The sequence below is a fragment of the Capra hircus genome, chromosome 7 (assembly GCF_001704415.2).
Source record: "Capra hircus breed San Clemente chromosome 7, ASM170441v1, whole genome shotgun sequence".
In the NCBI taxonomy this organism is placed as follows: Eukaryota; Metazoa; Chordata; class Mammalia; order Artiodactyla; family Bovidae; genus Capra; species Capra hircus.
This window is the reverse complement of record NC_030814.1, coordinates 54,269,456-54,413,634: the sequence shown is the minus strand read 5'-3', so window position 1 is coordinate 54,413,634 and position 144,179 is coordinate 54,269,456. Positions and strand designations below refer to the sequence as shown.

At 38.9% G+C, this 144,179-nt stretch overlaps 1 pseudogene; it reads right to left on the bottom strand.

The window, feature by feature from the left end:
* Positions 64,743 to 128,227, bottom strand: LOC102169867 (annotated as a pseudogene).

The window sequence follows — 144,179 nt, the reverse complement described above, 5'->3', positions numbered from 1 at the left end:
TATTAAAAAGAAGAGACATCACTTTGCCAAAAAAGATCATCTAGTTAAGGCTGTGGTTTTTCTAGTAGTCATGTATGGATGTGAGAGTTGGCGTATAAAGAAAGCTGAGTGCTGAAGAATTGATGCTTTTTAACTGTGGTGTTGAAGACTCTTGAGAGTCCCTTGGACTGCACGGATATCCAACCAGTCCATTTTAAAGGAAATCAGTCCTAAATATTCATTGGAAGGACTGATGTTGAAGCTGAAACTCCAGTACTTTGGCCACCTGATGTGAAGAGCTGACTCATTGGAAAAGACCCTGATTTTGGGAAAGATTGAAGGCAGAAGGAAAAGGGGATGACAGAGGATGAGGTGGTTGGATGGCATCATCGACTCAATGGACATGAGTCTGAGTAAATTCTGGGAGTTGTTGATGGGCAGGGAGGCCTGGCGTGCTGCCATCCATTGGGTCGCAAAGAGTTTGACATGACTGAGCGACTGAACTGGACTGGAGTGTTTAATATCTTTAGAAAAGAATTTTCTTTTTTTACTTTCTTTGACCTGGGAACCCCTTAAATAAAGAACAATTTCTCTTCATTCAATATTCAGAATTTCTGGTGCAAAAAGGAGAATATGGAGTAAATGCACATGGAAGGGTATTTATTCCCATTTGTTTTTTTTCTGATGAAGTAAAGAGAAGGTAAGTGAATGTAATTAGCAAGTGCCATCATTCATTCTGCTATACACCTAGCAATCTGTATCCAACAAATCCTGGTATAGCAAAAGTTCTAGTTTAGGTCATCCTGGGAATAGCTGAGTAGAGATAAACACCTGACCTGATAGAACTTATGGCACAGAAGGAATGTGGAAAGTCATGTGGGGTGCTGAGGAAGAGGTAGGTAGAATAAACCAGTAGGAACTAAAAAGACATGTTTAAAAGTTCTCATTACAAGAAAAAATAATTTTGTAACTATGTACGATAACAGTGTTAACTAGACTTACTGTGGTGTTCATTTTGTAATATATATAAATATCTAATCATTAGTTTTACACTTGAAACTAATATATGTCAATTACAACAAAATAAAAACAAATAATCAAAGGGGCTGATGGCTACAGAGAACAGATTGGTAGTTGCCAAAGGTGGGGTGGGGGGTAGTGGTGGGTGTTGAAAAAATGAGTTAAGGATGTTGAAAAGTACGAACTACCATATATAGAACAAGTAAAGTACAACATGGCAACTAAGGTTAATAATACTGTGTTGTATAATTGAAAGTTGCTAAAAGAGTAGATTTTAAAATTTTCATCACAAGAAAATTTGTTCACATACAGTGATGGGTGTTAACTAGACTTATTGTAGTGATCATTTTGGAGTACATACAAATGTCAAATCATTATTTTGTAAATCTTAAACTAAATGTTGTATGTCAACTATATCTTTTTTTTTAAAGCAAGGAAAAAAGTACATGTTTGGGAGTCAAACACAGCATTTTACTTGTCTAGACTCTGCCTATGTAACTTTAAACCAAAGCCTCTAAGCAGCATTTTCTTCTCTGCAGAATGGATTTAATAATGTAATTAAATTGTAGGGTTGTGAGGATCTGATAAGATCATGAATATCAAGCTATTTCTATGGCACCATGCGTGTAGTAAGTGCCAGTGTTACCTGTTGTTATCTGTTCTTGTTCAGTCTCTAAATCACGTCCAGCTCTTTTGCAACCCCATGGACTGTAGCCCATCATGCCCCTCTGTCCATCAGATTTCCCAGGCAAGAATACTGGAGTGGGTTGCCATTTCCTTCTCCAGGGGATCTTCCTGACTTGGGGATTGAACCTTCATCTTTGGCATTGACAGGTAGATTCTTTACAACTGAGCTACCAGGGAAGCCCTCTGTTGTTATTACTTCTGAATTATACTTCTATCAGACATTTTCTACAAACAGCCTTATATTACCAATTAACTACTATTTTAATTCACACTAAAATATTCTTAGTTGTTTCAACAAAAATAAAAATTTTGATCTTATACAAATGGCAAATAAGAGCTATATTGAGGGGAAATGCTGGGCAATTATCCAGAGTATTGCACTGCCTGAGTCATTCAGTTTTTTACACCAGCTCAAAGTGACTATGATTTAAATTCATACCACTACAATATGACACATTATACAAATTATGGTCTCCTCAGGGTCGCATAGGAAGATCTGAAACTGGAACTGGTAATTCATAAGGTTGCCAAGGATCTGCTGGTATATAAATAGGTATCACTCTAGAAAATAAGTGATAAATGTCAGTCAAGGGGACTGGTCAGGTGCTTTAGGAAGTTACAGGGGAAAGAGTTCATTTTAAGAAGCTATTCAAGGCTGTAACAAGACTGCCCTTCTCACAGAACACATATTTGTTTGTTGTTTGATACCCAAACTCAGTTATAAGTGGAATTGGTTTGAATCCTCAGAATTGTATGAAAAGGAACCTGGGTGTGTGAGGGGTGGTTATCTTTTTCCAAAATGAATAGTAAATAGTCATCGTGGATTGCTGGCAAAACAATAATGGTTGAAAGTCACCATGTTCTGAATACTTTTGATTACAGAGTAAGATAACCCCAGACTTTTGGATTATACAAACCAGTGCAACTGAAGATATATAAATGAATGATTCTCTCACAAAGAGCATTACCAACATTGTTAAAAATCTATCACATAAATATATCATTTTAGAGCTATAGATAGTATAATTATAATAATTATATTTATAGTATATAACATTATAATTACTATTACTGTTATTTTAAAAAAGAATATGTTGAAACCAAAACAGTCAGGAAGAACATGATCCATGTAAATAAAATTAAGTTGTTCCTATGTGTGTGCATGTGTGCATGCTACATCGCTTCAGTTGTGTCTGATTCTTTGAAACCCTATGGACTGCAGCGTGCCAGGCTCTTCTGTCCATGGGATTCTCCAAGCAAGAATACTGGAGTGGGTTTTCATGCCCTCCTCCACGGGATCTTCCTGAACCAGGGATGAACCCACATCTCTTAAGTCTCCTTGCATTGCACACAGGTTCTTTCCCACTAGTAACACCTCGGAAGCCCCAAGTTGTTTATATATCTTTTAATGCATTTCAGATGTTAGCATATGGAGTTTCAGAATATTAAGAGTGTATGCCTAGGGCAATCTGATTTGAGGTATGGGCTTAGTGTCATATGCAAAATTCATGTTGGAAACCTTCGGTGGACCCCCAGAGCAATAGACATCCTTCCTCAAGACCAGCTGAAAGAGACTGCAAGAGACAGCCTCTTGATGGTTGACCAGGAAACACAGGCAATGCAACTTAGATTGTCACATGCCTTGTGAAAGACAGGAAACAGCATTCATTTCAAACTTGAGCCCCAGGTTGAAACCATAAGGGCAGATATTCTAAATTAAAGATTAATTAAAGATTTGGATTACAATCTTGCTTCCTCTCAGGATATGTAACTTGTGTAAGCTGAGTCGTGGTGTCATTTTATTTATTTAGTGGTTTTTAATGATTTTCTTTAGCAGTGTAAGGGAGAATGGCTACTCAGAATAAAGGAGAGTCTTTATTAAAGATTATGAAAAATTTGGATTATAAAAATCCTGATACTTTGACTTTACTTTTTTCATTGTGTTAAGGATCCATGAAGCACTACTGAGGCACTCTGCACTGGTCTTTGAAGGAAAGTAGGTAACAAATGAGGTTTTCTAAACTGCAGATGCCTGTAACCCAGTCCTCACACGGTCTGACTGAGCAGTTTTGAAAGATGTCTGTGCTTCAGGATTTTTAATATGCTCTGCTAATGAATGTATAATGCAGCCAGGGTCAATAGCTAGCAAGGCATTTTTCCATTCTCTTTCACTGTTTTCCTCCAAAAACTGTTCAGGGCTCTGAGCAATATCTTATATTGGTGCACATGAATGCTTCCTTTCACAAGGAGTTTGGGTACGTAATACCAGATATCTCAGGCAGGAAGAATGTACTACAGAATAAATTCAAGGAAGTCTCTTTCCTGTTTGCTTGGCTGTTAACTGAGGCAAAAGAGAGTCCCATACAGGGCAAGGAGGGATATCCTACCAACCCTGCAGCTGAAGATATTTCAGTGTTACCTAAGGAGTTAAAACATGTCCCAAACAACCAATGGTCATCCTCCCTTTGAAGTTGACAGCTGGAAAAGATTTAAAAAGCAGCCAAGGCAGAATGTTTGCAGTAATTTAAAGCTCCCCATTGCAAACTAGTACAGCCACTATGGAGAACAGTGTGGAGATTCCTTAAAAAATTGCAAATAGAACTACCTTATGACCCAGCAATCCCACTGCTGGGCATACACACCGAGGAAACCAGAATTGAAAGAGACACATGTACCCCAATGTTCATCGCAGCACTGTTTATAATAGCCAGGACCTGGAAACAACCTAGATGTCCATCAGCAGATGAATGGGTAAGAAAGCTGTGGTACATATACACAATGGAGTATTACTCAGCCATTAAAAAGAATTCATTTGAATCAGTCCTGATGAGATGGATGAAACTGGAGCCGATTATACAGAGTGAAGTAAGCCAGAAAGAAAAACACCAATACAGTATACTAACACATATATATGGAATTTAGAAAGATGGCAATGATGACCCTGTATGCAAGACAGGAAAAAAGACACAGCTGTGTATAACGGACTTTTGGACTCAGAGGGAGAGGGAGAGGGTGGGATGATTTGGGAGAATGGCATTCTATCATGTATACTATCATGTAAGAATTGAATCGCCAGTCTATGTCTGACGCAGGATACAGCATGCTTGGGGCTGGTGCATGGGGATGACCCACAGAGATGTTATGGGGAGGGAGGTGGGAGGGGGGTTCATGTTTGGGAACGCATGTAAGAATTAAAGATTTTAAAATTAAAAAAAAAAAAGAAAGAAAGAAACAGAATGGCTGGCTCAATTTTGCAAGCATTTCCAGTTAGTTTCCTCATGAAATGATCAGTCTACTTTTTATTCAGATAAATTCAGTCTGTAATACAAATAAGTGAATATAAATGTTTATTATTGTGAACTTATAGATTTGTAATTATTATCTATCCTGGAAAATCACATATAATGCTTTTAAATGAAAACATGTAATATATGTATCTATTCTAAGCCTTTTACTTTGTTTTGTGAACATTTATAGTATGCAGAATAAAAGATGTGAGTAAAAAAAAAAATAAATAAAGCTCCCCATTGGAAAAAAACAAACAAAAAAAACATCTCAGTGGCAATGGTGCGAATTTGCTGAAAAAGTAACAACAACAAAAAATTAACATCTGGCCTGTTTTTCCGAAGCCATAAAATAGAAACATCATTACCAGAAAATATGATGGAGCTTGGCAGGTAAAGAGGGTGTAAAAAAAACCCCAAACCTGAAATGGAGAAAATAGAATAGAATCAGGGAAATGTAAATTGGTGATAGTAGTGATAGTGGTGGTAGTGATGACATTAAGATAGCAATAAAGCCACCATTTATTGAGTTCCTACAATGTACCATGTATTCATTTTTATTTATTCAAGAAATATTTATAACTAATTTATGTGAGGCAGTGTTTCTGGATATAGGAATGTAGCAAGAAGTAAAGATAAGCAACATACTCAACTTCATGAAGCTTATATTCCAGTGGGGGGAATTTCTAATTATATCCAATCCTCATGACAGAGCTGCAAAGCAGGAATTAGTTACCCCAAATTTATAGGAACTTAAGAATCAAGAAAGTTAATTAACAACTCTAATTCATGAATGGATCTTCCCAGATGACACTCATGGTAAAGAATCCAGCTGCCAATGCAGGAGACACAAGAAACTCAGTTTGATCCCTGGATCAGGAAGAACCACCTGGAGAAGGAAATGGCAACCTATTCTAATATTCTTGCCTGGAAAATTCCATGGGCAGAGGAGCCTAGTGGGCTACAGTCCCTGGGGCTGCAAAGAGTTGGACATGACTGAGCGACTGAGCACAATTCATGAATATCTGTCAGCTTAGTGAATCAGAACATGTCAGAGGAGTTATTATTTATAACTTTAGCCAAATATTATGTCTCTTTATTGAAAATATGAAAGAGAGACAGGTTAGATGCCTCTTCATAGTTAAGAGACCATTTGTTTGGGAACCAAAAGACCTGTGTTCTCATTTTCTCTTGGCTGTTAATCCATGTTGTGAACTTGGTTGAGTCCTTTACTTCTCTGAGTTTTGGTTCTACAGCTCTAAAGTAAAGCAGTGGAACTAGATGAGGATTTCTCAAAACGTGGAACTCAGACAAGCTTAGCACCACCTGGGAACTTGTTTGAAATTATCACAACATACCCCACATTACTGAATCAGAAACTCAGGTGGGGCCCAGAAATTTCTGTTTGTTTGTTTGTTTCCTTTTTTATTGGATGATAATTGCTTTACAATATTGTATTGGTCTCTGCCATAAATCATCATGAGTAATTTGTGTTTTCACAGGCCCTTTAAATGTTTCTGGTATGCACTAAACTTTGAGAACACTGGACTGAATGATTGAATGTAATAATTAAGAATTTAAGAATTGGAGGCTGTCCAAGATGGCAGTGTAGGAAGACCCTGAACTAACCAACTCCAATGGACATGCCAAATCTACTGCTTCATATAGAAACTGTTACCTCTCAAAAATAACTGATAGCTAGCTGAGCAACAGTTCCACAACAGAAGATTAAATGCCCATGCCAAGATGGGGAGGAGGGAAAGAGATGCAGTCTCATCAAAACCCCACCCCTAGCATGACAGCCCATGATGGAGATCTCACAGGTCTTCAGGTACTCACTGAGTAGTAATGGAGGGGAGCCCCACATTGTGCACCCCAAACCTTGTGACCAGCACTGGAGAGACTGGGCCCCCAAAATGCCTGGCTTTGGAAACCAATGACGCTTATATCTAGGGGACCCAGAGAGCTTTGTGGCATCTGAGATATTTCTTTTAAGGGGTTTATAGGTTATCTCACTCATCCTGAGATTTAGCACAAAGGCAGCAATTAGGGAAGTGCCTGGACTATACATGAAGGACATTCATCTGATAGTCTTAAAGCATTTGCCAGAGGGGCAGGGACGAGTTCTTCCAGAACTGAGGTGCTGGTGAACACCTTTCTTACATTCTCCCTTTACCTTGGAAATGCTGGTGGGTGCATGTGAACACAGCCTCACTAAAGCCTTGCTCTAAAGCCGCCACTAGTGATCTCATACATCACTCAAGCCACACATGCACCCTGCCCCCGTGCTCTTAATGGCTTTCTTAAAGCCACGGGTGTGTCTGGCCCCCAGTGCTTGTCCTCCACACTAAAGTGGTGGGCATGCCCTGCCCCCGCCACTCTTTCCCAACCTTGCTAATGCCGCAGACATGTTCCACTGCCGCTGTTCCCTACCTGCATTTCAGATCTATGGGCATGCTCCTTACCCTCAGCACTGTCTTGAAGCATCACTAATGCTAGCAGGTAGGTGCAGTCCACACAAGGGACAACCCTGATCACCTGGCCCTAGTCAGGAGCATGCATTCCTAGGCCCCACAGGACTGTACAATTGGAGTGACAGTCCTGGGCCTGCTGGCACACCCAGGATACTGCACAGACAGCAGACTGAAACACACCCTGAGTCTGCCTGTAAAAAGGGCCCACTTACTTGTCCTGGAGCTTCAGCCTGAGGGACAGGCTGCAGGATTGCAGCATTTCTAGAGGTTACAGAGGCGCTCTCATAGAATACAGGTAGAGAGATGCCATCCTCACAGAATCCCTTGGCCTTCTAGCAGTTCTCTGATACCTTCTACACAGGACCTTATACACCCAACTGAACAGCAGTTGAAACCTAGGGAATACTTCCAGGTCTCCTGGTCTAGTAGTCAGCAGAGTTTACAGCTGTAGTCACCAGGACCGTATGTGTCTACATCTTTTAAAAGCTGCTGCCTGAGAAGCAGGCTTCTATTCACCCTGACAATAGATGCTGACTGAGACCCCTTCCACTGTAGCATTGAAAGAGCTTGGCACACCGTTAACAACAGGGACCTAGGAAGGACAAATGAGGCTACTTTACAATGACAGAGGTTGGAGAGATGATGAAGAGCTAGGGCAAGGTGGAGCCATGAAGTTTACCCCCTACACAAGGTTATTCCTGAAAGAGTAGGAAAGCTAGCTATCCCACCTATTGTATAAAAACAAACACAGAGAGGTGAGCAAAATGAAGAAAGAGAGGGATATGTTCCACACAAAAGAACAAGACAAATACCTCAGGAAAAGAGCTTAAGGAAACAGATATAAGTAATATCTGTTTTAATATTAAAGATAAAGAGTTCAAAGTCATGGTCATAAAAATGCTCAGTGAACTCAGGAGAAGAATGAATGAATACAGTGAGAACTTCAACAAACAGAGAAAATAAAAGAAAATATCAAATCACAACTGAAGAATATAATAATTGAACTGAAAAATACTCTAGACGGGGTTCAACAGCAGACTAGATGAAGCTGAAGAATGGATCAGCAGCATGCAGCACATGGCAGTGGACCTTCCCCAAACAGTAGCAAAGAGAAAAAATGAATTTAAAAAGTGAAGAGAGCAAGAGAACTGATAAGCAAACTCAGCAAAGTTGCAGGATACAAAACCAATGTACAGAAATCTGTTGTGTTTCTATACACTATAATGAATTATTTAAAAAATTAAGAAAACCCCATTTGCAGATTGCATTTGAAAGGAAAAAAATACCTAAGTATAAACCTAATCGATGAGGGGAAAGAACTGTATTTTGAAAATGATAGGACACTGATGGAAGAAACTGAAGAAGATGCAGATAAATGGAAAGATATTATGCTCATGGGTTAAAAGAATTAATATTGTTAAAATAAATATACTACCCAAAGAAATCTACAGATTCAAGAGAATCCATAATTCCAGTGCCATTTTTCAGAATAATTAAAAATAATTCTAAAACTGGTATACAACCACAACGACTATGAGTAGCCAATATAGTCTTAAGAAAGAAGAACAAAATTAAATGTTTTCCATGCCCTAATTACAAACTGTACTGCAAAGCTACAGTAATCAAAACAGTATGTTGTTGGCATAAAAATAGACAAATGAATGGAACAGCATAGAGCACCCAGAAATAAACCTGAATGTATATAGTCAGTTAACATTCAAGAAAGGAGCTGAGAATACCTAACAGTGAAAGAAGAATATCTTCAATAAGTGGTATTGAAAAAACCAGACAGCCACATGGGAAGAATGAAACTTGACCCTGTCTTGTGTATCACCATACACAAAAAGTAACTCAAAGTGAAAATGAATGAATGAATAAATAAATATCAAAATGGATTAAATACGTGAACATAAGACCTGATTCCAAAGAAGTCCTAGAATAGAACATAAGCTGTAACATCTTTGACATTGGTTTTGGCTTTGAATTTGGGGATCTGACTTCAAAAGCAAAGGCAAGAAAAGCAAAAATAAATAAGTGGAAGTACTTCAAACTAAAAGCTGCTCTCCAGCAAAGGAAACCTTCAAAAAAAAAAAAAAAGCAACCTGCTTTATATGAGAAAATATGTGCAAATCATATATCCCATAAGCAGTTAATATTCAAAATATGTAAGGAACTCAATAGCAAAAATGCAAACAATCTAAACAAAAATGGTCAGAGAATCTGAACATTTTCCCAAAGAAGACATGGCCAACAGACATGCAAAGGTGCTCAGCATCACCAATCATCAGTGGAATGCAAATCAAACCACAGTGGGTTATCACCTCACATAACTATTAGAATAGCTATTATCAAAAGGCACAAATAAATACTGGAGAAGATGTGAAGAAAAGAGAACCATCATACCCTATTAGTGGGTTTACAAATTGATGCAGCAACTATGGAAACTGTATGGAGGTTTCTCAAAAAATTAAATATAGAACTACCATATGACCCAACTTTTCCATTTGTAAGTATATATCTGAGGGAAATGAAATTACAATCTTGAGATGATACCTGCATCCCATGTTTATTATAGCCTTATTTACAATAGACAAACTATGGAAGCAACCGAAGTATCCACTGAAAGATGAATGGAAAAGAGGATATGGTACCATACTATGGGCTACTGCTGCTGCTGCTGCTGCTAAGTCACTTCAGTCGTGTCCGACTCTCTGCAACCCCATAGACAGCAGCCCACCAGGCTCCCCCATCCCTGGGATTCTCCAGGCAAGAATACTGGAGTGGGTTGCCATTTCCTTCTCCAATGGATGGAAGTGAAAACAGAAAGTGAAGTCACTCAACTGTGTCTGACCCTTAGCAATCCCATGGACTGCAGCCCACCAGGCTATTCCATCTATGGGATTCTCCAGGCAAGAGTACTGGAGTGGGGTGCCATTCCCTTCTCCACTACTCAGTCATAAAAGAACAAGGAAGCCTTCCATTGCAACAATGTGGATGGACTTCGAGGGTATTATACTACATGAAATAATACAGAGATGGACAACTATTGCTTGATTTCACTTATACATGGAATGCAAAACACAAAACAGATGAACAAACAAAACAAAATAAAACATTTTGATAGAGAAAACAGACTGGTGGTTACCAAGGAGAAGGGTACAAGGGGGTAGGTAAAGTGAATTAAGGAGTTCAATTGTATGGCGTAGATGGTAACTAAACTCTTACCAGATGGTTACTAGACTGTGTGGTGATGGATGGTAACTAGATGGTGATCACTTTCAGGTCAGTTCAGTTGCTCAGTATGTCTGACTCTGCGACTCCATGGACTGCAGCATGCCAGGCTTCCCTGTCCATCATCAGCTCCCAGAGCTTGCACAAATTCATGTCCATCGAGTCAGTGATGCCATCCAACCATCTCATCCTCTGTCATCCCCTTCTCCTCCGGCCTTCAATCTTTCCCAGCACCAAGGTCTTTTCCAGTGAGTCAGTCCATTGCATCAGGTGGCCAAAGTATTGGAGTTTCAGCTTCAGCATCAGTCCTTCCAATGAATTTCAGGATTGATCTCCTTTAGGATGGACTGGTTGGATCTCCTTGCAGTCCAAGGTACTCTCAAGAGTCTTCTCCAACACCACAGTTCAAAAGCATCAGTTCTTCCATTCTCACCTTTCTTTTTGGTCCAGCTCTCACATCCATATGTGACTACTGGAAACACCACAGCTCTAATTAAATGGACCTTTGTTGGCAGAGTAATGTCTCTGCTTTTTAACATGCTGTATAGGTTTGTCATAGCTTTTCTTCCAAGGAGCAAGCATCTTCTAATTTATGGCTGCATTCACCATCTACATTGATTCTGGTACCCAAGATAATAAAGTCTGACACTTTATTACTTGCATTTTTCCCCATCTATTTGCCATGAAGTTGATGGGACCAGATGCCATGATCTTCGTTCTTTTGAATGTTAAGTTTTAAGCCAGTTTTTTCACTCTCCTCTTTCACTTTCATCAGAGGCTCTTTAGTTCCTCTTCACTTTCTGCCATAAGGCAGATGTCTTCTCTGAATCTGAGATCATTGATATTTCTCCCAGCAATCTTGATTCTAGCTTGTGCTTCCTCCAGCCTGGCCTTTCACATGGTGTACTCTGCATAAAGTTAAATAAACAGGGTGACAATATACAACTTTGATATATTCCTTTCCCGATTTGAAACCAGTCTGTTTTTCCATGTCCAGTTCTAACTGTTGCTTCTTGACCAGCCTACTTATTTCTCAGGAGGCAGGCCAGGGAATCTAGTATTCCCATCTCTTTAAGAATTTTCCAGTTTGTTGTGATCCACAAAGTCAAAGACTTTAACATAGTCAGTGAAGCAGAAGTTGTTCTGTTTTTTTTTTTTTTTTTCCCTGGTATTTTCTTGCTTTTTCTATGATTCAGTGGATGTTGGCAATTTGATCTGTGGTTCCTCTGCCTTTTCTAAACCCAGCTTGAACATCTGGAAGTTCTCAGTTCATGTACTGTTGAAGCCTAGCTTGGAGAATTCTCAGCATTACTTTGCTAGCGTGTGAGATGAGTACAGTTGTGCAGTACTTTGAGCATTCTTTGGCAGTGCCTTTCTTTGGGATTGGAATGAAAACTGACCTTTTCCGGTCCTGTGGCCACTGCTGAGTTTTCCGAATTTGCTGGCACATCGAGTCCAGCACTTTCACAGCCTTCCTAAGGCCATTTGAAGTCACACTCCAGGATGTCTGGCTCTAGGTGAGCCATCAAACCGTCATGGTTATCTGAGTCATTGAGTTCTTCTGTGTTCTTGCCACTTCTTCTTAATATCTTCTACTTCTGTTAAGTCCATACAGTTTCTTCCTTTATTGTGCCAAACTTTGCATGAAATATTCTCTTGGTATATCTAGTTTTCTTGAGATATCTAGTCTTTTCCATTCTATTATTGTCCTCTGTTTCTTTGCATTGATCACTTTGGAAGGCTATCTTATCTCTCCTTGATATTCTTTGGCACTCTGCATTCAGATGGATATATCCTTATTTTTCTTCTTTTCTCTTAGCTTCTCTTCCTTTCTCAGCTATTTGTAAGGCCTTCTCAGACAACCATTTTGATTTTTTGCATTTCTTTTTCTTGGGGATGATTTTGATCACAGCCTCCTGTACAGTGCCCCAAACCTCCATCCATAGTTCTTCAGGCACTCTGTCCATCAGATCTAATCCCTTGAATCTATTTGTCACTTCCACTGTATAATCATAAGGGATTTGATTTAGGTCATACCTGAATGCTGTAGTGGTTTTCCCTATTTTCTTCAATTTAAGTCTAAATTTTGCAATTTGGTGTTCATGATCTGAGCCACAGTCAGCTCTCAGTCTTTTCTTTTTTTTTTTTTTTTCTGTGCTAACTGTATAGAGCTTCTCCATCTTTGGCTGCAAAGAATACAATCATTCTGATTCAGTATTGACCATCTGGTGATATCCATGTGCAGAGTTGTGTCTACAAGTATCATATTATTGCATTGTATACATGAAACTTTTATAATGTTATATATAAACGTTACCTCAATAAATAATTAAATAAAATGATGCAGGCTACTTTGGGAGAAAAAATTTTGAGTCAGACATGTATTTGATCCAAGCTCCACAACTCACTAGGTCTATGAGTACTGGAAAACCACTATATCACTCGGAGCCTCTATTCCCTGAACCACCAAAGGGGAGCAGTAATAGTATCTTCCCTGTTGGTCTGTTACAAATGAGATAACATACTGAAAACACACAAATCCATGCTTGGGATTTAAGTATTTATCATCATCCTCATTTTCATAATGTAAAACATTTGAACACTCATCCTAAAGTTCTGTCACATTTGAAGATGACATTAAGAATGCTGATTAGTCCAAAACAATGCTGAGGTGATTAAAAAAGAAAAAAAAAAAAAGAGTACCCTTTTTATCAACCTAAACAGATTCTACACTAGCAGAATGTAGCAGGAAATGGTATTACTGCAAGAAGTAGGAAGCATTATCACAAACAGATGTTACATTTTGTATCCAGAGAATCAGTGAGCCATGTACTTCTGTACCAAATCAGGCTGCCCTAATCATGAGATCGGCTGTCTTTCACATTTTCTGTCTAGCTGAATGGAGTTTTGATGTGAATCTAAACCTGTATTGATATTAGGTTGGTGATAACAAATGAATTGAACAGAATAAGGCAGAGCATCAATCCAGTCAGCAAACAGAAGCTGAAGGGATGATGCCATCTGAAATCTGTGGTTGAGGCACCTCCTGTCCCCCCACTACCATTCTCGCATTCCCTTCACTCTTCAGGCAACAAGATCCAAAAGGAAACTAGGTTTCTCAGAAAACATGTTAAACCACTAGAAAACAGCAAGAAATGGATACAAATGACCTGCCAATCACAAGTAATTGAAAGGTGGGTTTAATACAGTGTAAAGGAGTAGAGTTGAACTTTAATTCCAGAAAAGTGAATTCCTCAAGGCATTTTATTTTCTGAGCAAGTCTAATTACAGTAGCTGAGTACAAACAAATATTTTAGAGATGATATACTGCAGCGGTTATGATTTCAGTCCTCAGAGTCGGGTAGCCAGGGCTTGAATCTCAACTCTGCCAGTGAGAAGCCAATCTTGGACACATTTCTTAATATTTCTAAGCCACATTTTTCTATGCAAAATCAGGGTAATATAGTATCTACCATGGAAGGTGGGTCTGAGGATTAAATGGTATAGTGCTTTGCATAAGGTAGGTCTAACACAGTAAGTGTTCAGGGAGTTAGAATCATTTTTTTTTTTTTTAATAATCTGAATTACTATAAGCAATTTGTAAGTACTAGAAAAGCATTTTTACGGCAATTTTAGGAAGTCCTCTCTTTAAAATCTGCCACCTGGTGAATTCTCTCTGTCCTGTCCAAAACTTTGGATGAAAATCATCTGTGTTTCTATGAGTTGCAAGTAAAGCTGTCTCAAATCAAAAATATGAAATTTACTAGCTCACAAGGTGGAGAAGTCCTGTGGTGATTGTAGCTTCAGAACTCAAAAGATATCTTCAGGATCTGAATCCTGCCGGTTTAGGTTTAAGCTCAGTTTCTAAAAAGCGACAAAATATCAGTAGTACTTTAATACTCTCACTGCAGCAGAGGACAGACCATTTTTTCTCCTTTCGTTGGTTGTCCTGTGAATTTCTCTGATTCGACCTGCTCTGAACAGCTTGAACCAGTCATGGGAAACGGCAGTACTCTGGTGTGCTAATTGGTTTGTACTTAGATCACATGATCACTCTGGCGGTGGGGTTGGGAGAGTGCTGTCCAGAACCATGGACCTGGAGTGAGGGAGTCATGGATTGTCACTAGAAAAATGTGTGTTGTTGTTGTGGAGGCAAACAGTAGGTAGACCCTCCACCCCTTTCTTTCTGTTTACTTTTTCCTTATAGTACTTTTGTTGTGAGTGCATCTGCATGCCCTGACCTCAAGGGATTGCTGAATGTCAGATCAGATTTTCATAAAATATGTCTGAAAAGTGTTAGTTGTTCAGTCTTGTAGGATCCTTGTGACCCCATGGAATGTAGCACACCAGGCTCCTCTGTCCATAGAACTTTCCAGGCCAGAATACTGGAGTGGGGCAGCCATTCCCTTCCTCAGGGGATCTTCCTGACCCAGAGATCCAACTCCATCTCTCCTGCATTGCAGGCACATTTTTTACCATTTGAGCCACCAGGGAAGCCTTCAAAATGTGTCTAGTGCACAACTTGTATCAGAATTTCCAGTAGTATCTGTTAAAGTGGAATTGGATTTCTCTCCAGCACAGAATACCTGGGGATTAGGCCCTGGGGTCTGTAGATTTAGCAAGTTCCTCAGGTGATTCTTATAAATATGTACTAAAATTTGAGAACTACTGAAAAAGGTAATGATTAAATAAAGGTAATTTCTCCTATAATAAACCATTGATTTGGTATAATGCATTTCACTGTCACTTGCTTATAACTATACATGAAATAAAAATAATAATGTATGATCTCAGGGGAGAAGGAAATTACAACCCACTCCAGTGTTCTTGCCTGGAGAATTCCATGGACAGAGGAGCCTAGAGGGCTGCTGTCTGTGGGGTTGCAGAGAGTCAGACATGACTGAAGCAACTCAGCATGCATGCATGCATATGATCTCAGCTACTTCAAAGAGCTCTCGGAGGATCAGTGGTTTCATCTTAGCATTAAATCTTTCCTGGTTACTTAGGTATAATGGTAAAATGAGTAAATTTATTAATTTGGCAAGCTAATTACAAAGAAAGGCAATGCCAAAGAATGCTCAAACTACTGCACAATTGCACTCATCTCACACGCTAGTAAAGTAATGCTCAAAATTCTCCAAGCCAGGCTTCAGCAATATGTAAACCATGAACTTCCAGATGTTCAGTCTGGTTTCAGAAAAGGTAGAAGAACCAGAGATCAAATAGCCAACATCCACTGGATCATCTAAAAAGCAAGAGATTTCCAGAAAAACATCTATTTCTGCTTTATTGACTATGCCAAAGCCTTTGATGGTGTGGATTACAATAAACTGTGGAAAATTCTGAAAAAGATGGGAATACCAGACCACCTGATCTGCCTCTTGAGAAACCTATATGCAGGTCAGGAAGCAACAGTTAGAATTGGACATGGAACAACAGACTGGTTCCAAATAGGAAAAGGAGTATGTCGAGTCTGTATATTGTCACCCTGCTTATTTAACTTCTATGCAGAGTACATCGTGAGAAACGCTGGGCTGGAAGAAACACGAGCTCAAATCAAGATTGCCGGGAGAAATCTCAATAACCTCAGATACGCAGATGACACCACCCTTATGGCAGAAAGTGAAGAGGAGCTAAAAAGCCTCTTGATGAAAGTGAAAGAGGAAAGTGAAAAAGTTGGCTTAAAGCTCAACATTCAGAAAATGAAGATCATGGCATCCAGTCCCATCACTTCATGGCAAATAGATGGAGAAACAGTGGCTGACTTTATTTTGGGGGGCTCCCAAATCACTGCAGATGGTGATTGCAGCCATGAAATTAAAAGATGCTTACTCTTTGGAAGGAAAGTTATGACCAATCGGGACAGCATATTAAAAAGCAGAGGCAATATTTTGTCAACAAAGGTCCATCTAGTCAAGGATATGGTTTTTCCAGTGGTCACGTATGGATGTGAGAGTTGAACTATAAAGAAAGCTGAGCACCCAAGAATTGATGCTTTTGAACTGTGGTGTTGGAGAAGACTCTTGAGAGTCCCTTCGACTGCAAGGAGATCCAACCAGTCCATTCTAAAGGAGATCAGTCCTAGGTGTTCACTGGAAGGACTGATGTTGAAGCTGAAATTCCAATACTTTGGCCACCTGATGCGAGGAGCTGACTTATTTGAAAAAACCCTAATGCTGGGAAAGATTGAGGGCAGGAGGAGAAGGGGATGACAGAGGATAAAATAGTTGGATGGCATCACTGATTCAATGAACATGGGTTTGGGTGGACTCCCAGAATTGATGATGGAGAGGGAGGCCTGGCGTGCTGCAGTTCATGGGGTTGCAAAGAGTCGGACATGACTGAGCGACTGTACTGAATGGTAAGAGAATAATGTGGGAGATTTTTCATGATAATATTGATTGTGTGCTAAGTTGCTGCAGTTGTGTCCAACACTTTGAGACCCTGTGGACCATAGCCCCCCAGGCTCCTCTGTCCAGGGGATTCTCCAAGCAAGAATACTGGAGTGGGTTACCATTTCCTCCTCCAGGGGATCTTCCCGACTCAGGGATTAAACCCACATCCTCTCTTTGACAGAGCTTACTTATCTGCACAGAGGAAATAATTTTTAGGTTCTAATGAGTATTAATTTTTATATCATCCTTAGATTTTGGCCCACAGAAATTTTTCTAGTGGTAGTTACTGATAGCTACCCCTGCTAGGCACTTATATATATGTGTGTGTGTGTGTGTGTGTGTGTGTGTGTGTTGTCACTTCAGTTGTGTCTGACTCTTTGAGACCCTGTGGACGGTATCCCACCAGGCTCCTCTGTCCTTGGGGATTCTCCAGGCCAGAATACTGGAGTGGGTTGCCATACCCTCCTCTAGGAGATCTTCTCTACCCAGGGATTGAACCTGTCTCTTTTATGTCTCTTGCATTGGCAGGCATGTTCTTTACCAGTGGCAGCACCTGGGAAGCCCCATATAATACATATATATATATACAGTATTTCTCACTTAATTCTTATAAGCACTAGTAGGCATTTATTATTGCATCTATTTTGCAAATCAGAAAACCATGTATCAGAAAGATTAATTTACCTACCTAAGGCCACAGAACTAATATGATAGTTGTGTCAAAATATAACTGAAATCCACAGGTATTCAGTGGGTGACTTTTACATACTGATAATTCATGATTTTTGCATGATTGATAGCTTTTGTAATATAACTAAGTGACTGGCCAGTTAATAGTGCACTCCAGTTAGAATGATGACCATAAGTGTTTATCCCATCTGAGCATGTCATGCTGTTCCTTTTTTCCTACTCTCCATCCTACCAGATTAAGAAAACAGTAAGTGAAACTTCTGATTTATAATTTTGACAGGGTATAACTAAGAATTATTTTATTAAGAATTTAGCTTTCTGAGTTAGGGAGTGAAAGTTACCTAAATTACTTCTGAGGACTAATTTACACAACAGGAGGGTTAAGCTCAATATGTTATTCATTTTTTGCAAGGGAGTTTGTTTATTCTCAGTTTCATTGTTTGTCAAGACTTAATTTATAGACTATTTCCATTTTTCATCAGACCAAAATTGCGAGCATGGATGTATTGTAAAATCCAAGAAGTTTTAGTACTTAATAAACTTTAGGTAACATCTACTGTTTTTTTTGGGGGGGGGGCATGTAATTGCTTTACAATGTTGTGTTCATTTTTGCTGTATAGTGAAGTGAATCAGCTATATATGTACATAAATCCCCTCCCTCTTGAAGCCCCTTCCCACCCACCGTCATCCCCACTCTTCTAGGTCATCCCAGAGCACCAAGCCGAGCTCCCTGTCCTATACAGCAGGTCCTCACTAGCTGTTTTTCACATGGTAGTGTGAACATGTTCCTATTATCTCAGCTCCTCCCGCTGTCTCCTTCCCTGCATCCGCCCGTGCTCATGTCCGTACGTCCGTCTTTGCTGTCTGTCCTTGCCCTGCAGTATGTTCATCTGCACCATTTTTGCATTCTGCTGCATGTTTTGACCTGTGTTCTAAAATATTCTTTGATTCCATCTCACTGTAAGTCCTCTCATCTCTGTCCAGGCCAGTCTCCTCACAGTCAGTCCTCTATACAAGTTCACTTCAAGGATAGACTTGCTCCTTCTGCTTCTCTTCCCTGGAATGTTAGTTCTCCTCCACACACATGCTACCCCATTTCTCATGCTAAACTTAAGTCTGTCCTCCCATAGGGTACTTTATTCAACTGTTCCACCCTAAAGGGATGTCTCCTCTCTCTTAACCTCCACTTTCGATTTTATGACTTAATGGTTCTCCTGAGCAGTTCCTTGGAATTCCACTGTGAATTGGATAAACAAGCCTTTTCCTTTGCATTACATGTAAGCTAATAGCAAATTTCTGGGCTACCCAGACCAAGGGTAAAGACTTCACAGTAAACATTTTTGTCTGAGGTTCGTTTATTTTTGTTGCTATATAAACTTTTCTTTTTTATTGGAGTATAGTTGATTTACCGGAGAAGGCAATGGCACCCCACTCCAATACTCTTGCCTGGCAAATCCCATGGACGGAGGAGCCTGGTGGGCTGCCGTCCATGGGGTCACAAAGAGTCGGACACGACTGAGTGACTTCACTTTCACCTTTCACTTTTATGCATTGGAGAAGGAAATGGCAACCCACTCCCGTGTTCTTGCCTGGAGAATCCCAGGCGCGGCAGAGCCTGGTGGGCTGCCGTCTATGGAGTTGCACAGAGTCGGACACGACTGAAGTGACTTAGCAGCAGTTGATTTACAGTATTGTATTAGTTTCTGAGCTTCATTTCTGTCTCTGTTTTATATCCAAAAATTTCTTTTTGTACTCATATACATCTTTTCTTTATCATACTGTTCTAATATAGCTTTCACTTTTGTATTCTGTGCATTTTAGTAGACCACATATTAAGGAATACGCAAGTTGAAACACAAACAAACGGATACTAAATATAACTGTCAGAAATCTTCATTTTGCAAGTGACAAAATATAACTGATCTTAAACTGGCTTAACAAACAAAGAAACTATGTTGAGTTGTGTAGGGAAAAAAAGCCAGAAGTCTTGGAAGAAGCTTGAGTCAGAAGTTCAAATTATACCACCCAAAGCTTGACTTCACAAGTGACTCTAGTGTTCTGCAGGGTTAGCTTTATCCTCAGACCCCACAAAAGTGGGCCCTGGACTTTCCAACCTCTTTCCTCATGATGGAGCAAGGGAACCATGCATTTAAAGCACCCACACCACTGAATTCACAGAAGGAAGATTTCTTATTCTTGTTTCTGTAAGATAGACAAGATCATTTTCTCTCCAGAAATATGTCTCTTATCTGATTTTTTCTAAAAGGATCATATGTCTTTTTTAAATTTAATATATATAATTATTTATTTTTAATTTTTAACTTTTTTATTTTTTATTGAAGTATAGCTGATTAACAATGTTGTGGTAGCTTCATATTGACCACAAAGTGACTCATCATTACATACATATGTATCCACTCTCCCCCCAATTCCCATCCCATCCAAGTTGCCACATAATATTGAGGAAAGTTCCCAGTGATATTCAGTAGCTCCTTGTTGGTTATCCATTTTTAAATATAGCAATATGTACATGTTGATCCCAAACTCCCTGTTCCCATCCCGTGATAACTATAAGTTCTTTCTCTAAGCCTGTGAGTCTGTTTACATTTTGTAAATGAGTTCATTTGTATCATTTCATTTTAGATTCTGCATATAAGGGATATCATATGGTATTTCTCTTTCTTACTTTGACTTACTTCACTTAGTATGAAAATCTCTAGGTTCGCTCGTGTTGCTGCGCATGGCATGATTTCATTCTTCTTTATGGCTGTGTAAAATTCCTTTGTGTATACGCACCACACCTTTATCCAGTCCTCTGTGGGTGGGCATTTACATTGCTTCCATGTCTTGGCTATCATAAATGGTGCTGCAGTGAACAATGGAGTGCATGTATACTTCCGTGCCATGTTTTTCTCTGAATATATACTCAGGAGTGAGATTACAAAGTCATATAATAGGGTCATAGGTCTTCCTTTAAAGGCAAATTATTTAGCTGCAAGAGTTTTACCATAAAATCTGGTTTAATATGGAGGATGGGTGATTTTACAAAAGAACTTTACTTAATTTTACCAAATTGGAGTTTGAAGTGTAGTGACTCAAAACTTAATCATCCCCTATTTGAGGAGTTTTGTACATAATTGCTTTAAATCATTTCTAGGTGTTAGCAATTTCCCTGCAAGGAGATGTCAGTCTCTGCCACTGAAAAAAATCAGTATTGGGCTTTCTTTGTAGGTTTTGCATTAGCCAGCTATACTAGGCTTCCGACTGGTTCCCCTCCTCCCTGCCTGTAGCTGCTGTTGTAATTGATGTGGTAGCTCACTTGTACAACTGGACTTTATGCTGTCCCTCATCACCATAAAAGGAGAACCAGAGAATTGCTCTCAGGGATTAATATGTGCAGTGGGAGAACAGGTTTGATAGAAGGTTGACTCCTCAAGGAACATCTGGGTACTTGCGGATGAGATCAGATAATTCGCAGCAGGAGATTGGGGCTGGAAGATAAATGGTACCTTCCTTGTACTTTGTCAAGGATGTACTAGGAATATTTTCTAAGTCCATATATACCTGCTGCTGCTGCTGCTAAGTCGCTTCAGTCGTGTCCAACTCTGTGCGACCCCATAGACAGCAGCTTACCAGGCTCTGCTGCCCCTGGGATTCTCCAGGAAAGAACACTGGAGTGGGTTGCCATTTCCTTCTGCAATGCATGAAAGTGAAAAGTGAAAGTGAAGTCGCTCAGTCGTGTCCCACTTCACTACCCCATGGACGGCAGCCCACCAGGCTCCTCCGTCCATGGGATTTTCCAGGCAAGAGTACTGGAGTGGGGTGCCATTGCCTTCTCCGCCATATATACCTGCTGCTGCTGTTAAGTCTCTTCAGTCGTGTCTGACTCTGTGCGACCCCATAGATGGCAGCCCACCAGGCTCCCCCATCCCTGGGATTCTTCAGGCAAGAACACTGGAGTGGGTTTCCATTTCCTTCTCCAATGCATGAAAGTGAAAAGTGAAAGTGAGGTCGCTCAGTCGTGTCCCGCTTCGCGACCCCATGGACTGCAGCCTACCAGGCTCCTCCATCCATGGAATTTTCCAGGCAGGAGTACTGGAGTGGGTTGCCATTGCCTTCTCCTAGGACCTTGAAATCAGGAATGGAATATAGAGCAACTGGGTTAAGAACTGCATTAGGGTTTCTTCATGCTGTACTAGTAGAGATAGCCTAAGTAGTGTGAGTAACAGATAATATTGCCAGATTTAGCAAATACAAATATAGCTCCTTCTGTTGAATTTGAATTTCAGATGAAAAACATTTTTTATATAAGTACGGTGTATGCAATATTTATAGTAGTGATACTGGTATTATTATAGCAAGCAGTTTAGTCAAGGCTGTCATTGAGTTTTCATAAATCTATCTTGTGCTCTGCTTAACAACTTCCATAATGTTTCCATCTTCATGGGAATCTAAGGTGAAATGGAATCTTGTTTCCATTGCTTATTAGTTATGCTGCCTTATGTAATTCTCTAAATTCATTGAGGTGTAGCTTTATTTTCTACAAAATAGAGGAAATAATAGCTCCTTCCTCACATGAGATTGTGAGAATTAAGTCCTATACAGTGTATAAAGGTTTAATTTAGAACCTGGCATACAGTACCCTCTCAATAAATAATCGGTGTAAAGTTTGAAGAAAAGTATTTGCAGCAATTCACAGAAGCCTTTTAAATTTTGTGTAATAATTCACTTCCCTTTCTCAATGCAAGGTGGGAACCAAAAAAAAAAAAAAAATCAAAATTTAATGAGGAAACCTTTAACTATTACTGAGTTATTCACTCCTGAATATTTACTTAGGTGGCGCTAGTGGTAAAGAACCCACCTGCCAGTGCAGGAGAAGTAAAAGACATAGGGTTGATCCCTGGGTTGGGAAAATCCCCTGGAGGAGGGCATGGCAACCCACTCCAATATTCTAGAGAATTCCATGGACAGAGGGGCCTGACAAGCTGCAGTCCATAGGGTCACACAGAGTTGGACCCGACTGAAGCAACTTGGCACGCATGAGCACACGCGAAGCATGATGGATGCTGATGACGGGGTTAAAAGCGTGTACCCTCGCTCTGGTTCCCATGGAATACAGAACAGTGAAGGGAATCTGTGAGGAAACAGCTGGGGCCTGTGGAATTTAAAGGGTTCAGTCACAGGCTAAGTTCATTTAAACCTTCATAAACAGTCTCTCTCCAAATAAGACGAAAACTTCTCAGGGAGCATTTTAACTTTAATGCCTTTCACAGTGCAAGGAATGTTGTTGTTGCTTAGTTGCTAAGTCGTGTCCAACTCTTTTGAGAGTGACGAAAGGGGTACACAATAGATGTTTGCTAAAGGAGAGGGAATATTAGATAAGAATTGTTTTCTATCCCTAACTGGAGAGAATTTTGTAGCTTCCAAAGAAGGTGGAGATCTGTAAAACTGGGATTTATCTTCTGTCAATAGGGTGACCATATTTAATATTTTTTCTGCCAACTGGAGCACTTTTAGAAGAGTGAAAGAGAGTGCTAATAGCAATCGGGCACAACGGACATATACAGGATCTTTAACAGGCAGGCAGGGCATCTCTGTACCCTGGCTGCAGACTTCACCTGGAAACCAGGGGCTGAAAAGTATGAAGCACTCTAGGTATAAATATGTATTCTCACCTTAACCATGTATTGGGTTGGCCAAAAAGTTTGTTCTGATTTTTCTATAGCATCTCATGGGAAAAACCCTAATGAACTTTTTGGTCAAGACACATAATTCAATTTAAGCAGAGAATGAAGGATTACAGGTATAATTTTTACCATGATCTGAGCTGTGTCTACCACACCTGAAATTAGCATTTGTTTTAATTTTTCTGATAGTCATTTAATCATCCTCAGATAATACACTGGGACTGTACCATATAATCTTAGAATATCAATTCCAGAAACAGCTTAGAGGTCATATGGTCTTGTTTCTTACTTGTTCCCGATGAAGCAGTAGTCCAGAGGGAGGCAGCTGAGAAAGAGTGAAAAGAATGCTGGACTTCACCATGAGACTGCTTTCACTATTTGTCCATTACACTTCAATAAAGCTAAAAACAAACAAGAAAGACTGCATTCAAATCCTCAATCTCTAATCTGAATGTCAAACTATGGCCCAAGAGACAAACCCAGTCCAACACATGTTTCGCAACTAAAACCTCATTGGAATATGCCAATTCATTTACCTATTTTGTGTGACTGCTTTCCAGCTCCAATGGCAGAATTGAGTACTTGAGACAGAATATATATCCTGTAAGACCTAAAATACGGTCTAAACCTTTACAGTAAAAATTTATAAACCCCTGCCTTAATCTAGTTATAGAGGCCATCTTTCCCACTTCTTTTCTTTTGATTCCACCTCCCCCTCCTAGCTACTGGTCGTTGAATACTGCACCCCAAATAGTAAGCTAAGTGCCCCATGTGCTTGGTTTTGCTAAATTATCACAAAACCCTGAAAAGGGATAAGTAATATGTGTGGTAGTTAGAATACAGACTCTGGAAGCTGACTGTGTGTTTTATATTCTGATTTCATTAGCAGCCAGCTCCAAGAACCTTATCTAGTTATTTGAACTTCCACACCCATAAGAAGCAGGCCCTTTAATTAGTCCACACTTCATGCAAATTCACTTCAGTCGTATCTGACTCCTGCGACCCCGCAGACTGTAGCCCACCAGGCTCCTCTGTCCATGGGATTCTCTAGACAAGAATACTGGAGTGGGTTGCCATTCCCTTCTCCAGAGGATCTTCCCAACCCAGGGACTGAACCCACATTTCTTATGCCTCTTGCATTGGCAAGTGGATTCTTTACCACTAGCACCACCTGGGAAGCTGATAAAATTGAGGTTTTCAAAGATTATATTTCGGAGTCGACATTGGAACTCAAAGGATTCTGCCTCCAGAGCATATGTTCTTAAACAGTATTATACTGTCGATATGAAGGCAAAATGATACACTAGATATTAAATGCTGCCTGGAAAAAATATCAAACACTCTGCCAATATGAGGAGCCCACTGTAGTCATTCCTAGGTAATTATTTTTTTCTCCTCTATTCAGTCAAGGCAATCCCACATTTTGGCCAAATTAACTTGTAATCTTAGGTTATTGTTCACTGTTGCTCAGTATTAAGTGTTGATGACAATAATGATCACTAGAGTAACTTGCCTTCAGATTCTATTCTTGTCGCCTTAATTTGGTGATAGAATTTTCAAGTTGGTTTGCCATCTGTATCTCTTTTCCTTTGCTGTGAGCCATTTTCTTGCCTGACTTGGATTTATTTCACTGAGTATAAAAAATAATCTGATTTACATTGCTTTAAATTGCATCGTTACCCAAGCCTGCGCCCAGCATTTGGATAACACTAATTGGAATGATTATTTATAATACGGATGAATGTGGGGAGGCCACCAAATGTGTTTACCTGTTGATAGAATAATTATGCCATTCATATTTCTTTAGACCACAGTCTGTGAATAATATGTGTCAGGGTTTTAATGATATCCTCTTTTTACTAAATAAAATCATTGTATTGGGGGCAGTGAATTGTAGTTTACACTGGTAGAACTAAATCATTTGACACTTTGATCAATCGCTTTCCCCCTGGGTGACTAAGAGTAGCTTTCTTTAATTGCAATATGCTTGCACACCTGAGGTGGAAGCTACATATTGCTTGCCTTCTGCTAGCTATCATCACTAAGATTAAAAATGGAAAGGGAGCATGCAAGGCCTAATCACTTCCTCTATCCCCTGGCTAAAACAACATGTTTCTGGAGGCCAATCTTCTGTTTCTTCCAGAACAAAAGAAACCTCCAATTCAGTGGAAAGAACAAACTTGCTGAACATAGGAAAATAGTCAATGAATTGAAATTATTTCATATTTGTCAACTCATCGTTTTGGGTCAAGGAGTTATAACTCAAGGTTGAATCACCAGTATGCCAAACACGTAAATAAAGGAATGCAGAGTGTATCCGTAAAATAGTTTTTCTGCTGGACTTTACACTTACATGTCTTAGTATTCAGAGAAAGACACAAGGGTATTCATTCCTATGCAGATTTATGCAGTTCTTTCTTTGTATAGTTACCTCCTCCTCCTCGGAGCCTCAGCCTTTCTGAAATTTTACCTCTTTGTCCTTAATTTAGCAAGGTGTCCCTGCTGTATCTTTGCTTAGGATTCTTCTCCCAATAAAGGTCAGAGAAGTACTTCCTAGCAGAAACCTGACTGCTCAAATGTCCCTTATGTGTTTGCCTTCTTTTGGGGAATTTCTGATACACAGTTTTTTAGAACAGTTATTTTATATATGTTGTCCAGTTTTCTAATTTACGATGGGAGGATAAAAGTCTTAAGATCAATGTTATTCGTAAACGTAGGTGCAGAATTGCTTTAAAAATACTAGCAAGTCAAGTAAACAATACATGCAAAGGATATTACACCACAACCAAGACACATCATGCCCCAAATGCAAGGTTGGCTTAACATACAAATATCAATCAGTGTGATTGACTATATTAGGAAAATGGAGAAAAAACTTTAAAGAAAATTTAATACCATTATATTGTTTAAAAAACTCAGATCATTAGGTATAGAAAGAACTTCAACAATTTTAAAAGCACAATGCAAAAAGACAGTCTTTAATATTATGCTCAATAATGAAAACCAGCAAGGTGCCAGTAGTCATTATTTCTATCTGTGCTTTATTGCATGCTCCACAAAACAGTAGGGCAAGGGGAAATTTTTATAAATATATATGAGAGTGAGGGAAGGAAAAAGGGAGGGAAGGGGGAAGGAGAGAGAGAAAATAAATATATAGTTACAGAGAGATGGTGTTGGTCTTGGCTGAGTGTAGAGGTAGTGATGTAGAATTGACTGAGGCAGTTGTTGTTGCTCAGTCGTGTCTGACTCTTCGTGACCCCATGGACTGCAGCAGACAAGGCTTCCCTGTCCTTCACCATCTCCTGGAGCTTGCTTAAACTCATGTCCGCTGAGTCAGTGATGACATCCAACCATCTCGTCCTCTGCGTCCCCTTCTCCTCCTGCCTTCTGTTAGTGATGTTAAAGGAGATAATGTACAGAGAAACAAATGATAACCAAGGAGAAGACTTTGAAGAATTCCTTATAGTTGCACAATATTCCAAAATTAGAAAACTAGGAGTAATGCTTGTCTCTTCGTCTTGTTTCAGTTCTATAATTATAAGAGTGATATCCTGACAACAGAAATTTAAATCTCCCTAGTTGGAATTCCCCTCTTATTTTGCCCTGAACATTGTAACCACAGCCTTCAGTATTATATCATCTCCTGGTTCATTAGGGGAATGAATCCTTATCCATTGTCTATTATCTATAATTCATCCTAAGTACTGTCTCTAAAAAGCAAATATAATCATGCTGTTCTATTTTTAAAACAGTTAATAGTTTCCACTTCCCTTTAATAGGGACCAAGCACCACACATTATCTTTAGAGCTCTTCAGAACTTGGTCTCATCCTCACAAACCTTTTGCCAGTTTTCTGTATGCCCCTCACTCTGGCTTCTTAAATTCCTTGACAGTATCAGGCACTTTAAAGAATAGCCTGTAGGCTCCTCTGTCCATGGAATTCTCCAGGCAAGAATACTGGACTGGGTAGCCATTCCCTTTTCCAGAGGATCTTTCCAATCCAGGCACAGAACCAGGTCTCCATCTGAGCCACCAGGGAAACCCTCTGAAGACCACTCTCCCTCAAATCCCACAGTTCAGTTTACTTTCCTAATTTATCCATATAATTGAGCATCAGCTTAATGTCACTCCCTCTGGGACACCCTCAAGTATGGGGCAGGCTTTTCTACTGTGTCTGCTCTCATAACACTGTATACTCTTCTCTGAAGGTACTTTTCATACCACAGTTGATTGTTTCATTGCTGTTTTCTCCACTTATTTCCTGTGAGGACAGGTATTGTCCTTTTTTCTGAGTGCTATGGCACCCCACTCCAGTACTCTTGCCTGGAAAATCCCGTGGGCGGAGGAGCCTGGTAGGCTGCAGTCCATGGGGTCGTGAAGAGTCGGACATGACTGAGCGACTTCACTTTCACTTTTCACTTTCATGCATTGGAGAAGGAAATGGCAACCCACTCCAGTGTTCTTGCCTGGAGAATCCCAGGGACGGGGGAGCCTGGTGGGCTGCCGTCTATGGGGTTGCACAGAGTCAGACACGATTGAAGCGACTTAGCAGCAGCAGCAGCATACTTGGCAGAGTGAATACTAATTATATAAATGTTATCTATTTTATACATAGTATCAATAGTGTATATATGTCAATACTAATCTCCCAATTCCTCCCATTGCCCCACCTTTCACCCTTGATGTCTGTATATTTATTCTCTATACCATATATTTGTGTCTCTATTTCTGCTTTGTCAATAAGATCATCTATTTTCTAGATTTTTCCAGATTTCCACATATGTGGGTTAATATACAATATTTTTTTCTCTTTCTGACTTTCTTCACTCTATATGGCAGTCTCTGTGCCCATCCACATGTGTACAAATGACCCAATTTCATTCCTTTTGTGGCTAATATTTCATTGCATATGTGTACCACATTTTTTTAAACAAGTAGAGAATTTTATTTAAAAATATCTGATACAGTTAGGCATTAAATTACAGAGGAAAGTCATTTATTTATTAACTGAATACAAATGCAGGCTATGTTCAGGGAATTAAAGCTACCACAATGAACATACCAGACAAGGCCCCGTTCTCTGAATAATATGGAAATATGCATATGCCAACTATATTCTGGTCACACTTCTGCTGCTGCTGCTGCTGCTGCTGCTAAGTCGCTTCTGCTGCTACTACTAAGTCACTTCAGTCATGTCTGACTCTGTGCGACCCCATAGATGGCAGCCCACCAGGCTCCCCTGTCCCTGGGATTCTCCAGGCAAGAACACTGGAGTGGGGTGCCATTGCCTTCTCTGGGCACTCTTCTAGGCACTAGAAATAAAACAAAGGATAAAACAAAATAACCTCTTTCTAGTCTAGTCAAGGCTATGGTTTTTCCAGTGGTCATGTATGGATGTGAGAGCTAGACTGTGAAGAAAGCTGAGTGCCAAAGAATTGATGCTTTTGAACTGTGGTGCTGGAGAAGACTCTTGAGAGCCCCTTGAACTGCAAGGAGATCCAACGAGTCCATTCTGAAGGAGTTCAGCCCTGGAAGTTCATTGGAAGGACTGTTGCTAAAGCTGAAACTCCAATACTTTGGCCACCTCATGCGAAGAGTTGACTCATTGGAAAAGATTCTGATGCTGGGGGGGTGGGGATTGGGGGCAGGAGGAGAAGGGGACGACAGAGGATGAGATGGCTGGATGGCATCACCGACTCGACGGACATGATTTTGACTTAACTCCGGGAGTTGGTGATAGACAGGGAGGCCTGGCGTGCTGCGATTTCATGGGGTTGCAAAGAATTGGACACAACTGAGCGACCAAACTGAACTGAACTGAGTATACAAGAAAATGAATAATCAAGAAGATATCAAGCCCTGGTAAGCACACAGAAAAAAAATAAAATGGGTGCTGTGCAAGAGAGTACCTCTAGGGGCGGTGACCACAGGAAATTTTTCTGAGAAAGGGACATGTACACTGCTGCCAAAAAGATCAGGAGAGCCCTGACCTCAGTATCTTGAATAAGTGTCTTTAAGACAAAGGCCTTATTGTGGGAACAGGCAATGGATGTTCAATGAGATGAAGGAATTGACAGTTAATAAGCAGCTATCTACCAGTCCGCATGCTAAGTTATTAACCTATGCCCTAAGTTATAGCATATTCTTCATTTGAATAGAATACCTGAATTCCCAGTAAAACTGTTAACCTGTAAGATATGGAGTAATAATTAGTCCTTATAAGGAAGAATGTTTGTGTATCTAAGTATCAAATCTATCATGTCATGGTGATATGATAGATAGCTTAGCTCTCCTCAGCTAGACACATTAAGGCTGAATGAGGAAGCAGAAGTGAGCTCTCTACATGGCTGTCTGCACATACAGTGGATATAATTTAATAGTGATGCCTCAGTGCCTTTCAAAATGGCATCTCACTTACTCTAAAAAAATGAAATAGATAGCAAGCTGTCGTAGGCAGTACGTCAAGATACTTTATAGAGCCAAAGAAAGGCATAAAACAAAGCAAACCACTATCAAAAATTCACTGACATATAAAAGAAATAGTCTGCTTTGGGCTGCATTTTCTCTGGTTCTCTGATTCAGTGTTCTTCTTTCTCAACTGTATGTTCTTCTTGAGATGTTAAAACCCTGTGAAGAGGTGATGGCATTTTCATCTCTGCACCGTTTATTCCAGCCTTCACGATCTTTTGTTATGTCTAATTTTTACTTTATATAGATGCAGCAATTGGGAGTTTAACTTTGCAATAGTAGGTTAGAAAACTCCAGGTAGGATGAGAACTTGATTTTGAATCAATCACATTAGCTAAGTACTTGAACGTGTAGGTGACTACAGTTAAAAATACTGATCTAAACATTGCCGTATGTTTCCTGCCATCCTAAATGTAATAAGATCAGAATACAAATTCTGCTTGATACATAATGATACTTCAGAGTTGGAACCAACCTAAAAACAGAATGATCAAATAAATATGGGGTTGAATTTAGACCAAGGGATGTTTTCAAATATACAGGTGTTCGTAGGATTCAAAAACTGGCAAACGTTGTTGATGAGGAGGTTTATTGAAAGTGAGAGATGGGGTTTTAGACTATTGACAGGGATATAATAGCATGCTTAACATGATCGCTTATTAAACATGTAGATAGATGATGTAGAAATGGATGAAAAGACCTCTTGTCTAATGAAGTAGATTGAATGAATATGGTTATGCTTGTTGTTTCTCAAAAAATATCAGCGGAAAAAAATGACAGTGAAAAAAACAGAGATAAGTCTATAAAGAAGAATGAAAGAGGAAGACCCCAGATGAGAGACAGCATAGCAAACAAAGGAGTGAAACAGCTGGAAGAATGGTAATAGGGTAGCAAAGCAAATGAAGCTGAAATTTCTGCCTAAAGCCAGTTAGCAACTAGCTAGCTGCCGTCTTTGGGGTCGCACAGAGTCGGACACGACTGAAGCGACTTAGCAGCAGCAGCAGCAGAGTTAGCTCTGGAACCTCAGAAACGTTCAGGATTTGGAAATGTTGTGTAGTTCTACAGGAAATGGAGAGAAATAAGGCTGAATTGAGAGGATTATTTGGAAAACCTCTCACATGTTGTCTCACTCCCTGCAACCCACGTTGGAGCTCCCCTACCACCCACCACTACTGTCACCCCTCTCCTCTCTCCTCTCTCTACTATTTGCTCACTCTCAGATGCTAACGGTTTCACTGGATAGGGAAATTGAACTATAGAAACTCTAGGCTTGTACAAGACTACACGATTATACCTTTCTATTACATTTAGCACTTGTACTTACTTATTTGTTTTCATGACTTTTGATCATAATGCTAAATAGATGACCCTTACATTGGTTTTTTCATTGTATGGTTACGAAATGGACATGGGTTTGGGTGGACTCCAGGAGTTGGTGATGGACAGGGAGGCCTGGCATGTTGTGGTTCATGGGGTCACAAAGAGATGGACATGACTGAGCGACTGAACTAAGCTGAACTGATGGTTATGAATACAAATATTCTCAGGTTTGAAATATTAGCTTATACTTTAATATTAGAGGCAGATTTAGTTTTACCTAAAGTGACTGTTAGAGATCTTGTCCCTTTTTTTCAGCTTTCCCCAGTGTAAGCATTTACTTCCTGAAGTTGTCAGGAGTATTAAATGAGGAAGTATGAACAAGTTAGGTAAAGTACACAGTAGATGCTATGTAACTACTTGTCTGCATTCTTCTTTTTTTCAAATCTTCTTTCTTTCTCATAATTAACATTTTTATGCATTAAATATCCATTCCTTCATTTTTATTGTGTTAGAGCCTTAATTTTCCTTTGGCTAGCTCGCTCCTTAATTGCTAAGCTACCTGTGGCCAACATGAATGGGGAGCTTGCCTGAAAGTGAAGTCAACAGAAAGGATAGCAACGCTGCAATGCAACTTGACTGAGTTCAGACTATGCCATGGAGCATCTTGACTCAGCTGTGTCTGACCTTTTCAGTTACATTAGCCAATAAATCTCCCCCATTTTCACCCCCAAGTTGTAGTGAAGTGAATTTGCTATCTCCAAACATGACTGTATGACACAATCACATTCATGTATCCATTTCATTCGTTCAGGATGTGCTTCTCTGTTAAACCTTTTTACTCTTTATTTTTTTATGCATTTTTCACTATTATCCCCACTATTTTTTACTGAATTATATGTTGTTTTCACAAGTTATTCATTATTTAAAATATTTATTTCTTAGAAACACACATTGTTTAATGCAACCAATAAAGATAAGAAAAATTACTCATTCTTTGACAAATCCTAGTGTATGATTGGGGGGAAATTCATAGTCACTCTTAAATCCACTCTAATTAAATTTTTGCTTTGATCAATATAATGAAAATTCTCTTGTCAAGGTCACTGATGTCAAGCACATTGATATATTTGATTCCCAGTCCTCATCTACTTGATTTACCTGCACGATTTGATAAATGTGATGACCTCCATCTCATTGAAAGGCTTTTTTTTTTTTTTTTCACTTGACATCTAGGACTCCACAGTTACCTGATTTTCTTCCTGCCTCACTGGCTGTTCCATCTCAATTTCTTTCATGGTAACTCCTCATCTTTTGGCGTTTTCCTACCTTTTCTACCTTCCTTTCCTAGTTTGGTGGTCTTTGGCTGAAAGTGTCTCCATAAAAACCTGGTGACCCTCAAATTTATTTTCTTCTCTAAACTGCTAGGCTTGGTTACCTGTCTGTTTGATATCTCCCCTTGAAAATCTAGCAAGTTTCTCAAACTCAGCCTATTCAAAACTGAACCCCTGATTTGTCCTACCAAACTGTATCACTCAAATCTTCCCCATGTCAGATAATAGCAGCTCTTCCAGTTAGCAGGCACAGATACTTAAAGTCATCCCATACCCCATTGTCTCTCACAGAAGCACACTCTTGCCTCAGGGCCCTTGTACTTGCTGTCTTGTCTGCCTGGAATGCCATATCCTAAGATATCTGCATGCCTCACTTTTTTACATTAAAGTTTTTGTTTAAAAACCAGCTTATCAATGTGGTCTCCCCTGACCGTATTTAAAATGTGTGTCTCTAGAGATGGACAGCCCAGATTTAAATGATGGCTCTGCCTTCCTTTGCCAACTCTCACCAATAAGTTATTCAGCATATCTTTTATCCATTTCTTTGACATAAAGCTAGGAATTCTACTTATCTATAAAATTTATGAGTTCACATGTGTATAGTGTTGGAATCTGACCATTATTATTGTTGTTCTTGTGCACTTAAAGTTAACAGGAAAACGTAATTAGAAAAGGATGCACAGTTTCTAGCAACATACATACCACAGGGTCTAAAGAGAAGGATATATATTTTTTTAAAAGCAAAAATTTTTCACAAACCATGAGCCCACCACACTAATTGTATCTGTTCACAGGTAAATTTTTGATCCATAGGGTACCTATTCTATTTTTCTAATTCAGTGAGTTAGGAGTGCTCCATTAGCAAATGGATGAAATCAAAATTGTCTTATGATGTGATATGCAACAAAAGTGACAACAGGGTCCTTTTCATCTTCCTGAAATAGATGCTGTAATTAAGAAAACTTCTGACATAAAAGTGAGCTACTCAAGAGGTTCAGGTTATTTATTTACAGTGTAATTTTCTATCTGTCCCGCAAGGCAACAAACTATGTTGCTTCTCACCTACATAGAAGCTGTATTTTTAAAACTCCAAAACATTTGTAAAACGAACAAAATCACTGAATTTTATTTCAGATCCAAGCAATAGCTTAGACAGTTTCTCTTCACAAAATTGATTAAATGAACTAGGTTATATTTTCTTTTATTTTCACTTGTGATGTTATATAGACAAAAGATGAAGGAAGGGGAAAAATGTCAAAATAACTCTTAATTTCTATTTTATTCATTAAAAATAATTTAAACTGTTAATACACCAGTTTGGATAACCATGTGAGAAGTTCATCATGGATATAAACTTAACTGTGAAAACTGTTTTATTATTTATTGACTACATGGAAAAAAGTTAGGGGCAATATTTATGAAAAAGGGGACTTCACACCAGAGCAGAAGCCAATATTGTGATGTGAGTGTTGAACATAAGGGGAGATCAGAGCCCTGGGGCAAGAGCAGGGACTAATCCCAGTCACCATCCTAGATCATATACACTGTCCATCTATTTGACACAGTTTTATCTATTTTATATAGGATATGCGTATGGTATCATGCTGAGGAGAAATTAGTGGTTTCCCTAGGTTCTTTCTAAACCAGGAAGCCCATGTCCTGCTACTAATTGACCTGTTTACCCAGGGCCTAATCTGGGGGACAACAGAATGCTCATATACATAATGGCTTTAATTTATTATTTAAAATAGAGATGAAAAATATCCTACATAAGAAAATAGCTCTTCCTAAAAGCTTGTTTATACATGAGGCCTTATTTTAGCCTTCTTTGTCTCTTAGCATTTATTTCAATTTTGGGAACTGTGAAGGTCTTGCCATCAACATCAAGAGATGAAGCAGCAGAAGCAGAAGTGATCCAATTGCAATTTTGTCTTAAAATAAACCTATGAAGTATATACTGCTGTGTCTCAATTTTGTCCTTGTGAAAATTTTAATTTAAAAATTCTCTCTGAGAGTTTGAACTGCTTTATACAGTTCCGAAGAGAAGTCCGCTCACCTATTTGGCCTTGATTAGTGCTTTTGGATGTAATGAGTTTTGATGCCTAGCTTTCATTCCTTCAGCTGTTTGATAAATACTGTTTAAATACCAACTTTGTGCAAGACATTGCTCGACAGAGAGAGGGAAGCTGGGACTGCGTTATAAGCAATAGCATGTAAGCCCACATTAGCTATTCTGCTTTTGATGATATTACAATGTATGTGTGTGCTCATGTGTTTGTGCATATATATGTGTTCAAATAGGAAGACCCTATTTGACTCAGGTTAGATTTAAATCCCTTATAATTGAAAGCTGTGCTCATGGGTTTTATAACCCTAGAAGGCAAGTTGCATGCCATGAATTCATTCATGTAACACGTATTTAACTGAGTATATCCCATGTACCAGAATTCTAGACCCAGATTGCAGCAGTAAAGAAACAAATAAAATATCTAGGTTTTTGAATTGCACATAACAATTCATGTTAGCTTCTACTCCAAACAAATTTAACCAGTGATGTCAACTTAGAGTTTGCACATGTAAGATCCAGTGATAAACATTCACAAAGTAAGAAGCTGAGGAAAGCCCAGCCAGTTATTTTTTTCCGGGTCACTCATTTGTTCCTCTGTTTAATATATTATTTTAACATATTTTATGCCTGAGTATTATGCTAAGAACTGAGCAAAAATTAGATGCATAAAACACAGCCCTTTCCCTTAAGATGTTTAAAATAAAGTTTGGGAAATAGATGCTCAAATCAGTCCATTATATAAATAATGCAAGTTTTTTAAACATAAAAAATTTCAACTCCATATGCAATGAGGTAAAATTGAAACTTAAAATTGCAGTAAGATATCTTTTTTATTTATCATATTTTATATTTTCATTAATTTATTTATATTAATTGGAGGTAATACTTTACAATATTGTGGTAGTTTTTGCCATACATTGATGTGAATCAGCCATGGGTGTACATGTGTCCACCATCCAAAACCCCCTCCCAACTCCCTCCTCATCCCATCCCTCTGGGTTGTCCCAGTGTCCCGGCTTTGAGTGCCATGTTTCATGCATCCAGTATGGACTGGTGATCTATTTCACATGGTAATATATATGTTTCAATGCTGTTCTCTCAAATCGTCCCACCCTCACCTTCTCCACAGGGTCCAAAAGTCTGTTCTTTATCTCTGTGTCTCTTTTGCTGTCTCACATATAAGCTCATCGTTACCATCTTTCTAAATGCCATATATATGTGTTAATATACTGTATTGGTGTTTTTCTTTCTGACTTACTTACTCTGCATAATAGGCTCCAGTTTCTTCCACCTCATTAGAACTGACTCATATGTGTTCTTTTTAAGAGCTGAGTAATACTCCATTGTGTATATGTTCCACAGCTTTCTTATCCATTCATCTGCCCATGGATATCTAGGTTACTTCCATGTCCTAACTATTGTAAACAGTGCTGCAATGAACATTGGGGTACACATGTCTCTTTCAGTTCTGGTTTCCTTGGTGTGTATGCCCAACAGTAGGATTGCCAGGTAGAATGTCAGTTCTATTTCCAGTTTTTTAAGGAATCTCCACTGTTCTCCATAGTGGCTGTATTAGTTTGCATTCCCACCAACAGTGTAAGAGGGTTCCCTTTTCTCCACACCCTCTCCAGCATTTAGTGTTTGTAGACTTTTTGATAGCAGCCATCCTGACTGGCTTGAGATGGTACCTCACTGTAGTTTTGACTTGCATTTCTCTAATAATGAGTGATATTGAGCATCTTTTCATGTGTTTGTTAGCCATCTGTATGTCTTCTTTAGAGAAATGTCTGTTTAGTTCTTTGGCCCATATTTTGATTGGGTCATTTATTTTTCTGGTATTGAGCTGCATGAACTGCCTGTATATTTTTGAGATTAATTCTTTAAAAAAAATTTTTTTTTGAAGCATAATTGCTTTACAGAATTTTGTTGTTTTTTTTCTGTCAAACCGTAACCTGAATCAGCCATAGGTATGCATATGTCCTTTTCCTTTTGAACTTCCCTCCCACTTCCCTCCCCATCCCACCCTTCTAGGTTGATACAGAGCCCCTGTTTGTTTCCTGAGCCATACAGCAAATTCCCATTGGCCATCTATTTTGCATATGGTAATATAAGTTTCCATGTTTCTCGGTCCATGCATCTCACCCTCTTCTTGCCTCTCCCATGTCCACAAGTCTATTCTCTATGTCTATTTCTCCACTGCTGCCCTGTAAGTAAATTCTTCAGGACCATTTTTCTAGATTCCCTATATATGTGTTGCTGCTGCTAAGTTGCTTCAGTCGTGTCCAACTCTGTGTGACCCCATAGATGGCAGTCCACCAGGCTCCCCATCCCTGGGATTCTCTAGGCAAGAATACTGGAGTGGGTTACCATTTCCTTCTCCAATATATGTGTTAGAATATGATATCTATCTTTCTCTTTCTGACTTACTTCACTCTGTATAATAGGCTCTAGGTTGATCTACCTCATTAGAACTGACTCAAAGGTATTCCTTTTTATGGCTGAGTAATATTCCTTTGTGTATATATACTACTGCTGCTGCTAAGTCATTTCAGTTGTGTCCAGCTGTGTGTGACCCAGTGGATGGCAGCCCACCAGGCTCCCCCATCCCTGGGATTCTCCAGGCGAGAACATTGGTGTGGGTTGCCATTTCCTTCTCCAGTGCATGAAAGTGAAAAGTGAAAGTGAAGTCGTTCAGTCATGTCTGACTCTTAGCGACCCCATGGACTGCAGGCCACCAGGCTCCTCCATCCGTGGGATTTTCCAGGCAAGAGTACTGGAGTGGGTTGCCATTGCCTTCTCCACTATATATACTCCAACTTCTTTATCTGTTTTTCTCTTAATGGACATCTAGGTTATTCCATGTTCTAGCTATTGTAAATAGTGCTTCAATGAACAATGGCGTACATGTGTCTTTTTCAATATTGGTTTCTTCAGGGTATATATTTAGCAGTGGGATTGCTGGGTCATCAGTTCAGTTCAGTTTCTCAGTCGTGTCCAACTCTTTGCGACCCCATGAATCACAGCATGGCAGGCCTCCCTGTCCCTTACCAACTCCTGAAATTCACCCAAACTCATGTCCATTGATCAGTGATGCCATCCAGCCATCTCATCCTCTGCCGTCCCCTTCTCCTCCTGCCGCCAGTCCCTCCCAGCATCAGAGTCTTTTCCAGTGAGTCAACTCTTCACGTGAGGTGGTCAAAGTACTGGAGCTTCAGCTTTAGCATCATTACATCCAAAGAAATACCAGGGCTGATCACCTTCAGAATGGACTGGGTGGATCTCCTTGCAGTCCAAGGGACTCTCAAGAGTCTTCTCCAACACCGCAGTTCAAAACAATCAATTCTTCGGCACTCAGCCTTCTTCACAGTCCAACTCTCACATCCATACATGACCACAGGAAAAACCATAGCCTTGACTAGACGGACCTTAGTCGGCAAAGTAATGTCTCTGCTTTTGAATATGCTATCTAGGTTGGTCATAACTTTTCTCCAAAGGAGTAAGCGTCTTTTAATTTCATGGCTGCAGTCACCATCTGCAGTGATTTGGGAGCCCCCCAATATAAAGTCTGACACTGTTACCACTGTTTCCCCATCTATTTCCCATGAAGTGATAGGACGGGATGCCATGATCTTCATTTTCTGAATGTTGAGCTTTAAGCGAACTTTTTCACTCTCCTCTTTCAGTTTCATCAAGAGGCTTTTTAGGTCCTCTTCACTTTCTGCCATAAGGGTGGTGTCATCTACATATCTGAGGTAATTGATATTTCTCCCAGCAATCTTGATTCCAGCTTGTGTATCTTCCAGTCCAGAGTTTCTCATGATGTACTCTGAATTTAAGGTAAATAAGCATGTGGCAATATACAGCCTTGACATACTCCTTTTCCTATTTGGAACCAGTCTGTTGTTCCATGTCTAGTTCTAACTGTTGCTTCCTGACCTGCATACAGATATCTCAAGAGCAGATCAGGTGGTCTGGTATTCCCATCTCTTTCAGAATTTTCCACAGTTTACTGTGATCCACACAGTCAAAGGCTTTGGCGTAGTCAATAAAGCAGAAATAGATGTTTTTCTGAAACTCTTGCTTTTTCCATGATCCAGAGGATGTTGGCAATTTGATCTCTGGTTCCTCTGCCTTTTCTAAAACTAGCTTGAACAACAGGAAGTTCACGGTTCACGTATTGTTGAAGCCTGGCTTGGAGAATTTTGAGCATTACTATACTAGCACGTGAGATGAGTGCAATTGTGCAGTAGTTCGAGCATTCTTTGGCATTGCCTTTCTTTGAAATTGGAATGAAAATTGACCTTTTCCAGTCCTGTGGCCACGGCTGAGTTTTCCAAATTTTCTGGCATATTGAGTGCAGCACTTTCACAGCATCATCTTTCAGGATTTGAAAGAGCTCAACTGGAAGTCCATTACCTCCACTAGCTTTGTTCGTAGTGATGCTTTCTAAGGCCCAGTTGACTTCACATTCCAGGATGTCTGGCTCTAGATGAGTGATCACACCATCGTGATTATCTGGGTCATGAAGATCTTTTTTGTATAGTTCCTCTGTGTATTCTTTCCACCTCTTATTAATATCTTCTGCTTCTGTTAGGTCCATACCATTTCTGTCCTTTATCGGCCCATCTTTGCATGAAATGTTCCCTTGATATCTCTAATTTTGTTCAAGACATCTCTAGTCTTTCCCATTCTGTTCTTTTCCTCTATTTCTTTGCATTGATCGCTGAAGAAGGCTTTCTTATCTCTTCTTGCTATTCTTTGGAACTCTGCATTCTCTGCTTATATATTTCCTTGTCTCCTTGGCTTTTTGCTTCTCTTCTTTTCACAGCTATTTGTAAGGCCTTCCCAGGCAGCCATTTTGTTTTTTTGCATTTCTTTTCCATGGGGATGGTCTTGATCCCTGTCTCCTGTGCAGTGTCACAAACCTCATTCCATAGATCATCAGGCACTCTATCTATCAGATCTAGGCCCTTAAATCTATTTCTCACTTCCACTGTATAATCATAAGGGATTTGATTTAGGTCATACTTGAATGGTCTAGTGGTTTTCCCTACTTTCTTCAATTTGAGTCTGAATTTGGTAATAAGGAGTTCATGATCTGAGCCACAGTCAGCTCCTGGTCTTGTGTTTGTTGACTGTATAGAGCTTCTCCATCTTTGGCTGCAAAGAATATAATCAATCTGATTTCGGTGTTGACTATCTGGTGATGTCCATGTGTAGAGTCTTCTCTCGTGCTGTTGGAAGAGGGTGTTTGCTATGACCAGTGCATTATCTTGGCAAAACTCTATTAGTCTTTGCCCTGCTTCATTCTGCATTCCAAGGCCAAATTTGCCTGTTACTCCAGGTGTTTCTTGGCTTTCTACTTTTGCTTTCCAATCCCCTATAATGAAAAGGACATCTTTTTTGGGTGTTAGTTCTAAAAGGTCTTGTAGGTCTTCATAGAACCATTCAAATCAGCTTCTTCAGCATTACTGGTTGGGGCATAGACTTGGATTACCGTGATATTGTATGGTTTGCCTTGGAGACGAACAGAGATCATTCTGTCATTTTTGAGATTGCATCCAAGTAATGCATTTCGGACTCTTTTGTTGACCACGATGGCTACTCCATTTCTTCTGAGGGATTCCTGCCTGCAGTAGTAGATATAATGGTCATCTGAGTTAAAATCACCCTTTCCAGTCCATTTTAGTTCACTGATTCCTAAAATGTCGACGTTCACTCTTGCCATCTCTTGTTTGACCACTTCCAATTTGCCTTGATTCACGGACCTGACATTCCAGGTTCCTATGCAATATTGCTCTTTACAGCATCAGACTTTGCTTCTATCACCAGTCACATCCACAGCTGGGTATTGTTTTTGCTTTGGCTCCATCTCTTCATTCTTTCTAGAGTTATTTCTCAACTGATCTCCAGTAGCATATTGGGCACCTACTGACCTGGGGAATTCTGCTTTCAGTATCCTATCATTTTGCCTTTCCATACTGTTCATGGGGTTCTCCAGGCAAAAATACTGAAGTGGTTTGCCATTCCCTTCTCCAGTGGACCACATTCTGTCAGACCTCTCCACCATGACCCGCCTGTCTTGGGTGGCCCCATGGGCATGGCGTAGTTTCATTGAGTTAGACAAGGCTGTGGTCCTAGTGTGGTTGGATTGACTAGTTTTGTGGGCATATGGTTTCAGTGTGTCTGATGCCCTCTTGCAACACCTACCATCTTACTTGGGTTTCTCTTACCTTGGGCATCGGGTATCTCTTCATGGCTGCTCCAGCAAAGCGCAGCTGCTGCTCCTTACCTTGTATGAGAGGTATCTCCTCACCGCCGCCCTTCCTGATCTTCAATGTGGGATGGCTCCTCTAGGCCCTCCTGTGCCCATGCAGCCACCGCTCCTTGGATGGGTCATATGGTGGTTTTATTCCTAGTTTTTAAAGGAATCTCCATAGTGTCTTCCATTGTGGCTGCATCAATTTACATTCCCATCAACAGTGCAAGAGTGTTGCCTTTTCCTTGCTTGTGATGGGTCTGTTAAGAATTTTTATTTCTATTTCTTCCTGGTTCAGTTTTGGAAAGTTATACTTTTTTAAGACTTTGTCCATTTCTTCCAAGTTGTCCATTCCATTGTCATATAGTTGCTTATATTAGTCTCTTATGATCCTGTGTATTTCTGTGATGCCTATTGGGACTTCTCCATTTTCATTTTAAATTCTGTTGATTTGATTCTTTTCCCTTTTTTTCTTGATGAGTCTGGCTAATGGTTTGTCTGTTTCAAGTTGGTTCTTCTCAAAGAACCAACTTTTAATTTTGTTGATTTTTGCTATAATCTCTTTTATTTCTTTTCTTTTTCATTTATTTCTGCTCTAAATTTTATGATTTTTTTCCTTCTACTAACCCTGGGGTTCTTCATTTGTTCTTATTCTAGTTGCTTTAGGTATAAAGTTAGGTTATTTATTTGATTTTTCTATTGTTTCTTGAGATGAACTTGTATTGTTGAGTCTTCCCCTTAGCACTGCTTTTACTGAATCCCATAGGTTTTGGGGTTGTTGTGTTTTCATTTTCTTTTACTTCTATGTATATTTAAATTTCCTTTTTTATTTCTTCCATGATTTGTTGGTTATTCAGAAGCGTTTTGTTTAGCCTTCATATGTCTGTATTTTTAGTATTTTTTTCCTGTAGTTGACATAATCATACTGCATTGTGATCAGAAAAGATGCTTGAAATGATTTCAATTATTTTGAATTTACCAAGGTTAGATTTATGGCCCAGGACGTGATCTATCCCAGAGAATTCCATGTACACTTGAGAAAAAGGTGAAATTCATTGTTTTGGGGTGAAATTTCTTATAGATATCAATTAGGTCTAACTAGTCCATTGTATCATTTAATGTTTGTGTTTCCTTGCTAATTTTCTGTTTGGTTGATCTATCTATAGGTGTGAGTAGGGTATTAAAGTCTCCTACTATTATTGTGTTACTGTTAATTTCCCCTTTCATACTTGTTAGCATTTGCCTTACGTACTGAGGTGCTCCTAAGTTAGCTGCATATATATTTATAATTGTTATATCATCTTCTTGGATTGATCCTTTGATCATTATGTAGCGTCCTTCTTTGTCTCTTTTCACGGTCTTTTTTCAAAATCTATTTTGTCTGATATGAGTACTGCTACTCCTAGTTTCTTTCAGTCTCCATTTGCATGAGATATCTTTTTCTAGGCCTTCACTTTCAGTCTGTGTGTGCCCCTTGGTTTGAGGTGGGTCTGTTGTAGACAGCATATATAGGGGGCTTGTTTTTGTATCCATACAGCCAGTCTTTGTCTTTTGGTTGGGACATTTGACCCATTTTACACTTAAGGTAATTATTGATAAATATGATCCTGTTGCCATTTATCTTGTTGTTTTGGGTTCAAGTTCATAAACCTTTTCTGTGTTTCCTGTCTAGAAAATATCCTTTCACATTTGTTGAAGAGCTGGTTTGGTGGTGCTGAATTCTCTCAGCTTTTGCTTGTCTGTAAAGCTTTTGATTTCTCCTCCATATTTGAATAAGATACTTGTTGGGTATAGTAATCTGGGTTGTAGGTTTTTCTCTTTCATGACTTTAAGTATGTCCTTCCATTCCCTTCTGGTCTGAAGAGTTTCTATTGAAAGATCAGCTGTTATCCTTATGGGGATCCCCTTGTGTGTTATGTGTTGTTTTTCCCTTGTTGCTTTTAATATTTGCTCTTTGTGTTTGATCTTCATTAGTTTGATTAATATGTGTCTTGGGTGGTTTTGCTTTGGGTTTATCCTGTTTGGGACTCTCTGGGTTTCTTGGGACTCTGGCTATTTCCTTCCCCATTTTAGGGAAGTTTTCAACTATTATCTCCTCAAATATTTTCTCATGACCTTCTGTTTTGTCTTCTTCTGGGACTCCTATGATTTGAATGTTGTGCCATTTATCATTGCCCCAGAGGTCCCTGAGGTTGTCCTCATTTCTTTTAATTATTTTCTTCTTTTTTCCTCTCTGCTTCATTTATTTCCATCACTCTATCTTCCACCTCACTTATCCTATCTTCAGCTGCACTTATTCCACTGTTGATTCCCTCTGGAGTGCTTTTGATCTCATTTATTGCATTATGTGTTATTGATTAACTCTATTTTTTTCTAGGTCCTTGTTAAACATTTCTTGCATCTTCTCAATCCTTGTCTCTAGTCTATTTATCTGTAACTCTATTTTGTTTTCAAGATTTTGGATCATCTGTACTATCATTATTCTGAATTCTTTTTCAGGTAGACTCCCTATCTCCTCCTCTGGTTTGGTTTGGTGGGCACTTATCATGTTCTTTTACCTGCTGAATATTTCTCTGCCTTTTCATTTTGTTTAGATTGCTGTGTTTGGGGTGCCCTTCCTGTGAGCTGGAAGTTTGTGGTTCCTCTTTATTGTGTAGCCTGCTCCCTGTGGGTGGGCTTGGACTAATGGCTTGTCAAGCTTTCCTGGTTAGGGGAACTTGCATCTGTTTTCTGGTGGGTAGAGCTGGATCTCTTCTCTTTTGAGTGCAATGAAGTGTGCAGTAGTGAGTTTTGGGGTGTTTATGGGTTTGGCATAGCTTTGGGCAGCCTGTCTTTTAATGCTCAAGGCTGTGTTCTTGCTTTGCTGGAGAATTAGTGTGGTATGTCTTGCTCTGGAACTTGTAGGCTCTTGTGTGGAGCTTGGTTTCAGTGTAGGTATAGAGGCTTTTGGGTGAGCTCTTGTCTATTAATGTTCCCTGGAATCAGGAGTACTCTGATGTTCTCAGGTTTTGGAGTTAAGCCTCTTGCCTCTGGCTTTCAGTCTTATTCTTACAGTAGCCTCAAGACTGCTCCATCCATACAGCTCAGATGATAAAACATGTAGGTTAATGATGAAACAATTCTCCATAGCGAGGGACACTCAGAGAGGTCCACAGGGTTATATGGAGAAGAGAAGAGGGAGGAGCAAGATAGAGGTAACCAGGAGGAGAAGAGGGGGAGTCAAAAGGGGAGAGAGCAATCAAGCCAGTAATCACACCCTAAGTAAAAATGGATGAAACAACAGACTGGTTCCAAATAGGAAAAGGAGTACATCAAGGCTGTATATTGTCACCCTGCTTATTTAACTTATATGCAGAGTACATCGTGCGAAACACTGGGCTGGAAGAAGCACAAGCTGGAATCAAGATTGCCGGGAGAAATATCAATCACCTCAGATATGCAGATGACACCACCCTTATGGCAGAAAGTGAAGAGGAACTCAAAAGCCTCTTGATGAAAGTGAAAGAGGAGTGGGAAAAAGTTGGCTTAAGGCTCACCATTCAGAAAACGAAGATCATGGCATCCAGTCCCATCACTTCATGGGAATAGATGGGGAAACAGAGGAAACAATGTCAGATTTTATCTGTTTTGGCTCCCAAATCACTGCAGATGGTGATTGCAGCCATGAAATTAAAAGGTGCTTACTCCTTGATAGAAAAGTTATGACCAACCTAGATAGCATATTGAAAAGCAGAGACATTACTTTGCCAATAAAGGTCATCTAGTCAAGACTATATTTTTTCCAGTAGTCATATATGGCTGCAAGATTTGGGCTGTGAAGAAGACTGAGTGCTGAAGAACTGATGCTTCTGAACTGTGGTGTTGGAGAAGACTCTTCCTCGGACTGCAAGGAGATCCAGCCAGTCCATTCTAGAGATCAGCCCTGAGTGTGCTTTGGAAAGAATGATGCTGAAGCTGAAACTCCAGTACTTTGGCCACCTCATGCGAAGAGTTGACTCATTGGAAAAGACTCTGATGCTGGGAGGGTTGGGGCAGGAGGAGAAGGGGACGACAGAGGATGAGATGGCTGGATGGCATCACCGACTCAATGGACATGAGTTTGAGTGAACTCTGGGGATATGGTAATGGATAGGGAGGCCTGGCGTGCTGCGATTCATGGGATTGCAAAGAGTCGGACACGACTGAGCGACTGAACTGAACTGAAGTGAAAATGGATACTTAAGATTGGATTCTTAAAGGTAAAATTTGATAACAAATACCAAAAAAACAAAGGTTATAAATCTAGAGTAGAGGTTAGACTCTCAAAACAACAATATTAAAAATACAAAACAAGATCAACCACAAAATAAAAATATATATATATATATATATATATGTGAAATTTGCTTTAAAAATAGGGTCTTTTTTGAAAGGTAATGGTAGGTTATAAAAATGAAAATTAAAGGAGTAATAAAGAACTTAATTTTTTTTTAAAAGTGATAATAGTAAAAATATATCTAGGAATTTCTCTGTCCCTGTTGTGGGCAGTTTGGGGTCAGTTCATTTTCATAGTTCCTTGTTCCAGCTTGTACTTGTTCTCGCGATATATAGGCCCCCTCCAATGCTTAGTCAGTGTCTACTGCAGGGTTTTAATCTGTTGCACCTGTCATTTCCAGAGCAGCTCCCTCTTCTTTGTTTATTTTGGCTTCTCTGTTTGCAAGTCTCTTCAGTGTCTAATTCCCAGCCTTACACAAGGGGGCAAAGGTGATCACTTATTTAGGCTCACTTGTTCAGTTGTGTTGTGGTGAGGGAGGGACACTGCAAACAAATACTGCTGGCATGTGTGGGGAGTGCTCACAGTGTATGGAACATACTGGGTTTGCCCCAGCTCAAGGCGGCATGTACTTCCTGGGTCTACACTGCTCAGGCTCCAAGGTGCTCTGCAGGGGCACTGTCCAAAGTGGCCCCTGTGTTTCGTGCACTTCCCAGGTCTAAGCTGCTCAGATTCTCGGGTGTTCCGCAAGGGCACAGACTTGGCTGGGCATGTGTTTTGTACCCTTCCCAGGTCCTAGCAGCTCAGGTGACCAGGTGTTTGGAGAGCACACTGTCCCAGGTGGGCAGTGCATCTTAATCACCTCCCTGGTCCCAGCCACTCACTCTCCCGGTTGCACCACAAGAGCACCATCTCAGGTGTGACGTGTGTCTCCTCTGGGAACTGATTTCAGGCTGTGACCCTCCTGGCAGATGCCAACTCTCCAGGATCCCAGGAAGATGTGGGAGCCCGCTCACCATTTGGTGGAGGATGCTGGTCTCTGGGGCTGAGACTGGAGCAGCCCCTGACTTTTGGCTCTATCACATGCCTGCCCCTCTGCCTCTGGCAGGGTCGGGGTAGGAGCCTGTAGACAGTGGGCTAGCTCTCCTTTGGTACTCACTCAGTCCTTTGTTCTGAGTGTTAGAGTCTTTTGTGCTAAAGTTCTCCCTTTTTTTCTCTCTGGTGATCACACAGTTTGGGTTGCTATCTCATTAGCTCCCTCAGATTGTCCTCGGGGCATTCAGGCCTGGTCCTTACCCTAAGCACCAATTATGCAGCCTGTGTCTCCCTGTCCAGCCCTTGCTCACTGGTGGCAAAGGCCAAGCGTCTGGGCTACTTCTCCACTGGCACTTGTGTTTAGGCACATATTCTGTGGGGGTTTTGTTTTTCTTTTTTTTCCTGGTTATGTTGCCCTCTGAAATTCCAAAACTCCCCACAGACCCACCTGTGAGAGGGTTTCCTACTGTTTGGAAACTTCTCTTTCATGACTCTCTCCCCGGAATCGGTCTCTGTCCCTAAATCTTTTGTCTCTTTTTGTCTTTTGTATTTTGTCCTACCTCCTTTTGAACAGGATGGGCTGCCTTTCTGGGTGCCTGGTGTCCTCCGCCAGCGTTCAGAAGTTGTTTTGTGGAAGTTGCTCAGCATTCAAATGATATTTTGATGAATTTTGGGGGGAGAAAGTGGTCTCCCCAACCTATTCCTCCACCATTGTGGGACCACCCCCCAAGATATAATTTGTTAATTTTCATATTTACAAAGGTCCCAAAGTTCCAAAGCACACTCTTATAGAAGATACTGGGTGGTAATAATCCTCTCTTTCATCCGTTGAAGCTCAGTCACATTTAACTCCTGTTTATGAATTCAAAATGTACCTAAAAACCAAAATCTTCAGGCTTAGTAGCTTCAAAAGTCATGGTAAAAAAGTCAAGATCTCAAGTAGACCTTAATTGATAAATTGGTTATGTCTGAGTATTAAATTTTAAAATGCTTCCCCTTCTATCTTGTTGTTATTCAGTTGTTGAGTTGTTTTTGACTCTTTGCAACCCCATGAACTGCAGAACGCCAGGCTTCCTTGTCCTCCGCTATCTCCCAGAGTTTGCTCAAACTCATGTCCATTGAGTTGATGATTCATCATTTAATATGTTAGTGTGTTGGATTCATTTAATAATCTAGTTTTTTTTTTGTTTTGCTTGCAGATTTCCTCCCTGTTTCATAAAAGAGATTAAAGCCACTGAATTTGTAAATGTTAATGTGGCTCTTTAATTAGAAATATAATTTGTGTAACTAAACTTACAAACTAAACTTTATTTAAAGTAAAATGTGAAAAGCCATACTCATAGATATTGAAACCTAGCCATGTTTCAGTATGATATCATTTTATTAATCACAAAACTCTATTATATGGATTCTCTTTTCAAATTCTAGTTTTAAACTAAAGAGAAAAAGAATGATTAGGTAATGTTTCCAATGTCTGGCTGCTCCTAAGTGGAAAAGCCAGCCCCAGCCTGACACCTTTCTGAAATTAATAAAGATATACATGTACTGAGTATTTACTATGTGCTCAGCACAGACGGAGAAGGCAATGGCACCCCACTCCAGTACTCTTGCCTGGAAAATCCCATGGACGGAGAAGCCTGGTAGGCTGCAGTCCATAGGGTCGCTAAGAGTTGGACACGACTGAGCAACTTCACTTTCACTTTTCACTTTCATGCATTGGAAAAGGAAATGGCAACCCACCCCAGTGTTCTTGCCTGGAGAATCCCAGGGACAGGGGAGCCTGGTGGGCTGCCGTCTATGGGGTCACACAGAGTTGGACAAGACTGAAGTGACTTAGCAGCAGCAGCAGCAGCTCAGCACAGAGGTAAGATGCCTTGTGTGAACTAACATGTAGTTATCACTAGGATAACTCAATAAAAGTGACATTATTCTCCCAGTTTTAAATTCTTACAACCCCAAACTCAGAGATTATCAAACTTGTCTAATTTTATGTGCCTGATAAGAAATAGTGGAGATTTGAAATTGGACAGTTTAGATGAAATAGTCCCTGCTTTCTTTTTTAAAAAATTTATTGAAGTATAGTTAATTTAAAATATGTTAATTTCTACTGTATAGCAGAGTGACTCAATTATGCATATTTTTTTCCTTTTCATTTAAGTTTCCATTATGATTTGTCACAGGTTCCCTATGCTATACAGTAAGACCTTGTTGTTTATTTGTCTATATCTCTCTATATATCTGTAGAAAAAAAAATTTATATAAATAAGCAGCAGGTCCTATCAGATCAGTCACTCAGTTGTGTCTGACTCTGCAACCCCATGAATTGCAGCACGCCAGGCCTTCCTGTCCATCATCAACTCCCAGAGTTCACTCAAACTCACATCCATCAAGTCAGTGATGCCATCCAGACATCTCATCCTTTGTCGTCCCCTTCTCCTCCTGACCCCAATCCCTCCCAGCATCAGAGTCTTTCCCAGTGAGTCAACTCTTCGCATGAGGTGGCCAAAGAACTGGAGTTTCAGCTATAGCATCATTCCTTCCAAAGCACACCCAGGGCTGATCTCCTTCAGAATGGACTGGTTGGATCTCCTTGCAGTCCAAGGGATCTCAAGAGTCTTCTTCAACACCACAGTTCAAAAGCATCAGTTCTTTGGCACTCAGCTTTCTTCACAGACCAATTCTCACATCCATACATGACCACTGGAAAAACCATAGCCTTGACTAGACAGACTTTTGTTGGCAAAGTAATGTCTCTGTTTTTCAATATGCTATCTAGGTTGGTCATAACTTTTCTTCCAAGGTGTAAGTGTCTTTTAATTTCATGGCTGCAATAGCCATCTGCAGTGATTTTGGAGCCCCCCAAAATAAAGTCAGATACTGTTTCCCCATCTAGTTCCCATAAAGTGATGAGACCAGATGCCATAATCTTCGTTTTCTGAATATAATAGTTTATATAGTGAAGTGAAGTCTCTCAGTCGTGTCCAAATCTTTGCGACCCCATGGACACCAGGCTCCTCCATCAATGGGATTTTCTAGGCAAGAGTACTGGAGTGGGTTGCCATTTCCTTCTCCAGGGAACTTCCCGACCCAGGGAGCGAACCCAGGTCTCCCACATTGTAGACAGATGCTTTCCATCTGAGCCACCACTTGATCTTAGCCACTAATCCCAAACTCCCAGTACTTGTCTCCCCTCATTCTCCCTCCCCCTTAGCAACCAGAAGTCGTGTCTGTTTCTGTTTCATATACACGTTCATTTGTTTTGTATTTTAGATGCTACATGTAAGTGATATCATATATTTGTCATTTTCTTTCTGACTTACTTCCCTTGGTGTGATAGTCTTTAGGTACAACCATGTTGCTGCAGATGGCATTATTTCATTCTTTTTAATGGTTGAGTAACAGTCCATTGTATAAATATACCGCATCTTCTTTATCCATTTATTCATTCATGGATATTTTGGTTAGTTCCATGTCTTGACTCTTGTAAATAGTGCTGCAATAGACAATGGGATGAATGTGTTTTTTTGAATTATGGTTTTCTCTAGATACATGCCCAGGAGTGGGATTACTAGAGCTTGCGGTAGTTCTATTTCTAGTTTTTTAAGAACTCTCCATACTGTTTTCCATAGTGTTTGTATCAATTTACATTCCCACCAATGGTAGGAGGGTTCCCTTTTTTCCGTGTCTTCTCCAGCATTTGTTATTTGTAAGACTTCTTGATGATGGCCATTCTGACAGGTGTGAAGTGATATCTTATTGTTGTTTTTGATTTGCATTTCTCTAATAATTAACCAGTGAAGTTGCTCAGTCGTGTCCGACTCTTTGCAACCCCATGGACTGTAGCCTCCCAGGCTCCTCCATCCATGGAATTTTCCAGGCGAGAGTACTGGAGTGGGTTGCCATTTCCTTCTTCAGGGGATCCTCCTGACCCAGGGATCGAACCTATGTCTCCTGCATTGTAGGTAGATGCTTTACCAGCTGAACCACCAGGGGAGCCCCAATAATTAACAGTGCTGGGCATCTTCTCATGTACCTTTTCAGCAGATAGCTGAAAGGCAGTCCACATTTAAAGCCCTGTGAGAGAAGGCTGAACCAGCGTCATCTCTGGGCCCTCTCATGGAAATTGGTTCCCCATGTTGAATAAAACAGGAAGGAAGAATGGAGGGAAGGAGGGAGAAAATAGAGAGAGAGGGAGGAGAAGGGGAGGAAGAGTTCCCAAACCAAATGCATCCTACCTGGTTCTGACATTTATATTCTCAGTAACATTTTTGCCCTCTATTAATTTTCCACAGTAGTCATTTCAAACAAGTCATACAAAAAGTTGGATAAAGAAAACTGTCTTTTCATATGTATAGACCTGGAGACAGACTTTTCCTTTATAATCTGTGAAAATAATTTAACCTTTTCAAATCTTGACTTTTTTTCACTTTTAGAAAAAATAGACCCCCAAACAGAAGTCTTAGATAATTTACGCTGAAATCTTCTCTCAGTTCAATTCAGTCACTCATGTCTGACTCTTTGCGACCCATGGACCACTGCGCGCCAGGCCTTCCTGTCCATCACCAACTCCTGGAGTTTAACCAAACTCATGTCCATTGAGTTGGTGATGCCATCCAACCGTCTCATCCTCTGTCATCCTCTTCTCTTCCTGCCTTCAATCTTTCCCACATCAGGGTCTTTTCCAATGAGTCAGCTCTTTGCATCAGGTGGCCAAAGTATTGGAGTTTCAGCTTCAACATCAGTCCTTCCAATGAGCACTCAGGATTGCCCTATAAATAACAAGTGTTTTAGAAATATTGAATTATAAATGAGTAATTTGCTTTTGAACTGTGGTGTTGGAGAAGACTCTTGAGAGTCCCTTGGACTGCAAGGAGATCCAACCAGTCCATTCTGAAGGAGATCAACCCTGGGATTTCTTTGAAAGGAATGATGCTAAAGCTGAAACTCCAGTACTTTGGCCACCTCATGTGAGGGGTTGACTCACTGGGAAAGACTCTGATGCTGGGAGGGATTGGGGGCAGGAGGAGAAGGGGACAACAGAGGATGAGATGGCTGGATGGCATCACCAACTTGATGGACATGAGTCTGAGTGAACTTCGGGAGTTGGTGATGGACAGGGAGCCCTGGCGTGCTGCGATTCATGGGGTTGCAAAGAGTCGGACATGACTGAGAGAGTGAACTGAACTGAATTTAATGTTCATGATAAAATAACATTTGTTATGCTTTTCTTTGTGATGCTATGCTAATTCTTTGCAAAAGGGAAATGAATTGAAGATTTTCAGTAATTAATGAAGTGCTATTTTTCGAATAGTTTTCCTTATGTATATATTCAAGAGTAGTATAGAATGAGGAGCAGGCAAGGGGTACTAAAGAGGAATAAACAAGATTCTGAGTGTACTTTTTTTTTTTTTAACCATAATCCACTGAGATACTTCCCTCCTTGTCAACTAATAGGCTTTTGATGAGACCGTTTTAGATCCATCTAGAGATACATTATAAATTTTAATTTGCTCTATTTATTTAATGAAAGTTATTGAGACTAATCCTCATTTTCTTGCAAGTGTAAGAAAAATAATTTCCATTTAATTAAAATTAATGACCTTCACACTGACAAAGATTTTTTAGTTCAGTGAATGAGATTTAAGACCGTACAAAAGGGGAACCTGGCATAAATGAAACAAATTGGAAGACACCTTCTTGGGCGCATATGATGACCATTTCCTTTGCAACATTCAATTCCCTCATTTCCAAAAACAGTGAGGAGAAACTGCAGGGTGCTTACAGAGTGTGGGACTCTTTGTAGCAAGTGACATTGCTTTGGGTTTAGTCTTATGTCTCATCTATGCCTAAATACTGTCTTTTACTTAATTTGAAATTTGTTCTCTTGATATGAATGAGTGAAAGTGGAGTGAACATGGAATTTAAATACTGTAAAAGTCACTCTTAATGTTGTATCATTTTGTGCACAGTCAAGCTTTTGATATTAATGGGAAAATTAAAGGTTTTAACATAAAATCAGATTAGGTAAGCAGCAAAATATATTTTGTTGTGCATGGCTGTTGAGGATACTCCTCATGTAAAGGCCTCCCTGCCATCCATTAGGCTGCATATGTAATTTATTAGAGAAGCAAAAGTAAAATCCCCTCCATACTAAAGTATAGAAATTATGTTTTCTTACAGTCAGTGGACATTGTAAGACTTTTTTAACAGCTGAGATTCAGGGACAAATCCATTTAAGCCTCTTTTTCAATCTAAAATCAAATTTCACCTAGCAGATATTGTGAAAATTGAAGGGTGAAACAAATGAAAGCAACCAGGGTTTCTTCCTAAAACCACAGATTGTCTAGCTTGCAGACTGTACCTCAGTCAACAGTTCTTGTTCAAGTCCAGTGTAGTAATTTTCTTTGCTCTTCCTGGAAAGAAGAGGCTGGGAGAAATATTCACAACTTACCTGGTGCACCCTTAGGTGCTTTGAAAATAAGAAAAAAATGTCGAGTTGTCCCTGGAATGCAGGGAGAATGGTTAGAAATGGTCTGTTGAAGAAATATTGTACCCTTTAAATCATGAAATATGGCTTTAAGTGGACTGTCTGTGGCAATCACCTGGGATGTGGAGATGACTTATGGCTCCAGAGGGTAGAAAGAAGAAAAGGACAGTTTCTGTTCTGACTTGTCTATCAGTAATAGTATTGAAGAGTCATTCTTTGGAACAGGCGGTGGCATTTGACCAGAACAGCGAAGGGTAGAGTAGCCAAAGACGGACTGGATTTTTTTCACAATGGAAGGCAAGGAAGAATTTTGTTTAAAATAAGTTTCTTTCAAAATGACAATCAGAGATAATACTTCCCTGGGGGCTGTGCTGAACATAATCAAATGCTAGCCGGCATTTAGCAAGCTCTGCAATGGGGCCTGACAAGCCAGCAAGAATATCCAGTCTTGTTTGATCTTCCAGGACTCATCCGGCTTTGCAGCTGTTCTTTCTCAGAAGTGCTTAAACAGGAAGAGAATAATTCATTTACCCTGAGTGCTTAAAGTCAGGTTCAAAGAGCAACAGCAGAAAGGCCAAGGGCTGGGCCCAGGGGTTGGTAGATCACCCCATTCTGCCCCAGCTGCCTTTTTCAGAGCTCTGCTGGCCAGGTGGCCAGAATGGAAATGGAAGAAAATAATACCACTGGGTGTGCCAAGAAGGTCCATGAAAAGAAAGTTCTAGTTCATATTCACGCTGTTCCTAATCCTGCCTTTTTTCTAAAATAGATAAGAAACATATATATAATCATCTGATATACTTCAGAATATAAGAAACATGTAGTCATTTCATTAGGGGGAAAAAAAAAGCCCTTTACTCAGTGTCTACTAAGTGCCAGACAATGTGCTAGGAATTGAGGACATAAAAATAAACATGTTAAGTCCTCTCCCTTGATAAGCTTAGTTTAGTAAGATCGTCAAGGCATCACACAATTATATCCATGTATGTATAAATAAACACAAAATATGATATTGCTTCTAAAGGGAAAGTAGAGGATGCAATGATTGATTATAGTGGGGATACCTGAGCTAGCTGAAGGAGTGTCATTTAAAAAAAAAAACAAAACACTTTTTATTTCATGTTGGAGTACAACCAATTAGCAATGCTGTGATGGTTTCAGGTGTACAGCAGAACAGCTGGGCCGTACATATACATGTACCCTTTCTCCCCCGCACTCCCTCCCGTCCAGGCTGCCACATTGCATTGAGCAGTGTCCTCTGTGCTATACTGTGCTATACAGGGTCTTGTTGGCTATTCATTTTAAATACAGCAGTGTGTAGATGTCAATCTCAAACTCTCTCACTAACTCTTCCCCTCCTCCCCCTCAACTATGAGTCTGTGAATCTTTCTGTGTTTTGTAAATAAGTGCATTTGTATGATTTTTTTTCTATTCTGTGTATAAAGGATGTCATACAGTATTTCTCCCTTTCTGTCTTATTTCACTCAGTATGGCAGTCTCGAAATCCATCCATGTTGCTGCAAATGGCATGATTTCATTCTTTTTAATGGATGAATAATATTTCATTGTATATATGTACCACAGGGCTTCCCTGAAGGCTCAGTGGGTAAAGACTCTGCCTGCAATGCAGGAGACACAGGAGAGGCAGGTTCAATACCTGGATGAGAAGGAAGTGGCAACTCATTCTGGTATTCTTGCCTGGGAAATCCTAAGGACCAAGGAGCCTGGTGGGATATAGTCTGAAGGAATGGAAAGAGTTGGACACAACTAGGCGACTAAGCAGGCACACACAACTTCTTCTTTATCCATTGCTCTGTCAATGGACATTTAAGTTGCTTCCATGTCTTGGCTATTGTAAACAGTACTGCAGTGAACATTGGAGTGCATGTATGTTTTTGAATTATGGTTTTTTCTTTGAAATATAACATTATATAAGTTTAAGATGTACAGTGTGAGAGAGATATATATTCACACACACACACATATATATAGATGTATTTACCATAATAAGGTTAGTTATATCTGTAATCTCAGTGTTACCTTGTGTGTGTTTATGTGTGTGTGTGTGTGTGTGTGTGTGTGTGTGTGTGTATGTGTATGTGTTGAGAACTTCTAGGATCTACTCTCCTGGAAACTTTCAAGTATTCAAGTAACTATTGTCACCATGCTGTACTGGATAAGAATTTATTCATTTTAAAACTAACATGATTAGGCTTTGACCACATTTACCCATTTCCCAGCCTTACTTTCAATCCCTGGCAAACAATACTTTCTATGAGTTCAGTTTTTTTTTTTGTATATTCATTTTTTTTGTCAGTGCTAGGTCTTCACTGTTGTGTGCAGGCTTTTCCTAGTTGCAGCAAGTGGGGGCTACTCTCTAGTTGTGGTGTGCAGGCTTCTCACTGTAGAGGCTTCTCTTGTTGTGGAGCATGGGCTCTAGGGTACGCAGGCTTCAGTAGTTGTGGCTCACGGGCTCCAGAGCTCAGGCTCAGTAGCTGTGGTAGTTGCGGTGCATGGGCTTAGCTGCTCTGCAACATATGGAATCTTCCCTGATCAGAGATCAAACCCATGTCCCCTGCATTAGCAGGTGGATTCTTTACCACTGGATCACCAGGGAAGTCCCTGAATACAGTTTTTCACATATAAGTGAGATTATAATGTCCTCTGTGTTTATCTATATTGTCACAAAGAGCAGGGATTTTTTCTTTTATATGGCATAGTATTTCTGTGCACGTATGTGTGTGTATCACGTATCCATTCATCTCTTGATGGACACTTAGGTTGTTTCCATATCTTGCTATTGCAAATGATGCTGCAGTGAGCATGACAGTACAGGTACCTCTTTGAGATAGTGATTTCATTTCCCTGGATAGATTTTACACTCAGAACTGGAATTGTTGGTTCATACAGTAGTCCTATTTTTGATTATTTGAGGAACCTCCATTCTGTTTCTGTAAGGATTGTATCAGTTTGCACCCCTACCAACAGTGCACAAAGATATCCTTTTCTCCACATCCTCACCAATGTTTATTAGCTCATAATTTTTTATAATTATCATTCTGATAGGTCTGATCTGATATTTCATTGTAGTTTAGAACTATGTTTCCCTGATGATTAGTGATATCCATCACCTTTTCATTGCCCATGAGCCAGTTGTACATATACTTTGGAAAAGTGTCTTTTCAGATTCTTGGCCCATTTTTGGCTCAGACTAGTTGATTTTTCAATGCTGAGATGTATACATTCCTTATATTAATGCCTTATTAGATCTATAATTTTCAAATATTTTGCCTCATTCTGTAGGCTGCCTTCTCATTTTGCTGATCGTTTCTTTTCCTGTGCAGAAGCTTTATAGTTTGATATGGCGCCACTTTACTTGGGCTTTTGTTGCTTTTGCCTTTTAATGTCATATACAAAAAGTCATTGTGAAAACCAATGTCAAGAAGTTTTTGTCCTATGTTTTCTTCTAGGAATTAGTGTTTCTTTGGTAATTATGTGTGTTGCTACTGTTTCATACTCAGCCATTAAACAATTTCTGTGACCAGAGGATTGCCACAGGATAATTGCCTTACGAATGATATCAATTCCACTCAAAACCCATGCTGAGAACAGGAAAAGACTAGGCTTCTATGAGAGTGGTGCTCTTGGGGAGATAAATGTTGGCAAAGCAATCAAAAAATGTCTGTTTCACTTCTCCTCTAAGTTGCTTTTTATAGTTTGCTGAGAACAAATTTAACCCTTTTACCCGTTAAGGAGAAGATTAGATTTGGGGTGTGTGTGTGTGTATTGTGAGAAAATAAAGGGCTTCCCAGGTGGCACTAGTGGTAAAGAACCTGCCTGCCAATGCAGGAGACATAAAAGAGATGGGTTCGATCCCTAGATCCCCTGGAGAAGGGCATGGAAACCTACTCCAATATTTTTGCCTGGATAATTCCATGGACAGAGGAGTCTGGTGGACTCCAGTCCACGGGATTGCAAAGTCGGACATGACTGAAGCGACAGCATGCATGTATGAGGAGATAAAGTACAGCAGAGATGCTGTGTGGAGTAAAAGTCATTCTGTTACTTTCTAGTCTGGAATTTGAACTGCCTCAAATATTCTCTTTCTCTCTCCATGCTGAATTGTCTGCAGTATTTAGGGATATGTGACCCACATGAAGGCAGCCTAGAAAGGACATCAGAAGTTAGGATGACGTATTGGTCTACTTCCGTACCCTGGTCAAGACTCCAGAAATCCCTTTGTATCACTCAGGCTAGCTAAAGAACACCCCACTCAAAATGACCCCCAACCTTTTTAACATTAGATGGTCTGAGTAAGCAATTAAGTCAGAGATTTGGCTAGCATGATTGGAAACCTGATTTCTGGCTCTCCTGAGTGGCACCATTAGGCCTGAGAATATTTTGGGAGATTCAGGGAGGAGAGATAACCCTAAGGATCAGTAATTTCTAAGACAATAACTTTATCTTGTTTCTTATCTCCTTTGGGAAAGTTCATCACTTAGGGACATGCTTAAGGGCTATGAACCAAGACTCTCCTCTGGTTAGAAACTCCAGTAACTAAAACAAAGGGAAAGGTGAATATATTGAGCTTGAATAATTTGCCTTAATCCTATCTTCTATTAATTCCTGATACAGTATCCACTTGTGTTCCCAAAGTATGCCAATAAACAGGAGAAAAGCACGCACTTTTCTGCATTAGCTATTTGGAACGGAATACAATATTCTGAATTTATGTCTTTGTACAAATATTTTCCCTCCTTAAAAATACCATTTTTAACTCTAATTCCAGCTAATCATTCAATGGCAATATCAATTTCTCCTTCCTCTTGAATTCTATTAGTAATAATGAATCTCTCCTTATAGATTAAACAATAGCAGAAAAAAGATTTAAAGTTCAAACTCTGCAGTTAAATTGACTATGGTTCTAATCTTTTTTAACCAGTTTACAGACTCATACCCATGGGCGCATTACTTAATGTTCCTGAACTTCACCGTTTTCATCCATATGTGGAAATAATAGTAAGTTCCTCACCGAACAACCATGGTGACAGTTTAAAGAGATTTTTGCTGAGTCTACTGCTGCTGCTAAGTCACTTCAGTCGTGTCCGACTCTGTGCGACCCGAGAGACGGCAGCCCACTAGGCTCCTCTGTCCCTGGTATTCTCCAGGTAAGAACACTGGAGTGGGTTGCCATTTCCTTCTCCAGTGCATGATAGTGAAAAGTGAAAGTGAAGTCGCTCAGTCATGCTGAGTCTAGTTTATAGTAAATGCTCAAAATATGTTAGCTATTTTTAATAGCGAATTTTGTTTCTTCACCTTCCTCAAGGTGAAGCAAGGATAGGGCTTCCTTGGTGGCTCAGATGGTAAAGAATCTACCTGCACAGCAGGAGACCCAGGTTCAATCCCTGGGTCAGGAAGATCCCCTGGAGAAGGGAATGGCTCTCCACTCCAGTATTCTTGCCTAGAGAATCCCTTGAACTGATGAGGCTGGCAGGCTACAGTTCATGGGGTCATAAAGAGCTGGATATGACTGAACTATGAACACTTTCACTTTCATTTTCATTAAGAATAGGACCAGAACAATAAATGTGTGCTGGATTGTGTGGATCCAAGTAAGGGACCTTGTAGGTACACAGATATTTGAAATAGTGTGGAAGGAAAGCATCAAGATGCAACTAAGCCACTGCACTTAAACAACGTGTTTTATTTAAAGAAGATGTGTCCCTAGGGAAGCCTCACATATTCAACTCTTCATGGTGAAGTGTCATACGGATGGCTACATGCTTTTGTGTTCCCTCTTCTTGGGGGTTGAGGAGCTTTATTAGCCATTGTCAATTGCCTTATTCTATTCAGCAGACTAGCAGCTTTATAAATTAACATGCAGAATTCTAAAGGAGAAAGGGAGAGGAAGAGAGCAAGAGAGATCCAACAAACTTCTATTTCTGCATTTTGTCTACATTGGAAGCTTATTTTATTTGGATTTCAGTTGCACCAGTTTCATTTTTAATTGCTTTGTTGAATAGAGTCCATATTTTTTCATGGTCTAGCTGATAAATCTTCACAGTATGTTAGGTTTTGCAAAGCTGTAAATGGCTAATTTATTTTACATTCATTTTTTCTGCCAGGGTTGAAAGGACATATCTGAGTCTTGACATGAACTTTTAGCACCTTTTCAGCTACAGCATTTATTCTCCTCAATGGTGTTGACTCCATCAGAAAGCTCATGAATCGTATAAGGTAGACAGCATTTGGTAGTTGAGTTTATCCTCCATTTAGGTAGTGCATGCAGGGGTACACCTCTCCAGCCATCTCAGAACAAAAGAGCTTCCCTTAGCTGCCAAGAATACTGATGACTAACAGCAAATAGCAGAACCTACCTTGATCAATATATGGTTATGAAACCTGGGCCCCTTGCCTTAAAGGGAACCACATGGAAGGGTCATCCCACTTCTTCCCATTTCTGTGGAGTTGATTCAGGCCTTTCTTGGGACTCAATCATAGGTAAATCCTCTCTCTTTTAACTTTATTTCTATCTCTTCCTCAAATGTGTTTATCTTGAGAGCATTTCTCAAAGAACTGCTGTGGGGTTTTTTGTTTGATTGTTTGGGCATACCCCGTAGCTTGTAGGATCTCAGTTCCCCAACCAGGGATTGAACCCAAGGGCACAGCAGTGAAAGCCTGGAATCCTAACCACTAGGCTACCAGGGAACTCCCAAATAACTGCTGTTTTCATAGAGATTTTATTATGATTCAGGTATGGTAGGGCCAACAGTCAGGAAATGACTGTCATTAAGAAGATAGTTTGTTACCTACAGGCTTAGTGTTGGCTGACTTGTGCAAATTTCAGTGGGTTCTGGGTCATAGAGGCTATCCTTAATTGCCTGGTATCTGACCCTGGTGGTTAGGACAAGTAGCTGGAGGTAAGGGTTCTGAATTGTTAGGTTTGCATTTTTACTGTCTTTAGAAATTGGGTAGCCCTTCCAGTGTTGGCAAGGCCAGAGATATCAAAGCATTAATATACAGAAAATAAAAGATGTGGTTAATACAACATCCTATAAAAATCTTCACCTCAGGGTTTGTGTCCCCAACGACCAGATCAAATTCTGTCTCAACATCCACAGCTCATAGTGTTTTAGACTCATGGTTCTCCAAATATTGTAGTGGTAAATCTTCAGCAGCTGATTTTCCAAAGGAAAAAAAAAAATCCCTGATCTATAACATTTGCCAATTTCCATGGTATATGATGGGTATGCTCCCATCGTAGCTGATTTCAAGCTGTCAATGTGACGTCACTGAAACTGAAGTTGGGAAGAATGCACACACAGTATGCCACCACCTCCTGCTTAAGGAGAATAAAGTCATATTTGTAAAGTGTATTTGCCAACTAGAGTATAGCCAAACGCTACATAACTAGAATTCAATCAGTGAGCATGTCCTACTAGGCCCTTTCCAAACATTTCCCACGTTACTGGTTTGTAATCTGATTTTCTCTGGACTTCCAGAATAGGAAATGGAATTAGACTGGCAATAATAATCTGTACTCCAATAGTCTTGTCAATACTTCTTTGGGATCCTTAGCAGAAAATTGCAGTTTCCTTAAGTGTTTTTAGAAACTCTGTGTGGTGAATTAGAGCTGCTTAAGAACATCAGCTCTTAGAGGATAATGTCAGTGAGATGGGAGAATAAATGAGTCTTAGAGTTTCCTTCCACCCATAAACATGCTGCTTCAACAGCCATTCAGAGAAAAATTCCCTTGGTGGGAAATCCAGAAGCTAGTTGAGAGGTTCCTACACCTTGGGAAAGTGTAAAATCAGACCCATTGAAACCAGAAGAGAAATCCAAGACACCTTCTTGCCAAATCCCTACCTCTGGTATAGTGCCAACTGATCAGAGGGAAACACTGCAGCTCCTAGCTTCTCACTGGAGAAGGAAAGAGTTGGACTATAGCCTATTGCTTTAACTTTTCCAGGAGATCCTGAAGGACTAGCTTGTGTTTTGCTGGTCATGTAAATCTTAGGGGACCTGGGATGCTCTAGATGCAAGAACGGGAACATAGATGGTGATTTGGGCTAGCACTCTGCATAAACTCTCTTTCTGGCTTAGCACAGAGTAAGGGCATGCAAAACCCCAACTCACAGCTTTTCCCTGGGAAGGGAAAGGAGTTGGACCACATGGCAAATGCACTAACTTTTAGAGGAGCTGCTCAAGGGCTGGCTTTTGTCTTGTCTTTCTCAGTGTGCCAAACATAGTCTAAAAAGAACCAAACATAGTCTAGCCACCGGAAGGTTGGTAAGAACAGAGGTGGTGGTTTGATATAGCATGTAGCTCATTACTGCAGCCCTTCTAGCACAAAACAAATAAGTGAAAGGCCTCAGTCCCTGGCTTCTCCCTGGAGAGGGAAAGAATTGGCAAGAATATCCAGTGGTCCAACTTTCCTGGGGCCTGCCTGGTCTCACTTGTTTCAGTGCACTTCCAGGATCTCACATACTCTAAGTGCCTGGAGGCTACTAAGAATGAAGAGGTGTGAGCAAGGCCCTTCTCCCCTGAAACATGGAGGAGAATCTCTGCTTGCTTGTCCCTACCTTCTGATGGGCTTCTGTCACCCCAGTTCTCTGTATCACAACCTCTCTGTGTGTCTCCACATTGTCTTCCCTCTGCACCTGTCCACATTTCTACTTTTGATAAAGATACCATACATGATTAGAGCCCACTGTAATGACCTTACTTTAATGATTACCTCTGTAAAGACCTTATTTCCAAATAAGGTCACATTCTGAGTTACTTAGTGTTAGGACTTCAATGTGTCTATTCCTGTAGGGCAAAATTTTACTTATAGCAATGAAAATAATCACTAATTACGCAAAAGACTTGTAACAAGAAATATGAAAGAACCTAAACCAAGGTGCATTTTCATCAAGTTGTTTGAAACGAGTGAAGAAAGACAATCTTCTGATGCAAGTAGACATGTTATATCCAGAAGAACAAAAATCGGTTTTTTCATATTTCCTTTTAAATTTTGTATTTACTTATTTAGTTATAATTGGGGTATAGTTGCTTTACAATGCTGCGCTAGTTTCTGCAGTGCAAAAATAATGAATCAGCTAGAAGTATACATATATACCTCCTAGCTGAGCTCCCTGTGCTATCCAGCAGCTTCTCACCAGCTATCTGTTTTACACATGGCAGTGCCCATACGTCACGCTTAGGTTTTGTTGAGCTTCTTGAATCTGTGGGTCTACAGTTTTTTATCAACTCTGCAAGATTTTGAGCTATTTTTTTCTAATACATGTTTCTTTTTTCCTTTTTTTAGGAGATTAATTCTAAATGTTTATATACAAAGGTACATGAAGCTGTCCCACGGCTCACTGATGCTTTTTATTTTTTCCAGTACTTTTTCTCTATTTTATTTAAAATAATTCATATTGTTATATCTTCAAGCTTAGTAATCTTTTTTAAATGTAATATCCAATTTAATTTTTAGAAACCTTAATGAAAAATATAATAGGATCAAAACATTTAAAACAAGTACACTTACTAATCATTCCAATAATTCATTGTAGTCATGTTGACTATAGAATATGAAAAATAAATTCAGAAGTTCAATTACTTTAAAACACACTGCTTCTACTGTTGTCAAACTTTACATTTATGTACATAATCCATAGTGGAAGCAGAATTTCTCTCTAAAAAACATTATCTCTTAAAACTCTTGGCATATTAGAGCCATAAGCAATTTCTGTCATATAAAACTGCATTTCAAATTTGATGTCTCAGTGGTAGGATATCACAGCCAGCATATATAATCACTATGTAGTAACTTGGCTTTCTAGTCACAGCCATTATTTTCTTTAATGTAGAAAGATTAATATGCATTCTACAAGAGGCATCGAGGTTAGTAATTCTATTGGATATGTCCTGACATAATTTTCAAACTGTATAATGACACAGTTTTGTTAAAGCCATATTTTATTTGCTGGCTAATGGCCAAAAGGCAATAATTTAGTTTCATTGTTTTCTTAAAAGTTTGTATTCCTAAAAATCATGAAAAAGTTGGAAGGATTGCTAAAACATTGAAAATTTAAATATATCTTATAAAATCTTGCTTGTACAAAAATATAAGTTAAATATAAACATGAAGCAGTTGTGATAATTTTATGCAAGTCTATTTTATAGTCTTCAGTTATATACAGAAATTTTTCAGCTCCGTTACTTGTAAAAAGATCAATACTGGATTGAATTACTACTTATTGGCAAAGGCCAAAAAGCTTACTTTAGCATTAATCTTTTACATGATTAAATGTAGAATTTCCTAATTTGAGATCACCTAAACATTGAAGGGAAAATGAAAGGGCAATGTATCCATAAACTAATGAATAATTTCATTGCAATGTATCATAAAATACAAAGAAACCACACAGATCCATGCATGTGTATGTGTATCTGTATTCATGCACATATATATCCAGTCTTAAAGCCTAATTAGATGCTGTTTCTAATTCCACATTGAGCTTTGCATTTCTTCTTACTCCACCAAATGAATAGCTTTTGTTGTCATCTCATTCTTGAAGACAATATGGAGAAAATCTTGACCTCATTCTTCAGGGTAGCCTTTACTTTTTTTTGAAATGCAACAAAATGCCCTGCTGGTTTCCTTTGCAAAGATAATTTGGGTCATTTATTGGAATCAGCAACTGGATCCTTAGAGACGTTAATCCCAAGCCCAAGTAATTGAAAATGACTATCAGTTCAGTTCAGTTGCTCAGTCGTGTCTGTCTCTTTGCAACCCCATGAATCGCAGCACGCCAGGCCGCCCTATCCATCACCATCTCCCGGAGTTCACTCAGATTCAAGTCCATTGAGTCCGTGATGCCATCCAGCCATCTCATCCTGGGTCATCCCCTCTCCTCCTGCCCCCAGTCTCTCCCAGCATCAGAGTCTTTTCCAATGAGTCAACTCTTCGCATGAGGTGGCCAAAGTACTGGAGCTTCAGCTTTAGCATCATTCCTTCCAAAGAAATCCCAGGGTTGATCTCCTTCAGAATGGACTGGTTGGATCTCCTTGCAGTCCAAGAGACCCTCAAGAGTCTTCTCCAACACCACAGTTCAAACGCATCAATTCTTCAGCACTCAGCCTTCTTCACAGTCCAACTCTCACATCCATACATGACCACAGGAAAAACCATAGCCTTGACTAGATGGACCTTAATCGGCAAAGTAATATCTCTGCTTTTGAATATACTATCTAGGTTGGTCATAACTTTTCTTCCAAGGAGCAAGTGTCTTTTAATTTCATGGCTGCAGTCACCATCTACAGTGATTTTGGAGCCCCCAAAAATAAAGTCTGACACTGTTTCCACTGTTTCCCCATCTATTTCCCATGCAGTGATGGGACCGGATGCCATGATCTTCGTTTTCTGAATGTTGAGCTTTAAGCCAACTTTTCACTCTCCTCTTTCACTTTCATCAAGAGGCTTTTGAGTTCCTCTTCACTTTCTGCCATGAGGGTGGTGTCATCTGCATATCTGAGGTTATTGATATTTCTCCCAGCAAACTTGATTCCAGCTTGTGTTTCTTCCAGTCCAGCGTACTTGAAGGAAAAATTCAAGTATTTTACCTTGCTATTTTCTGTAGCAAAACTTCCACCAAAACCAAAGAAAGCATTTTCAATACTCCAATTTTTTTTGTTTTTTTTTTAATTTCACCTTTCTTTATTTCACCTTCCATAGTCTCTTTTAAGCTACTATATTTGTACCATCCCATTGGCCCTGATGTTGGAAAGATTGAGGGCAGGAGGAATAGGGGGTGACAGAGGATGAGATGGTTGGATGGCATCATTGACTCAATACACATGAGTTTAAGCAAACTCTGGGAGATAGTGAGGGACAGAGAAGCCTGGCATGCTGTAGCTAGTTCATGGGGTTGCAAAGAGCTGGGCATGACTTAGTGACTGAACAACAACAAAACAACAGATTGACTAATTCTAAGATGAGGTTGGAAGCAACCTACAGCTCTTTGAGTTCTCAGTAGTGGAACTTCCTACCTAAAATATCCTAGTCTTTAGTACCAGGGTCAAGAAATTTCAAGAACCGGTTATGATTATTAGTGGTGCTGCTGCACACTTCGGTAAAATTAAATGTCTTAGATTCTTAACTATTATTTTCATTCACACATTATAAATGTTATAGCTATTGCAGACCACAGATCTAGGTGCTGATAAAAACTCTATTTCTCTATGTTCAAAAGCATCCTTTTATGATCTTCACCTCAAGCTGTTACAGTACTGTATTCTACCACTAGAACAGAATAGTCTGCAACAGAATATTTTGTTCCATAATATTTTTAATTAAAGCAATTCCTGGTACTCTGTCTATTCCTTTGACATTAATGAAGTGAGCAGAAGCTCCAGTGCTAGCAGTCCTTTAAAAAGAGACTCCTCTGTAGCCAAAGTCACATAACTCGTATACCATGCCTTCTAGATTATCAGAAGTTTACAATAAATATTTGGCCCATATTTTTTTCTGCTCTCTAGTGTTTGTAGCCACTGTGATTAGATTTCAGGACTGAACAAGAATCATTTCTATCTAGTTCTTTAGCCAGTAACACCCTGAATCTGTGTTTTCTCCTGTGAAGAGAACTCTTCCTCTGAGAATGACCGAGTCTGCACGAACAGCTTTTACCTCTATTGGAAGATGTCCCTTGTATTTCTCAAGAGTGTAGTTCCATCCCTTTTCATTAAAGACATAAAGTTCATCTCTTTTTACTCTGCAATGTCTATTCTACTGTTCATCCTATCCAGTGAATTTTTTATTTAAGACCTTAATTTTCACCTTTATAAATTTGATTTATAAATCAAACTCTGAGCAACAGTGAAGGACAGGGAAGCTTGGTTTGCTGCAGTCCATGGGATTGCAAAGAGTTGGACACAACTGAGTCACTGAACAACAACAACGAAGTTTGATCTCGGGTCTCTCTTATATTTCCCTTGCTTCTACTCAGCACATGCAGTCTTTCTCATGCGCTAACTATACGGAATGTCTAGAGTGCTGGTAATGTTGTGTTTATTAACTTGGGTGGGGGATACCTGATGTTTACATATTTGATAGATGTTGCATTTATGTTTTACATACATGTATATTATATTCCAAAATGAAAATGAGGTGATTCAAAAATCATATTAGCTGTGCATGTAAAGCATCCGAAATCCAGCCATTTCCCACCAGCTTCATCACTGCTACCCTAATCCATGCCTCCATCACTCATAGAGTTGTTAATAGCAACACCCATCCCACTGGACTTCCTTCTTCTGCCCTTCTCTGCGCTAGTCTACTTTCAGCTCAATGGCTAATGTCTTTCTTTTAAAATAAAAGTTCAATGATATCACCTTTTTCTCAAATTCCTGTGGCTTCCCATCTCACTCAGAGTCAAAGTCAAAGACTTTTTTTTATGGTTTATAAAATCTTACATGATTGGGCATACTCTTATCTGACTCCTTTCTTAAAGTTTATTCTATGTTAGCCATAGAAGCCTCCCATCTATTCTTCAAATTACTGAACACTCACCTAACACATTGCACTTAACACTTTTCCTTGCCTATAACACTGTTCCCACTGACATCCCCATGGCTCACTTTCTTATCTTTATCAAATCTACATTCTAATTTGTATCTTCCTAGTAGGACTTTCCTGATCTTAAGTCAGTCTCTTTTCTTCTTGGTCCCATCCTTCCTGCCATCCTTTCTTAGTACTCATCACAATCTATCATACTCTACATTTCATATTTATTTAATCTTTGTTTGTCTTCCTCAAACATAAAGTCTGCAAGGGAAATGATTTTTAGCACTTAAAAAAAAAATTGTTGCTTGAATCTTCAGTGCCTGTATCAGTATCTCACACATATGAAGTATGTACTCAATAAATATTTGTTGAATAAATACTGCTAAGCAATTGTTCTCTACTTTCAGGTAATTTTTCCTCCTTGAAATTAAAAACTGCTGTTTATTTCAGTAGCTCATACATAATGTGCAGTGATAGCTATTTGTTAAATGAATGACTCTGTGCCTCACTACTGGCAGTGTAGTCCTGTTATCCTAATGGTTACAGATGGGACGTAGGAGTCTGCACTCTGATGGTCTATTCTTGGCTCTTTCTGTGATTGCATTCATCACACCTGAATATTCATTAGCTGTTTATTTTGGGACCTACATATCAAACACATGTTGGTATGGAAAACACTGGACAAGTCACTGCAAGTTAAAATAAAGACTGCGTTTTCTTCCAGGCCCCCAAAATAATGTCTGCAAAATGAAATGTGTCCCAGCATACTACGGTGTGTTGCTAAACGTGTATTTGCATATGCAGATGCAAGATTCTGCCAACAGATTAGCTAATTGGCAATACAAAGCAGCCACTGAGGACCTATTTACTTCTCTTATAAAGGCCAGTACAGTTGTGTGAGCCACAAATGAAATGCGTGCTGTTGGATTTGCAGGAATCGTTTCTGAGATTGGAAATGATTACCTCTTAGCTGAAATAGATTAGGGAGCTGTTGCTGTCAGTTCTTAAAGTCCCTGCTTTCTCAGATAGAAAATATCACTTGTCTTCCATGAAATATGCTGCTGGTTAGAAGAATCTACCTCCGTGCTTCAACCGTGGCACATTTGGAATGGCAGCCCTCACTCACCCATCTTTAATTATGCCTAGAAGAGTACTGAAAGCCAGGGAAGGACCCAAGTGCTCTTGACTGGCTGTGGTGCTGACCAACTTTGACTCTATTCCACAGAGTGAAAGTCTCTTTGAAATACAGTAGCCAGCACTGCAAACAATTAGTCTTACTGAACTAATATTGCCTATATTGTGGGGGTCTATTTCAAGAACTTGCAAAATTTTACAGTGGGCATCTGATCTAATACTGCCTCTTTACAAATGGGATTACATAGACCAAAAAGGTAAAGTAACTTGTCGATTGCAGGGTGTGATTAAAACCCAGGTCATCTGATTTATGACATCACAGTCTTTCTACTGTATTATTCTCAAAATCATGACCCTACCTGTTAGTCACACCATTTCTCAAATAGTACCATTTTTAAAAAGTCATCTTTGGAGTAAATTAAAAATTTAGATCTTTGGGACTTGCTTTCTTGGTGGCTCAGATGGTAAAGAATCTGCCTGCAATGTAGAACTGGGTTCAATTTTGGTTTAGAAAGATCCTTTGAGGAAAGGAATGGAAACTACTCCAGTTTTCTTGCCTAGAGAATTCCATAGGCAGAGGAGCCTAGTGGCCTACAGTCCATGGGGTCACAAAGAGTTGGACATAAGTGAGCGACTAACACTTTCACTCACTTTATCTTATTTTCCCCAGAGACTCTAATTTGGAAAGTGAGTAAAAGACTGTAGAAATTGTGCTTTAGCATGTACTCCCAGGTGAGCCTAATATAGATGGCATCAGGCACAATTTGAAAAATTCTGAGATTTGTCAAGGATATGGAGAAAGTACATATATTAGCTCATCACCATGGAGCCAAAGGATCAGTACATATAATCTCATCTTTGCTATTTACTTCAGTTCAGTTCAGTTGCTCAGTCATGTCAGACTCTTTGCGACCCCATGAATCGCAGCACGCCAGGCCTCCCTGTCCATCACCAACTCCCAGAGTTCACTTAGATTCACGTCCATCAGTCAGTGATGCCATCCAGGCATCTCATCCTCTGTCGTCCCCTTCTCCTCCTGCCCCCAATCCCTCCCAGCATCAAAGTCTTTTCCAATGGGTCAACTCTTCGCATGATGTGGCCAAAGTACTGGAGTTTCAGCTTTAGCATCATTTCTTCCAAAGAAATCCCAGGGCTGATCTCCTTCAGAATGGACTGGTTGGATCTCCTTGCAGTCCAAGGGACTCTCAAGAGTCTTATCCAACACCACAGTTCAAAAGCATCAATTCTACGGCACTCAGCCTTCTCCACAGTCCAACTCTCACATCCATACATGACTACTGGAAAAACCATAGCCTTGAGTAGACTGACCTTAGTCGGCAAAGTAATGTCTCTGCTTTTGAATATCCTATCAAGGTTGATCATAACTTTTCTTCCAAGGAGTAAGCGTCTTTTAATTTCATGGCTGCAGTCACCATCTGCAATGATTTTCCAGCCCAAAAAATAAAGTCTGACACTGTTTCCATTGTTTCCCCATCTATTTCCCATGAAGAGATGGGACCGGATGCCATGATCTTCGTTTTCTGAATGTTGAGCTTTAAGCCAACTTTTTCACTCTCCTCTTTCAATTTCATTAAGAGGCTTTTTAGTTCCTCTTCACTTTCTGCCATAAGGGTGGTGTCATCTGCATATCTGAGCTTCTTGAGATTTCTCCTGGCAATCTTGATTCCAGCTTGTATTTCTTCCAGTCCAGCGTTTCTCATGATGTACTCTACATAGAAGTTAAATAAGCAGGGTGACAATATGCAGCCTTGACGTGCTCCTTTTCCTGTTTGGAACCAGTGTCTTGTTCCATGTCCAGTTCTAACTGTTGCTTCCTGACCTGCATACAGATTTCTCAAGAGGCAGGTCAGGTGGTCTAGTATTCCCATCTCTCTCAACGTTTTCCACAGTTTATTGTGATCCACACAGTCAAAGGCTTTGGCATAGTCAATAAGGCAGAAACAGACGTTTTTCTGGAACTCTCTTGCTTTTTCCATGATCCAGCAGATTTTGGCAATTTGATCTCTGGTTCCTCTGCCTTTTCAAAAACTAGCTTGAACAACAGGAAGTTCACGGTTCACATATTGCTGAAGCCTGGCTTGGAGAATTTTGAGCATTACTTTACTAGCATGTGAGATGAGTGCAATTGTGCAGTAGTTTGAGCATTCTTTGGCATTGCCTTTCTTTGGGATTGGAATGAAAACTGACCTTTTCCACTCCTGTGGCCACTGCTGAGTTTACCAAATTTGCTGGCATACTGAGTGCAGCACTTTCACAGCATCATCTTTCAGGATTTGAAAGAGCTCAACTGGAATTCCATCACCTCCACTAGCTTTGTTCATAGTGATGCTTTCTAAGGCCCACTTGACTTCACATTCCTGGATGTCTGGCTCTAGATGAGTGATCACACCATCGTGATTATCTGGGTCATGAAGATCTTTTTTGTACAGTTTTTCTGTGTATTCTTGCCACCTCTTCTTAATATCTTCTGCTTCTGTTAGGTCCGTACCATTTCTGTCCTTTATTGGGCCCATCTTTGCATGAAATGTTCCCTTGGTCTCTCTAATTTTCTTGAAGAGATCTCTAGTCTTTCCCATTCTGTTCTTTTCCTCTTTTTCTTTGCATTGATCACTGAAGAAGGCTTTCTTATCTCTTCTTGCTATTCTTTGGAACTCTGCATTCAGGTGCTTATATCTTCCTTGTCTCCTTTGCTTTTCACTTCTCTTCTTTTCGCAGCTATTTGTAAGGCCTCCCCAGACAGCCATTTTGCTTTTTTGCATTTCTTTTCCATGGGGATGGTCTTGATCCCTGTCTCCTGTACAATGTCACAAACCTCATTCCATAGTTCATCAGGCACTCTATCTATCAGATCTAGACCCTTAAATCTATTTCTCACTTCCACTGTATAATCATAAGGGATTTGATTTAGGTCATACTTGAATGGTCTAGCAGTTTTCCCTATTTTCTTCAATTTAAGTCTAAATTTGGTAATAAGGAGTTCATGATCTGAGCCACAGTCAGCTCCTGGTCTAGTTTTTGCTGACTGTATAGAGCTTCTCCATCTTTGGCTGCAAAGAATATAATCAATCTGAATTCTGTGTTGACTATCTGGTGATGTCCATGTGTAGAGTCTTCTCTTGTGTTGTTGGAAGAGGGTGTTTGCTATGACCAGTGCATTTTCTTGGCAAAACTCTATTAGTCTTTGCCCTGCTTCATTCCGTATTCCAACGCCAAATTTGCCTGTTACTCCGGGTGTTTCTTGACTTCCTACTTTTGCATTCCAGTCTCCTATAATGAAAAGGACATCTTTTTTGGGAGTTAGTTCTACAAGGTCTTATAGGTCTTCATAGAACCGTTCAACTTCAGCTTCTTCAGCGTTACTGGTTGGCGCATAGACTTGAGTTACCGTGATATTGTATGGTTTGCCTTGGAGACGAACAGAGATCATTCTGTCATTTTTGAGATTGCATCCAAGTACTGCGTTTTGGACTCTTTTGTTGACCATGATGGCTAGTCCATTTCTTCTGAGGGATTCCTGCCTGCAATAGTAGATATAATGGTCATCTGAGTTAAATTCACCCATTCTAGTCCATTTTATTTCACTGATTCCTAGAATGTCGACGTTCACTCTTGCCATCTCTTGTTTGACCACTTCCAATTTGCCTTGATTCATGGACCTGACATTCCAGGTTCCTATGCAGTGTTGCTCATTACAGCATCAGACCTTGCTTCTATCACCAGTCACATCCACAGCTGGATATTGTTTTTGCTTTGGCTCTATCCCTTCATTCTTTCTAGAGTTATTTCTCAACTGATCTCCAGTAGCATTCTGGGCACCTACTGACCTGGAGAGTACCTCTTTCAGTATCCTATCATTTTGCCTTTTCATACTGTTCATGGGGTTCTCAAGGCAAGAATACTGAAGTGGTTTGCCATTCCCTTCTCCAGTGGACCACATTCTGTCAGACCTCTCCACCATGACCCGCCCATCTTGGGTGGCCCCATGGGCATGGCTTAATTTCATTGAGTTAGACATGGCTGTGGTCCTAGTGTGATTAGATTGACTAGTTTTCAGTGAGTATGGTTTCAGTGTGTCTACCCTCTGATGCCCTCTTGCAACACCTACCATCTTACTTGGGTTTCTCTTACCTTGGGTGTAGGGTATCTCTTCACAGCTGCTCCACAAAGTGCAGCCATTGATCCTTACCTTGGATGATGGGTATTTCCTTATCGCCACCCTTGTACATTTGAATGATTTCCTTATTTAGGCTCTCTGAGTGTTAATTATCCTCCCTGGGAAATGGAAACTCACTGAGCTGAGTTCAGGTCAATCCCTTAGTCATGTTCAACTCTTCATGACCCAATGGACTGCAGCATGCCAGGCTTAGCTATCCATCACCAACTCCCAGAGCCTGCTCAATCTCATGCCCATCAAGTTGGTGATGCCATCCAACCATCTCATCCTCAGTCACCCCCTTCTCCTCCTGCCTTCATTCTTTCCAAGCATCAGGGTCTTTTCCAACGAGTAAGTTCTTTGCATCATGTGGCCAAAGTATTGGCTTTTCAGCTTCAGCATCAGTCCTTCCAGTGAATATTCAGGACTGGTTTCCTTTAGGATGGACTGGTTGGATCTCCTTGCAGTCCAAGGGACTCTCAAGAGTCTTCTCCAACACCACAGTTCAAAAGCATCTATTCTTCAGCACTCAGCTTTCTTTATAGTCTGACTCTCACATCCATATATGACTACTGGAAAAACCACAGCTTGGTTGACAAAGGAATGTCTCTGATTTTTAATATGCTATCTAGGGTGGTCATAGCTTTTCTTCCGAGGAGCAAGTGTCTTTTAATTTCATGGCTGCAGTCACCATCTGCAGTGATTTTGAAGCCCAAGGAAGTGAAGTCTGTCACTGTTTCCATTGTTTCCCCATCTATTTGCCATGAAGTGATGTGATCAGAGGGCATGTCCTCATTTTTTGAATGCTGAGTTTTAAGCCAGTCTTTTCACTTTCCTCTTTCACCCTCATCAAGAGGCTCTTTACTTCCTCTTCACTTTCTGCCATTAAGATGGTGTCATAAGCATATATTGGAGAAGGCAATGGGAACCCACTCCAGTACTCTTACCTGGAAAATCCCATGGATGGAAGAGCTGGGTAGGTTATGAGTCAGACATGACTGAATGACTTCACTTTCACTTTTCACTTTCATGCATTGGTGAAGAATGGCAATCCATTCCAGTGTTCTTGCATGGAAAATGCCAGGAATGGGGGAGCCTGGTGGGCTGCTGTCTATGGAATTGCACAAAGTCAGACACAACTGAAGCGACTTAGCAGCAGCAGCAGCATAAGCATATATGAGGTTATTAATATTTCTCCTGTCAATCTTGATTCCACTTTAGCTTCATCCAGCCTAGCATTTTTGCATGATGTACTCTTCATATACGTGAAACAAGCAGGGTGACAATATACAGCCTTGACACTCCTTTCCCAATTTTGAACCAGTACATTGTTCCATGTCCAGTTCTGACTGTTGTCTCTTGACCTGCATCCAGTTTTCTTGTGAGGTGGTCGGGGCAGGCAGGTAAGCTGGTCTGGTATTCCCTTCTCTTTGAGAATTTTCCACAGTTTCTTGTGATCCACACAGTCAAAGGCTTTAGTGTAGTCCATGAAGCAAAAGTAGTTAATTTTCTGGAATTCTCTTGCTTTTTCTATGATCCAGTGGAGTTGACAGTTTGATATCTGGTTCCTCTGCCTTTTCTAAATTCAGCTTGTACGTCTAGAAGTTCTCAGTTCACGTACTGTTAGATCTTAGCTTGAAGGATTTCAAGCATTACCTTGCTAGCATGTGAAATGAGGGCAATTGTATGGTGTTTTAATCATTCTTCGGCATTGTCCTTTTTTGGGCTTGGAATGAAAACTGACCTTTTCCAGTCCTGTGGCCACTGCTAAGTTTTCCAAAATTTTATGGCTTATTGAGTGCAGCACTTTCACAACATCTTTTAGGATTTGAAATAGCTCAGCTGGAATTCCATCACCTCCAGAAGCTTTGCTTGTAGGAATGCTTCCTAAGGTCCACTTGATTTCACACTCCATGGTCTGACTCTGGTTGAGTGATCACACCATCATGGTTATCCTGATCATTAAGACCTGTTCTGTACAGTTCTTCTGTGTGTTCTTGTCACCTTTTCTTATCTTCTGCTTCTGTTAGGTCTACACTATTTTCTGTACTTTGTTGTGCCTATCTTTGCATGAAATATTCACTTGGTATCTCTAATCTTCTTGAAGAGATCTTTAGTCTTTCCCATTCTTTGTTTTTTTCCTCTATCTCTTTGCATTGTTCACTTCGGAAGGCTTTCATATCTCTCCTTGCTATTCTTTGGAGCTCTGCATTCAGATGGATTTATCTTTCCTTTAATATGTATATTATATAACATACTGTGTATAAAAATATAAATATATTTTTCCTTTGGCTATCCCTAGTCTCCTTTTTTTTCTCTCTCAGCTCCACCAAATTTACAACCAAAAATGCCTGTCTGAGGGTGCAGGTATGAGAGCAATAAAATTATTCATCTAGTCTTTAAAATGTATTTTCCTTTTCCTTTCAATGAGCCTTAACTAAAATGGCCAATTGCATTCAACAAGCCTGGTGAGAACTCACATTTCTGATTGAGAGGAAATATGATTAAGTAATTTAGACATTTCAGCATGCTTATTTCCACCCAGGCTAGAGGTCTTTTGGTCCAGTGAGCTTGTCAAGTGCAGTGAAAATATACTCAACCCAGGTTGTCATTTACACGTATAGTTTATAGGCTACTGAAAAAGTCTACCAAGAGATAAATAACTGCCTCAAATTATCCAGAATCATGACTTGAGTAGTACTTTATCATCAATTGTCTAAAATAACTTGATTGCAAAGATTCTAGGATAGACAGTGGAAATAAAATTAACTGTGAACTGTCAGCTATGCCAGGAAAACCGAGAATTCCAAGTGGCTTTGGGGCTATTTGAATGCTTTAGATAACACAGATCATCCTGCATCCAGACACCCTGTGATTGACTTCAAATTTTGTCGTTAAAAAACTGTTGGGAGTGACAAACAGCTTGGCAACAGTGATGCATCTTATTGTTGAAAATGTTCCTGAACATCACATTCTAGTCAGTGGTGATAGTGGTGGTGATTCCAGTGAAAATAGTAGTGTGGAGGGTCATTATATTTTTTTCTTCTAAAAATCTAGGTAGATGTTATAGCACACTGGATGAAAGTAGAATCTTAATGTTGAATAGACCAATGTTTGAATCCAGTTTGATACTTCATAGCTGTGTGAAGTAAGGCAAATTGCTTACAGTCTTTACATTTCAGCTTTGTCATCTGTCAAACAAGAACAAATTATGGACCTCAAATGAGTGCTTATTCAATTAAATTAATTTATATAAATATATATGAAGTCCTTTATAGGTAATTTAATTATAGAAAGTACCTCAATCCTAAGAGATGGTCAACAAATGCTTTCCACTTCACAGTAGTATCAGTAACATTAAAAGTATTAGAAATAGGGTGTTTTTTAAGTGATGTAGCCTAGTTCTACTTTAATCTGATGTCTAAACCTAATATTTATGTTGTTTGAATGCCATCCTGCTCAAAAATGAATTTTCACAATGTAAATGAATAAAGGATGAACATGTCTAAGAAGAAGGAAGAGACACACAATAATCCAGGTTATTTTAAATGTATATTGAAAACAAACAGAATTGCGTGCCAGAGTCTAGGGAATATATGTATGTATCTCAGATCTGTATTTATTATTACATTTAAGATTCAGTTCGGTTCAGTTCAGTTGCTCAGTCGTGTCCGACTCTTTGCGACCCCATGAATCGCAGCACACCAGGCCTCTCTGTCCATCACCATCTCCCGGAGTTCACTCAGACTCAAGTCCATCGATTCCGTGATGCCATCCAGCCATCTCATCCTTGGTCGTCCCCTTCTCCTCCTGCCCCCAATCCCTCCCAGCATCAGAGTCTTTTCCAATGAGTCAACCTCTTGGAATGAGGTAGCCAAAGTAGTGGGAAGTAAAGTGTCCATCTGAATCTGCATAAAACTAAATAATAACTTACGAACACTTTTATCCATTGATAAGGTTGTTAAATGCCAAGACCTGGAGAAGAGTTGTTACATTACTAAATTGCTTCTCCCTAGACTGGTCAACTTCTCCCTGCTGCTGCTGCTAACTCACTTCAGTTGTGTCCGACTCTGTGTGACCCCATAGATGGCAGCCCACCAGGCTCCCCCATCCCTGAGATTCTCCAGGCGAGAATACTGGAGTGGGTTGCCATTTCCTTCTCCAATGCATGAAAGTGAAAAGTGAAAGTGAAGGCACTCAGTCGTGTCCGACTCTTAGCAACCCCGTGGACTACAACCTGCCAGGCTCCTCCATCCATGGGATTTTCCAGGCAAGAGTACTGGAGTACTGCCAGTACTGCCTTCTCCTGCTCCTTCTCTGCAATTCTCCCTAGATTGGTAAAATGTGAAAAGTCACAGGTTCCCATGCGCAGAGTGAGCGCTGAGTGTGCTTCACCTTCCTGATGGGGATTCTGTTGTCCTGTGAGGGAGAATCTTTTGTAGCCATAAAACTTCTGTTTCTGGAAGGAGTCAGTGAGCTTATTTAAGCTTAAATGAAAATGCTCTTACTGCTTTTTAAATTCTCTTCTCTAGGAAATGCTTTTGCAGGATTGAAGATTAATAAATCTCTAGTTATAGGATGTCAAATATTAGCAAGTAGATGAGGGATAAAGGAATAGCTATCTTTTTGGATAAGGTAATCATAATTGTAGTTTTTTTCTGTATCTGGAAAAAGTCACACTCATTGAGAAACATTTGGAATATACAAAAAGCCACAGTAATGAAAATGTATCACAAGTATATTTGAAGGGTTAATAGGGTAGTAGAGATGTGCCTGCAAATGGGTCTCTCTGCTCGGGCTGAATGTCCTTGCAAACGAGGTGTTCTGCCAAAGAGTCTGGACACAGCCTTGAGTTTAACAGTCCCTTGCAAACGAGGGAGCATTCCCTTCTTGTGATAAGAAGGAAAAGAGGGCTTTGGACAGACTCTGCAGTAGACAGGGATTTCACTCCCCTTGCTGTACGATAACATGTATGCACCTGCGCTGTACTGAAAAGGCTTATTCATGCAGTCTGGAATTCTGCCTAGGGGGGCTTTATATTAATAAACCGCAAATTGTTTGAGCAGTTCTGTTCCTCTGGCCAGAGTGTGTATTGTCCGTCTTTTGTGTGTCTCGTGTGTTTTGTCTTTGTGTCATTTTGCTCGCAACAATATTTAACATTCAGACTTAAAAGTAAAATTTTATTAAGTTTAAGAATTCAGTGTAAACTATTTCAAACTTTTTTTAATAAATAGCCATTTTTCACATGCATGCACAGAAGTGATATTCCATATAATTATTTTTGCACTGTCTTTATATCTTGACCATTTCCATTTCATTATATTTCAGTATCCTAATTTTAATAGCTGTGAGTTATTTCATCGTATAGATGGACCTTACCATTTTAACTTATGTTCTCTGGTTCTAAGTTTATGCTTCTCAGAGCCAAATATAAATGAATATTCTTATAGATTAAACTTTTCAGAGTTTCATGATGAATTTTTTTTTTTAGGTTCTAGCAATAAAACTATATTCCGTGGTGTGCAGATTTTAATATATAATGGTATATTAATAAAGTTGCATAGAGTTAATATCAAATTTAAAAAGAATCAGCACTTTCTTCTAATCTCACTATTACTGGTATCATTATTAACAAAAATGAAGTGCACATATAGATTCACAGCACACATTTCACTTGGATGTATGACAATCTGACCCCAATGATGGAGTGGATATCACTGCTTACTCTGTTGACTCTTCTAGTCGCCTTTTTGTTTCCAGCTATGCTCATTTCATAGCTAGAGTTAGCAGCTACGAACATCTGCAAGTTTGATAAGAGAAATCTAAAAGGGTGATGGAGTAAGCATGCTCATATTTTCTGTCCATACTAACAAAGAAATAATTGAACAGTTTCTAAGGGCCAATGAAATGGCACAACCCAGTGAGTTTCTTTTAAAAAGGGAACAACGCATGTGTGTATCTTTCTGCTTTAACAAAGGCAGTAAACACTCGCAAATAATGTTGTGATGCTGCTAGAATTTGAATGATTCAAGGATAGTGCCCGGACCAAATGTCAATAAGTACGAAAAATCCAATCATCACTATAATCAGATAAGGCCTCTTTTTCCCTATGGGCAATAGGTTGTTTTTAAAGGTGCCTTTTTTTTTGTTGTTGTTGTTGTTAAGCTATGAAAAGCAAAATCAATTCTTGCTTTATTTTTATCTAAAATACTTATGAAAACATTTCTCTCCTTCTGTAATTTGAAGTAGAAAAACCAAAAACAACTGCAGTTGCTTTTTTTTTAATGAAAGCATATATGATTAACAATTGCCCAAAGTTGTACTGTAACTTGGAGATCTGTGGTTTCAGAGGCCTCTGTTTTTTTTTTTTAAAAAAGCAAATTGTCAGGAGGAATAGGATACAAACTCTTATATCATTTCATGTGAAATAATAGGAAAATTAAAAAAAAAAAGACAAGTAAAAATTTTAGTTTAACTTTCCATTCTAGGTCATGGTCTCTTCCTACTTTGTACCCTTTTTCATAGCAATCCCAGTCACATGCAAAGCTCCAATCCCTATCTGTTTGCTAATGACCCTCAAATTTATATATCTAACCCAGAGTTCACTTTTTGAGCTCCATGTGTATTCAGTTGCCTTCTTGATTTCTAAACTTGCAGCTCCCCAGTGCCCATAAAACATGAGAAGTCCATAAGCATCTCCCTCAAAATGAGTCTTCTAATAGCAACTCTGAGTGATGGTACAGAGAAATAGCCACATTCATCTCTGATCCCCCCATCAGCAAATCTTATGCTGTTCTCTTCCTAAATATGTCACACAGCACAGGTAGCTTTTTCTGTCTCCCTGACCCTTTTCTGGATTCAGCTGGCTTTCTCTCCCACCTCTCTGAGCCTCCTACCTACAGGCCATTGCACTCCATCTTCTTGAATCCAGATCTTCCTTCCCTGTCCCCTGCCCAAGCACTTTCCAACATGTTCTCTCCAAAATAAGTATTTTTACAACTCAAATATGATCATACCTCCTCCAACTTATAACTCTTTGAGGCAGGGGTCCCCAGGCTCTGGGATCTAATGCCTGATGATCTAAAATGGAACTGGTGCAGCAATAACATAAATCAAGTGCACAATAAATGTAATGCACTTGAATAATCCTGACCCCAACCCTCCACCCAGTCTGTGGAAAAATTGTCTTCTGGGAAAGCAGTCTCTGGTACCAAAAAGTTGGGGACCACTGCTTTAAGGGGTTCTCAGTGATCTGTAAAACTAAAAGATGTCTTTAATGAGGTCTGCAAAGGCATGGCTATTCTTCCTAGTTTACCAGTCTTATTTTACATTATTGCCCCTCCCATTCCCTTTGTTAAAGCCACACTTCCTTTGTTTTGGTATCTCAGTTGCAAACTGTGTCAGTTAACAAAGGCCTCCGAAGGTGCTGTTACCACATCACCAGCTTCCCCAACCTGTGACATGCTTGTCTTGCTTTTTCTCTGTTTACTCCTCATCACTCTTCATCTTCCACCTCAGCATCATTTCCTCATGAAAACTTTCTCTGATCCACCAGCCTCAGAAATATTCGTCTAGTCTCTGCTCTCATTGAATTGCATTTCTTTGTTTCATATTTCTGAGTTCAATTTTGTAATTATATGCTTCTTATTTTTAATTATTTGATTAATGTCTGGCTGATAAGCTCTATGAATTAGGACTATAGTAGTTTACTGTGCATGCTGAGTCACTTCAGTTTTGTCTGACTCTTTGCAGCCCCTATGGACTGTAGACCGCCAGACTTCTTGGTCCATGGGGTTCTCCAGGCAAGAATACTGGAGTGGGTTGCCATGCCCTCCTCCAGAGGACCTTGCCTTGATCTCCCCGGGGTCAAGCTCGTGTCTCCTGCATTGGCAGGTGTGTTCCTTACCACTAGCGCCACCTAGGAAGCCCATACTAGGGCACCATAAAAATGAATGGTGTAAACAACAGAAATGTATTGTCTCACTGATCTGGAGGCTGGAAGTCTGAGATTAAGGTGTTGGCAGGGTTGGTTCCTTTAGAGGACTGTGAGTGAAGGATCTTTTCCAGGCGTCTCTCCTTGGCTTGGAGTTGGCCATCTTCTCCATGTGTCTCTTCACATCATCTTCTTTCTGTGCATAGGTGTCTGTGTCCACATTTTCTCTTTTTATAGGGATACCTGTCATCTTGAATTAAAACTCATCCTTATGACCTCATCTTAACTAATTATGTATACAATGACCCTAGTTTGAGATAAGTGGCCTTCTGGTGGGATGGGGGTTAGGACTCCACCATATTAATTTGGGGTGGAGACAGAAATCAGCCTACAGCATGGACCTGTTTTGTCCCCCTGTTGTTTCCAGTACAGGTAGTGCTGGGGTTTAGTTACTAAGCTGTGTCCCACTCTTGTGACCACATGGATTGTAGCCTGCCAGGCTCCTGTGTTCATGGGATTCTCCAGGCAAGAATACTGTGGTGTGTTGTTATTTCCTTCTCCAGGGGATCTTCCCGACCCAGGAAATAAACCCAGGTGTCCTGCATTTCAGGCAGATTATTTACTGATGGAGCTACATAGTAGCCCTAGGTAGTATAAAAGCTGTCAATAAATAAATGGTTGCTTCTTATCATTCATTAGCCAAAACTACCAGGAGCAGGGACTAACTCCTTAACATGGCAGGGTTATTCCTGTATTATTTATTGTATTCCATATTAAACACAATTGTTTTCCTTCTTCTAAAAAAAAGAGTAACTATCTGTTAAAAGAGAACATTTTAGTACAACATGGTGTTCAGTTCAGTTCAGTCTCTCAGTCATGTCCGACTCTTTGCAACCCCATGAATCTCAGCACACCAGGCCTCCCTGTCGATCACCATCTCCCGGAATTCACTCAAACTCAAGTCCATTGAGTCGGTGATGCCATCCAGCCATCTCATCCTCTATCGTCCCCTTATCCTCCTGCCCCCAATCCCTCCCAGCATCAGAGTCTTTTCCAATGAGTCAACTCTTCGCATGAGGTGGCCAAAGTACTGGAGCTTCAGCTTTAGCACCATTCCCTCCAAAGAACATCCGGGGCTGATCTCCTTCAGAATGGACTGGTTGGATCTCCTTGCAGTCCAAGGGACTCTCAAGAGCCTTCTCCAACACCACACTTCAAAAGCATCAATTCTTCGGCACTCAGCTTTCTTCACAGTCCAACTCTCACATCCGTACATGACCACTGGAAAAACCATAGCCTTGACTAAACGGACCTTTGTTGGCAAAGTAATGTCTCTGTTTTGGAATATGCTGTCTAGGTTGGTCATACCTTTTCTACCAAGGAGTAAGTGTCTTTTAATTTCATGGCTGCAGTCACCATCTACAGTGATTTTGGAGCCAAAACAGATAAAGTCTGACACTGTTTCTACTGTTTCCCCATCTATTTCCCATAAAGTGATGGGGCCAGATGCCGTGATCTTCATTTTCTGAATGTTGAGCTTTAAGCCAACTTTTTCGCTCTCCTCTTTCACTTTCATCAAGAGGCTTTTTAGTTCCTCTTCACTTTCTGCCATAAGGGTGGTGTCATCTGCATATCTGAGGTGATTGATATTTCTCCCGGCAATCTTGATTCCAGCTTGTGCTTCTTCCAGCCCAGCGTTTCTCATGATGTACTCTGCATAGAAGTTAAATAAGCAGGTTGACAATATACAGCCTTGATGTACTTCTTTTCCTATTTGGAACCAGTCTGTTGTTCCACGTCCTGTTATAACTATTGCTTCCTGACCTGCATATAGGTTTCTCAAAAGGCAGGTCAGATGGTCTGGTAGTCCCATCTCTTGAAGAATTTTCCACAGTTTATTGTGATCCACACAGTCAAAGGCTTTGGCATAGTCAATAAAGCATAAATAGATGTTTTTCTGGAACTCTCCTGTTTTTTTCCATGATCCAGCAGATTTTGGCAATTTGATCTCTGGTTCCTCTGCCTTTTCTAAAACCAGCTTGAACATTTGGAATTTCATGGTTCACATATTGCTGAAGCCTGGCTTGGAGAATTTTGAGCATTACTTTACTAGTGTAAAGTAGAGATGAGTGCAATTATGCGGTAGTTTGAGCATTCTTTGGCATTGCCTTTATATGGGATTGGAATGAAAACTGACTTTTTCCAGTCTTGTGGCCATGCTGAGTTTTCCAAATTTGCTGGCATATTGAGTACAGCACTTTCACAACATCATCTTTCAGAATTTGAAAGAGCTCAACTGGAATTCCATCATCTTCACTAGCTTTGTTCAACTGACCCCATTATCTGAATTCAAGGATGTGACTGTTACAGAGAGGCTACCCATTTGTAGGAACTCAATCAAGTTTTATGGAAGAGAAACAGGGAGGGGGAATTACAGAAACAGAGAAGAAATACTATACCTGAAGACTTTAAGGATTTGAAAATGCAATCTGGAATGTAAATAGAGAGTAGGAATGCACCCTCCATCCATGAGACACTAAATGGGACATATTGTGTTTTCTGAAGGTAGTTGTCATATTGCTTGTTCCAGCACTCTTCTGCAATGTGGTTTTGTCACTCCTCCACAAAAATAAGAGTCTCACTTTGTACCCTGAAATCTGAGCTGGCCCTGGGACTGCTTTGAATGTTACAATACAGCTGAATAGATGCTGTGCCAATTTTGAGGGGAGACTGGTCCCAGCACTAATGCTTTTGAATTCTGGTACTGGAAAAGACTCTTGAGAGTCCCTTGAGCTACAAGATCAAACCAGTCAATCCTAAAGGAAATCAACCTGAATATTCATTGGAAGCACTGATATTTAAGCCAAAGCTCCAATACTTTGGCCATCTGATGTCAAGACCCAACTCATTGAAGAAGACACTGATGCTGGGAAAGATTGAAGGCAAAAGGAGAAGAGGAGAGCAGAGGATGAGATGGTTAGGTAGCATCATCGACTCAAAGGACATGAATTTGAGCAAACTCTGAGAGATAGTGGAGTACAGGGAAGCCTGATGTGCTGCAGTCAATGGGGTCATAGAGTCAGGCATGACTTGAAGTAACAACAAATTCAGCTGGCCCAGAAGTTTCATTCTTCTCTCTTGCAAGTCAAGCACCATGGGAGAAGTGTGACTATTTGCTTTCTTAAGCCCACAATCGTGTCAGAAGATCATACGTATGGAGAGGCCCACAGAAGAGTTGACACTGTGTAGAGAGAAGGAAAGAGGAAACCCTGGGAAGCCAGATCTGTGCGGGAGGAAGCCTTCTTGGCTTTGAACCAAGATGAGCCTCAAGGTGACTCCAGTGCCCACTGCCATCTGACTGCAATGTCATGAGAGACCTTTAGTGAGAACTGTCCAAGTGACCTTAGTCAACGCTTGGGACTGAAAGGGACAATAATGCATTATTTTTTTCAGATATTCAGCTTGAGGGTGGTTTGGTATACAAGAGTAAGTAACTAGAACCACCCTATCAAAGTTTTTTTTTAATATAAATTTATTTAATTGGAGGTTAATTACTTTACAATAGTGTATTGGTTTTGCCATACATCAACATGAATCCACCACAGGTATACATGTGTTCCCCATCCTGAACCCCCCTCCCTGCTCCCTCTCCATACCATCCCTCTGGGTCATCCCAGTGCACCAGCCCCAGGTGAAGCATATAGCAGGTAAGAAATGTCTTGTTGAATGGACACATTTATCTTCCAGGTCCAACAGGAATGAACATAAAGAATTCAGAGAAATGGACCTTATGAGAAAGATATGAGAAGTCCCCTCTTACAAGTTGCTGTCAGAATACTTTTTCTGGAAAGCCTCCACTGGAAGGCTTGCAAAACACCACAAAGTTGACCATAAATGTGAGGTCAGGCAACCAGCTCAGACCTCAGGAAGTGAGGAGGTTTGAGGCAGGGAGTTCTTGATACTGAGGACTGGAGGTGTGAAATGACTCCTTGCTTGGCAGCTGGAAGCTGAGAATTTTACTCCTAGAAAGTGTTAAGATTTGAAGAGAAGACATTTAGTCACTTCTGTTCAACAGCTTGTTAAAGTGTTACCATCTTCATTTTGTCCCGCTCTCCCAAACCAAACCTCAGTCTGAATTATTTGACTGAACGCAGTGCTTTGTACAACTGATTTGAACGTGAACAAACTTTAGTTGGAAATTGACTACTGGCAAATTAGTCAACCTTTAGTTGCCTTTAGTCTCTTTAGTTTAAGAGACTAGGGTAATAAAGAGAGACAGTTATTTCTTTATTGATCAACTTTGCATAGGATTAAAGGAGCTTCATGTATCAAAATAAATTGTGGCTGTAAAAGTAAGCAGATCTCAGATCTTTAAAAAATTAAACACTTCTCATACCTTAATGCCTAGTTTTCTAGCTATAAGATCCATCCTTATGTTGAAGCTCTCAGAAGTGTATTTCTGATGCTTACGTGTGTATAGACACACATACATCTACACTTCGATTAAATACCCAGAGCCTTACTCATACTGTTCATGTACACACAAATACATGCATGCACACACATACAAAGAAGTGCACGTATACACGACTTCTCAGAGGTTAGACTTCAGATTTTCCAACAACCCTTATATTGTCCAATTTCAATCTCTTATTTCTTTAAAAAATTAAACTGATGTGCTTTCAAGAGCCATGTAAGTTACACTATTTATTTCCACTCTGGGTAGTTTTCAAACAAGTGCACCAAACTTGTATTTATAAGATTATCTCACACAAGCATTTTTTTTTCAAAATTGTGAGACTGAGCATAAACTACAAAACTTAAATAGCTATAATCAAAGTCTCATTGTCACCTAGACCATTTTATTATTATTGTTTGCATCTTAGAAACCATCAATGTGCAAGTGTCTAACTTAGGAAAGTATTTAGAATTGTCTCATGTTGCTTCAGTACAAACATGTAATGCTTTAATCTTTTTAGACCATTGGATCACTGAGGCCCAAGAGGACGAATTTTGTCATACCATACTTAAACAAACAAACAAACAAACAAAAGAGTATTCTCTTTACTATAAGCAATATATTGGTGAAGAATGTTACTGTCAGAATGCAGTTGTCATTACAGCATATTCTTGGCAGTTTTAGACACTGCTCAAAATCAAACCTTTCTTTAGAGACTCCCAACCAGTTACAGAAAATGCACTTCTTAAGGACTTTTGTTGTTATTTAGTAGCCGAGTCTTATCTGACCCTTTTGCAACCCCATGGACTGGAGTCTGCCAGGCTCCTCTGACCATGGGAATTCCCAGGCAAGAACACCAGGGTGGACTGCCATTTCCCTCTCCAGGGGATCTTCTCAGCCCAGGAGCTGAACCCAGCTCTCCTTCATTGTAGGTGATTCTTTACCAATGAGCTTTCTTGAAAGCCCTCCTAAGGGTTTAGGTGTTCCTAAAGAGAGTAAAGCTGAAACTCCAATAATTTGGCCTCCTGATGCAAAGAACTGACTCATTTGAAAAGACCCTGATGCTGGGAAAGATTGAAGGTAGGAGGAAAAGGGGATGACAGAGGATAAGATGGTTGTATGGCATCACCGACTCAATGGACATGAGTTTGAGCCAACTCCGGGAGCTGGTGATGGACAGGGAGGCCTGGCATGCTGCAGTCCATGGGGTTGCAAAGAGTCAGACACGACTGAGCAACTGAACTGAACTGAACTGAACTGAACTGAGAGTGAAGGTCAAAGTGTGGACTGGCCTGAGAATGGGACACTGCAGTATAGCACAGCATCCCCAGGCGTCTGGAAGGAGAATGGGATGCCTTACATAGATATTATGCTATGCAGCTTCATCATTTTCATTAAGAAAATAGATCTGACAGCTGTAGACCTGAGCAAACAAGAATCGGCATCCCTTCTCTATTAAGCACTCTTCATTCTTACTATTTGGTGACTCTACCAACTCTATCCAAAAGAAGTACAAGAAATTTATGGGCTTGAATTCTGGAAAATGTTTATTGGTTTTGCATTCGTTTACTTTATTTGGGACATGGTTTAATATGATAGTGAATATGAGGCCATGAGCTTTGACATCAAAGAGAGTAAGGTTTGACTCTCAGATGTGCCCTATTTGTAAAATATGGATAATAACATTTTCCCTAAAGTAACGTGCTTTGGACTGAATATGATAATAGACAGAGGGCTTAGCATATACTAAGTCAATCGAATATTACAATTGTTGTTTTCATTGCCGTTACCACTGTTGTAGACTTGTAATGTTCTTCCATTAGAAGAAAATATTTTTGTGCTGTCAAAGATACCAAATTACCTATGAAAACATAGAACAACATCAGTAGGAAGTAAGATGCTTCAAAAATAATCTAAATACAGTATTTGCCCAAAGTAGAAAAAGTCAATTAATGTTTTCTAATTATAAGGTTAATATATGCTTGTGGTAAAATATAGGAGAAAAAGTTAATATGATAGAAAGTATATCCTCATAATTTTATACCTCTATGATTTGGCATTATTCTTTTAGACTTATTTAAATTTTTACCTACCTCTGTGTATATAGGTATGTAAATATGTATTTTTAATTTTATCTGATTCAGCTTAGCTCAATAATATGACCTAGAGACTTTTACATGTCATTACACAGAGAACTCATTATTCTTAAAATTCTACACAGTGTTCTATTACTTTAATAAACTATACTTTTATATATTATAATGTTGGACATTAAGATTATTTCAAATTTCCAGCAAACACAAATAAACAGATGCTACATACTAGAGAATTGTTGCCAAATTTTTTTTCTAATCTTCAGACAGAATTAATAATGGATATTTAGCTGGGTTGGTATTATAATTCTTTTTATATTAATAATGAACCATATAGCATTTTAAACTTCTTAAAGCCACTTAAATGCTAGTACATATCTTAAAGGCCAGAGTGTTCTTTGCCCACATCACAGCAAAAGCCTAAGCACATATTTGCAGTATGTATCTTGAAAAGGAGAAATGTGTCAAAATGAGATAAATGAAGATATTTCAATGACATTTATCATCAGATGAAGTAGACATTACAGTGGATGTAGGAAAATTGGAAGCACTCAAGGCGTATAATTTAGGAATTTAAGGCAAAAAAAAAGTGACTCTAGTCGGTCTTTTGGGGTTTCCTTCTTAGCTCAATGGGTAAAGAACCAGCCTGCAATGCAGGCACCCGGGTTCAAGTCCTGGGACAAGAAGATCCCCTGGAGAAGGACACGGCAACCCACTCCATTCTTGCCTGGAGAATCCCATGGACAGAGGAGCTGTCAAGCTATAGTCCGTGGGGTTGCAAGAGTCAGACACGAGAAGAGACTAAACTACCAGCCAGTCTTCATGATACTCTTAAGAAGAATATAGTAGGAGAAGTTCTCAAAGGAAAATGAATTCTATTTTGGTAGATGGTTTTGTCTTCTTTTAATTCTTACATGTAGCGAAATACAATTCAGAATGTGTGAAGAGCATTCCAAAATAGACAAGTTATCAGAACTTGAATATAGATTAATATTGTGCCAGTTTTCTTAGAAAAAAAATGTAATTTCAAAATTTAAAGACCAACAAACCTAATCTTGATCACAAAAGAAAAGTCACAAGTTGCTATTTACTGCTTGGCTTGTGAGTGTACAGGAAAGAGCCCAGTACCTGCTAGATACCCATGGAGATCTACTATGAACAAATCATACTTATTAACAGTCTAATTTTCAAGTTGTTTTTCCAAACTTGCAAATGATATGAATTTCATCAACATGGTTTAACAAAAAAAGAAGCAGTCAATAATTTTGACAAATTCATTCTTGCTGTGTCTGTGGGTAAGGTGATGTGTTCAGTACCAGTTTTTTTAAGTTCTTTTGAAAAATGTCTCTAGGTCATTCCTTAGTGGTTTGTGTTTATAAAGTTTTTATCAGTTACTTGGACAAAAGCTATGTTTTTCAGATGACTCAGCACTAGGGAGGACAAATGAGTATACAATCAAAGCTTTTTTGATGTGAATGTGAAACACTAATAGAAATTTAAAAATTTACAAACTTGGAATCTTACAGAAGTTCCCATGAAGACCAGCCTCACTTGGCTCCCATCATACTGTCACATTCAATGAAAGAAACAGTTCCTTTCCAGGGAATTGTGCATAATTTGAAATAACTGGAGTTTTAAACCCATCAAAAATAAACTATTTAGGACTTCCCTGGTGGTCCAGTAGTTAAGAATTTGCCTTCCAATGCAAGAGACACTGGTTCAATCCCTGGTTGGGAAACTAAAATCCCACGTGCCACAGAGCGACTAAGCCTGTGCCACAACTAGAAAGTTGGTGCTCTGCAAGGAAAGCTCCCCCATCCTGCAACTAAAATCTGACACAGCCAAATAAATATTTTAAAAATATATGAGTAAAGCTGTTCAACCTTGGGCAAACTCAATGAATTTTTACTGATAGTGTTTGTATAAGTGTATTGTAAGATACTCTCTGTTCTTTTTCATTTTTTTCTCTCCCTCATTCCTCTCATGAAGTGTTTTTGAAAAGCCAGTTAGATGCTATATAAATTTTTAAAAAATAAGTTTTAGAAGTGCCCTGCCGGGAGAAAGCTTATAATTATGTAATTGTGGTCATTTAGTATAGCGTACTGAGTAAAGACTTCAGGACAAAATGGATTCAAGGTCAAATTTCTATTTTTCAATTCCAAACAGAGACCTTTACTAAGTTAATAAAACTTTTTGACCCCCCTTTCTTTCATCTGTGAAATAGAGATAATAATGTGTATTGCATAGTGTTGTGTGAGAATTAAATACAATAATATATGGAATCATTAACAGGAAGTCTTTAATAAAGAGTAACTATTTACATAAGAGCTTTGGATAAAAATATTTATAAGAAAATGGAGTGAACAGTGAACTCTACAAGAAAGGTGAAGTTGTATTATTGTTGATGCTAAGTGATTATTTTTAATTTATTGATCTGCTCTTATCTTTTATTTATAACTTTATATCATGGAAACTTCTGAACATATACATAAATAGACAATCAACACACCCTTATGTACCCACTTATGCCTTCAACAATTATCAATATGTTCTGTTCATAATTCTAGCTTTTCTTAGTTTGCTTATATTATCATTATTTTTTCCTCTCAGTACTATTGTGCCCTTAATTCAATCTTTAACCGTAAAACTACTTTGGAGAGACAGAATATCGAAATGGTTACACACACACACGCGCGCGCGCGTTCGCACTGTAATTAGGCTGCTCATTTTAAATCCCTCATATATAAGCTGCTAGCTGAATAACTTGGCTCATTTTACATAATCTCTCTCTTGTCATAAGCTTATTCACTTGCAAAATGATAATAATAACAGTATCTACTTAATAAAGATTTTATGTGGATTAAATGAGCTGATTAAGGCAAATCTGAGCATTCTGAAAGTATGTAGTAAACATCCAGTAAATGTGAGCTATTATTATTCTAATTTCCAAGTTATTTGAATTGATCTGTTTATGCTGATGTTATTAATTTGTAGCTTTATGACATTGATTATGGAGAATGTGGACTGTAACATTACTTGGCTCTTGATTTATTGATTAGAATTATGGTTCTGGAATAATACAAGGCAAAATCTTGCAGATATTCAGTGGTTCCTTAAAAGAAGGTTTATTCTTAGTTTGTAGCTAGAGAAATTCAATATATAACTATAAATCAACCTAATTAATTGTTTTCCCTGTTTTTAAATCATTTATGGACTACTTGATCTTTTAAAAATTGAAAGGACTTTTGAATTCTCTTCCTAATATTGTGTTTCCTATACTTCTTGACAGCTGTTTTCCTTTTTCACATAATCAACAAAAGTACGTCAAAGGGGAAAACAACATTAAATTCTACTTGTATTCTCAGTTCTTGCATCCTGCCTGGAACTAGGTAAAAGTCTCAGGGATTTACCAGTGCCATCCCATGCATCTGTAGTCTGCCTTTTCACTTTCTTTCCCCTGGCTGAAAGCTATCATCCTTAAGGTCTTAAATTCCCTGACTTCCTCATAGATTAGGTCTTGTTTTTATGTGCTCATCATCGAATCTTATACTTTTGCTTCCTATGCTTTCTATCCAATTGCAATTTTATAGTTATTTGATTTCTTGTGGAAGTCTAGCTACATCCAGACTGTAAGCTCATGAATGATGGGCCCTGTCTATTTTGTTCATGCATCTATGCTAAGCACAGAATCTGGCCACAGGAGTTTAGGACCCTAGTTTCCCCACTGAGTGTGAGAGTCAGAATTCCCTGGTTCAAATACTAGCTTTGCCACTTACTAGCTGTGTGACTTAGGGCAAGGCACTTAACTTCTCTGGCTTTAGTTTTCTTTTGTATAAAGACAGGATGGTTAATAGTACCTACCTTATAGGATTATTATGGAGGTTAAAAGAGATGCATTTATAAACCGGAGCACTGGCAGCTCTGTGCCATGCAGGTTTCTAAATACTGGGATAGATATGGCTATAAACAAGACAGAGATCCTTGCTCTTATAAATTTATACTCCAAGGAGAAGACGAACAAAGGGCAATGAGAGACAGATACCCAAGAGAAGTTAAGAAGTGATAAGTGAAACTGAGAGGAAAAAGAAGAGAAGGAAGAAGACGAAGAATAAGGTTAACGTGTGAAGAGCAGGTAGGTTTGGGTAGATGGGTAATGCATATTGAGTGTTCTTGGATGGTCTCTCTGTAGAACAAATACGTAAGCTGATATTTGAATGAGAAAAAGGAAGTATCCATGTGAAAAGCTGAGGATAGAATGTTCTAGTCATAGGGTTCAGGAAGTCTCTGTCATAGAAAAGAGCTTGGGTCACCAGGAGACAAAGAGTTTATATTATAGGCAATAAAATGGTAGACAGAGGAAGGGGTTCAAAGGTAATTAACATCCTGACTGACAGGGACTTCCCTTAGGTGGTCCAGTGGTTAAGAATCTGCCTTCCAATGCAGGGGATGCAGGATTGACCCCTGGTATGGGAATTCAGATTCCACACGCTGTGGAGCAACTAAGCCCATGTGCCCAAACTAGAGAGTCTGTGTGTTGCAACTAAGACCCGATGCAGGCAAGTTAAAAAAAAAAAAAAATAAATGAAAAAATCCTGATTGACACATAGTAACCATGTGATAAATGTTAGTTGCTGATATTGCCTTGGTTGTCGTTTTAGTTATTATAAAGAATAAATATTTTTAAATGAGTAAATCAGTGCTTGAATAGAAATGAATATGATTACTCTCAGGGAGGATGAAAAAATTGGGACATAGGAAGACAAAGAAACTTATCAAGGTCCATTTATCCTTTGCCTATGGCAGACTTGTCATAGGGGTTGGAGATGAAAAGATAAACCTTATTTTGCTTTGAGGAAACCATGATAAATTGTAATATGAAGACAGAGACAAAACGACTTCCTTGTTTTGAAGGAAGTTCCGTTAAAATGATTGAAGGTACAGAACATTTTGTTCATCCATGGAGCTGACTGTAACCGTTTGCAGTGGAAATTTGTTGATGTAGCCTGATTAGTATAGTTCCCATTTCTTCTCTTTGGGGCAGCATACCCTGCTTTTCTTCTGAAAGAATCCTCTTCCTGGCTGTTAATGGTTGCGACTTTAATGGGATAGCATCTGACTCAGGCCATTTCCAACATTGGCATTCCTCATTGACAAGGTCACAGCAGATCATATGATGCAAGTTTGTTTAATTGTAAGCCAATTCTAGATCTTTGGATGAAACTACATGAGAAAAGTGCTCTTACCCACTGCATAGTCTCTAATCCTAAAGTGGGCCAGTACAGGAGGAAAAGGGGACGACGGAGGATGAGATGCTGGATGGCATCACCGACTCGATGGACGTGAGTTTGGGTGAACTCCGGGAGATGGTGACGGACAGGGAGGCCTGGTGTGCTGCGATTCATGGGGTCGCAAAGAGTCGGACATGACCGAGAAACTGAACTGAACTGAACTGAACTTCGTAACCTCAAAGGAAGCTCAAACTTAAAAATGAAGGCAGGGAGGAGGAAGTCAGGGCTTAAAGCGAGAGAACAACCGCTGAAGATACTGTTGAGAACCTGACCTGAATACTCGTAAACTTTTAAATTATTGATACAGCGAACTACTTTTATGTTTAAGCCCGTTTAAATTAGCTCCTCTGTCACTTTTAAAGAACAAATCTTAATTGAAAGAGAGACTTGGACAGTCAAACCGAGTTTGGGAAATGCAAAAGTACCTAAATAATATTAAATGCTAAATAAATATAAAATGTAATTTTTTATAACCTGCCAGAATTGGCTGTAATATATGTTTCAGAAAGTTTGTTTGTTTTCTTAACATGACAGGAACGAGGGGCTGCTGCCTTCTATACATTAAACAAACTCTTCTACCCTTTTCTCTTAACCTCTTTTCCTTGATATATCTCTGAGCTTCCCCCAATCACTTGAAAAATACAAAATAGATCATGTCAAACAAAAATTGCACCAAACTTAAACACATAAGTACAGTTTTTTTTTCAAGGTGATTGCCATAGGGGTGAGAGACCAGAACTGGGTCTAAAATCAACTCTACTGAAGCAATGGACTAGAGAGTTTTTAAGAACTGGGGGAGGCAGTAGGTGAGGGAGAGATGGGAGTTAGTTACAGGCCATGTGTGTTTGCTAACTGGTCTTACCAGAAGAAGTCAACTTTCTTGTATCTTCATGACAAGAGGTAGTTTTACAACTTGGAACATTTAGGACACCAAAGTTAGGCTCCTTCCCTACCATGGAAACTAGGAGACTGGGGTGATACCTCCTTTAATGTTTACATCTCAGAGGCTCCCAAGTCCTTGAGAAAGACAGTTCCAAGGGACAAAAGGCTTTTAAAAAGATTTGTATCTTGAAGGAGTGGGGAAATAATTTATAATTACAACTTTCTATTTAAAAATTTCCTCAAGAAAAGGAGGTCCTTGAAAAGAAAAAGCCTGTCTGAGTTTAATGGCCCTGAGGGGAGTGTTAAGTCCATCTTGGTCAACCAGTAAGAGATGCACCTAACATTTCCCCCAGGCACTGTCTTTGTGTGCACAGCAAAAACAGCCACATAAATGCTATGATGTCTAAATTTGCTCAATTGTATACTGTTTAAACTGGACCCTCTTCTCTGGAAATAGAAACTCAGCCCCACTCTGGCTGAGACTATTTCAAGGTTAGACTGGTGACATAGACAGCTTGTCTTTTGTAAACAGAAATTCCCAAACCATCTCTACCTTTAACATTGAAAAAGTATAATAACTATATTGCATGCTTTCTGCCAGTACAAGAATATATATATATATAACACTAGACATAGTAATCTATACCTAATAGATTTTCAAAAAGGTTAATTTATTGCTTAGTATTATTCACTTTAAAAAGGTACATTTTGAATTAAAGAACATATAAAATCTGAATAATTATTGAAGCAGAGGTTGTGTGTTGAGGGTCCTTGGGCTGAATTTTGCCTATAGCCACATTTTGTTTGATCTGTACGGTAATTTGCTTATTATTTGCATGTATGTTTATTTGCTTTTAATACATTTAGTTTATATTATTAAGTTGGAGGATTTCATACAAATATCCAAATTGAACTATTCCCTTGTTGGTGGATATTTAATTTGCTTCCAAGTTTTTGCTAATATAAACACTGCTTGATCATGCCTTCTCTTAAGGACCAATGAGTGTCTCTAAAGTAGATACTAGGATGTGAAACTGTTAGATCATGGAAGATAGACACTTAACATTAATTCAGATGTGACAGAATTGCCTCCAAAGTGCTGAACTAATCAACAGTCTACCAGAACGTGTGGTGACAACTATTTCCTCCCAACTTCTCATATGTTTTATTGTTTCTTCCAATTAAATAAATTAAATTATATTTTATTTTGTACTTTCTTGAAGATTTGTGAGGCGAATCTCTTTGCTCACAATTTTTGGTGATTTGTATCTATTTCCATGAATTCCCTGAAGTAAAACCACTGTAATATTGTAAAGTAATTAGCCCCCAATTAAAATAAATAAATTTATATTTTTAAAAAAGAAGAAAAAAAAGAACATGAAACTTTTGAAGTATTCTTCTCCTGTGAAATATTTCTTTTTCTCCCACCTAGATTTTCCGCATTATAGTCCTCATTAATGTTTCACATCATTGTTTTAATCAGTTCCTTCTTTGAATCCACAAGGTAGAATTTGTTTAATCCTTAGCACATTTATCAGATAACTGTCATGAATGTCAGATGATTCCCTGGCAGCACAAGAATGCCAGAGGAGTTACTGCCTTTAAAGTTCTAGAAACAGAATGGGAGAGGTGGGGGCATGCAGGAAACAACCTTGGCTAGTCTTTCAGTTTTTAGGAGAACAACTGTGATGCATAGTAAATGTTTGTTTAGTGAATGAATATGGTACCGCTTTTGGATAACGGATTATTACAAATGTAATCAGTTCACATTCCTGTATTCCTCTAATCAAATTTGCCCTTTATGACAATGAGCTAATTCCAGGGGCCTGCTTGCTCTCATTATGTTAATCCTCTAGGAGAGCATGTATTTGCTGTAGCACTTCAAAGTGTTTTTGTAAGCTTTTTCCTTGGTCACCCTTAATACCTTGGCTAATGAGATGGGACAGGGTGGTGGGGATGGGGGGCTTCCTTGCTTTAGGTTTGTTTGTTTTCCTCACTCATTCCCAAGCCAAGCCAGTTATCTTCGTTTACCCATTTTGCACTTTCCTATTCAAAGAGAGGAAAGGAAAAAATAGAATATTGAGTTGTCAGCAAACACTCTGTCTTAAATAATTGAATAACAAGCACTATTATCCCAAAATACCTCCAAAAATATGTGTAGCAGATCAGGAGGAAAACAAAAATCTCTTCCTTCTATAGGGCAAACTGAGTGACAGCCTGAAACCTTGCATTCATAACAGTGTACAAAACAGTGTGTCTGCATTCATTTTTTGTGCATGAGCATTTAACACACATTGCTGGTGGAAAATAGATCATTGTTTTAGAGATGTCTTAACCATGTGCATTAAACTAAAAGGCCTGAGGAATGCATGTGAGTGGAACAAATATTATGTCTCCCAGCCCCATCCTAGGTTGTGATCTTTTTTCATTATTTATTTTATTTTTTAATATAAATTTGTTTATTTTAATTGGAGGCTAATTACTTTACAATATTGTATTGGTTTTGCCATACATTGACATGAATCCACCACAGGTGTACATGTGTTCCCCATCCTGAACACCCCTCCCACCTCCCTCCCCATCCCATCCCTCTGGGTCATCCAAGTGCACCAGCCCCAAGCACCCTTGGGTATCGTGCATTGAACCTGGACTGGCAATTCATTTTATATATGCTAATATACATGTTTCAATGCCATTCTCCCAAATCATCCCACCCTCGCCCTCTCCCACAGAATCCAAGCCTGTTCTATACACCTGTGTCTCTTTTGCTGTCTCACATACAGGGTAATCATTACCATCTTTCTAAATTCCATATATATGCATTACTATACTGTATTGGTGTTTTTCTTCCTGGCTTACTTCACTCTGTATAATCAGCTCCAGTTTCATCCACCTCATTACAACTTATTCAAATGTATTCTTTTTAATGGCTGAGTAATACTCCATTGTGTATATGTATCACGGCTTTCTTATCCATTCATCTGCTGATGGACATCTAGGTTGCTTCCATGTCCTGGCTATTATAAACAGTGCTGTGATGAACATTGGGGTGCATGTGTCTCTTTAAGTTCTGGTTTCCTCAGTTTGTATGCCCAGCAGTGGGATTGCTAGGTCGTATGGCAGTTCTATTTGCAGTTTTTTAAGGAATCTCCACACTGTTCTCCATAGTGGCTGTACTAGTTTGCATTCCCACCAACAGTGTAAGAGGGTTCCCTTTTCTCCAAACCCGCTCCAGCATTTATTGCTTGTGGACTTTGGATAGCAGCCATTCTGACTGGCATGAAATGGTACCTCATTGTGGTTTTGATTTACATTTCTCTGATAATAAGTGATGTTGAGCATCTTTTCATGTTAGCCATCTGTATGTCTTCTTTGGAGAAATGTCTGTTTAGTTCTTTGGCTCATTTTTTGATTGGGTCATTTATTTTTCTGGAACTGAGCTGCAGGAGTTGCTTATATATTTTTGAGATTAATTCTTTGACAGTTGCTTCGTTTGGTATTATTTTCTCCCATTCTGAAGGCTGTCTTTTCACCTTGCTTATAGTTTCCTTTGTTGTGTAGAAGCTTTTAAGTTTAATTAGGTCCCATTTGTTTATTTTTTCTTTTATTTCCAATATTCTGGGAGGTGGGTCATAGAGGATTCTGCTGTGATTTATGTCGGAGAGTGTTTTGCCTATGTTTTCCTCTAGAAGTTTTATAGTTTCTGGTCTTATGTTTAGATCTTTAATCCATTTTGAGTTTATCTATGTGTATGGTGTTAGAAAATGTTCTAGTTTCATGCTTTTACAAGTGGTTGACCAGTTTTCCCAGCACCACTTGTTAAAGAGATTGTCTTTAATCCATTGTATATTCTTGCCTCCTTTGTCAAAGATAAGATGTCCATAGGTGTGTGGATTTATCTCTGGACTTTCTATTTTGTTCCACTGATCTATATTTCTGACTTTGTGCCAGTACCATACTGTCTTGTTGACTGTGGCTTTGTAGTGGAGCCTGAAGTCAGGCAGGTTGATTCCTCCAGTTCCATTCTTCTTTCTCAAGATTGCATTGGTTATTCGAGGTTTTTTGTATTTCTATACAAATTGTGAAATTATTTGTTCTAGCTCTGTGAAAAATACCGTTGGTAGCTTGATAGGGATTGCATTGAATCTATAGATTGCTTTCAGCAGTATACTCATTTTCACTATTTTGATTCTTCCGATCCATGAACACGATATATTTCTCCATCTATTAGTGTCCTCTTTGATTTCTTTCACCAGTGTTTTATAGTTTTCTATATATAGGTCTTTTGTGTCTTTAGGTAGAGGAGCCTGGTAGGCTACAGTCCATAGGGTCACAAAGAGTCAGACACAACTGAGTGAAAAAAAAAAGAAAAAAAATTCCTAAGTATTTTATTCTTTTCATTGCAATAGTGAATGGAATTGTTTCCTTAATTTCTCCTTCTGTTTTCTCATTGTTATTGTATAGGAATGCTAGGGATTTCTCTGTGTTAATTTTATATCCTGTAACTTTACTATATTCATTGATTAGCTCTAGTAATTTTCTGGTGGAGTCTTTAGGGTTTTCTACGTAGAGGATCATGTCATCTGCAAACAGTGAGAGTTTTGCTTCTTCTTTTCCAATCTGGATTCCTTTTATTTCTTTTTCTGCTCTGATTGCTGTGGCCAAAACTTCCAAAACTATGTTGAATAGTAGTGGTAAGAATGGGCACCTTTGTCTTGTTTCTGACTTTAGGGATGAGGATTCTTCAATATCCGCAAATCAATCAATACAATACCCAACATTAACAAATTGACAAATAAAAACCATATGATTATCTCAATAGATGCAGGGAAAGCCTTTGACAAAATTTAACATCCATTTATGATAAAAGCCCTCCAGAAAGCAGGAATAGAAGGATCATACCTCAACATAATGAAAGCTATATATGACAAACCTACAGCAAACATTATTTATTTTAGTTGTAGCCTAAAGTCAACTTAGAAAATGATGGGAAAGAAACATCCTATCCTTGAGTCAATAGCCCTGGTTTAAGTGAGAATTTTGTTTACAGAATTGCAATGCTTTGTTTAGCCCTATTTTAAATAACTTTCTGCCACTTCTCCTGGGAAAGCATGCCAGTTTAAAGATTTGCCTATTAGGAAAACCTTCCTGATATTCAGCCCAACTCAACAATTTATCTTTTTCTCTAATTGGTCCTTTGCTTTCGTGGGCTCCTTTGAGACCCACTGTGCAAGCACCGCTCCTGATTGTTCTGTTGGCTTTCAGTTTCCAGAACTTGGTCAGCATATCTTCATTTGAAAAGCCACTGGTCAGCTCTTGAAATAGATCTCTTTCCTTTCTTTATGAGATATCTTGATGTATATCATAGTCTTTGATCTTATGTCTTTAGAATTATGGAATGGTAGAGCAGAGAATTTCCTTAAAGACTTCCAGAATTCCCCTTTTCTATTTGAAATGAGAAAAATATACCTCAGGTATGTTAAGTGACTTATTTGGAATGTGAGTAGCTGGCAATTGAAGAGTAAGAACTCAATCCTGAAATCCCAAGATAGAAATGAGAAAATGGCCACAGTTGAGGCAAATAATATAAATAAGTGAAGTGGGGTGGATGTGTGATAATAGAGGGAGTGTAGAGGACAAGTAGGGGAGAAGTGAGGGTCTGCAGAGATCTGCCCTGTGTAGAGGGGGCTGCTTCTACTCAGTATCACCACGGCCAAATATTATGAGCCCACAAGAAACATCTGAATTCTGGGTTTTTGTGTGAAATATCCTGATTTTAAAAAATAATTTCAGCCAATTAAGATTATTTTAAAATTCTCAGCAGATAATCTAAACCATGTCTGAATCCAGCCTGCAGGGCAGTAGTTTATAAATAGTACTATAGAATCTCATGGAATTTCTGCTGCATTTGCAGAATTTGTTAAGAGTTGCAATTGTCCTGATAGTAATCTACTGTTTTTGACTAATGGCTGTGGAAGCTAAATAAAAGGGAAAGAACATAACAGCTTGAGTTATTGGTCATCCACACCCATGTCATGGCCTCATAGTAATGAAGTAGACTCCCCTCCCCCTTCAACTTAAGCTTAGTTTGTGTTTTGTTTTGGCAGATAGACATGACAACAGGACATGAAATGAGCTTGCGTGGTTGAACTTGCCCTTTTGCATTCTTGCCTTTAGCCATGGATAGGATGTGACTTAGGTAATCCTGGCCCAAGGAGGATGAGTGACAAGTGAAGCAGACATGGTCTCAGATGAGAGTTTGGCGCTAAGCCCAGGTGAGGTCAGCCAAGATCAGCCAAACCCCAACCAACCTTCAGGTTCTTAAGAAATAAATCGCTTTTTAAAAAAATCCATTGAAACTGTGTGTTTTTTTATCACACAGTAATAGCTAACTAATAGAAATAGACTTTTTCAAGATTACACAGTAAGTGTTTGGCAGAATCAGAATTTAGTTAGGGCTATAAACCCCTGGTGCAGTGTATTTTCTTTTCTATGGCGCTCTTAAATGCTGGTGATCTTCAATCTGTCACTTTCTCATTTCATTCAGCCTGCCTACTTGTCAATGTTAAGTCAGCAAAATGGACTTGATCTTTGAGTCTCCTTCACAGGATTTTTTTGCAGAGATGGTATTGGTCTCTGTGTACACCTACCACAGCTTGGAATGCAGCTTTCAGATTTCCGCAAAGACAAATGGGAATAATCTAGCTTGATTTGTTGTTAGACAATTAGGATTTGCACAACCAGAATTTGAATTTACATAAAAATTAAACCAGTCTCTATGCAAGATGTAGTTTAGAATTACCACTAATTTAATTGAGGTTGCTTAAGTGGCTTATAATCGGTATGATTGTTGCCAATTGCTTGCATCTTCAGCAAGGTAATCAGTACCCACTCAGCAATTTCTACCTTCAAATCAATCAAACTGTAAAACAAATTCTCTTTCTTTTAAGCAAGTTATATGGCTTGGATTTTACTTTATTTACAATGAGGCCTTTATTGCATTCTAATCTATTTGTCAAAAAAAAAAAAATTCAGACAGTTTTCTTCAACTCTTTACTTTTGTTCTCAGTAATAGATTCTATGAAAAGTCATACCCTCTTTCAGGCTACCGAGAATAATAATATTACTGACCTCCTAGGGACTGTGATCAGATATAAATTATTACATATATACTGTTACATATATACAACAGTGTCAGGCACATAGTAAATCTTATTAGCAAATTTTAAAATTCTTACTGTTATTATAATCTGCTATCAAGCTTACAACTGTTACTCTGTACGTATGTGTGTGCATATATATTAATACAGTATGCATGCGTGCATGCTAAGTCTCTTCAGTCGTATCTGACTCTTTGCAATCCAATATTACTGTAGCCAGCCAGGCACCTCTGTTCACAGGATTCTCCAGGCAAGAATACTGAATTAGGTTGCCATTTCCTACAACAGGGGATCTTCCTAGCACAGGGACTGAGATCACATCTCCTATGGCTTCTGCTTTGCAGGATTCTTTACTGCGGAACCACCTGGGAAACTATATATCTGTAGCTATATATCTATGTCTTAAGGTTATTCTGCTGATGTATTTGGGTACCCGGCAATAGAATAAATTCCGTACTATAAACCCTCAAAATGACACGGGGTTGAAAAGCTCTCTGGCTGTGATCCTAAGTGACATCTATGGCCCACTAGTTTAAGTGCTGTCATTTACCGATCTAGGGGAATTTGAATGACTGAATCATGAAAATCTGAGAGTTCTCACTTGAAGAATGTGAAAGAAACATCTTCCCTTGAAAGAGCTTAATGCTTCTCAGGACAGTGCTTCTCAAACTATAATATGTGTGCAAACTCCATAATGATGCTGTAAAAGTGTAGCTTTGGATTCCACCAGTCTGGGATGATGCTTGAGATTCTTCATTTCTAACAAGCTCCCAATGATACCAAAGTACAGATACGTTTGCATTCCTCTTGTGTAAATGTCAAGTATTAGAATGCTGGTTCATATGATAAGTCTGTATTTACTTTTGCTGAAAACTGTAGCCATATAGTTTTCAAAGCAATGGGACCATTTTACATTTTCTACCAGCAATATATGAGAGTTCCAATTGCTCTACATCTTTACCTTTACTCAGTATTATTGCTTCTTATTTATTATCACTGTCATTTAGCTACTCTAATGGTGTACAGCGGTAGCTCATTGAGGTTTTAATTTGCCTTCCCTTTCTTGGAGAGGATGTTGACCATCTTTCCATGTGTTTAATAGCATTTGTTTATCTTCTCCTCTGGAGCAGCATTTCAAAGGCTTCATCTATGTTTTTAAAATTGGGTTTTTTGTCTTATTGAATGTAAGAGCTGTTTAAAATTCTGCATGCAAGTCCTCTATCAAATATATGTATTGTCAAGATTTTTCTCCTAGGAAACAGAGAGGGAGAATAACCCATGCTGGGATGACTTTAAGGAAGTGTAAGCTGATTACTAGCGTGTGAGATGCGTGCAATTGTGCGGTAGTTTGAGCATTCTTTGGCATTGCCTTTCTTTGGGATTGGAATGAAAACTGACGTTTTCCAGTCCTGTGGCCACTGCTGAGTTTTCCAAATTTGCTGGCATATTGAGTGCAGCACTTTCACAGCATCATCTTTCAGGATTTGAAAGAGCTCAACTGGAATTCCTTCACCTCCACTAGCTTTGTTCATAGTGATGCTTCCTAAGGCCCACCTGACTTCACATTCCAGGATGTCTGGCTCTAGGTGAGTGATCACACCATTGTGATTATCTTGGTCATGAAGATCTTTTTTGTATAGTCCTTCTGTGTATTCTTGCCACCTCTTCTTAATATCTTCTGCTTCTCTTAGGTCCATACCATTTCTGTCCTTTATCGAGCCCATCGTTGCATGAAATGTTCCCTTGATATCTCTAATTTTCTTGAAGAGATCTCTAGTCTTTCCCATACTGTTCTTTTCCTCCATTTCTTTGCATTCATCGCTGACTAAGGCTTTCTTATCTCTACTTGCTATTCTTTGGAACTCTGCATTCAGATGCTTGTATCTTTCCTTTCCTCCTTTGCTTTTTGCTTCTCTTCTTTTCACAGCTATTTGTAAGGCCTCCTCAGACAGCCATTTTGGTTTTTTGCATTTCTTTTCCATGGGGATGGTCTTGATCCCTGTTTCCTGTACAATGTCACGGACCTCATTCCATAGTTCATCAGGCAGTCTGTCTATCAGATCTAGTCCCTTAAATCTATTTCTCCCTTCCACTGTATAATCATAAGGGATTTGATTTAGGTCATACCTGAATGGTCTAGTGGTTTTCCCTACTTTCTTCAATTTAAGTCTGAATTTGGCAATAAGGAGTTCATGATCTGAGCCACAGTCAGCTCCTGGTCTTGTTTTTGCTGACTGTATAGAGCTTCTCCATCTTTGGCTGCAAAGAATATAATCAATCTGATTTTGGTGTTGACCATCTGGTGATGTCCATGTGTAGAGCCTTCTCTTGTGTTGTTGGAAGACGGTGTTTGCTATGACCAGTGCATTTTCTTGGCAAAACTCTATTAGTCTTTGCCCTGCTTCATTCCATATTCCAAGGCCAAATTTGCCTGTTACTCCAGTTGTTTCTTGACTTCCTACTTTTGCATTCCAGTCCCCTATAATGAAAAGGAGATCTTTTCTGGGTGTTAGTTCTAAAAGGTCTTGTAGATCTTCATAGAACCGTTCAACTTCAGCTTCTTCAGCGTTACTGGTTGGGGCATAGACTTGGATTACCATGATATTGAATGATTTGCCTTGGAAACGAACAGAGATCATTCTGTCATTTTTGAGATTGCATCCAAGTACTGCATTTTGGACTCTTTTGTCGACTATGATGGCTACTCCATTTTGGAAATAGATGGGGAAACAGTGGAAACAGTGTCAGACTTTATTTTTGGGGGCTCCAAAATCACTGCAGATGGTGATTGCAGCCATGAAATTAAAAGACGCTTACTCCTTGGAAGAAAAGTTATGACCAACCTAGATAGCATATTCCAAAGCAGAGAGATGACTTTGCCAACAAAGGTCCATCTAGTCAAGGCTATGGTTTTCCCAGTGGTCATGTATGGATGTGAGAGTTGGACTGTGAAGAAAGCTGAGTGCCAAAGAATTGATGCTTTTGGACTGTGGTGTTGGAGAAGACTCTTGAGAGTCCCTTGGACTGTAAGGAGATCCAACCAGTCCATTCTGAAGGAGATCAGCCCTGGGATTTCTTTGGAAGGAATGATACTGAAGCTGAAACTCCAGTACTTTGGCCACGTCATGTGAAGAGTTGACTCATTGGAAAAGACTGTGATGCTGGGAGGGATTGGGGGCAGGATGAGAAGGGGACAACAGAGGATGAGATGGCTGGGTGACATCACCGACTTGATGGACGTGAGTCTGAGTGAACTCTGGAAGTTGGTAATGGACAGGGAGGCCTGGCATGCTGCAATTCATGGGGTTGCAAAGAGTCAGACAGGACTGAGTGATTGAACTGAACTGAACTGAAAGCTGATTATCTTAAACTAAAGACTTATCATCTTGAAGGCCTTCCATGAGTGTTGAGGTTTAAAATCCAGTATTTTGTTTCCTTGGCAGAAAGCCTTTGTTTGTTTGCTTGTTTTTAACCACTTGATTCCTCTAGTCAGCAAAGCAATGCATCATTATCAGTGTAAACCTGGCAGTGATGGAAGAGCAGAGCAGACCTCCACCTCCTTCAATTCAGCCCACCCTAATCCCCTGCCCTTACAAAGTCTCTTTATTACAGAGTATGTTATCTCAGAGATGAAAAAGGTGTCTCCCAAGGGACTGGAATATTGCTCTTCTTTTATGAGATTATAAAATAAGGAAGAATTCTTCAGGAAACTGAATCCATTTCATAAAAACAACTCCCATGTTATCTTTTTCGGAGACCTTGGAGATGCTGGCTCTGTATGAAGGCTCCAGGTCACTGACAAGTCCCAAAGGACATGATTCTCAACCAAGTGAACATGGATATACACTCTGGCCAAACCATACTGAATCTGTTTCCATACTAGAGTAGCACAGTATATTTGATCTATAAATTTAACATCTTGAGTTTAATTGTCAGAGTGAAAAAAGAAAGGAAAGTTACAAGTCAGAGACTAATGACAACATTGTACCTCCTCATAATAACAGTGATAATAATTAATATAAGGAAGATGCCTGCTGTGTATCACTGTATATTCAAAACTAAAGATAGTGCCAGGTATCTAGTAGATACATGTCTGACATTAGTTGAATCAGGAAACTAATTCTTCATTAGGTACCAATCACTGTAAGAGCTTAACAGATATTATCCGACTTAGTCCTTACCATCCCCCTTCCACAAAAACATCCAGTAAGTGATGTTATTTCAGTCTTACAAATAATAAAACTGAAGTTCAGACAGATCAGGTTATCAGCCCTAGCCCACACAGCTGTGGGGATTGAACAGAAACTCAGACTTTTTAATGCTTAACCACTACGCAAAACTACCCAAAAAGTAAAAGAGTGAAATTAAACCTCTTTTTTTCTAACTACTGTTAATAATGTAAGGATGCTGCAAACTTAATTTCACACACACACACACACACACACACACACACACAAACACACACACCCCATCCCTTTAAGTTCTTTTCTATATAAAACCTAAAGTGACTAAACCTAAATTAAAAAAAAAAATTATTGGAGTATAGTTGATTTACAATGTTGTTTCTGCTGTACAGTAAAGTGAATCAGTTATACATATAAATATATCCTCTCTTTTTTAGATTCTTTTCCCATATAGATCATTATAGAATACTGAATAGAGTTCCCTGTGCTATACAGTAGGGCTTTATTATCTATTTTATATATAATAATAGGTATAAGTGACTCTCTTTCTGAGTTTCATTATGTATAGTCCAATTGAAAAATAGTAAAAGCATATTCTGAGTCAGGAGTCAGTCAAAAATGTTTACTATGCAGCTATTTTATTATTTGCTGCTAGAATGATATATATCCCTACACAAAGATATATTAAAGTCTGTTACATAAAAAATGATGACATTCATCTTTACATCTTTAGGGTCTGGCTTCCACTGGCACACTGTAGTGCTCAGTAATTTCTAACTGAGCTACCACAGCTATCACAATTGTATTACTTTGGTATACATTTTGTTGCAGATTATTACTGACAACACTAACTTAAATCATTAGTATGTCTGTGTGCATGAATGTGTGTGTGCATTTGTCTGTGTGCACAAAATAGTTTAAAGCTCCTTACCTCTAGAAACTTATATTTCAGGGAAGAAGACAATAAAAATAAGATATCATATAGTATGTTAGAAGGTAATAAATTATATTGTTGTTGTTCAGTCGGTCAGTCATGTCTGACTCTTTGTGACCCCATGGACTGCAGCATGCCAGGCTTCCCTGTCCTTCTCCATCTCCTGAAGCTTGCTCAAACTCATGTCCATTGAGTCAGTAATGCCATCCAACCATCTTGTCCTCTGTCGTCCCCTTCTTCTCCTGCCTTCACTCTTTCCCAGCATCAGAGTCTTTCCTAACAAGTCGGCTCTTTGCATCAGGTGGTCAAAGTATTGGAGCTTCAGCTTCAGCATCAGTCATTCCAGTGAATAGTCAGGATTGATTTTCTTTAGGATTGACTGGTTTGATCTCCTTGCAATCTAAGGGACTCTCAAGAGTCTTCTCCAACACCACAGTTCAAAGAAATTTTATAGGTAAAAATAAAAGCAGCCAAAACAAATAGGGAGTAATGAAGAGGAGGTTTCCATTTTAAACTGGAAATCAGAGAAAACCTCACTAAGAAGGTGACATATTAACAAAGATTTAAAAGAGATGAAAGAAGAAATTATATGAATTTATTGTAGGAACATTCTAGGCAGAGAACCAGTTAATGTGATATATGTAAGGCAAATCTAGAATTCAAAAAAGAGATCCCTCTGGTGATAAATATGAGGAATTGTCAGCCTATAAATGGTATTTAAAACCAAGGGATGAAATGAGATAAACTAAGTAAGAAGTAAAATGGAGAGATCAAACATCCAAGGTATGGGGGAAGAGGTAATGTTCCAATGTTAAGAGGAATACGAGGAGAAATCAGCAGGAGTTGCAACTCAGATAGGAGGAAGGTCAGTAATAATGATGACCTGAAATACAAAAAAACAACATGCTTCATGGAAAAAGCAATAATGTAAAACGGTTATTCTGTTTATAATCTTCTCATACCAACCCATTTTCCATAATATAGACAGAACAGTCTTCTTAAGCAAAAGTCCGATCATATTATATTCCTCCTTAAAATATCCACAATACATATAAAATAAAATTCAGTCTTCCTAGCAGGAAGTGTCAGGAGTGTCAGTGCACTGAATTCCAGTCATTTCTCCAGTCTCATCTCTTAGTACACCCTTCATAGTAAATTCATTCAGAAAACTTGTTTAATACCTCTTGCATTCTAAGCACTGCCCTAGATACTGAGCAGAGGATATTGTAGAGGACACGGGAGGCCCCTGTCTTCATGGAATGTACAGTTTATTGGATTTGCAGGAAATATATGATCAGATACATAAATAAATGAAGTGGATACTAAGCTCCATGGGAATATGATCTGTCCTCTTCTCTGCTCTATCCCCAGCAAAAAGAATGAGATCTTAAACATAGGTGAGGCGGTCAGTTGATATTTGTTGAATGAATGACCGAAAAAAGGAATTTCAGATGGCAATATGTAAAATAAATGATATGACATGAGAGTTCACTGGTGGTTGAGAACTGGTTATTTGGTTAGTGTGATCATGAAAGCCCAAGACCTCCCATTCTAATTTCCAGCCATTTGGAACTTCTTTCTGTTCATCAAAGATAATATGTTCTGCATGGTCCCTGGTGTTTGAAATATCCTATTCTTTTTTTTCCAGGGAGTATTCTTTTTCCCTAGCCATAACATCAATTCTTTGCCTAGCCAATTCTGAGCTTACAGTTGAATATTAAGCTTAGCTTTCAACTCCTCTGAAAAGCCTTCCCGTGTCCATTCACTCCTTAAACTAAGGTGCTTTCTCTGATTAGTCTGATAATAGCTCTTGTCGTGTATTTTCAGTGATATCCGTATATAAAAGGAAATAGTAGAGGAGGAAGGAACCAGCTGTGATTAATTATGGCAAAAGTGTTTGTAGGTGATGCTCTTCCATGGCCTTTGATAGCACAAAATGTAGATGTTCTATGGATGTAGATATAGGCAGTCCTATTGTTTTCACAATAGTTTGTGGATTTCAGGAATTTTTTCTCCTTAATTGTCGATCACAAGCACCTAACTTGTTTGTTTTTCTCTTTATTTATGTATTTATTTATGTGTCACCTTGTTTTACATCAAGTCTGACAGGAACAAGCACCAATATCCATCAGTAGCTGTAAAACCAGAACTGCAGCATCAGCTCGTTGGAATTAATATCTCAATTTTAGAAAAAGAAAAGACTTCATCAATCCTCTTTCTTGGTTGTTTTTAAGCGACTATAGGTCACACAACATTTTTGTCTGTTTATTTTGGCTTGGTTTTATTTTTGGCTTTTAATGTCTGATGAATTCTCCCTGATAAACATGTACTTCCCCCTTATACACCTAAAAGTTTACATACAATTTCTAGAGAACCCTAAGGCTGCTTATGGCTGAGATCCCCTGACAGATCGCAACCTTTAACTATAAAAGGCAAGGAAACTTGATTGTGCAACTCAGGGGTCTTTAAAGGAGGAAGGAACTTTGAGAGTGAAAGGTCATGCTGTCATTCTGGTTTATGAGAGGAGAGGGGCATCCAGCCCCTATCCAGATGGTAGGAACAGTGAAGGATATATGTGCAGTCTTTGCCAGTCCTCACAACCTCCAGGGCTTCCCACGTGGCTCGGTGGTAAAGAACCTGCCTGCCAATGCAGGAGGCAAGTGTTCAGTCCCTGGGTTGGGAAGATTCCCTGGAGAAGGAAATCACAATCCACTCCAGTATTCTTGCCTGGAGAACCCCATGGACAGAGGATCCTGGCAGGCTACAGTCCATGGGGTCGCCAAGAGTGGGACATCACTGACTAACTAAGCACGCATGTACAACCTCCAATAGTAAAATAACCTTTAACAGATAAAATGAGTTTTCTGTTGAGTAAGATAAGGGGTCCCATCAGTCCAGCCATTGGGGAAACAAGTAAGGTGATGCAGCCTGGAACTGTAAGGCAAGCCTCCAAGATGCTCTTGGGAGTTCGGCTAGTCATGACAAGTTGATTTGACTACTGATGCACCTGCTATATCAAACCACCAGGATCCATTCAATCATAGTATGAAATAATAAAATGAGAATTTAAAATAGTATGAAATATATGAGAACCTCACACTGCATTTACTAATCCAGATGGTTTATGGTGTCACACTTAGCATTGTTTTGGTCCTGACAGCACCGTTTGCATTCATCATCTTAGCATAGGAAGATCAGAGATGAGGTGTATAACCACAACCTCAAGTACTCTGAATCGCTGCATTTGACTCTGTTTGGGATTTTTAAAGCGGCTTGCCTCCTAAAAGCATGAAGAGAAATGTGCTTTTTATTAAGAATTTTTGGCAAACAATTGCATTATTGGAGCACAGTCTTTTAGAGTCAGCACTTTGTATCCAATTACCAGTGAACGTAATGGATGGTTCCTCTGGCTTGTCATTTCTGCTCTGCAGGCACTTAAGATAATCCTCTGTAACTTTTCCGATTAAAGTGAATTTATTACTGGCAAAAATATTCCTGGAATTGGATGCTCTCTTCAAATGAAGAACATGGTAAACATGCCAACTGGAAATGGGCTTTTCCCAAACTGCTTGTTCTCTCAAGCAGAAGAGGCCCTTAAAAAAAGAGAAAGTGTAATCAGCATAACCTGAATCTTTTGCCTAATTAGTGACAAATTGACTGGATTGAATTTGAGACTTGTCTTTTCCAGATATGTTTCTGCTACTGCCTTTCTGAATTTCCCATGGCAAGTCACCTAAACCTCTCAGGCTTTCTTGTTTTAGTTCAGATGTCCACTCTGTCTCTTATTATGACATTCAAGTCACTCTAAACTTCAATTCTATTATTTGTAAGAAGAGAATAACACCTCTCTCAAAATGCCATGCAAATTTAATGAATCATGGATTAAAACACTTAAAACTGAAGCTAGCACAGAGCAGGCACTTGGATGATTATTGTTATTCTATCTCAAATAAGTGAAAGTATGGAGAAGCAGACAGATGGATCAAACAAGTCAGTTGAAATATTACTCAGTTTTCTACATTAGCACTGGCATTGTAATATATTTCATCTCAAAATACTATTTTTCCTTTATTTGATTTGTTTTTTTTTAAACAAAGATATTCCCATGAAATATGGTTTAAAGGTCAGTGTTCTTTTTATGATAAAATATTCTCCTTTGTTGTTGTTGTTTTATTTTGTAAATATATAATATCAAACGTTAGTTTTAAATTAAATCAGAGGAGTGAAGAAATAATTATCAATATTTTAGTACTGGACAAGAAAAAGCTCTGATTAGTATGGTAGTCAGAAAAATCTATGTCCTCATCTACAGAAATATGTTGGAGCAAGCTCCAGGAGTTGGTGATGGACAGGGAAGCCTGGCATACTGCAGTCCATGAGGTTGCAAATAGTTGGACACGACTGAGTGACTGAGCTGACTCACCTCTAGTGTTCTTGCCTGGAGAATTCCATGGACAGAGGAGCCTGGCAGACTACAGTTCATGGGGTTGCAAAGAGTTGGACACGACTGAGTGGCTAACACACTCATGAAATTAAGATTGTTAATCAGTTGGTAAGGTATTTTTCCCGGATCATCTAGGCAAGCCCAGTGTAACTGCAAAGGCCCTGAAAAGTAGAGAAATGAAATGGAAGTGGGGGTTAGAGATATGGGATATGTGAGAGACTAGACTCCCCACTGCTGGCTTTGGAAATGGAGGGAGGAAATCACAGACCGAGGAAAACAGAACGCCTCCAGGTTCTGGAAAAGAATGGGAAACAAATTCTCTCTTCGAGTCTCCAGTAAGGCATGCAGCCCTGTGAACACCTTGATTTTAGTCCAGTGAGGTCTGCGTTGGTTTTCTGACCCACAGAGTTATAAGAAAGTAAATTTGTGTTGTGTAAAGCACTTGGTTTGTGGGAATTTGTTATACCAGTTGTTGGCTGAAGTAAAATGCACAACTTGAAAGTTGCTATGTAAGTTTTATTTAGAGCCCTTTCTGAGAACTATAGCCCTGGAGACAGTTTTTCAAGTGTCTCTGAGGAACTGTTGCAAAGAGGTAAGGAAGAAGCGAGGATATACAGGATTTTTTTTTTTCTGGAAAAAAATGGAGTTGAACATCAAAAGATTACTCCTGATCATGGAAACAGACTCTCAAGTTAATGCTTTTAGTGCTTTTCTATGTATGGGAAGCTATAAGAGTCTGGGTTCATTCAAATTATTCTTTAGGTATGCATCTTAGCTAACTATAACCATAATGCTTTGAATATTTCTCTACCCTGAATTTCCTTCACGGTGTACTGTTGGGGCATATTTGTGTGTATGGGGGGTGGGGGGCAACTGAAGTGGCTGATGGTTTGATCCTTGTTTACTGGAATGGCAGGCACACAGTAAATGGAAACTAATACAACTAGCAATAATAATTGTGTCTTATTTGTATAAAATATATTTGCATATGACTTATTTGTATAAGTTGACAAACATGTTTTCATATGTTTTTGAACACTGAGAGATACTCAGTCCTCCTGATGTGAATAGACAAGCCAGTGTTTCAAAGCAGTGAGGAGGCTATTTCAGTAAGCTTGGCTTGAACCTGGATGTTGTGAATTAAGTATTTGTGTTCCTTCCAAATCTACATTTTGAAATCCTGCCTCTGAATGTGATACTGTTAGAAGATGGGTCCTTTGAGTGGTGATTATATCATGAGGTAGATCCCTCATGAATGGAATTTGTGCTTTATGAAAGAGATGCCACAGAGCTCCCTAGCCCCTCTCACCATGTGAGGATATAATGAAAAGTGTGCAGCCCAGAAGAGGGGTCTCACCTGACCAGACTGGCACTCTGATCTCAGACTTCTTGCTTCTAGAACCTAGGGGAATAAATTCCTATTGCTTGTAAGCTACCCAGACTGCTTACAACTCTTTGTTGTAGCAGCTCAAATGGACTAAGACACTGGGTCAGTGGAAATAACAGAATTTGATCATATTCTAGATGTATTTTGAAGTTAAAGTCATTGATGACAGTTGGATGTATAAGTCTGGAGTTCTAATCTGAAATGGTATGAATTTAGGAATTATTAACATATCAGTGGTGTTGAAAGTCACAAGACTGGATGAGACCAACTGGGAGAGAATATATAGAATAAAAGGATTTAGAATTGAGCTCTGAGGTATGACAACTTTGAGAGCTGGGAGGAAAAAAGAAACAGCCAAGAAGCCTCAGAAAATTTGCTGAAAGAGATAAAAGAACAAGAGGGAAGTGAAATCAGGGGAAGATACTGGCAATTCATTATTTTATGTTGCTTTTAAGTCACGTGATATGAGTAAAATTTGTAGACCTAAAGATATCATTCTTCTGTATCAGCATTTCCCAACTGAGCCACAGCCGGTAGTTTGGATCAGATAATTTTGTGTTGTGGCGCGGCGGGGCGGGAGGGGGGTGGGGGGTGTGGTTATCCTGGGCATTGCAGGATGTTCAGCAACATTGCTGGTCAACATGTACTGGATGTCAGTAACACGGCCCCAATCGCGACAACCAGAAAGTCTTCAGACATTGGCAGATTTACTTTTGGAGACAGAATGATTTCCAGTTGAGACCCATTGTTCTGTTATGTTATTGTTAGTCACTCAGTTGTGTGTGACTCTTTGCAACCCCATGGACTGTCGCCTGCCAGGCTCCTCTATCCATGTAATTCTCCAGGCAAGAAAACTAGAGCAGTTAGCTATTATCCTTCTCCGGGGGATCTTCCAACCCAGGGACTGAACCTGGCTCTTCTGCCTTGCAGGTGGATTCTTTACTGTCTGAGGGTAAACATGCACTACTTGTCAGTAACATGGTCCCAGTCGCAACAACCATAAAGTCTCCAGGCATTGGCAGATTTACTTTTGGAGACAGAATGATCTGAAAGTTGAGAACCACTGTTCTAAATATATTCTAATGTACCTTCTTCTTGTTTATTAGTTCCTGCTAAGATGAGAGCTCAGAAAGCTGGGAGAAGAAAATTTTTGGTGTTCATGATAATCCTCTATTATGAAGGTAGGGACTCATCAACAGAATGTCAGCAGCCTTCCCTCTAGACAGAAGGGCACACCATCCATTTCATGGCTGAATTATCTTTCAATGATAGCTTGATTAGCATAATTTTCTACCAGGGCATCTCTGATCACTTCTCACAAAAACTGGTTCTACCAACCTCTAGGGTAAAATGGAGGTCCTCTGGCTTGATTTTGTCAAGCAGTTGTCTAGACTCTGAAGTGCCTAATTAACTTTGTTTTCTTGATGTCTCTGTGCCTGGAGGACCAGAAACAGTTCCATGCCCTAGAAAAATAATTTTCTAGTGAGGTAATTAGAGGTACTGCCATCATACCATTGACCACTGGAGTTGAAAAAGTGAGGACACAGAAGCGCTTAAGGATTTTTGTCAATCTATTTATGAAAAGGATAAAATGGAAAATAAAAAGAAGCAGATACATAAATAAGGAAGAAGGTACCACACAGCTCAAACTCAACAGAAAATGCCTACATGCATGGGAGATATGGAAGATGATAGTCATGACAATGATAATTATGTCTTATTCGCGCAACAGCTGTTTATTTACTGTCTCCTTGAGTGGTTCTTGTTGAGTGGTTCTGTTCCTAGTGCTTGAGAATATGATAGTAACAAAACAGAAATAAATTCTGCCCTCAAGATGCTTTCATTCTAGTGGGAGCTATAATAAACAAGATAAGTTATTGTCTTAGTCTGTTTCGGCTGCTGTTTAAGAATACCATAGACTGGTGGCTCATAAACAACAGAAATTTATTTCTCACCATTCTGGAGGATGGAAAGTTTAAGAAGAAGATGCTGGTAAATTCAGTGCCTGGTGAGAGCCTGCTTCCTGGTTCACCAATGACTAACTTCTCATCTTGTCTTCACATGGCAAAAAGAGCAAGGGATCTCTCTGCGTTTTCTTTTACAAGGGCACTTATCTCATCATGAGGACTCCACCCTCATGACCTGAAAGCGAAAGTGAAGGCACTCAGTCGTGTCCGACTCTTTGCGACCCCATAGACTGTAGCCCACCAGGCTCCTCTGTCCATGGGATTTTCCAGGCAATAGTATTGGAGTGGGTTGCCATTTCCTTCTCCAGGGGATCTTCCCAACCCAATCTTCAACCCAGGGCTCGAACCCGGGTCTCCCGCATTGTAGACAGATGCTTTGCCATCTAAGCCCAAAGACCCCGCCTCCTAATGCCATTACATTGAACTTTAGGTTTCAAATTATGAATTTCAGGAGGACACAGATTTTTCTGTTTAAAGCAATTACCGAGTGATAATGCTAGAGAGCAAAAAGAAAAAAAAAAAAAAAAGGTTGTGGAAGGAAGATATAAAATAGTGAAGAGGTTGATATTTTAGTGAGGATTACCAATAAAGGAGTTAAGAAATAGCATTCCAGAAATAGAGAATAGCAAGTTCATAAGGAAACATGCCTGGCATGTTGAAGGAACAGCAGGAAAAGCAGTATAGCTCAGAAATTAAATGGACAAAAAGCAGTAGAATGTAATATAAGGTCAGAAAGTTAATGGGAAACCAGGTAAGATAAGATTTGTAGTTCTTGGTTTGTTGTTTTTCAGTCGCCAAGTCATACTCGACTCTTTAGAGCCCCATGGACTGCAGCACATCAGTCTCCTCTGCCTTCCACTATCTCCTGGAGTTTGCTTAGATTCATGTCGATTGAGTAAGTGATGCTATCTCATTGTACTTTACTTTCAACAACAAATACATCCACAACTGAGAGTTGTTTCTGCTTTGGCTCAGCTGCCTCATTCTTACTGGGCTCTTAGTGATTGCCCTCTGTTCTTCCCCAGTAGCATACTGGATACCTTCCAACCTCAGTTCAGTTCAGTCGCTCAGTCATGTCTGACTCTTTTCAACCCCATGAAGCATGCCAGGCTTTTTCACTCTCCTCTTTAATTTTCATCAAGAGGTTCTTTAGTTCCTCTTTGCTTTCTGCCATTAGGATAGTGCCATCTGCAAATCTGAGATTATTGATATTTCTCCCTGCAGTCTTGATTCCAGCTTGTACTTCATCCAGTCTGGCATTTCCAATGATGTACTCTGCATATCCATAACCTCAGATATGCAGATGACACCACCCTTATGGCCTAAAGCAAAGAGGAACCAAATAGATGGAGAAACAATGCAAACAGTGAGAGACTTTATTTGCTTGGGTTCCAAAATACTGAAGATGGTGACTGCAGCCATGAAATTAAAGGACACTTGCTCCTTGGAAGAAAAGCTACGACCAACCTAGACAGCATATTAAACAGCAGAGCCGTTACTTTGCCAACAAAGGTCCATCTAGTCAAAATTATGATTTTTCCATAAGTCACGTATGGATGTAAGAGTTGGACTATAAAGAAAGCTGAGCACTGAAGAATTGATGCTTTTGAACTGTGGTGTTGGAGAAAAGTCTTGAGAGTCCCTTGGACTGCAAGGATGTCCAACCAGTCTATCCTAAAGGGAATCAGTCCTGAATATTCATTGGAAGGACTGTTGCTGAAGCTGAAATTCCAATACTTTGGCTACCTGATGTGAAGAGCTGATTCATTTGAAAAGACCCTGATGCTGGGAAAGATTGAAGGCAGGAGGAAAAGGGGATGACTGAGGATGAGATGGTCGGATGGCATCACTGACTTGATGGACATGAGTTTGAGTAAGCTCCAGGAGTTGGTAATAGACAGGGAAGCCTGGCGTGCTGCATTTCATGAGGTTGTAAAGAGTCGGCCATGATTGAGTGACTGAACTGAACTCTGCATATAATTTAAATAAGTAGGGTGACAGTACACAGCTTTGAGGTAGTCCTTTCTCAGTTTGGAACCAGTCTCTTGTTCCATGTCCAGTTCCAACTGTTGTTTCTTGACCTGCATACAGATTTCTCAGGAGGCAGGTAAAAAGGTCTAGTATTCCCATCTCTTTAAGAATTTTCCACAGTTCATTGTGATCCACACAGTCGAAGACTTTGGCGTAGTCAATGAATCAGAATTAGATGCTTTTTTTTCTGAAAATCTCTTGCTCTTTCTGTGATCCAACAAATGTTGGCAGTTTGATCTCTGGTTCCTCTGCCTTTTCTAAATATAGCTTAAACATCTGGAAATTCATAGTTTATGAACTTTTGAAGCCTGGCTTGGAGAATTGGTAGCTTGAACATTATTTGACATTGTCTTTCTTTGGGATTGGAATGAAAACTGTCCTTTTTCAGTCCTATGGCCACTGCTGAGTTTTCCCAATTTGCTGGCATATTGAGTACAGCACTTTCACAGCATCATCTTTCAGGATTTGAAATAGCCCAGCTGGAATTCAGTCACCTCCACTAGCTTTGTTCATAGTGATGCTTCCTAAGGCCCACTTGACTTCCCACTCCAGGATGTCTGGCTTTAGATGAGTGATCACATCATCGTGGTTATCTGCATCGTGAAGATCTTTTTTGTACAGTTCTTCCATGTATTCTTGCTACCTCTTCTTAATATCTTCTCTTTCTGTTAGGACCATACCGTTTCTGTCCTTTATTGTGCCCATCTTTGCATGAAATATTCCCTTGGTATATCTAATTTTCTTGAAGATATCTCTAGTCTTTCCTATTTTATTTTTACCTCTATTTCTTTGCACTGATCACTGAAGAAGACTTTCTTATCTCTCCTTACTATTCTTTGGAACTCTGCATTCGGATGCATATATCTTTCCTTTTCTCCTTATCTTTTGCTTGTCTCCTTTCCTCAGTATTTGTAAGGCCTCCTCAGACAATCATTTTACCTTTTTGCTTTTCTTCTTCTTGGTGATGTTTTGATCATCACTCCTATACAGTATCAGGAACCTCCATGCATAGTTCTTCAGGTACTCTTATGTATCAGATATAATCCCTTGAATCTATTTGTTATATCCACTGTATAATCGTAAGGGATTTGATTTAGGTCATACCTGAATGGTCTAGTGGTGGCTTTTATTCTGAATAATACGGGAAGCCAGTGCAAGGTATTAAACACAATGACGTGATTATATTTTTAAAAGCTAATTCTTACTGCTGTGTTGAGAATAGACACTCGAGGGGTAAGAGCAGAAGCAAGACTAGTTGGAACTATTCCAGTAATCCAGGAGATAAAGGGTGGAGTATCAATCATACTGATGGCAGTGAGGATGGTATGAACTATACACACAGAAACACATACAAAAGGCAAATAGTATATTGGGGCAAGCAAAAAATTTACAGATGTAATGAATGATGCCTGAGATGAGTTTTTAAATATTTTAGGGAAAAAAACATCAGGGATATAAGAATGAAAATTAGCAAATGTTGAAAAATATTGAGCTTGAAGAACACTTTGTATATCAGAGATCATTATGCTTTTCCTTTTGTTCTAGTGTAATTTTTAAATTGTCACAATAAAAGAAAATCTTTGCTAGAATATAATCTCTATGTTAACAGATATCTTAGTTGCTTTGTTCATGGAAATATACCAAGTATAATGAGCATGACATTGCATATGCTTAATAAATTTTTGTAAATGACAAAGTGAATTAAGGCACTATTTAGGAGAAAAGTTTGCTGAATGCCTAGCACTTTGTATATTGGAATTAATTGGCAAAATGACCAGGAGCAGCTATTATCCAGGTGACAATTTTTATTGAAGTATGATTGATTTACAATATTGTATTATTTTCAGATGTACAGCAGAGTGATTCAAAATTTTTACTGTTTACACTCCACTAAAAGTTATTGTAAGATAATGGCTATAATTCCCTGTGCTATACAATATATCCTTGTTGCTTATTTATTTTAAACAGTAATTAGTATCACTTAATCAAATAGCCTAGTTTGCAAACCTCTCTCCTCTCCCCTTTAGTAACTACTAATTTATTTTCTATATCTGTGATTCTGTTTATGTTTTGAATATATATCCACTTGTGTCATTTTTTAGATTCCACATGCAAGTTTTAACATACAGTATTTGTCTTTCTCTGTCTGCTTATTCATTAAGCATAATATTCTCTAGGTCCATCCACAAATGGCAGAATTTCCTAGTCTGAGTAATATTCCATTGTACATGTATACAACAACATCTTTATCCATTTGTCTGTTAATGGGAATTTGGGTTGCTTCCATATCTTAGCTATTGTAAATAATTCTACTATGAACATTGGTACATGTATCTGTTCAAATCAGTGTTTTTATTTTTTCTGGATATATACCCATGGGTGGAGTTCCCGGATTATATGGTAGTTCCGTTTTTAGTTGTTTGAGGAACCTCCTGTTTTTCATAGTCACTCTACAAATTAAGACTCCTGCAAATAGCCATTCTGAAGACAGTTGTGGAGAAATATTCCATTGTTATTTTAATTTTCATTCTCTAATAATAGTGATGTTGAGCATCTTTTTATGTGCTTGTTAACCATCTGCATGTCTTCTCTGGAAAAATGTCTGTTTAAATCTTCTGTCCATTTTTTGTTTGGGTTTTTAAAAAAATATTGAATTGTATGTGCTACTTATATATTTTGATATTATCCCTCTTTAGACATATCATTTGCAAATATTTTCTCCTATTTCATAAGTTGTCTTTTCATTTTATAGATGGTTTCCTTTGCTGTGTTAAAGCTTTTAAGTTTAATTACGTCCAAATTGTTTATTTTTGCTTTAATTTCATTTGCCTTGAGAGAGATATCTATGAATATATCACTACAATTTTTGTGAATGTTCTGCCCTTGTTCTCTCTTAGGAGTTTTTTTAGTTTCAGGTCTTTCATAGGTATTTGAGTCACTTTGAGTTTATTTTTGAATATTGCTTGAGGTAATGTTCTAATCTCACTTTACATAAACTTGTCCAGTTTTCCCAGCACCCCTTGCTGAAGAGACTATCCTTTCTCCACTGAATATTCTTGCCTCCTTTGTCATATATTAATTAACCATAGGTGCGGTTTTTGGTCTCTCTATTCTGTTTCATTGGACCAATGTCTGTTTTTGCACCAGTACTATGCTAATTTATTATGGTAGCTCTGTAGCATAGTTTGAATCTGGGAGTATTCTACCTCTAGCTTTGTTCTTCTTTCTCAACATTACTTTGGAAATTCAGGAGCTTTTGTTGTTTCATGTGAATTTTAAGATTATTTTTTCTAGTTCTGTTAAAAAATATAAGGAGTATTTTGGTGGGGATTGCATTTAATCTGTAATTTGGGTAGTATGACCATTTTAACAATACTAATTCTGCTAATCTAAGTGCATATGGTATATTTCCCTTTTAGTGAATCATTATCAATTTCCTTCATTAGAGTCTTATAGTTTCCAGAGTATGGGTCTTTCATATCCTTGGTTAAGTTTATTCATAAGTATTTTTTATGTGATTTTAAGTGGGACTGTTTTTTAACTTCCCTTTATGTTAATTCCTTATTGGAGTATAGGAATGCAAAATTTCTGATCTTGTATCCTGCAACCTTGCTGAATTAATATATTCTAATAGTTTTTATCTGGAGACCTTAGAATATATAGAGTACTGTGTCATCTACAAGTAGTGACAGTTTTAACACTTTCCCTCCAATGAGGGATCCCCTGGTAGCTGAGCTGGTAAAGAATTTGCCTGCAATGCAGGAGATTCGGTTCAGTTCCTGGGTTGGGAAGATCCCCTGGAGAAGGGAATGGCTACCCAAACTAGTATTCTGGCCTGGAAAATTCCATGGACTGTATAGTCCAAGGGATTGCAAAGTGTCAGACACAACTGAGTGACTTTCATTTTCACTCTAATTAGGATCCATTATATTTATTTTTCTTGTTTTATTATTGTGTCTTAGACTTCCAATACTATGTTAAATAGAAGCAGCAAAAGTTGATGTCCTTATTTCTGAATTTAGCAGGGAGGCTTTTGCTTTTCACCATTGAGTATTATGTTGGCTGTGGGTATGTCATAAGTGACCATTGCATTGAGATATATTTGCTCTGTACCCATGGTGGTTAGAGTTATTATCATGAATGGATTTTGAATTTTGTCAAATGCTTTTCTTTCATCTATTAAAATGATCATGTGATTTTTATCTTTTTTAAAAAATGTGTATCACATTGATTGATTTGTGTATATTGAACAATCCTTGTGACACTGGCATAAATCAAACTTGATCATGATGTATGATTCTTTATATGTATTGCTGGATTTGGTTTGCTTATATTTTGTTGAAGATTTTTGCATCTATACTCATCAAAGATAGTAGTCTATAATTTTCTTTTCTTGCTTTTTCTTTGTCCATTTTTGATATCAGGAAAATGGGGCTTAGTCAAATGAATGTGAGTGTGCTCCCTACTCTTCAACTTTTTGGAATAGTTTAAGGAAGATTTAGAGAGGGCAATGGCAACCCACTCCAGTACTCTTGCCTGGAAAAATCCCATGGACGGAGGAGCCTGGTAGGCTGCAGTCCATGGGGTCATGAAGAGTCAGACACAACTGAGCGACTTCACTTTTACTTTTCACTTTCATGCATTGGAGAAGGAAATGGCAACCCACTTCAGTGTGTTTGCCTGGAGAATCCCAGGGACAGCAGAGCCTGGTGGGTTGCTCTCTATGGGGTCACACAGAGTCTGACATGACTGACGTGACTTAGCAGCAGCAAGGAAGATTGGTATTAATTTCTTTTATGTTTGATGGAATTACTCTGTGAAAACATCTAGTTCTGCACATGGCTTGGTGGGGGCTTTTTAATTCCAAATTCAATTTCGCTACTAGTTATCAAGTCTGTTCAGATTGTCTGTTTCTTCCTCATTCAGTTCGTAAGATTGTGTATATCTAGAAATTTGGCCATTGCTTTTAAGTTGTCTACTTTTTTTAGTATATAACTGTTCACAGGATTCTTTTATGGTCTTTTTGTATATCTGGCATTGGTTATTACTTCTGTGCTTTTATTACTTATTTTGTTTATTTGGTTCCTCTTTCTTTGCTGCTGCTGCTGCTGCTAAGTCGCTTCAGTCGTGTATGACTCTGTGCAACCCCATAGACGGCAGCCCACCAGACTCCCCTGTCCCTGGGATTCTCCAGGCAAGAACAATGGAATGGGTTGCCATTTCCTTCTCCAGTGCATGAAAGTGAAAAGTGAAAGTGAAGTCACTGAGTCGTGTCCAACTCTCAGCAACCCCATGGACTGCAGCCTACCAGACTCCTCCGTCCACGGGATTTTCCAGGCTAGTTCAGTTCAATTCAGTCACTCAGTCATGTCTGACTCTTTGTAACCCCATGGACCGCAGCACACCAGGCCTCCCTGTCCATCACAAACTCCTAGAGTTTACTCAAACTCATGTCCATTCAGTTGATGATGCCATCCAACCATCCCATCCTCGGTCGTCCCCTTCTCCTTTTGCCTTCAGTCTTTCCCAGCATCAGGGTCTTTTCAAATGAGTCAGCTCTTCACATCAGGTGGCCAAAGTATTAGAGTTTCAGCTTCAACATCAGACCTTTCAGTGAACACCCAGGACTGATTTCCTTTAGGATGGACTGTTTGGATCTCCTTGCAGTCCAAGGGACTCTCAAGAGTCTTCTCCAACACCACAGTTCAAAACCAACAATTCTTTGGTGCTCAGCTTTCTTTATAGTCCAACTTTCACATTCATACATGACTACTGGAAAAACCATAGCCTTGACTAGATGGACCTTTGTTGGCAAAATAATGCCTATGCTTTTCAATATGCTGTCTAGGTTGGTCATAACTTTCCTTCCAAGGAGTAAGCATCTTTTTATTTCATGGCTGCAGTCACCATCTGAAGTGATTTTGGAGACCCCCTCAAATAAAGTCTACCACTGTTTCTACTGTTTCTCCATCTATTTGCCATGAAGTGATGGGACCGGATGCCATGTTCTTTGTTTTCTGAACGTTGATCTTAAGCCAACTTTTTCACTCTCCTCATTCACTTCCATCAAGAGCCTCTTTAGTTCTTCGCTTTCTGCCATAAGGGTGGTGTCATCTGCATATCTGAGGTTATTGATATTTTTCCTAGCAATCTTGATTCCATCTTGTGCTTCATCCAGTCCAGTGTTTCTCATGATGTACTCTGCATATAAGTTAAATAAGCATGGTGACAATATACAGCTTTGATGTACTCCTTTTCCTATTTGGAACCAGTCAGTTGTTCCATGTCCAGTTCTGTTGCTTCTTGACCTACTTACAGATTTCTCAAGAGTCAGATTAGGTGATCTGTTATTCCCATCTCTTTCAGAATTTTCCAGTTTATTGTGATGTGTACACAAATTTCTTTGCTAAAAGATTATCAATTTTATTTATATTTTCAAAAACTTGACTTTTGGTTCCATAGATATTTTCTATTGTCTTTTATCTCCATTTTATTTTCTTTCTAATCTGTATTATTTCCTTTCTTCTGCTGGCATCAGGCTTTGTTTGTTCTTATTTTTTATAAGTACATTATATGGTAAGTTAAGTTGTTTATTTGAGTTTTTCTGTTGTTCCTTGCCGAATTCATGTGTAACTATGAAATTCCCTTTAGAATTACTTTTGCTATATCCATAGATTTTGGAAAGTTGTGTTTCCATTTTGATTTATCTTGGGGTATTTTCAGATTTCTTCTTTGATTTATTTTTGATCCTGTGTTTTAGTAGCATGTTGTTTAATTTCTACTTGGTTATGCTTTACCCAGGTTCTTTTTTTTTTTTTTTTTTTTTGCTATAAGTAATTCTAGTTTTTCAACCTTGTGGTCAGAAAGAAATGATTGATATAATTTCTATCCTCCTTTTTGTTGTTGAGGCTTGTTTGTAACCTAGCATGTGGTCTATCCTGGAGAATGTTACATGTGCACGTCAAAAGAAAATGTATTCTGCTGTTTTTGAAAGTAATGTTTTGTAACTATCAATTAAATGCAACTTGTCTATTGTGTTATTTAAGACCACTGTTGCTGTATTGATTTTCTCTCTGGATACCATATCCATTGCTATCAGTGTTGTGTTAAAGTTGCCTACTGTTATTGTGTTATTTTCAATTTCTCCCTTTATGCCTATTCATATTTGCTTTATATGTTTAGGTGATCCTGTGTTGGGTGTGCATTTATTAATGAGCATAATATCCTCTTCTATTCTGCTGTTTTTGAAAGTAATGTTTTGTAACTATCAATTAAATGCAACTTGTCTATTGTGTTATTTAAGACCACTGTTGCTTTATTGATTTTCTCTCTGGATACCATATCCATTGCTATCAGTGTTGTGTTAAAGTTGCCTACTGTTATTGTGTTATTTTCAATTTCTCCCTTTATGCCTATTCATATTTGCTTTATATGTTTAGGTGATCCTGTGTTGGGTGTGCATTTATTAATGAGCATAATATCCTCTTCTTGTATTAATTCCTTTATCATTATAGAATGCTCCTTTTTTGTCTTTTGTTCTAGCCTTTTTTTTTTTTAAGTCTTTTATATCTGATATAACTGTCCCCTAGCTAATCTTTTCTGGTTCCATGAAATATATTTTTCATCCTCTCACTTCCAATCTTTTTGTGTCTTTAGCAATGAAGTGAGTCTATTTGAAGAGTCTTATTTGTTTGCTTGTTTTTATTCATCAGGCATCCTGTGTCTTTTAAACAGAGTACTTAATCAATTACATTTAAAATAACTATTGCTTAGTATGTACTTATTGCCATTTTATTACTTGTTTCCCAGTTATTTTTTATGTTCTCCCTCTTTTCAGTACTTCTTCCCTTTGTGTTTTGATAATTTTCTTTCTAGTATGGTTGGGTTCCTTTTGTTGTTGTTGTGTCTCTATAATAAGTTTTTTATTTGTGGTTACCATGAAGTTTCACATATGGTGACCCATTATTATATCTCCATGATTTAAGCTTGTAGTCATTATAACTCATTATTGACCAGAGGATTTTGCAGAAACTAATGTCTGCAGCTGGCAATTTTTATTTTGGCTGGCCAAAAAATTATATCTACCCTTTCACTAATACTTTGTGGATTATTACCTTCAATAGTTAAACCTGACACACTTGTAAAGTTCTAATTTTATGAAATGTTGTCTTCAGTCCTCTCTTCTGTTGAAGCTAAGGTGCATTCTCCAGCACTGAGTTTCATTTTCACTTTCTATAGCAGAATCAATAACTAAGGGGTTTTTGTTGTTGTTGTTGTTTTTCTGTCTTTTTGCTGGTCTAGTATTCACATCATCTGGATCAGAACTATATTCTGAGGGACTATCATCTGCAAACTGAAAGGAGGGATTCCCACTTACCCTACCCACCTGGGGAATGTTCAAAGCTGGGATTTACTGAGCACCTACTATGCATCAGATACAGCGTTCATATCATTTCTATGTGAATTTTCACCTGCTCTTCACACAGCTGTTTCAAATAGGATAGTTCTTTCTTAATCTCCAAGTTGGAGTTGCCAACACTGTATGAGTTGCATTTATACTAAGTATATACTATACACTTATTCTGAGATGATTGCATGTTGTTTATCTGAAATCCAAGTTTAACTGGGCATTCTGTACTCAATCTGGTAACCTTACAGCAAGTATAGCACCCACTGCTCATCTCAGTCAACACTGAAGACATTTTTATTTCCAGTGACTCATCTTTTCCATAAGAGTTATTGCCCATTTGTATCAAGATGTGTGGCTATGTGTGTATGTGAGTGTGCATGTAGAGAGAACAAGAAGAATAAGGTATAATATCTCGGAATGTTTTATGTACCAGTCATGCTGCATAAGAGTATCAGAAACACTTTCATTTCATAGAAATAACTTCATTTTTTCCAAATGATTGTGTAGTTTCTACTTCCAACATCTTTGTGTATCAAAAATATCACCAAAATTTCTAGAAAAAAGGTAACTTCCTCTATTAGTTCTGCTCACATTGTAAACTAAGGCAATGTAACCAACAGAGCAACTCAGCAACATTCAAGGCGGCTGTATTATTTGTTGCTGGAGTCACAACAGAGTAATGATTATGTGCAAAACACGAGGCAATAAATAAATGAAGCAAATTGTCCCTATCTTGGGAACGGACATTTGACCTCAAGGAGCTTACCATCTAACAAAGCTTCTCTATGAAAAGAGCTGTAGGACCCCAGACCATCTCAAAGATGGAGAGAGGCCCAGGTCACTTCACTTATTTAAGAAACTTGTTAAAAATGAAGAAATCCCAAAATAGAGTTTCAAACATTATAATGCAACTTAGTGTTTACATTTAAATTTTTAATGCTGAAAATTATCACTCAAAATTGTTGTGCTATTCTCAACTTAAAAATGTGGAATTTATTTTTAAAACATTAATTTATATTTCATTATAGTGGCTGTGATCCTACAATTTAACAGACACTCATCTAACGTAGTCTCTGAAACTTTTTCAACTTGAAGCCTGTGAACATGAGAAATATATTTCTATTCTTTCCAAGCACTTTAGTAAGTCTCATATTCTCTTGGGGTGTGAGGAGATATGATCTGGATCATCAGGGAATTAGAACAAAATGATTGGGGAGTTCATATTGGAGGGGTATAGCTTGAAGGTAAGTTTGTTCATCCCTGCACCCCACCTTGCTAATGCTGATGGCTTCCAATTCACTATCCTGAAATATCATCCTATCAGCTTTGGTGTTAAAGCAATTCCCACAATCATCCTTAAAAAATAACTGGATAATAACCATTTATTTTTATAACAATCACATATTTTTTGTGTTTGGGCAGCTTGATAGATAACTATTGATCATTCTTTTACTTTTGTTATCAAGCCACTACTATGTCCCAAGGTGCAATGGTATGCTCTTTCTTCATGGAATCCCACTCAATCTTAAAAACTCCATGAGGCTGGTTAATTAATGTATCTTATGATATCAAGAGTTACATGTTTATTCCTTGTAAAAGAGTTAGTCTTTTTGCTTTTGTATGATTAAACATATTTAGGCAAAAGATGGAAACTCTTTACTTTCATCATTGAAAGCTTGGTTGAACTAAACTGCTGATTTGTAGTCACTAGATGTGCTCTCAAGAAGGAAATTGAATTCTGGTTGTTCTTTGTTTTGTCTGATTTTTGTAAGTTTGGAGAAACCAGTTAACTCTGTACTTAATAAGAGAGTTCACCATCAGTGATGAATCAATCCTCAGGGCCTACAAAGGTCTCATGTGTACACAGTGCTTACCTAAGGCCCTGGTAGAATCTGGTGTTCTTTATTAAACAGAAAGTATAAATGCAGAGTCATATTTTAGCCATTTTAGGCTATAGTATCCTGAGTTTTATTAGAGGTATTTTAAATGGTTTCCTCAGTTTACGGGAAACAGAGATAGCAAAATCCTTTATTACTAGATGTTTAGAAATATTCCCTTGTGCGAGGAGTTACAAATTGGAGGCATACTAGCCCAGTCTCACCAATAGACATATTTTGCTGTTATTGTTTGGCATGCAGAGTGACTGTAAAGAATTACTTTGCAGGATGTAAACATCAGGAGATTTCAAACAAACGCACACACATATATGGGTGAAATGGATGGATGAACAGATTTGGAATTCAAGTTCTCATGATTACCTTCAGTTCAGTTCAGTTCAGTTCAGTTGCTCAGTCATGTCTGACTCTTTGCAGCCCCATGAATTGCAGCACATCAGGCCTTCCTGTCCATCACCAACTCCCGGAGCTCACTCAGACTCACGTCCATCGAGTCAGTGATGCCATCCAGCCATCTCATCCTCAGTCGTCCCCTTCTCCTCCTCCCCCCAATCCTTCCCATAAACAGAGTCTTTTCCAATGAGTCAACTCTTCGCGTGAGGTGGCCAAAGTATTGGAGTTTCAGCTTTAGCATCAGTCCTTTCAATGAACATCTAGGACTGATCTCCTTTACAATGGACTGGTTGGATCTCCTTGCAGTCCAAGGGACTCTCAAGAGTCTTCTCCAACACCACAGTTCAGAAGCATCAGTTCTTTGGTGCTCAGCTTTCTTCACAGTCCAACTTTCACATCCATACATGACCACTGGAAAACCATAGCCTTAACTAGACGGACATTTGTTGGCAAAGTAATGTCTCTGCTTTTCAATATGCTGTCTAGGTTGGTCATAACTTTCTTTCCAAGGAGTAAGCGTCTTTTAATTTCATGGCTGCAGTCACCATCTGCAGTGATTTTGGAGCCCCCCAAAATAAAGTCTGACACTGTTTCCACTGTTTCCCCATCTATTTCCCATGAAGTGATGGGACCAGATGCCATGATCTTCGTTTTCTGAATGCTGAGCTTTAAGCCAACTTTTCCACTCTCCTCTTTCACTTTCATCAAGAGGCTTTTTAGTTCTTCTTCACTTTCTGTCACTGTTTGTCAATGTGGAATATGCATTCTAACTTAGCAGCAACTGGTCAGAACTCAAGGGTGGGTTCTATTCAACTTGGGTAGATAATCTCCTTTCACTGGGGTCCTCACCTACTTCTTGTGTCTTGGCACTGAGGCCAAGTGTCAGCTGCCATATATCATGCTGATAGGATGCTTTATTATTTTTTTGTCCTCCAATATACCCAGCTTCTTGCACATATAATATTTATTAAATACTTACCGCACGCCAACTATGGATGATGAACCTTCTCTCCATGAAGTTCTCAATCCTGTGGGAGAGATAAATACATAAATAATTGATTCAGTTACAGTGAAGGATATATACTTCCATTAAAGCTTATTTAGATATTACACTTTTTCCTGGATGTTGAGGCAAAATTAGAGGTCTTCACAGAGCAGGTGATATTTAAATAAGATTTTCCAGAAGATAGCAAATTAAGAAGTTGAGATAAAACATTCTGGGTATACAAAAAATCAGAGAGACATGAAAATACATTTGAGACCTAGCAGTCTGTTGGACTTTTGTGTAAGGGGCTGAAAGGAATATTGAGCAACAAGGTAATGTGGTTAAACTTTGAATGTGGTCCTCAATGATTTTTGAATTGCTATTAGCAACTACCAGGGAAAATATTATTGTTGATAATTGAAATCCTGCATGCTTCAATATGTATGCACTTTTTTCCTCCTCTTATAGTTTCCAAGACTTTTTTCCATTAAACATCTTTTTGTACTTAAAAGCATTATTTTAGACAAAACATTTTTCTTCAAGATAAATTGCACTAATTTTATTTAATATTTTCTTTTAAGACCTATTTTATATTTCTTAAATATCTTTCGTTCCTCAACTGTTCTGTATACTTGTAAGATTGATTGGTCTTATTCTATAGTATGATATTACTCAGATTACGGAGTCAATAGTCCTTAGTCCCTTTGATCTTGAACAAATTTGCCTCTCTTTCCTCGCTTTAGAATGCGCTTAATAAAATCATCCCTACAGAATTGGAAGCATTAAATGTGATAAATGAAAATCATTTGGCACAGTGCCAAGAAAAGTGTCATTGAAAAGTAATAGTCTGATTGTTGTTATTAGTTACTGCTTGTTGTTACAGAACTTTTAGGGCAGAGATACATCAAAACTTTAGTAGTACCTGAGACCCTAAGATGACTGTAACAGCCATTTAACTTGAGAGCATTTTTCAGCTTCTAAATTGCCTAGCATTTTTAACCCCAATTACTAGCTCTTTTTTAAAATCACCTCTTAGATTTGATATTTTCTTAGTATTATCTCAAAATACCTCCATCAGATTTATTGTCCATGTATTTCCTTTTCTTTTAAAAAATATTAGGGCATTCAGGATATTTAAAGAATTTAAATCAATTAGCAAGAGAGACAATCCAATAGAAAATTGGGTAAAAAAAAAAATCTCAGACAGGTAACTCACCAAGAGTGCAATTCAAATTGTTGATGAGAATATGAAGATGTGATCAACTTTGTTAGTCATCAGAGAAGTATAAATTAAAGCAATAGTGTGATTCTTGACCATCAACATACTAAATTGAACAGACAAAAATAGCAATACAATTATAAGTATCAATGAAGACATGAAGCATCCAATTTTTATAAATTTCTGGTAGGACTGTAAATTGGTGTAATAATTCTAGAAAACTATTCAGCAGTATGCATACATGCATGCTAAATTGCTTCAGTCATGTCTGACTCTTTGTGACGCTATGGACTCTAGCCCACCAGGCTCTTCTGCCCATTGGAATCTCCAGGCAAGAGTACTGGAGTGGATTGCCATTCCCTTCTCCACAGGATCTTCCTGCCCAAGGGATCAAACCTGCATCTCTTATGTCTCTTTCACTGAGAGGTTCATTATTACTAGCACCACCTAGGAAGCCCTTTCAGCAGTATACACTAATGCTAAGTATGCACATAACATAGGACCAGCCATTCTACTTCTCTGTAAATATCCAACAGAAATGTGTCCGTGTTTTCACCAAAAGACATAGGTACATTCTAACAGCAGTGTGTTTACAACACCGTAGACTGTACGCTTACCTGTCTATCAATGTACAATATAAATACAACAACAATGTATAAATAGATTTTGGTACAAGTACCTAGTGAAATAACAGGTTACTTCATAACACTGAGTAAACAGCATTGAATATACGCAAGCTGTAGAGGGCATAGATAGAGCAGGACTTTCAAAATGAGGAAGGAAAAGAAGATGGATGGACCCCTTCCTAACAAAACAACAATTTTATTGATAAATTAAAAAAAATCATTTGTCAGTAAAATGCACTAAGGGAAGACAGCAAATGAAAAATAAGGCCTACACATAAAAATCTATAAAATCTCATACCATTCTTTGGCATTTGAACCATGTCTTTATGCTCCCCAGGTAGTGTTTTGGAATTTCCACCCCCAGGTGCTCTATTCAAGTCAAGCCAAGAAGACCTGAGCTCATTCTTCTCCATGTCCCACTTTGAGGTTATATGTTCACCCTGGGAGTGGAAGGAAGACTATCACTGTTTCTGATCCCTACCCAGTGCTGTGTCGCAGAAGATTTATTTCCAGAAGTCATGGCACAAGTGATCAGCTCTGCTTTTCCCAACTCAACTGCCACTTGTAAGACAGAAGCTCAATCACAGCACATCCCATCAAGAATAATGGGCTCTGATTGGCCTATGCCAGCTGAAACTCCTATACTTTGGCCACCTCATGTGAAGAGTTGACTCATTGGGAAAGACTCTGATGCTGGGAGGGATTGGGGGCAGGAGGAGAAGGGGATGAAAGAGGATGAGATGGCTGGATGGACATTAGTTTGGGTGAACTCCAGGAGTTGGTGATGGACAGGGAGGCCTGGTATGCTGCAATTCATGGGGTTGCAAAGAGTCAGACATGACTGAGCAGCTGAACTAAACTGAACTGAAAGGCTCCATGATGTGGTCAGACACCCAGAGTCAGACATTCTGGAGGGTGAAGCCTGGGGAAGCACTGCTGTTAATAAAGCTAGTGGATGCAATGCAACTCCAGTAGAACTATTCAAAACTCTAAAGGACATTGCCACCAAAGTGTTGCATTCAATATGTCAGCAAATCTGGAAGACCCAGCAGTGGCCACAGAACTGGAAAAGGTCAATCCTCATCCCAGTTCCCAAGAAGAGTAGTACTAAAGAATATTCTAACCATTGGACAATTGCACTCATCTCCCATGCTAGTAAGGTCATGCTTAAAATCTTGCATGTGAGGCTTCGGCTTTATGAGACCAAGAACTTCCAGATGTCCACACTGGTGCATGGGGATGACCCAGAGAGATGTTATGGTGAGGGAGGTGGGAGGGGGGTTCATGTTTGGGAATGCATGTAAGAATTAAAGATTTTAAAATTTAAAAAATAAAAAACTAAAAAAAAAAAAAAAGAAAAGGAAGAGGAACCAGATATCAAATGGCCAACATTCACTGGATTGTAGAGAAAGCAAGGGAATTCCAGAAAAACATCTACCTCTGTTTCATCAAGTACGCTAAAGCCTTTGACTGTGTGGATAGGCAGGAGAAACATCAACAACCTCAAATATATGGATGATATCAATCTAATGGCAGAAAGCAAAGAGGAACTAAAGAGCCTCTTGATAAGGGTGAAGGAGGAGAGTGAAAGAGCCAGCTTAAAACTAAATATATATATATATATTTAGTTAAATATATATATATATTTATATATATATACATATATATATTTATATACATATAAAGCACACTAAGATCATGGCATCCAACCCCATTACTACATGGCAAATAGAAGGGGAAAAGGTGGAAGTAGTGGCAGATTTCCTCTTCTTGGACTCTAAAATAATTTCTGATGGTGACTGCAGCCAGGAAATCAGAAGACAATCACTTCTTGGCAGGAAAACTGTGACAACCTAGTGGGTGTGTTGAAAAGCAGAGACATTACTCTACCAACAAAAGTCAGTATAGTCAAGGCTATGGTATTCCCAGTGGTCACATACGGTTGTGAGACCTGGACCGTAAAGAAGGCAGAGTGCCAAAGAATTGATGCCTTCAAACTGTGGTGCTGGAGAAGACTTCTGAAAGTCCCTTGTACAGCAAGGAGATAAACAAGTCAATCTTACGGGAAATTAACCCTGAATACTCATTGGAAGGAGTGATGCTGAAGCTGAAGCTCTAGTATTTTGGTCATCTGATGCAAACAGCCAACTTATTGGAAAAGTTCCTGATGCTGGGAAAGATTGAGGGCAGAAGAAGAGGGCATCAGAGAATAAGATGGCTGGATGGCATTACGGATGCAATGAACATAAACCTGGGCAAACTCCAGGAGATAGTGAAGGACAGGGAGGCCTGGCATGCTGTAGTCCATGGGGTCGCAAAAAGGCAGACACAACTGGGCAACTGAACAACAACAAAGGTTCCATGATGGGGGCTAAAGCTGAGACGTCCAGGGGCTGTCATCAGGTGGCCAAAGTCTTGGAGCTTCGGCTATAGCATTAGCTATTCCAATGAATATTCAAGGTTGATTTCCTTCAGGATTGACTGGTTTGATCTCCTTGCTGTCCAAGAGACTCTCAATAGTCTCAATTCAAAAGTATCAATTCTTTGGCACTCAGCCTTCTTTATGATCCAAATTTCACATCAGTACCTGTGTTACACCTCCAGAGAAAGTAGGTGTCATCCCTGGAAAGCATGTCCTTAGTTTCAGCTTTGATGCAGGGGTACTGGGTTTCTTCCCAGAATAAAAGTCAGGCCATGAGGAATAAGATCTCTCCATTTCTACCATAGCGGGCTGACTTTGACCTGGAGTAGAGTGTTGAGAATTCCATGACTAAAGGTGGCATCAAAAAACACTGTAGTCTTGGCAGAAAGTAATTAAGAGGAGGATGTTGGCTCTGTGACAGAAGCAAAGCAGCAGAGCACCCAGACGTTTAACAGACAGTAGTACTGGGGAATATAGAGCAAAGAACTCTCGTAGGATCACAGACAACTTTAGGAGTCAGGATGGCTATCTGAGCTGCACACACAGGGCAGTGTGAAGAGCAGGAAGCAGCCAGAATTGAAAGCTACAAAGAGAATCCATCAGAAGCCTCACCCTCAGATGATGTTTAAGTCTCTGAGCAAACACTGAACAATAAGCTAGTCAGAATCATAGTCACCTCCTAAAACTCCAGGCTTAAAAGTAAAATCACATTCACCCCTGGGGGGTCTAGAAGACTGTGCTCATGTCACAGGCTGTACCCTCTGAAGAGAAGTCAGAGAGGGAGTCTTTAAACCACCAGTCCCCAACTGAACATGGGGAGAAAAAACAATGCAAACGTCACATACTATGACAGCAGCTTCCAAGTCACACAGATCTTCAGTGGTAAAGGGTGAAAATCTAACTGTTAAGGCAGCTGAGCTTGTTTGACTAGTAAGTGGTTTAAGCCAATCCAGGGGTAGCCCCTAGGTACTTAGACTAAAAGGAAGAAAGGAAAAATAATCTGAGCATGAGTACTGTAAAGAAATTGAAAAGATAATCCTCAGGATTGGAGATGGTATTTTCAAATGATATGTATTTCATAAGGGATTTGCATATCTTCTTACAACTCAATAATAAAAAGGCCAAAAAAAAAAAAATCCAATTCAAAAGTAGGCAGTGCATTTAGTCGACATTTCTTCAAAAAAAAAAAAAAAAAAAAAGATATACAGTTGGCAGAGAAGCACCTAAAAAGATGTTCAACATTATTAGTCATTAAGGAAATCCAAATCAAAACTATAATGAGATATTACTTTATATTCACTAGGATGACTATAATTTAAAAAATAAATATTTATAAAGATAAAAAAGAAATCAGAACTCTCATACTTTGCCAGTGGGTATGTAAAATGCTGCAGTCACTTTGTAAAATAATCTAGCAGTCCCTCAAGATAGTAAACATAAAATTGTCATATGAACTAGCAATTCTATCTCTAGTTATATACCCAAGAGAATTAGAAACTTACACCCACACAAAATCTTATATAAGAATGTACATAGTAGCATTATCCAGAACAACCAAAGTGTGAAAACACCACAGATGGTCACCAAATAATAACTGGGTGAAGCATGGAATTTCCACATAGTAGAATATTTGACAATAAAACAGGATGCCAAAGTAGCCAGTTACAAAGGACCATTTATTGTTGATTCCATCTATATGAATGTCCATAATAGGCAAATAACTTGTTTCTATAGACACATAAGGTGTATGGGTGATTGCCTAGAAGCAGAGAGTGGGTTTGGGAGTGACTGCTAACAGAGTTTCTTCTTGAAGGGACAAATATGTTCTAAAAGTGGGTTGTGGTGACAGTTACACAGTCCTGGAAACTTACTACAATCATTGAATTATATACTTTAAATCACTGAATTGTATAGTGTGTGAATTATACCTCAGGAGAGCTTTTTAAAATGTAAAATTAACCATGATTGTGTTGCTAAATCACAAAATAATGATGCTGGGGGAAAAATCCAGTCATATTAAAGATACATACAGAGTAATTCCTTTTACAAGCAAAAAGGGAAAAGATAAAGCTAGGGTATATTGTTAAAAGTCAAGATAGTGGTAGGCATAGGGTAGTGACAAAATGGAAGTAGGAAGGGTGATTTGGGAAGGCTAAAAATATTCTTCTTTAAAAACTCTAAATTCTGGTTACATAAGCCTACTCAATTTATGAAACTCCATCAAGAGACACATCTATGAGATACATATTTTATGCTTGCACATGGTACTTTAATAAACTTTTAAAATAAAATTATAGTAATTATAAGGGTTTCCCAGGTGGTATTAGTGCTTAAGAATGCGCCTGCCAATGCAGGAAGCATAAGAGACGTGGGTTTAATCCCCAAGTCAAGAAGATCCCTTGCAGGAGGGCATGGCAAGCCATTCCAGTATTCTTGACTGGAGAGTCCCATGAACAGAGGAGCCTGGCTAGCCATAGTGCATGGGGTCGCAAAGATTCAGACATGACTGAAGCAACTTAGCATATACACATAGTAACCAAAATGGACAGAAGTCACCTATTACCTTGTTTGTTGTGTTTCAAAGTTCATAATTTTGACTGAAGAAATATTGGTCTGTGGCCCAAGTTGTTCCATTTCATTCAATGATATTTTAAAATTCTTACTTTGAATCATTTATTCCACAAATACTTATTAAGTGCATATAGATTATTTAGGCCCTGGAGAAATAGCCATCAACAAGGCTTTGCTCACCTTGCCTTCATGTGAATTTCAGTCCATCAGGCTGAAAGGCAATAAAAATTAATTGCAAGTGTAATAAATATCAAATAGAAGAGGTGCCAGACATAATGTAGAGTAGATAACAGAAGTAAGTAAGTAAAGTCGTTCAGTCGTGTCTGACTCTGCCACCCCATCGATGGTAGCCTACCAGGCTCCTCTGTCCATGGAATTTTCCAGGCAAGAGTACTGGAATGGGTTGCCATTTCCTCCTCCAGGGATCTTCCTGACCCAGGGATCAAACCCAGTCTCCAGCATTGCAGACAGATGCTTTACCATCTGAGCCACCAGGAAAGACCAGAAGACCTCCCTGTATTGGGGAGTTTGTAATGGACTGATAGGAAAGAGGGAAATCCAAGGGTAAGCCTCCAGGATCAGTTAGGTCTCCCAAGTTAAGAGAGGGAGAAGAATATTGGAAGCAGAGGGAAGGACTTGCATGAAGGCCCTGAAGCAGGAAAGATGGCACTGTATACAAAGCCATATAAATGTCTAGTAGGAGAGGGGTTCCAGATAGAACTGGAGAAATAATCTAAAAAATAATTTGCAAATGTTTACAGAAAGTAATGAATTCTAACAAGAAAGTCTCTGAAGTTTGCTTTCTGTTTTCAATCTTGTTTTATTTCTACAATATATTTTCTCATACTATAACCAGAGTATTCTTTATAGAATAAAAATCTAATAACGCAGTCTGGCACTTAAACCTCTTAATGAGTCTCCATTGCTGCCCATTGGTTAATCTGTATCCATGCCTGTTCTTACTTCCTCCGTCACTAGCTGCATTCCAGAACTAGCTGAACATCTTCCAATGTACTTTGCTCTCTCTTGCCCCTGTACCTCTGCACATGCTTTCTCTCTGCCTGGAATGCTTCCTACAATTCCCCTTTTCTACTTACCTTTCAGGTTTTAACCTTGATGGCACCTCTTCCATGCAGAACTTCCCTGTTTTCTTAAGTCAGTATTAGGTACCTGTCCTTATTGATCAGAAAGGACTTAGTAAACTGCTTGGGTCCTTTCCTCAAAATACCATAAACTTGAAATTGTAGTTCTGTTTGCCATAACTCTTATTTGTAACTAGATACACTTAGAACACATTCCCCCTTCCCCTACCCCAGCTTTGGGGTCATCAGAAGAGGTATTTAAAACAAGAGCTTGCATCAGATTATGTCTTTCTGAAGCAAGACATTATACAAAATAAGTGTCTATCATTTAATGTGCAAACTTTTGTATGCTGTAATTCTTACTTCCCATAGTGTCAGTAGTTTAGGATAAATACTATGTATCACCTAGCTAATGTGTAGATAATTCAGATCTCCACAAGTGTATCAAAGGCAGTAGATAATTATAAGAACAGCATTGGGAGATGAGGAATTCATATTTTTCACTTTGGTTATATAAACAGTTTTAAAAGAGAAATCTGTTTTTTTAATATAAATTTATTTATTTTAATTGGAGGTTAATCTGAACTAGATTCATTTTAGGGAAACCAAGAGGAAGATTGAAGCAAACAGGAGCATCTTCAGAATTTCTTATAAATTGTGCTTGAGGTCAATATGCTTTTCATTTGTAAGTTAATTGGTTAGTTCAATGAGTTCAGCTGGCATCAGGATTACATTAATAGAAAAAAATAGAGAAAATCAATCACTGCTAGATTTATCCAACTCACTGCATTTAAATCAGTTATTCATTTGGCAGTAACATGCGACCATTTCCAAAAAAAGGAAAAAAATTAAAACTTGATAATTATTTCTATTTGTTTCTAATTGTCTACTATATTCCCAGCATCAGTATATAATATTTTTTTCCAACCACAATTTCCTCTTTTTTTCATATTATTTTTCGAGTCAACAAGTGGCATGTCTATTTTAATAAAGTGTATTACCACTATAATTTTTTAATGGCTGACACACTTTTCTTGCCTTCAGCTATTCACTGAATGCACCATTAAATCTCATGTTAAATTTCATTATTAAAACCTTTAATAATGCATTTTGTTAAAAATAAAAATGTGTTGTACTCTGTCCAAAAGTAACCCAGCATTGTTTCCAATCACAATTTTAATTGGATTTTGGCTTTCTACTTTTTATAGTACATCATAGATTATATTGGGTTTAATTACAAATCCATATGTATTTGTTAAGAGTTGGTTTGATGTTTTCCAGTGACAACTACATTTTATTTAAAGAAAAATAGAATAAAAATTGCAAGAGACTAACCCATTGTATAAGATGATTAATTGAATTCCAGATTTATATGCATTTGTGATGAATGATTTCCTATAGTAAAATGACTTGATTGTTGTATCAGGGCACCATTATTCATTTTAATAGGTTTGCACAAAGTGCATATCACCATTATTATAGATCAGCTTTGAAGATGTGGATTTCATTCCATTTTCATCCATCTTTAGGTCTGACAAAATTGGTTCTATGATCATGGAGAAAGAAAAATTATCCTTAGACTATTAAATTCTGAGATTAGGTTCACCTATTATACAGAAGAAAAAAATTTTTGCTATATAATTCTCAAAAATCTTTTGCTCTGTCAGTTTTAGATACCTATTTATTTAGTTCTAGCTAATGATGATTTTTTAAAAAATTGAAGTATAGTTGATTTACAAAATTATCTTGATTTTAGATTTATAAAATAGTGATTTTTATAGATTACACTCCATTAAAAGTTATTACAAGGTAATAACTATAATCCTGTGCAGTAGAATGTATTCTAGTTGCTTATCTTTTTTATGCACAGTAGATTATATCTCTTCATCCCATATCCCTATCTTGGCCCTCTTCACCGCCCTCTCCCCTCTGAAAACCAATAGTTTGGTTTTAATATTTCTCACAGAAATAGAGGTGTTCCATTATATACATTCATTTGTTTCATTTTTTAAGATTCTACATATAAGTGATATTATACAGTATTTGTCTTTCTTTGACTTATTTCACTAGGTGTAATACCTTCTAGGTCCATCTACACTCTTGCAAATGGCAGAACTTTTTTTCTATTTTAAAGCTGAGTAACATTTCCATTGTACATATGTATCTCATACCTTCTCTATCCATTCATCTGTTAATGGACAAGTAGGTCACTTCCACATTTTAGCTATTGTAAATAGTGCTATTAATATTGGAATACATGTATCTTTTCAAAGCATTATTTTCCTTTTCTTCAGATATATACCCAGGAGTAGAATTGCCAGATCATATGGTAGTTCTGTTGATATTTTTAGTTTGGGAGGGAACATCCAAAGTATTTTTCATAGTGGCTCCATCAGTTTACATTCACACCAACAGTATACATGTATTCGCTTTTACCCATATCCTTACCAACATGCCTTATACCTAAAATGTGTATATTTCCTACAGATATTTTCTGTCAGTATTAGGTAATATCTCATGGTGGTCTTGATTTGCATTTCTCTGATGATTAATGATGTTCAGTATCTTTTGATGTGCCTGTTGAGAATCTGCATGTCTTGTTTGGAAAAATGCCTATTCGGGTCTTCTGCCTATTTCTAATCAAGTTTTTAATTTTTTTTTAATATTGAGCTGTATGTGCTGTTTATATGTTTTGGATATTAAAGACTTATCAGTTAACATTTGCAAATATTTTTCCCATTCTATAGGTTGTCTTTGTGATTTGGTGCTGATTTCTTTTGGTATGAAAATACTTTTAAGTTTAATTAGGTTCCATTTGTTTATTTTTGCTTTTGTTTTGGTTTTGCCTTCAGTTCAGTTCAGTCGCGCAGTCGTGTCCAACTCTGCGACCCCAAAAATCGCAGCACGCCAGGCCTCCCTGTCCATCACCATCTCCCGGAGTTCACTCAGACTCATGTCCATCGAGTCCGTGATGCCATCCAGCCATCTCATCCTGGGTCATCCCCTTCTCCTCCTGCCCCCAATCTCTCCCAGCATCAGAGTCTTTTCCAATGAGTCAACTCTTCGCATGAGGTGTCCAAAGCACTGGAGCTTCAGCTTTAGCATCATTCCTTCCAAAGAAATCCCAGGGTTGATCTCCTTCAGAATGGACTGGTTGGATCTCCTTGCAGTCCAAGGGACCCTCAAGAGTCTTCTCCAACACCACATTTCAAACGCAACAATACTTCGGTGCTCAGCCTTCTTCGCAGTCCAAGTCTCACATCCATACATGACCACAGGAAAAACCATAGCCTTGACTAGATGGACCATAGTCGGCAAAGTAATGTCTCCGCTTTTGAATATACTATCTAGGTTGGTCATAACTTTTCTTCCAAGGAGTAAGCATCTTTTAATTTCATGGCTGCAGTCACCATCTGCACTGATTTTGGAGCCCCAAAAAATAAAGTCTGACACTGTTCCCACTGTTTCCCCATCTATTTTCCATGAAGTGATGGGACCAGACGCCATGATCTTCGTTTTCTGAATGTTGAGCTTTAAGCCAGCTTTTTCGCTCTCCTCTTTCACTTTCATCAAGAGGCTTTTTAGTTCCTCTTCACTTTCTGCCATAAGGGTGGTGTCATCTGCATATCTGAGGTTATCGATATTTCTCCCGGCAATCTTGATTCCAGCTTGTGTTTCTTCCAGTCCAGCGTTTCTCATGATGTACTCTGCATATAAGTTAAATAAGCATGGTGACAATATACAGCCTTGACGTACTCCTTTTCCTATTTGGAACCAGTCTGTTCCATGTCCAGTTCTAACTGTTGCTTCCTGACCTGCATACAGATTTCTCAAGAGGCAGGTTAGGTGGTCTGGTATTCCCATCTCTTTCAGAATTTTCCACAGTTTATTGTGATCCACACAGTCAAAGGCTTTGGCATAGTCAATAAAGCAGAAATAGATGTTTCTCTGGAACTCTCTTGCTTTTTCCATGATCCAGTGGATGTTGGCAATTTGATCTCTTGTTCCTCTGCCTTTTCTAAAACCAACTTGAACATCAGCGTGCTCACAGTTCACGTATTGCTAAAGTCTGGCTTGGAGAATTTTGAGCATTATTTTACTAGTATGTGAGGGTGAGTGCAATTGTGCCGTAGTTTGAGCATTCTTTGGCATTGCCTTTCTTTGAAATTGGAATGAAAACTGACCTTTTCCAGTCCTGGGGCCACTGCTGAGTTTTCCAAATTTGCTGGCATATTGAGTGCAGCACTTTCACAGCATCATCTTTCAGGATTTGAAACAGCTCAACTGGAATTCCATCACCTCCACTAGCTTTGTTCGTAGTGATGCTTTCTAAGGCCCACTTGACTTCACTTTCCAAGATGTCTGGCTCTAGATTATTAATATTGCATAGGAACCTGGAATGTCAGGTCCATGAATCAAGGCAAATTGGAAGTGGTTTTGCCTTAGGAGACAGATAAAAAAAAAATATTGCTATGATTTATGTCAAAGTGTGTTCTGCCTGTGTTCTCCTCTAGGAGTTCTATGGTTTCAGGTCTATGTTTAGGATTTTAATCTCTTTTGAGTTTACTGTTGTTAATGATGTGAGACAATGTTCTAATTACATTGATTTACATGTGGCTATCTTGTTTCCCAGACACTACTTACTGAAGAGACTTTTTTCTGCATTGTATATTCTTGCCTCCTTTGTTGTACTCTAATTGACCGTTAAGTGTGTGAGTTTACTTCTGGGCTCTATTCTCTTCACTTATTCATGTGTCTGTTTTGTGCCAGTAACATGCTGTTTTGATTAACATAGCTTTGTAGTATAGCCTTAAATCTGGAAGAGTGATACATACAGATTTATTTTTTCTCCTCAAGATTGCTTTGGCCATTCAGGGTCTTATATAGTTCTATATATACTTTGGCTTGTTTGTTTTATTTTTGTGGAAAATGCCATCAGCGCTTCTGCAGGGCTTGCACTGAGCCTGTAGATTATTTGGTGTGTATGCCTGTGTGCTCGGTCACTCAGGCATGCTCAGCTCTTTGCAACTCCATGGAGCTCTAGCCTGCCAGGCTCCTCTGTCCCCACTGGAGTGGGTTACCGTTTCCTCCTTCAGGAGGTTACTTGAGATAGTGCGGTCATATTATCAATACTAATTCTTCCAGTCAGTGAACATGGAAAGAGATATATTTCCTTTTCTTTGACTGAACTTCCTGATTTGCAACCAGTCTGTTCCATGTCCATTTCTAATCGCTGCTTCTTGACCTGCATGCAGATTTCTCAGGAGGCAGTTAAGGTGGTCTGGTATTCCCATCTTTTTTAAGAATCTTCCACAGTTTGTTGTGATCCACACAGTCAAAGGCTCTGACACTGTCAATAAAGCAGAAGTAGATGTTTTTCTGGAATTCTCTTGCTTTCTCTATGATCCAGTGGATGTTGGCAATTTGATATCTAGTTCCTCTGCCTTTTCTAAAGTTTACATACTGTTGAAGCCTTGCTTGGAGAATTTTGAGCATTACTTTGCTAGAGTATAAGATGAGTACAGTTGTGCAGTAGTTTGAACATTCTTTGCCATTGCCTTTCTTTGGGATTGAAATGAAAACTGACCTTTTCCAGTCCTGTGACCACTGCTGAGTTTTCCAAATTTGCTGGAATATTGAGTACAGCACTTTCACAGCATCATCTTTTAGGATTTTAAATAGCTCAGCTGAAATTCTATCTCCTCCACCAGCTCTGTTCATAGTGATGCTTCCTAAGGCCCACTTGACTTTACATTCCAGGATGCCTGGCTCTAAGTGAGTAATCACAGCTTCATGTTTATCTTGCTCATGAAGATATTTCTTCTGTGTATTCTTGCCACCTGTTCTTAATATTTTTTGCTTCTGTTAGATCCACACCATTTCTGTCCTTTCTTGTGTCCATCTTTGCACAAACTATTCCCTTGGTATCTCTAATTTTCTTTAAGATATCTCTAGTCTTTCCCATTCTATTGAATGGTTCCATTCAATATGTATCAGATATTCTATCAGTTCTATCAGACTGGTTCCAAACTGGGAAAGCAGTATGTCAAGGCTGTATATTGTCATCCTGCTTATTTGACTTATGTGCAGAGTATATCACTTGAAATGCTGCGATGGATGAAGCACAAGCTGGAATCAAGATTGCTGGGAGAAATATCAGTAACTACTGATACGCAGATGGCACCACCTTTATGGCAGAAAGCAAAGAACTAAGGAGCCTCTTACTGAAAGTGAAAGAGGAGGGTGAGACAATTGGCTTAAAACTCAACATTCAGAAAATGAAGATCATGGCATCTTGTCCCATTACTTCATGGCAAATAGAGGAGGAAACAATGCAAACAGGGAGAGACTTTATTTTTGGAGGGCTCCAAAATCACTGCAGATGGTGAGTGCAGTCATGACATTAAAAGCCGCTTGCTCCTTGGAATAAAAGCTATGATCAACTAGACAGTATATCAGAAAAGCAGAGACATTACTTTGCCAACAAAGGTCCATCTAGTCAAAACTAGTTTTTCCAGTAGTTATGTATGGATGTGAGAGTTGGACTCTAAAGAAAGCTGAGCACCAAAGAATTGATGTTTTTGAATTGTGGTGTTGGAGAAGACTCTTGAGAGTCCTTTGGACTGCACGGAGATCCAGCCAGTCACTACTAAAGGAAATCAGTCCTGAATATTCATTGGAAGGACTGATACTAAAGCTAAAACTCCAATACTTTGTTCACCTAATGCAAAGAACTGACTCCTTAGAAAAAGACCCTGATCCTGGGAAATATTGAAGGCAGGAGAAGAAGGCGATGACAGAGGATGGGATGGTTGGATGGCATCACTGACTCAAAGGACATGAGTCTGAGCAGGCTCCTCCAGTTGGTGATGGACAGGGAAGCCTGGTATGCTGCATTTCATAGGGTTGCAAAGAGTTGGACACAGCTGAGTGACTGAACTGAACTGAACTGAGTGAACTTCAGTTTCCTTCATCAGTGTTTTAAAGTTTTCAGAGTATAGGTCTTCACCTCCTTGGTTAAGGTTATAAATGCAGTTTGAAAAAAAAAAAAGGGACAATCAAGTTTTTCCTGTTGTAACAACCTTGGATTTTGTGGTAGGCTATGGTGTGAAGCATATGGAGTCAAAGTGTTTTCCTAGTTTGAGCTGGGGTGCTCAGCAAGGCAATGGTGAGAATTCAGATGTCAGAAGTCTAGGCTGCTCCTGGGGCACTGTTTGAATAATGATCAACAGTGGCTGTCACTGCCCCACCTGGTTTTCACCCTGTGTCCCTGAGTCACGTCTGCATCCCTAAATCAAGTCTTTTCCCATGTCCTAGCCAATCTAGTGCTAAGCTGTGTCATAAAATGAGCATAAGTGATGTGTTCACTTGGTTCAGACTTGGGAGTGTGATGAGGTGGCAGCTGCTTAGGCAGATCTCTGCTCAGGCAGCCTTTCTGGCGTCATGCCAGTACCTATACACTCCTCATGAGTATATTCTAGGCTTCTCCAATCTTTCCTTCTAGGCTGTCAAGGATTCTTGTTTCCTGGGCAGAGCACTTGGGATCGGAAAACCTACTCTATGACCACCTGCTCACTCCTCAGGACGAGTGTCCACCCTTGCAGTCTTTGTTTTCATCTTAGATTCCTCCATGAGCACAGGTCCCAACTTAATACTTTTACTGTGCTACCCAGCTATGTACATCTTTATTATAACCTTGGTTATATAGCAATCGTTTCCCAGTTTCCAGTTAGTTTTCCATGAAAATTATTCCAAATCTATCTGTATTTTTCATGAGTTTATTGGGGGAGGTGAGCTTCATATTATCTTACTTCATCATCTTAACCTCCCTCCTGCTGTTTTTCTGTTTGTTTGTTTCCTTTTTAATTTTTTAATTTTTATTTTTTATTTTTACTTTACAATACTGTATTGGTTTTGCCATACATTGACATGAATCCACCACAGGTGTACATCAGTTGCCAACTCTGAACCCCCCTCCCACCACCCTCCTCATATCATCTCTCTGGGTCATCCCAGTGCACCAGCCCCAAGCATCCTGTATCCTGTATCGAATCTAGACTAGTGATTCATTTCTTACATGATAATATACATGTTTCAATGCCATTCTCCCAAATCATCCCACCCTCGCCCTCTCCCACAGAGTCCAAAAGACTGTTCTTTACATCTGTATCTCTTTTGCTGTCTCACATACAGGGTAATCATTACCATCTTTCTAAATTTCATATATATGTGTTACTATACTGTATTAGTGTTTTTCTTTCTGGCTTACTTCACTCTGTATAATCGGCTCCAGTTTCATCCATCTCATTAGAACTGATTCAAATGTATTCTTTTTAATGGCTGAGTAATACTCCATTGTGTATATGTACCACAGCTTTCTTATCCATTCATCTGCTGATGGACATCTAGGTTGCTTCCATGTCCTGGCTATTATAAACAGTGCTGTGATGAACCTTGGGGTACACGTGTCTCTTTCAATTCTGGTTTCCTTGGTGTGTATGCCCAGCAGTGGGATTGCTAGGTCATAAGGCAGTTCTATTTGCAATTTTTAAAGGAATCTCCACACTGTTCTCCATAGTGATTGTACTAGTTTGCATTCCCACCAACAGTGTAAGAGAGTTCCCTTTTCTCCACACCTTCTCCAGCATTTATTGCTTGTAGACTTTTGGATCACAGCCATTCTGACTGATGTGAAATGGTACCTCATTGTGGTCTTGATTTGCATTTCTCTGATAATGAGTGATGTTGAGCATCTTTTCATGTGTTTGTTAGTCATCCGTATGTCTTCTTTGGAGAAATGTCTCTTTAGCTCTTTGGCCCATTTTTTGATCGGTCATTTATTTTTCTGGAATTGAGCTGCACAAGTTGCTTGTATATTTTTGAGATTAGTTGCTTCATTTGCTATTACTTTCTCCCATTCAGAAGGCTGTCTTTTCACCTTGCTTATATTTTCCTTTATTGTGCAGAAGCATTTAATTTTAATTAGATCCCATTTGTTTATTTTTGCTTTTATTTCCAGTATTCTGGGAGGTGGATCATAGAGGATCCTGCTGTGATTTATGTTGGAGAGTGTTTTGCCTATGTTCTCCTCTAGGAGTTTTATAGTTTCTGGTCTTACGTTTAGATCTTTAATCCATTTTGAGTTTATTTTTGTGTATGGTGTTAGAAAGTGTTCTAGTTTCATGTTTTTACAAGTGGTTGACCAGTTTTCCCAGCACAACTTGTTAAAGAGATTGTCTTTTCTCCATTGTATATTCTTGCCTCCTTTGTCGAAGATAAGTTGTCCATAGGTGTGTGGATTTATCTCTGGGCTTTCTATTTTGTTCCACTGATCTATATTTCTGACTTTGTGCCAGTACCATACTGTCTTGATGACTGTGACTTTGTAGAAGAGCCTGAAGTCAGGCAGGTTGATTCCTTCAGTTCCATTCTTCTTTCTCAAGATTGCTTTGGCTATTTGAGGTTTTTTGTATTTCCATACAAATCTTGAAATTATTTGTTCTAGTTCTGTGAAAAATACCGCGGGTAGCTTGATAGGGATTGCATTGAATCTGTAGATTGCTTTGGGTAGTATACTCATTTTCACTATATTGATTCTTCCAATCCATGAACATGGTATATTTCTCCATCTATCAGTGTCCTCTTTGATTTCTTTCACCAGTGTTTTATAGTTTTCTATATATAGGTCTTTAGTTTCTTTAGGTAGATATATTCCCAAGTATTTTATTCTTTTCGTTGCAATGAATGGAATTGTTTCGTTAGTTTCTTTTTCTACTTTCTCATTATTAGTGTATAGGAATGCAAGGGATTTCTGTGTGTTGATTTTATATCCCACAACTTTACTATATTCATTGATTAGCTCTAATAATTTTCTGGTGGAGTCTTTAGGGTTTTCTATGTAGAGGATAATGTTATCTGAAAACAGTGAGAGTTTTACTTCTTCTTTTCCAATCTGGATTCCTTTTATTTCTTTTTATGCTCTGATTGCTGTGGCCAAAACTTCCAGAACTATGTTGAATAGTAGCGGTGAAAGTGGGTGTCTTGTTCCTGACTTTAGGGGAAATGCTTTCAATTTTTCACCGTTGAGGATAATGTTTGCTGTGGGTTTGTCATATATAGCTTTTATTATGTTGAGGTATGTTCCTTCTATTCCTGCTTTCTGGAGAGTTTTTATCATAAATGGATGTTGAATTTTGTCAAAGGCTTTCTCTGCATCTATTGAGATAATCATATGGCTTTCATTTTTCAATTTGTTAATGTGGTGAATTACATTGATTGATTTGTGGATAT